This window comes from Cupressus sempervirens, chromosome 1 (genome assembly GCF_028749045.1).
Source record: "Cupressus sempervirens isolate cs-2001-9-10 chromosome 1, ASM2874904v1, whole genome shotgun sequence".
Taxonomy (NCBI): domain Eukaryota; kingdom Viridiplantae; phylum Streptophyta; class Pinopsida; order Cupressales; family Cupressaceae; genus Cupressus; species Cupressus sempervirens.
Window position 1 is genome coordinate 328,147,025 of NC_143118.1, and position 144,179 is coordinate 328,291,203.

Consider the following 144,179-nt stretch of genomic DNA (forward strand, 5'->3'; position numbering starts at 1 on the left):
TTGAAACATGCAAATATAAAACTATTATGAAACATACAAATCTAAACATGGAAACCAAAAGTATTTTGAAATATGCAAATCTAAAACTAATGTAAAACATGCAAATGTAAAACTAAATTGAAACATGCACATTAAAAATCTGCAAAAGAAATGTATTATCAAATATCTAAATCAAAAAGTTTTTGAATCCTAAATCCAAATCAAACATACAAGGCTAAACTATATGAAACTTTAATATACTCTTGTTAAAAAACTCTAATTGCTCCAATAATCTCCATCTCTTCCTCCCTGGAAAAACACAAAATGAAAATGAAATGAAGAGCATTTGTTTTATAATTTATGAGAGAACCCTCATATCTCCCAATAGATGTCTTTTGACATTCCATGAAGTTGTTTCAAATTCCCCCACTCCTCACAAAAAATAAGCATGAATGTGCATGCAAAAATATATTTAACAAAAAGAAAATGTTTTATATTTAAAATTTTAATTAAGTTATTTCAGCCCTATTTTCTTGTGTTCTATTTTTTTGGCCTTATTTTTTTAGGTTCTATTATTTCAGCATCCATTTGGCTTAATATTATTTTTGCTAGCTATTATTTTGAAAATTTTATTTTAGTTTATAATTCAATAATGTTAAAATATATACTAAATATATGATTTATCTAATTTAAATAAATCATTAACTTTAATAAACTATAAATTGTATTGATATGGCGGCATTCTCATCCAGATTAATGATAAAATTATGCTTTGAAACATGAAAATATAAATACTTAGAAACATGCAAATGTAAAACTATTGTGAAACATTCAAATCTAAAACATGCAAACCAAAACTATTTTGAAATATGAAAATCTAAAACTAATATGAAACATGCAAATATAAAACAAATTTGAAACATGCACTTTTAAAATATGTAAATGAAAAGTATTATAAAATATATAAATCAAATAGATTTTGAATACAAATCTAAATCTAAATCAAACATGCAAGACTAAACTATTAAATGCAAGCCTAAATAGTTATGAACAAAATTCTAAATCTAAATGAAATTAATTAAAATTAAAATCTAAATCAAAGTAGAATATTATAACTAATTTTGAATTTCAATTTACATCTACATCTAAATCTAAATGAAAATGTAAATAAAAAATAGAAATTTCACCTGCAAAAATGTTACTCCAAAACTTCAATCTACTCCTATTCAAAAACTCCAATCTAATCCTCCAATAACCTCCACCTCTTCCTTCCTACAAAAACATAAAATGAAAATGAAATGGTGAGCCTTGGGTTTATAACTTCTGAGAGGCTCCTCATAGCTCCCAACAGATGTCTCTTCACATTCCATGAATTTGTTTCAAATTCCCCCACTCCCCACAAAAAACAAGTATGAATCTGCATGCAAAATTATATTTAACAAAAAAAAATCATATTGAAATTATTTCGCCCCTATTTTTTCAGGCCCTACTTTTTCGGGCCCTATTTTTTCGGGTGCTACATTTTTGGGCCCTACTTTTTCGGGCCTATTATTTCGTTTGTAACTCTCACCAAATCTTTTTGATTGCCAAATGGCATTCCATATTTTACTTTCGTTTGTAACTCTCACCAAATCTTTTTGATTGCCAAATGGCATTCCATATCTTAATTTCATTTGTAACTCTCACCAAATCTTTTTTCCTTACACGGATTATTCCTTGGAATATTCTTTGTGCTGGGAAGTGTTTCTCCCATTGTATATGCCTCTCGGCATAATTAAAAGTTACTTATATGTAGTTGAGTTCTCACACACACACACAAAAGAAAAAAAATTTAAAAAAAAAAAAATTAAAAAAAAAAATCCTAATCACTAATGTAAAGGAGGACTTTGAGGAGCAATCCTTGAAGGAGACTTCCACTAGATTGTAATATAAATTATGAGAAACACTAGCACATTATAGAAAATATAATGTAAAATAATGTCAACATTCAAGATTATATATTGAAGTTCAATGAAATGAGTTTTTGAAAGCTAGAGAAAGTAAATTGGAGTTGTACTATTGTTACACTAAATTTCCATTACATTAAATTAAGTTCAATTAAAAGTCAATTATGTGTACTTCAATTAAACGTGCATGTGCAAATATGTACTCAATGATATATATATATATATATATATATATATATATATATATATATATATATATATATATATATATATATTACTAGTAATTTAATCATAAAAAATCCTTAACACTAAGTAAAAAATGATCTAAAGAAGGTTCTTTGAGGGAACTTCCACTAGATTCCAATCCACATTGAAAACAACACTCTGCACTATCTAATCTAAAAATCCCAAAAAGTATGATAAAAGCATATGAACCAATTTATCAATTAAATTATTAAAATAATTATCTTAAAAATATATCAACATGTTTAAAATATATAAACACATTTCCAAATTTCATTTAATTGATAATCCATGCCCATTGGACATGCATCAATTAACCTTGATGCTTGAGGAAACATTTAATGCTAAAAAATTTATTACCACTTTATTGAGATGAAATTGATATGGCAAATAAAAAAGGGGTTGTCCTTAAATAGACTGATTTCTTCTTGCAAAGAATTCCAGATGTTTGACAAACTGGTTAATGCATATTTCATCCCATCCACTATCACCAACTATGGCCTCTCTCATTTCAGCTATTCTCAATTTAACAATCCTTCCCTCTTTACAATCTTTCTTGGCAACCATAACCACAACTGTCCGAATCTGATCCTCTGTAAAACTCCCATTCTCTTCTCTCTTCACTTCCAACCCCACCTTTAGCTCCCCTCCCAAAAACCTCGCATTAAGACCTTGGTCAGCATTCATCAAAAGTAGCACAAGTTTCACTCCCAACTTCACCACCTCCACAACCAAACTCCACCCGGAGTGGCTCAGAAATAATCCAATTGACGAATGAGAAATAATCTATAGTTGTGGGGCCCACTCACTGTAAATGAACCCCCAATCTTGAGTTTGAGTCTCAAAATCCTTTGGTAAAAACTTTGAAACATTGCATTCCTCGTTGGAAAAATGAGGGAATGATGCAACACAAGGTAGGAGAGTCCCCAAAGGAGATGTCCAAACCTCAACAAATAACCACACAATGGAAACACAACAAATAACCACACAAACGCAAGATCAAAAACCAAATCACAACTCTTTATTCATATAATAAGTGATTACATGCAATATGCCTGACTGTAAGGCCTTCTGGGTTAGGGCCAAATATAAATAGGAATTATAAAACCAGTTCTATAAGATCTTGCAAGATCTAACTCACAAACCCAATCCCGGCTAGTCCAGATCCACAACTAGATTAGAACACCAAGAAGAATCCACATTTGTACCCTTAGGTCCACCAAGCAATCCTCTGGTTCTAAGCCACAACCCTAGCTCTTCAAAATTCACATCTACACTTCATCCCCTTCTCCAAGCTGGAATGAATGACTCTCTCTTCCTACCTAAAGACTCCACAAAAACCCTTACTTATACCCAATTAAGCCACAAGTCAGCCCAATTTATTACAAACTAAATTAAATCTCATACATTTAATATAGGCTGACCCACAAGTTGGCTACAAAACTAATTAAATAAGGTTCCATACACAAATTAAATTCCATAAGTTGGCTCACAGACAACTCGACACTAAGACCAAACTGAGTGTCAAAAAACTAAGCTGAGCACAAGTAAATTCCAAGCATTGTCGAGCTCCATAGACCATGCCGAGTAACCAAGAACATGCCAAGCTCCAAACCATGCCGAGCTACCAAAGACCATGCTGAGCTACCAAAGACCATGTTGAGTCCCATAGACCATGTCGAGCTCCTAGTGTATGCCAAACACCAGTATCTGCCAAGCTCCACAACACTCTACAAAAGTCCCTCCAAACATGTAGGATTACAAGAAAACACAAGATGCTCCTACATTAGACACCCCGGGTTTGAAAAGATGTTCTCAGTAACTGGAAGAACATATTATGGGATTCAACACATAAACCCCAAATTGGTTCTTCACACACATATCCTCCAAGTCTTCAACTTGTACACTCTTTCCCTTGTTCTTCTTTTACTTCTTCACATCCATCCTTGATGTGCTATAGGTTTGATTTCCATGCTAATCTCCAACCTCCCAAGAATTTGCCAACTCAACTTGGCTACAAACACTCAGGTTCCTCCTACCGAGTTCTGCATTTTGCAAAGAAATTAGGAAAAAATTCCTACTACATTTCTCAATAGTAAATATATTCTTGACACAATCATGCACAACCCTGCAATCATACTGCCAAGGTCTACCAAGAAACACATGAAAAATGTTCATGTCCACAATGTCACACAATACTTGATCCTTATACTGCCCAATCTGGAAATCAACAAGGCATTGCTCCCTCACTTCCAAAGCATCTCACCTTGCAACCAGCCAATCTTATAAGGATAACGATGTCTCACTCTCTTTAGACCAAGTTTTTGAACCATCTCCTCAACAACAAGGTTATTTGTACTACCACCATCTACAATCACCTTACAAACTTTACTACTAGACTTACAATGAGTCTTGAACAAACTAGTCCTCAAACAAGAGTCCAATGTCCTCTCACCAACTAATACTTGCCGAGCTAGCAAACTTTCTCCTTGCTCAGGTTGACTATCTTAAACTACAAAATCATTCACAATAGCAATTTTCCTACCAACAGGACATTCAAAAGATCTATGCCCTTCTTTCCCACATCTAAAAAAATTACCTTTGAATCCACCTCCACTTGTTCTCCTTTTCTGATCAGCAGACTTTGGTTCACCTTCAACACTCGATTTACCTTGTGCCAAGCTATCCTACTTCTCCTTCCCTCTAGCATTACCTTGACTTTTCCTTTTCAACTTATCTTCTACCTTCAAGGCATACTGATAAGCATTCTCAACTAAAGAAATATTTAGCATACCTACCTCATCCTAAATATTGTATCTCAAAGAATTAATGTACCGAGCTACCTTTTCCTTTGACAATTCTCTATGACCAGACCAAATAGTCAACTTGTAGAATTCCTTGGTATAATCTTTCACAGACATATCTTTGTGTTTTAGATTTTGTAACATCTTAAAAAAATCAAGTTCATAATTAGTAGGGATGAACTTAGCCTTCAATTTAGTTACCATCAATCTCCATCTAGAGATCTTCATTTCACCTTCCTTCTCTCTGTCTCTTTACAGTTTCTTCCACCAAAGAGTAGCATGTACTTTCGACTTAGATTGTTCCAACCTCACTCTAGGTGGATCCTTAATATCCTCAAGCTCAAAGTAGTCTTCTAATTCACCAATCCAATCAATCAGGTCTTTAGGAGTCAAAGTACCTAAGAAATTAGAAACCTCCATCTTATGCTTTAGCTTCAACTGAGATCCAGGTCTAGCAAACTAACTAGCCCTAGTTCCAATAGGTCTCTCCACATGATCAATTTTATCCTCACCACTAGATCCAACAACTTCAAAGTCTTCAGAAACTTCCTCATAACTACCTTCAGTACCCACATGCCTAGGTATGCCAACTAAAGCACTTACAATTTCAGCAATCATGTCACTCTTCATTAATGCAATCTCAGAACTGAACTCTGCTCTTATCTTCTCTAAGATCCATTATTCCACAACATCACTAAGATCATCAATTTCCCTAGGGTCTAATCTTCTTAGAGGAATCTTCCAAGGTTTTAACAAACCTTAAGCAATATATCCAAAAATCTAGAAGATCAATTGGCTCCACCAAATCAACCTTCTCTGCAAGTCCTAGTGTAAACTTCTACAACTTTGGTGATTGGTCTACACACTCAGGAACAACCTTCACTTTGATACCATTTGATGCAGCACAAGGCATGAGAATCCCTAAAGGAGATGTCCAAACCCCAACAAATAGTCACACAATAGAAACACAACAACAAGCAACTCAAATGCAAGATCTAAAACCAAATCGCAACTCTTTATTCATATAATTACTAATTACATGTAATATGCCTAGTTGTAAGGCCTTCTGGGTTAGGGCCAAATAAAAATAGTAATTACAAAACCAGTTTTGCAAGATCTCACAAGATCCAACTCACAAATCCAATCCTAGCTAGTTCAGATCCACAATTGGATAAAAACACCAAGAAGAATCCACACTTGTACCCTCAAGTCCACCAAGAAATCCTCTAGTTCAAAGCCACATCCCTAGCTCTTCAAAATTTGCATCTACACTTCATCCTCTTCTCAAAGTTGAAATGAACAACTCTCTCTCCCTACCTAAAGACTCCACAAAACCCCTTAAGTATACCCAACTAAGCCACAATTTGGCCTAGTTTATTACAAATGAAATTAAATCTTGTACATTTACTAGAGGTTGAGCCACAAGTTAGCTACAACACAAACTAAATAACCCATATATAAATTAAAGGCCATAAGTCCGCTCATAGACAACTCGGCACCAAGACCAAACTGAGTGTCAGCAAAAAAAGTTGAGAACCGATAAATTCCAGGCTTTGCCAAGCTTCATAGACCATGTCAAGTAACCAAGACCATGTCAAGCTCCAAACCATGCCAAGCTCCAAACCATGCTGAGCTACCAAAGACCATGCCGAGTCCCATAGACCATGCTAAGCTCCCAATGTATGCTAAACACCAGTATCTAAAAAGCTCCACAACACTTAACCAAAATCCCTCCAAACATGCAAGATTACAAGAAAAACAAAGATGCTCCTGCATCAGGGAAGCACAACACGTATAGAAATGGAAGCCCTATCGATTCCAAACCACGTGCTAGAGAAAAAAATTGATCTTTCAATAGAAAATATTCACTCCCAAATGATACAGGAGCCAGCTACACAATTGACTTATTTCCATGCCATTGAGTCATTCATGCATCGCTATCCATTGCATACATCGGCTATGGTTGTCAGTCCAACTAAGAGAAAATCTCCCAGAAATCTCTTCCCACTAATGCATGTAAATTAAATTTGGCATCAAATTTTATGATAGATTTTAATAGAGTTATGTTCTTATTAATAGATTTTAATAAATTTGATGTTTCTTGATTAAAAAATATTTACTTCTAAAGTGTAAATTCTATTAATCAAAGTTAAATAATTTATTTAATATGTGTTGAAAGATATCTTAAAAACTGCATAATATTTTTTCATTTATTTTAAAGTTTATTGTTTAATTTTTATTTATTTTAAGTCTAGTTTTTATAAACAATATCATATATTTTAACATGAGGTTTTTTAAAATCATTCTAAAAAATTGATTTCTTAAACATTTAATTAACATTAAAAAGATAAATTTACATAAAAATTTATGGTGACTCGCTATTTATGTAATTGTTCTAAGAATTGCACAAGGAGAATGGATTGGCTCATCCATGTACTTCTTCCTAGAGTAGAGCCATTTTGTAAAAATAAAAGATTTCTACAGTTATTTGGGTTTCTAACAAACTTCAAAAAAGAATGATACTATAAAACTACTCTAGAAAGATAAAAAATGATACCAGATACATATTTCTATGCTTATGATCAATACCATAATGTGGATAACATAAGAAGCCAAACAATTCCAACAAAATGGTATGTTGTCAAAAAACGTGGACTTGATTTGCATGTGTGTGATTGTCCGTGGACAAAAAAGGGAAACATGTGCAAACATGTATTGGAGATTTTAGATCTTCTAAAGAGAAACAAAATAAATGAGAAAGATCAAGTTCTAGGTATGTTTTATTTCATACACATGTTTAGTTCTTAAAATTTTAATTATTATTGTTATTAGTGTCAAATGTAACTAGTTTAATGTTATTATGTTATAGAAGGTGATGGTCTATTGCCTAATGGTGACCACAATGATAGAGGGTATCTTAATCTACTAATCTCTACAATATCTTTACAGTTAAAAATTTCATTATTTTATGGTTCTCAAAACTTGTTATTTCTTATTTCAAATTTACATAGATAGTTGTGTTCAATTTGAAGATCATGATGCTCCCAAACTTATAATCTGTGAAGACCAAAAATAGGTAAATTTTGTATGTCATCATTTCAAAATAAAGTGTTTATTCTTTAAAAATATTTTCTAACTTTTATTTTTTCCAATCTAGATAACATATTTGATGGTTCAAATGAAGAATTTGAAAATTTCGTCAATTATGTGAGTTCTTTGCTCCAAAACTTACCAACTAAAACATATGAGAAAAAACATCTTAGTGAATTTATTAAGAGATTTAGAAAAGTTGTTGAAACACCTCTCACTTCTTCTTCCAAATTTCAAGCAATGCCTAGGTCAAAGAACATTCTCATGAGATGAATATCACCATGGTCCAATCCAAGCAAAATGCACAAACATCATTCTACTCACTGAAGGTGTAATACCATTTCTCTTAACTTAAGTGAAGAGTTGAGCATGAAACCTTTCAACTCCCCTCTAAACGATCTAGAAAGAAAAAGAAAAATAAGGGAATTAATCATTTAGGTATAGCAATACAAAAACAAACTCTTATTATCAGGAAACAAAAAGGTGAGTACATTTTTAATTTTAAAAAATAAATTAATTTATAGAAGTGTGATTTTTTATCATTTCATATATTAATAATATGTTGGTACAAGTTTGTATGCTCAAGAAAGTACTCCTTGATGTCATTTACCTTTTTCTATTGATCTAAACCAAACAATAATAGGTGAATTACACCTCATAGATTATATCTGTTAACTATTAAATTTCTTTATTTATTTTATAGAAAATTAATTAATTGCATGTATATAACAAATTTTCTAGACAAATTCAAACAAATTATATACAATTTTTGGAGATCAAGAGTCAATGGTGAATGTTACCCATGAGCAAACATTTCAACAATCCATTTTAGGTAATTGACATTTTAAATATTTAGATACAAGTTATATTAAATAATTTTATAATTGAAAAATGTTATATAAGTTGACTACAATTGAATGTGCATGTTATTTTAGTTTTAAATGTTCAAAAACAAAATGGACATATGTTACCCTTTTGTATGGATCTCAACCAAACACCAACAATAATGGATGGAATGCAAATTGGATATGATATGAAAACTATAAAATGAATTTTATTGTGAATCTTTAATTTGTATTTCGTTTGTTAAGTTGACATTTTAAATTTTTATGTTATTATAGATTTAAATGATAAAGTGAAAGGGCTTGTGTTTCCTTACTTTATTGATATCAACCATACACCAATGGATGATTCAATCCAAATTTTAGATGGAAGAAAATTATGAAGTGAACTAGTCAATTTTGAGTATTCAATTTGTATATTGGTTTTATCTAAGTTGACTTGTGAAATGTACATATTTTTGTAGTCTTAATTGATCACCAAAATAGTTAATGACTATGTTTGGACCTTAATCACGAAACATCAACAATAGAAAATGTTATGCAAAATAAAGATGGTAAGAACATTATATTATGAAATTCAATCAATTTTGAATCTTTATTTTGTAAATTAATTTGATCACTCGCTCATGTGTTTGTAGGTACATATGATACTATAAGGGAGGGCCATGCTCAACATCTTTTTGGATAACTATTATTCTGAATTAGTGTAATATGAGTTACCTAATGAGTGTTTTAAAGCTATTTAAAATTTGGCTCTTAGAGGTATACCTTGTAGATGACTATCTATATGTTATGTACTTTTGAATGGGACAAGTATTAAATCTTTTAAAAATTGGCTAACTTTCTTATGGGATTTTAAACATTTTATGTGACAATCAATTAATTTTCTTTGGGTCACAGTTTTTAGAAGATAATTGAATTTATTTGATATTTCACTTGTCATGTGTTGAGTGAAGATTTAATGATTTGTATGATAATAAAGTATTAATTCATAGATTTATATAGAGGACATGTCAATATATGTTAGCCTCCATTCATAAGTAACATAAATATTAATTAAAATTTAAAAAAATCATAGCAAACAACTTCTATCTATATATATGATAACAATATGATCATAAATAAATAACTTTTTTTACTCAATAAATAAAATTGAAAGAGTATCAACAACCTTTGCATATTTAGAAATTATTTTAGCTAGAGAAAGAAATGGTAACGTCTAAGGCAAAACAATTTTATTTATTTTTAACTAAAATAAGTAAATTTTAAATATGCAAAATTGTATATTAAATTTTTAGTGAAATAATTTATTATAATGGAAATCCCAGCATGAAAATCGGCCAAAAAGATTCTTCGTCAATAAAAAAGAATTACAATGTTTAAAATTAAATATTAAATTATTAAATCATTCAATAGAAAAGTATTCCTAAAATAATAGCTGGCCTAAATAATAAGGCACAAAAAAATTGGACCTAAAAAAATTGGGCTTAAGTAATTTCTTTGAAATTTTTAATATGACACATGTTTTTTTGTTAAATATATTTTTAAACGCACATTCATGCTTATTGTTTGTGGGAAGTGGGGGAATTTGAAACAAATTTGTGGAATGTCAAGAAACATCTATTGGGGGATATGAGGAGCCTCTCATAGTCTATAAAAAAAATGCTCCTCATTTCATTTTCATTTTTTGTTTTTGCACGGAGGAAGAGGAGGAGATTATTGGAGTAGACTGGATTTTTTGAAGGGGAGTAGATTAAAGCTTTCAAGTAATTTTTTTGTAGGAGAGATTTCTATTTCTATTTCTATTTTTTTATTTAGTTTTACATTTACATTTAGATTTAGTTATATATTTGGATTAGTTTCAAAATTAGTTATAATATTCTACTTTGATTTAGATTTCAATTTCAGTTAGTTTCAACTCATATTTAGAATTGCACGAAATAGTTTAGCCTTGCATGTTTGATTTATATTTAGAATTTGAATTGCATTCAAAATATATATATATATATATATATATATATATATATATATATATATATATATATATATATATATATATATATATATATATATATATATATATATATATATATATATATATATATATATATATATATATATATATATATATATATATATATATAATACTTTTCATTTGCGCATTTTTAATGTGCATGTTTCAATTTAGTTTTAGATTTGCATGTTTCATATTAGTATTAAATAATACATATTTCAAAATGTTTTTGGTTTGCATGTTTCAGATTTGTATGTTTCATAATAGTTTTATATTTGAATGTTTCAAACTATTTATATTTTCATGTTTCATAATTAAATTTTATCATTAACGTGGATGGAAAGGTCACAATACCAATAAAATTTGTATTTACTAAAGTTAATAATTAATTTAAAATAGACGAATCATATATTTAGTTTATACTTTATCATTATTTAATTATATTATGTATGTGTTTTATTTCAATACTTATAGTATAAATAGATTTTTATTAATATTATGTTTGTAATGTTTGAAAAGTAAAAGGCAATGCCACCATATTTCAAACATTACAATCTAAATGTTTCATTTGAAATAGTTTTGATTTTTATATATCTTATTTTTAACATTATTCATTTGAAAGAATTTATGTTGATTATTAATATATATTTTTATTCAGATTATTTCTATATATTGATGTTTGTTTGTAAGTTTGTAGGTTACTAGTTGAGTTATGGGTGTCTCAAACGAAGAATCAAACATTATTGATACTAGACTGACTACTTGAATGACATCAAATGATTTCTTTGAGATTGAGTTTGAAAAATGCATATGAATAATTAAAGAGTCATGCACAACTATAATTAAAGTTGTGGAGAATGCAATATTGTCAATTGATTGTGTTGGGGAAATGGAAGTAATGCATATGAAAGAAGTGAAGGATTTGAGAAATACAAATCCACAAAGCTTGAAGAATACCTGCATGCAAGAACCTTTCACAGAGAAGAAAAAGCAAAGAAGAGGCAAGGGTTTTGCTCTAAGAATACTAGTACATTTGCACTCAAATTTCAACCATGATTTTTGACCAAGCTCTAAATGGGCTTCTTAAATACTTTTTTAATAATTTTTTTTTCTTGAGTTGGTCAAAATTTTTACCAACTTAGGGTTTCCCAATTTGGTCAAAATTTTGACCAAATTGGGCCCATAATTAAAAAAAAAGATATATGTTATTTTGTTATTTGGGCATTGTGTATTTTTGGCAATGGTCTACAGTAGCGTGAGAGCCATTTTCAAGTTAGTGCAAGATAATCACATATAAGAAAGGCTTGATCCATCCATGTTTCTTTTTCAAATTTCTTTCTAAATCTCTAACTTTGAAACTTCATGTTTCGACATTCAAATTTGTTAAAACATTGTGGTTCAAGACTAGTCATCAAAATTCCCTGGCGTCGGCCAATCTCAGGAGGAAAGTTTTCATTGAGATGCTTAATTAAACCAAGAATAGTTGTGGGACTAGAGTGGAGGGGTGACTCTTCTCATAGAAATGCACATCATGATCATGCAATCCCTGCGTATCACTAGATGCATCCCCAATATGTATCCAATGAAGGCTCAGAGCATAGAAAATAGATCCTATTTTTACCATCCCCACTCATTTCTTCTCTTTCTCATTTTCTTTTAATAAAAGCTCCATTAAATCTAGATTTTCAAACCCTCTGGCTTGCTCAATGAAAATTTGTCACCCTAAAATGTTAAGCTAAGCTCTTATATATAAATTGAGCACCATCATGGCCCACAAGGTACATGCAATCCTTGTAAAACTTAGAAGTTTGAACCTTTCCCACAATTGAAGGTTGTCCTTAGAACTACATCAAATACCCAAAATTTCCTAATCAAATGTTAGGGAAGTTGAATCTGAGATGTTTTGGATATTTTTGAAATGTTCTTGCAACTAGTTTTCAGAAAGCCTGTCTACTTTGTGTTGAGTTTAATCTTCCCTTCCCAATCCCAACATCCTCCTCATCCAATATCTTCAACACTATTCCCTGAGTATGTTCCCTAGCATTGGTCCTAATCATGTGCACACATGCTCCAAATAAACAATGTCCCTTCTAGATTTCAAAGTGCAAGGCTTCCCAAATCTTTGAGTTATAGTGCTACGAGATTGATGTATAAATCTACTTGAATTGCAGCTTCTCAATAGTTCATAAAAAAACAATTCAGGACTACCATAAATGTTAAGTACGAAAAAAATCCACTTACACTTGCATTCATGAATTTAAGTTATTAGTTAAATAATTCCTGTTGAATATTGAACTTTAGATTAAAATAGATAACAAAGTACAAAATTCAAGTATCTTCTACCTAGTTTCTATGAAATAACATCTTACAACCATGAATTACTAAGAATTAACTAATCATATATTAAATATCATAGGAAAATCCAATATTTTGCATATATACCATTTTAAGAAAATAGGGAACAAAGGTCAAAATTCCTATATATTATAGTTCTATAGAAATATAGTATATACTAATATAACTACTTACTAAAATTTCAGAATAGAAAATCTTAATATATAAAAAACATCAAATGTAACAAGATAGTAGATTAAAAATGAATAGCTAGACCTCTAAGAGTATAGCCAAATGCAAAATGTAAATAAAACATAGTAGCTCTAGCTAAACAAACAACTTGATAACAAACTTAAATTTGATAAAGCATATGCATGTGATTAAAGTGCATACAACATACTTGTAATAGAGTCTAGATGCATAATTTTGTCAAGTCTTTAGAGAAAAAAGAATAGAGAAATGCCCACCTAAAGGTCTAAACATTTCTCCCATTCTAAGGGAAATGAAGATTTCATCGGGTTCTCCACATCAATACTAGAATTAACACAATTGAATTTCTTTATTTTATGCTCCCATTTAGAGCCCATTTCCCTCTTCTTATAATTATTGTCTTCTTCAAAATCCTTAAACAATTATGTCCCTATATTGGACCATGAACCTCCTCTTCTCTTCTTTATATAGAGGCTAGCTATTGAAAGAGAGGATGAAGATGATAGTGAGGAAGGAGGAGCAAGAAATGGATGTGCATCCATCAATGAGCCTATCTTGTTAAACTACTTCTAGTACAATAACCCACTTATTATTGACATCACAACTTAACATTAACTACCAATCAATCCTTTTAGAAATAAGTAATTGCAACCTTGAATAACATGACTCCTATTGGAGTTCAGTCCAATTGTCCTCTACCAAGCATGTAGGATTCCACACATGTCAGAGGGGAAACGAGTTTCCTCTTTGCTCCAATCGCCTCCACTATCACAAAAGAATAGTTCAAGAATAGAAGTGAACATTAGTAAACACCTATACCATTCTCTATATCATCCCTCTATTGACCCTCCCTCTCCTGTAACACTATACTAATGTCGTTGCAAGAAGACTTGTATCAATCAATTAAAAGTAGATTTTTCGTAAAATGATTGAATCAAAGGGCATATGCACCGAGTTGTGGTACCAAAAAGGTGACAAGGAATTTTTTTTTTCCTATTTTTAAAAGTGCATACACGCTATAGCGCGTACGCACTATAGCACACACGCGCTTTAAAAAAATAAAAAGTATATATGATGGGCTACAAACCCGCAGCCCATCATTTTCATTAGCATTTTCTTCTACTCCTACAGCGAGCAGCACGTACGCGAGTTGAAGACTCAACATTTGCACCACCATTTTCCAAAATGCCTCCTCGTCGACAAAATCCAAGACCACAAGCGCACCCACGACGATGCTGTAAGTGATATAAACCTAACTTTGCATTGTTTGATATATTTTTCATATTGTTTTGTAATTTTTTTATATTCTTTTGTAGGGTTTTTACGAATTTCATTTAGATTTGTTTATTTATTTGAATTTCAATTGATTTTTTATCAGGAAATGTTCATAATCAACCAGAAAATCCACAAGAACATCAAAACCCTCCTCAAGAAGAAGAACAAATTCCACAACCTGAATCAATTACAAGACCTCCACCAGGCACACAAGAAAATATAAGAAATGAAATAGAGAGAGGCAAAACTGAATTAGAAGGAATCATTGCTCGGTTGAAAGAATCCAGACAAACCAATCCAATGAGGGCTCAATTGGCATCATCCCTTGAATCCATTAACACTCAGATAGCCTCAATTAGTGGTCAGTTAGATATTTGGCAGGCTAAGAGGGATGAACAAAAAAGATTTTATGCAAATAAATTGTCATATGAAGATGTTAGAAAAAAGGAAATACCAAAAGGTAGTATATGTGCATTATTTAGAAAACTCGATGAGAAAAATACTGTTAGAGAGGGTACTAAACGATTCCCCATCCATTGGTGCATACATGATGCTATTAGAAATAATTTTTGGGATAGATGGTGGATGGTTTTTGATGCCCCTCCTTGCAACAATCACGAGGTCCCCATGTATTTTTTGAAGAAATTATATTGTGAGTTTGTCCTTGGGGAGATCTCCAATTATTTTGATATGTTAGACTCCCAGGGTAGAGGTGGGGGGTCATCATTTGAGAGGCCAGGAGCACGTCATGACCCTAATGTAGTTAGGGCAGCCGTGGTCCATCCACAACGCGAGCATGTGATTATTCCTTTAGTTGTGAAGGAACATGTAGAGGCCAGCACTCTAGGGACCATTAATGCTTTGACGTAGACCCTCATCCATTCCACGAGCCCATTAGTTGAGTGGGAGCCTTCTATACATCGTGGTCACATGTGCACTTCATGCGGATCCCTATGCACATTTGGCACTCATGTCGGAGATGATGCAGATGATGGGCTTGTCACCGATCAGTTCTTGAACGAGACATTTGGCATGACACACAGGTAAATTACTAATTTGATCACATTTCATACATATAGTGAATGATTAATTAATTAGGATTTATTGACATTGTTCAAAATTTAAGGTCAAAGTGTTCCTGGGCCTAGCAGCGATCCTCCAGGCCCATTTTTTGTCCCTTTGACGAGTCCTGAGGTATGTATCAATTTAATCATTTAAATTAATACATATATTTATTACGCAATCATATTAAGGATTGACCAAAAAAAATATGCATGTGCATCAGTTCTCCATAGGACCCTCAACCTTTACCATAGACACAAAGCAGAGACATCATACGAGCTTCACACAGGTACAGTTGTTTCATGTTAATTTAATTCATTTGATTATATTTATTCCATGTTTCATGTTAGATATAACGTGTATTGTATGACATGCAGCTCATGATGTCGGACACACCTCCTCATCTACGACAGTCTATTGATAGTGGAGTGGCCGCAGTTGTGGCTAGCTCACAGCCACTGACGGAGGTATGAAAGAATTTTCTTCATTTTAGTTGTTGTTTATAATAGTTAATCTCAAAATTTCTAATGTTATTTATAATTGATTATATTTATTGAATTGTTGTAGGTTCTTGTCACGCTTGATCGTCCATGAGCATTTGAGGTGGACTTACAGAGTGACTATTTGTTGGCGGTAAGAAAATAATTGATTTTGTGAGTACATATATTTGATTTCAACGTATAATAAATATTGATTCATATCTACTTTCTCTGTATCAGTTGGACTTGGAGAAGAGCCTCAACAAGAGGTCAAGTGAGCGTGTTAGGAGGGCCCCGTCATCTCCACTATCTCCCTCCTCACGACGGCAGAGGACATCGAGAGACTTGTTTCCTTCCCCTCGTGGGAAGGAAAAGATGTAGTTGAGATATTTGATACATATATATAGAGACTTGTTTCCTTCCCCATGTATATATATAGGCATCTGAGAGACATATTCGATACACATTTGATGTACATATGACATTCTATATTTGATGTATGACATATTTGATGTATGACATTATTGGTTAATATATGATATGTTTGTTCATATATGACATTATTGGTTATCATAATATATTATGTGTTTGTTAATGTATATGACATTATTGCTTATCATTTTATATTATATGTTTGTTCATGTATGATGTTAAATTAGATATGTTCGTGTATGAAATTAAATTAGATATGTGCATGTATAAAATTAAATTCAATTGCTAGAGAGTTTCCATTATGTCTACCAACTAGTAGATGTTCTTTTTTGCTTTATTAGTATTTCTCAAAAACTGCAAAGAAGCTGTTTCTGGTGAATAGTTGTAAAAAATTATGATCATCAACTTCATGTACTCATGGCTTTGGTTGCGAACACTTGTAACTTTGGCTATAAGCATCCATGGCTTTGGCTATGTGCACTAGTGGCTTTGGCTATGAGCATTTATGGCTTTGGTTGTAGGCACAATATAGCCTTGGCTGTAGGTTGTCTTTCTTGCTGCATGTCGAAGTTACCTTCAAGAATATCATTAGTCTAAGATCATTACAATTAAAATACTATGACATAATACCTTGGAAATAATAGTCTTTAATCCATTACTTTATTTGTTAAAACATCATGTAGTATCTACTGTAGTCCTTCTACTCAAATATGTTTTCAAAAATACTTAGTATGGCAAAGAAATGTCTATGGAAAGCTTGTCAAATAGGATATTGAAGAACTAAATGTGGATAGTCATTAATACCCATCAATAAGAACATGGACATCTTTCTCAAGCAAGCCATATGACATTAGCAAGTAATTTATAAATTTCCTTTGCAAATAACTAGAAGATGCTATGAATCTTAATACAGAGTTAATCACGAACTCATTATTCCATCCAAGAAGCATATATCACCCTAAGCCAATTAACCGACAGGATAAAAATTAATTCAATTTCAACAAAATTTTGAGTATAACAAGCATCTTAGGGATTCTTACAAGAATTAACACGATGTTCACAAGAGCATTACAAGTTCTTGTAATGCTATTTCACATATTGTAATCATATTTAGTTTTGAATGGCCATTTGTGTTACATGAATTTTATTATGAAGCTTTTTTATGACAACCCACTCAATGCATATATTGTTGTTCCACATTATGCTAATTTGACTTTCATTGGTTGATTTGGGTCTAGACATGACGTTATTCACTACCTTTTTTATATATCATTTTTTTGTAGTGAGGTTCTGGCTTGAATGAATGCATTAATCATCGAAGTTGTGAACCTTGGTTGAGATCCTTACAAATATATTTTCAAATTGGACCTCAAATAGTTTTCTCTGTCACCCCCTATACACAGATACTGAAATTGTAGTTAATTACAAAATTAATACTAAATTAACACAAGTTTAATTGAGAAGTATTATGTACCTCAATAGGCTAGATTATTATTGACCGGGAAGCTTTATCTTAGAGCAGTTGGTTTCCTAAATCTTTAGCGCAATGAAAGTCTTATGGAATGTGGAATTAGGTCTGCTAGCTAAGGAACGTTCTTTAAAAGGTAGAGGAAACTCAAGACTCACGTGTTTTCAATCAATATAAATGTTTAAATCACTTCTCTAATTTTTTCTATTTATGATCTTCTTAAAACTTAACTTTCTAAATGCATTGATGGGGAAATAAAGATCTTCTAGGAACTAAAGGCTAATCATGTTTAATACTTACAATTCTCTATTTTTATCTAATAATTTAAAAAAGATTGTACAAGTGTTTTCAAAGAGCAACACTTGTCACTAACATCATAAGAAGGAATATCCAAGGAGACTTACCACTGATCCCCCACCACCAAATTCAAGAGAAAACAAAATTCCACTACTAAAGAGATAGTAACAATGATCATCCCTAGTCTCTCCCTTATCACAAAATGATTACCATCAAAATTTGCATTTCCAATTGCGTCATGTGCATTGAAGCGAGAGTAACATTTTCACTCTCTTACCTAATGTCTCCCATTTCTGAAACTCCTGGGGAAGGGCAAGGCCATCTTCTTAGTACTTCAAAATACAACGAGTTCCATTTTTTCACATATTAATAATCGTTGACTTAAAGTATAGTTGAAGTATTGATAGCCCATAGATATGCCCCGTCAAAGATCGCAGCCCTGTGGCATTTAGTGACCCTTAGGGACATTCTGGTTGAGCGTGCCTAAGAACATTCGAGCACTGAAGGGGACAAGAAGAGGTTGGGGATAGGGTTTACCCAGCCATCCAAAGCTAATGGAGCAGGCAATTTGATCCCACGATGAAAGATGAGAGAGATTTGGCAGTTGGCAACTTTGTACTGGCCAACACTACAAGTTTCAGCATCACCCGAGATGGCATTGTAGAATGAAAATAGAATTTGATATCCAAAAAGAGAGAGAGGTTATTGTAGGTCTTTGCAACACAGTCCTGTAGGAATTGGAATCTCATCCATATCTTGCACGAGCTTTGAGATATGCCCCGTCAAAGATCGCAGCCCTGTGGCATTTAGTGACCCTTAGGGACATTCTGGTTCGACATGCCTGAGAACATTCGAGCACTGAAGGGGACAAGACAAGGTTGGGGATAGGGTTTACCTGACCACCCAGAGCTAATGGAGTAGACAGTTTGATCCCACGACGAAAGATGAGAGAGATTTGGCAGTTGGCAACTTTTTACTGGCCAACACTACAAGTTTCAACATCACCCAGGATGGCGTTGTAAAATGAAAATGGAATGTGATCTCCAAAAATTGAGAGGTTATTGTAGGTCTCTGCAACATGGTCCTGTAGGAACTAGAATCGCATCCATACCTCGCACGAGCTCCAAGATATGCCCCATCAAAGATCACAACCCTATGGCATTTAGTGACCCTTAGGGACATTTTGGTTCAGCATGCCTGAGAACGTTCGAGAACTGAAGGGGATAGAAAGAGGTTGGGGATAGGGTTTAACCAGCCACCCGGAGCTAATGGAGTAGACAGTTTGATCCCACGACGAAAGATGAGAGAGATTTGGTAGTTGGCAACTTTGTACTGGCCAACACTACAAGTTTCAGCATCACCCGAGATGGCATTGTAGAATGAAAATGAAATGTGATCTCCAAAAAGCAAGAGAGGTTATTGTAGGTCTCTAAAACATGGTCTTGTAGGAATATGAATCTCATCCATATCTCACACGAGCTTTGAGATATACCCCGTCAAAGATTGCAGCCCTGTGGCATTTAGTGATCCTTAGGGACATTCGGGTTCGGCATGCCTGAGAACGTTCAAGCATTGAAGGGGAAAAGAAAAGGTTGGGGATAGGGTTTACCTAGCCACCCGGAGCTAATGGAATAGACAGTTTGATCCCACGACGAAAGATGAGAGAGATTTGGCAGTTGGCAGATTTGTACTGGCCAACACTACAAGTTTCAGCATCACCCAAGATGGCATTGTAAAATGAAAAAAAATGTGATCTCCAAAAAGTGAGAGAGGTTATTGTAGGTCTTTGCAACATGGTCCTATAGGAATTGGAATCACATCCATACCACACACGAGCTCCGAGATATGCCCCGTCAAAGATCGCAGCCCTATGGCATTTAGTGACCCTTGGGGACATTCCGAATTGGCGTGCCTGAGAATGTTCGAGCATTGAAGGGGATAGGATGAGGTTGGGGATAGGGTTTACCCGGCCACCCAGAGCTAATGGAGCAGACAGTTCGATCCAACGATGAAAGGTGAGAGAGATTTGGCAGTTGGCAACTTTGTACTGGCCCATACTGCAAGTTTCAGCATCACCCGAGATGGCATTGTAAAACAAAAATGGAGTGTGATCTCCAAAAAGTGAGAGAGGTTATTGTAGGTCTTCGCAACACAGTCTTGTAGGAATTAGAATTGCATCCATACCTCGCACGAGCTCCGAGATATGCCCCGTCAAAGATCGTAGCCCTATGGCATTTAGTGACCCTTGGGGACATTTTGGATTGGCGTGCCTGAGAACGTTCAAGCACTGAAGGGGATAGGAAAAGGTTGGGGATAGGGTTTACCCGGCCATGTGGAGCTAATGGAGCAGACAGTTCGATCCCACGAGGAAAGGTGAGAGAGATTTGGCAGTTGGCAACTTTGTACTAGCCGACATTGCAAGTTTCAGCATCACCCGAGATGGCGTCGTAAAATGAAAACGGAGTCTGATCTCCAAAAAGTGAGAGAGATTATTGTAGGTCTCCAAAAAGAGTGTTTAAAAATTCAAAAATAGTGGGGGGTCCTTTGTATGGTTTGGGAGTTTGACCGTTAAAACTAGAAATTGTCCTAATAGTAAGTGTTGGTAACAGTTTTGAAATTTGATTGTTGAGTGTTGAGAAACCTCAAGTTTGGGTTTTTTCTTGTTGGTTTGAGTCTATAATAACCATTTCCATCTGAAAAGTTGAGTGTTGAAACCATTTAAGAAGTATTTGCATAGTTTTCCCTAAAATTTGAGTGCATAAAAAGGGGTATGTGATTGCTCCCAAGGTGGATTTAGTGTTTTATCCAAACAAGAGTTGCATTTTATGTTTGAAGTCATCTAATATAACCAAAGTTAAGGTGTTTGAACCATTTTGGGGTTCTAAAGACGTTGCAAAGTAAGAGTTCTAGAAAGCCCTAGGGTAAAGGGGCTAGAAAGGAGGGTTTTGTAAAAACCATTGTAAAGTTGATCATGACACCAAAAAAATAGAAGAATCCTTTCATTTGAGTCATGTCTTAAGACTTTTTTGGGTCATGGGAGTTCCAAAAGTCAAGGGATTGTGAGTTGCTTTGTAAATGGCCTCAAACTAGGCCTAGTTGGCAGACTGAAATAGCTAGTTTTGAGTGATATTTTACAAAACAAGTGTAGTTGGTTTTGGAGTATATTTTAGAGTGAGGAAAAGGGTATTTTAATCACCCAATAGTTTAGGAAGTTATATGGAAAATTTTGGAGAAAGCAAAAAATTAGTGACTGGAAAGGGCTAGTTGGAACAAGCCTAGAAGAGGCAAAATTGAGAAAGTGTAAGAGATGAGTTGCTGAGAGTGTGCAAGGAGTTGGAACATGTTAGATGAGATGTTTTGAGATGATCCAAGGTGTTGAGGCCATGATATGATGCCAAGGATGAGTTTTGGTACTTGCACAAGGTGTTCCAACCAAGCTACAAATGCATAGGATAGGACCTTGTAAGGTACTTGCAAATTATGGTTCTAATGCCGACAAAATAGAACTCCCACCAAACTTGGAAATTTACCTTATCTTTAATGTCAAGGACTAAGTTCAATATAAAGGGCCTACATTCATAGAAGGACAAACAAAATCAAAGGTTGAAGAAGTCACTATCCCATTATAATCTCAGCCAAAAGCTGAAAAGGTTATGGATTCAAGAATCAAGAAGAAGACTTGTCATGGCACCTATATGGAGCATCTTATCAAATGGAAGGATCAACCAGAATCTGAAGTAACATGGATAGATGAGAGTGATTTTGGAAAGAAAGGTATTCCTACGAAATTCCTTCAGATTTATCCACCATGAGTTCTTTGTCACATGGGGAGAATGGTGCAAGAGCACCTAGTGAGTTTGAAATTTTTTGCCTAATTGGGGCTCTAGACCTAGTAGGTCAAGTAAGAAAGAAAAGGACATCTATGATTTGGGTTGGTGAGTGGAGTCTTGTGATGATTAGGAGAGTTTGGAAATATCAAGTTGAGGACCATATAATAACCCTAGATATTGCATTGGGGTTTGTTCCCAATTTTTCCTAGTAGAGAGAAAATGCCTTCATTTGAATATTGGGGTGATTGAAGTTGACATAGTCAATTGGTGTGCATAGATCCTAGGGAAGGGGATAGTTGGGAGATATCCACTTGGGAATAGGGTTAGGAAGAAACCCTATAGGATCAGAAGAAGTCATTGGTTAGTTTGGGCATAGTGGCCTAAACTAGCAGGGCGGGTCTCCTTACATTACTGTTGGTTAGAGAATTCTAATTTTTATTTGTTCAAGGCTAAGAGACATATAAAAAACTACATTTTCAATTATGATCTCAAGGCCTGCATGGCAGTCCAAGTACATGGATGGATGATGAAATAATTATTCTTGAATTGGCTAGACCACTTTGTAAGAACAATTCCATGTGGGGTGTTTCTCTCAAAAAGGTGTCTTCTAGCATTTGATGATCATGGAATCCATATGACATGGAAAATAATTGATAAAGCAAAGAAGTTGGGCATAGATTGTGTGTCACTTGTAGCATATACCATCTATAGGTGTCAATCATTGGATGCTAGTTTTTTCTCACCATTAAAATCTTACTTAAAACATATTTGGAATGTGTGGTTGGCTAGGAACCCTCAAATCAATATTGGTCGTGAGGAGTTAGGAATGTTATCCAGCAAAGCCTCCAATTTGGCACTTACACCCGATAATATAATGAGTGGTTTCCATAGGATAGGGATATGGTCTTTGAATAGGGAGGTTTTAGTGAATGATATAGGCCCAAGAAAGTGCTTCATTGTTGATGAGGATGGAAAATAGGGATCTAAACCACAACCCACAAGTAGTGGATAAGAAGAAACAACTACTGTAGATGATGCAAATATTGATGAGTTGTAAAGCGAGGGGGAGGAAATCACTATTGAATCCTTCCTAAAAATCAATGGCTTATTAGATGAACCAATTAACACTTTGTTGAGGAGTTATGGACAAAATATGAAGGGACTAGGTACAATTGCACCTAAAAATACCCAACCAGAAAACCTAAACCAGCCAGTGGACTATTATAGGAGATAAAACCTTGAGCATACAACAAACATTGATATTAGATTAAGCTTGCTAATGCAAGATTCACAACCAGATTGGTTGTAGGAGGTTGTCACAAACCTTGGGTAACCAAATACTTGTGGGGATGAAAATGTTTCCCTTTTAATTCCATCCCCACCACATGTTGACCCCAAGGACGTCATCTAATGCTTTGCAAATGGTGGCAACCATGATGAAATAAAAGTTAACAATTTTTTGATACCCAGGCCCAAAATGACTATGATGGAGATGTTGATTTTATACATTACATGCCACTAGACAGAAAACAACATAGTGGTTTACCCAGTAGATTCCTATAGCTACCAAAGAAAAGGATACAAAATTCTAAGGAACAAGAGAGACTAAGAAGTAATTTGAGGCTAATGCACTTTACATGAAGGAAATATTCTGATATACCTTTACATGAAGAAATATTTGAGGCTAATGCCCAACACACCTCTTCTCCCATAGCATAAATCACATTCTGATATGTTCAATGCTCTAATCCCTAGATTAGGAAATATTCTTACTTAATAAGTGTAACCCCAAGCATTGTCACCATAGTTGGCAACAAATGGTGAGAGTCCCAATCAACTAGTGAAAAAAATGACTAAGTTGATGGAGCTGAATCCTACATTACACACATCTCCTAGTAGTGGACAGGAGGATGTTGGGATTGGGAGCATAGCACCTATTCCCTTTCCCATTTTTATGGACAATTGATGGGAACTCAAGTAGATGGGAGAAATTCCAATTTTTTTGAAGCGATAAAGTTTTGTGATGTATTTAGAATATCTAAGATAGACTTATCGGTGTCTCTTCAACATGAGAGGACGATATGACTTCAACATTGGAAGATGGTGTAGCGGACGATATGACTCCAACATTAGAAGATGGTGTAGCTTCACAATTCAATTGTCTTCTTGAGCGTAACAGTCTCATTCGTTCTCTTTGTCTTTCCAATTCTTCCTCTTTGTTTCTTGGTACCGATGGTTCTTGATCCTCTTCGAAAGTCAATTCTTCATTATTGCTTTGCAATTTTCTTTGCTCACGTAGTAATTTCATTTTATCTCTTTTAATTGCCAAATCTCTCTCCCTATCTTCATTTGTTTGATTTTTTGGTTTCTTCCTTGGCATGATGATGATTTCTACATGTCAAATTATTCAAACATTTGAATTACTTAAAATGTGTAAATTACAAATTATTCAAATACATATTAAAATTATAATTATTTGAATGAATACACAATATATATATATAAAACAACTTGTCAAATTTCTAACCATTTTGAAATAACATTTCATTGAAACATACAAATTTCAATGAATTCACTATATATTAAACAACATGTCAAATTATAATCAAATTTGTATCTATATATCAACAAAAAATATTTAAAATAGATTGCACTAACCTTTTCTATACAAGGAATATTCAAAAAGTTTTCAAATCGTGTATCCAATGATTGAATTTGGTGTTTGCTAGCTTCCAAAAGTGTTTGCCACCTTGAAATAGTGTTTGTTAGCTTGAAATAGTGTTTGCCACCTTGAAAGAGTGTTTGCTGTGTTGAAACCTGCAATTTCTGTCAGGATAACAGAGTGCAGAATAGAACAAAAGCAGAGAATGAATGAAATGGGCCCCAAAGTTTCTTTATGACCGTTTTTAGGTGATTTCACATAGTGCGTACGCGTTATAGCGCGTACACACTATGTGAGAACACATCACTCTCCACCCTCCCTACTCTCTCTCTCTCTCCCTACTCTCTCTCTCTCTTCCTACTCTCTCTCCCCTCTCCCATCCCCTACACTCTCTCTCTCCCCTCTCCCATCCTTTACTCTCTCTTGCTCTCCCTCTCCCACCGCCTACTCTCTCTATCTCTCTCACCCTCTCTCCTCTCCCATCCCCTACTCTTTAGATCTTGTTACCTCTGGTTTTGCCGCCAAGGATTTAAATTTTGAAAGCGCAGCTCGTGCAACGACTAGCCTTGAATTAATATTTTAATGTTGCGACCCGCAAGTTTTTGGCCATCAGATCCAAGCAGACCGACGATTGGTGCCATTGCACTATAAAGAAAATGCACGATAATTATGATAGCGTGATGACGCCCTGAGGACACGTTGCAGAGGTGGGTCCAGTGTTCAGTGGGTCGGGAAAGTTTTTTGGCGTCGTAGGTGCTATGTCGCTATCGCATGCCAGTCGAAAAACCCCCATGGCGACATAGCGCCCGACGAAAATAGTCACGGCAACAAGTTTCAATGGTTGACATGATCAGGTGTTTCGGATGGCAAATCAAAAGGGACCACGTGTAACCAGGCCGAAATTTCCATCAGCACGGCTCACACAGTCGGGGTCTATGATCTCCACCATCGGATCATCTTGGATCGATGGTAAGCACCATTGCGCTATGGCGGAGATGTGCGAGTCTTATGTTAACGACATTGCGCCCTGATGCCACGTGTTAGGTGGGGCCGTGTCACAGGGCAATGCCAGTGTGTCGACATGGCAGGCAAAATTATAAAGTGTGATGGTCCTCTCCATCGTTGGATTGGATTGCATCAACAGATGGCGCCATCTCGCTATGGCGAAGATGTGCGAGTTTTAACATGGCGACATAGCGACCATCCACCACATGGATCGACATGGGCCAGGTCTTACCAAGGATCGCCAGGTGTCATTCAGAGTCCAGTCATAGGTTGCAGAGTACGGCAGGACAGAGGTTTCGTGGTGGCGTGCAGACAGGTTCATGACTCAGAGGTCTCAAAGACACGACGAGGCGCTATGGCACCAACGGAAAACCCATGCATTTTCTAATGGCGACATAGCGCCCAAGCGAAAAGTTCACCATGGCAAGAAATGATCAGATATATGGGTCCCAACGGGTACTGTGCAAGCGTAGTCGGCATGGCAAAACGGATGGGGGCACACGTAGATCTCAGGACACGCTGTCAGTGGGCGCTATGGCGCTATGGGAATTTGGCCTCGATTTTTGCATAGTGACATGGCGCCAAGCTGACACGTGGTCGCTCTGCGGATTAGGTCTTGGGTTGCCAGCTGATGTTTTGTCGAACCAAATAGGGAAGTGCCATGTGTGTATGAGTTGGCACATAGCGTACAGTAGGCCCAGTACTCTCAGCACGAATGGCGAGTCTTCACGATCATTGGATCCGCAAGGATCTACGACTGGCGCTGTCTCGCTATCAAGAACTGCCCAGGAGTTAACATTGGCGACATAGCGCCTGTCATTTCATGCCGCTGATTTAAGTGACCAACAGACCAATGAGGAGATGCCATGTATCAACAAGCCCAACAAATCATGAGAAAAGGAGGGTCGCAGGAGGGAGAGTTTTGTGACCGTCAAATTGGAAATGGAACGGCGGCAGGCGCCATCTCGCCATGACGAAGCTGCAAGATTTTTAGTATAACGACATGGCGCCCTGTTGCCACATGTCGGTGGGGTCAAGTCTCGCCAAAATGGATCGCTGAGCTGTTGCCATATGTCATTCGGACGAAGATCAGTTGCCAAGGTGGCGCCAAATGTGATGGGCCCAGAATAGGAACAACGCAGGGCAGTACGAGGCGATTCTGGTCATCAGATGGAGATAGATCTGCGGTGGGTGCCATTGCGCTATGAAGAACTACTCAGGAGATAGTGTTAGCGACGACACGCCTGGATGACACGTGTCCTATTGGCCCGGTCAAGATGGGCGGTTGGTGGTTAGTGTAACCGTCACCATCATGATAGTATTCAGGGTGGCGCGGTTAGTCCAATAAAGGGTGGTTGACCACGGGAGGACCTCCAGGTGGTGAAATAAAGAAATGCAATTGGCTCGCGCAGCCTAGTTGGCGCATAAGGAGTCCGGTTGACCTTTTGACCTCGACGGATTCGTGAACTAGGAGGCGAGGATAATCAATTTTTTCATGCGATCTGATCTTCATGATCAATCTCGACCCACCAGAGTAAATGTAAAGCACAGAATGAAACTCCACCCACCCGCTAATCCATCTACCAGGTCGGAATGCAGTTATGGCACCGTTTTCAGTCTTCTTAGGACATTATTGGCAAGGGAGATCAAATTTTCTAGAGATCTTTTCCATGATTGTCTTCCACGGTACTCAATGGCGGGTAGTTGCAGGGTCATTACAGCCAAGAAGATCTCAGTTACGCCTGAACTATAAAGGTAGATTTTGTACATTTTGTAAGGGTCGACTCTTCCTGATTTTCTCTGCTACTGCTTGCAGACTTGCAGTGTAGAATCCCTGTGTCTCTGAGCTACATAGCATCCTATGTCATTCTTTTCAGTGGTTAATGTGTATGTGCTTCATTTTTCCTTCCATTGATGCATTATTGAGATTAGTGGTCCACATACTGTATCTATCTTGGCCTATTGGATAATATACAAGTGAAATCTTCTTTTCCTAGTGTCATTTAGTTGGTTTTTTGATCTGTATGTGATTATTGATCGATGCAAGTCTAGATGTGTATGAATTTTGGATGTTACCCTAGATCTGTAGTGCATATATGGGCAGGAATGGGTCTAAACACTCTGTTTTGGTGCATCACCACCTTAGATTAGACTAGGTAGATTTGCCTTAGTGCTCTCTTTCTCCCTTTTCTCTTGAGAATAGATAGGTGTGCCCTAACAGTAAGAGGAAGCCGACCTTCTTCGGAGACTCAACCTCACAGTTTAAGTCCCACAGCTTGGAGGTTGTTTCCATGTTTCACTAGGTTGTCCTCGTGCATAGGCCTTGGACAAGGGTGCAAACCTAAGTGACAACAGATCTCTCACACACACTCCCATCCTCCCTCTCCCACTTCTTACTCTCTCTCTCTCTCTCCCCCATCTCCCTACTCTCTCTCACACTCTCACATCTGCTACTCTCTCTCTCCCATCCCCTAAACTCTCTCTTTTACAGATACACACTCCCATCCCCCTCTCTCTCTCCTCTCCCATCCCCTACTCTCTACTCTCTCTCTCTCCCATCCCCTACTCTCTCTCACACACTCTCTCCCATCCCCTACTCTCACTCTCTCTCTCTCTCCCATCCCATTCTCTCTCTCTGCCACCTCCTACTCTCTCACATACTCTCTCCCATCCCCTACTCTCTCTTACACACACTCCCATCCACCCCTCTCTCCCATCCGCTACTCTCTCTCTCTTGGGCTGCTCTCTCTCTCTCTCTCTCTACCCTCTCCCACCACCTACTATCTCTCTCTCTCTCTCCCTCTCTACTCTCTCTCTCCCATCCCCTACTCTTACTCTCTCTCTCTCCAATCCCCAACTCTCTCTCACACTCTCTCCCATCCCTAACTCTCTCTCATCCTTTCACTCTGTCTCTCTCATCTTGTACTCTCTCTCTCTCTCTGCCACCTCCTACTCTCTCTCACACTCTTTCCCATCCTTTCACTCTATCTCTCCCATCTCGTACTCTCTCTTTGCCACCCCCTACTCTCTCTCACTCTCTCACACTCTCTCACATCCCCTACTCTCTCTCTTTCATAGACACACACACACACATACACTCCCATCCCCCCCCTCTCTCTTCTCTCCCATCCCCTACTCTCTAGATTTTTCACATGCACTCCTATCCCCCTCTCTCTATCTCCCTCTCCCTACTCTCTCACACTCTCTCCCATCCCCTACTCTCTCTCTCACACTCTCTCCCATCCCCTACTCTCACTCTCTCTCTCTCCCCCATCCCATTCTCTCTCTCTACCACCTCCTACTCTCTCTCACACTCTCTCCCATCCCCTACTCTCTCTTACACACACTCCCATCTACCCCTCTCTCCCATCCGCTACTCTCTCTCTCTCTCTCTTGGGCTACTCTCTCTCTCCCCTCTCCCATCCCCTAAACTCTCTCTTTTGCAGATACACACTCCCATCCCCCTCTCTCTCTCCCCTCTCCCATCCCTTACTCTCTAGATCGCTCACACGCACTCCCATCCCTCTCTCTCCTCCTCTCCCACTCCCTCTCCCACCACCTACTATCTCTCTCTCTCAAGTTCTCTCTCTCCCTCTCTACTCTCTCTCTCTCTCTCTTCCATCCCCTACTCTTACTCTCTCTCTCTCTCTCCAATCCCCAACTCTCTCTCACACTCTCTCCCATCCCCTACTCTCTCTGACACTCTCTCTCATCCTTTCACTCTGTCTCTCTTATCTTGTACTCTCTCTCTACCACCTCCTACTCTCTCTCACACTCTTTTCCATCCTTTCACTCTATCTCTCCCATCTCGTACTCTCTCTTTGCCACCCCCTACTCTCTCTCACACTCTCACACTCTCTCTTATCCCCTATTCTCTCTCTTTCACACACACACACACACACACACACACACTCACACTCCCATCCCCCCTCTCTCTTCTCTCCCATCCCCTACTCTCTAGATTTGTCACACGCACTCCCATCCCTCTCTCTCCTCCTCTCCCACTCCCTCTCCCAGGTCACCTACTATCTCTCTCTCTCAAGTTCTCTCTCTCCCTCTCTACTCTCTCTCTCCCATCCCCTACTCTTACTCTCTCTCTCTCTCTCTCCCATTCCCAACTCTCTCTCACACTCTCTCCCATCCCCTACTCTCTCTCTCTCTCACTCTCTCCCATTCTTTTGCTCTGTCTCTCCCATCCCGTACTCTCTCTCTCTCTCTGTTGCCCCCTACTCTCTCTCTCACTCTCTCCCATCCTTTCACTCTATCTCTCCCATCCTTTCACTCTGTCTCTCCCATCTCATACTCTCTCTTTGCCACCCCTTACTCTCTCTCACACTCTCACACTCTCTCCCATCCCCTACTCTCTCTCTTTCATAGACACACACACTCTTATCCCCCCACTCTCTTCTCTCCCATCCCCTACTCTCTACATCTGTCACGCACACTCCCATCCCCCCTATCTCTCTCCCTCTCCCTCTCCTACCACCTACTAGATCTCTCTCTCTCTCAAGTTCTCTCTCTCCCTCTCTACTCTCTCTCTCTCTCCCATCTCATCCCTTACTCTCACTCTCTCTCTCTCCCATCCCCTGCTCTCTCTCACACTCCCATCCCCTAATCTCACTCTCTCTCTCCCATCCCATACGAGCTCTCTCTGCCACCACCTACTCTCTCTCACACTCTCACACTCTCTCCCATCCCCTACTCTGTCTCTCTTACACACATTCCCATTCCCCCTCTCTCTCTCCCTCTCCCACTCCCTCTCCCACTACCTACTTTCTCTCCCCCATCCCCTACTCTCTCTCTCCCCTCTCCCATCCCCTACTCTCTCTCTTTCATAGACACACACTCCCATCCCCCCCCTCTCTCTCTCCTCTCCCATCCCCTACTCTCTAGATTTGTCACACACACTCCCATCCCCCCTCTCTCTCGCTCTCCCACTCCCTCTTGCACCACCTACTATCTCTCTCTCTCTCAAGTACTCTCTTTCCCTCTTTACTTTCTCTCTCCCATCCCCTACTCTCACTCTCTCTCTTCCATCCCCTACTCTCTCTCACACTCTCTCCCATCCCCTACTCTCTCTCTCTCTCACCCCCATCCTATACAAGCTCTCTCTACCACCCCCTACTCTCTCTCAAACTCTCACACTCTCTCCCATCCCCTACTCTATCTCTCTTATACACATTCCCATTCCCCCCTCTCTCTCTCTCTCACACACTCCCTCTCCCATTGCCTACTCTCTCCCATACCCAACTCTATCTCTCTTACACACTTCCATTCCCCCTCTCTCTCTCCCTCCCACTCCCTCTCCCATCACCTACTATCTCTCTCTCTCTCTCTCTCTCTCTCTCCCTCTCTCTCCCATCCCCTACTCTCACTCTCTCTCTTTGCCACCCCTACTCTCTCTCTCACACTCTCACACTCTCTCCCATCTCCTACTTTATCTCTTACACACACTTCCATCCCCCCTCTCTCTCCCTCTCCCACTCCCTCTACCATTGCCTAATCTCTTTCTCTTCCATCCACCCTCTCTCTCCCTCTCCCACTCCCTCTGCCATTGCCTACTCTCTTTCTATCCCATGCCCTACTCTCTCTATCTCTCTCTCCCCTCTCTCATTCCCTACTCTCTCTCTTTCACACACACCCATCCCCCTTCTCTCCTCTCCCATCCTCTACTTTTTCTCTCACTCGCTCTCCCTCTCCCACTGTCTACTCTCTCTCTCTCTCTCTCTCTCACTCACTCTCTCCCTCTCTACTCTCTCTCTGCTACCCCCTACCCTCTCTCACATTTTCACACACTCTCTCTTTCTCTCTTACACACATTTCCATCCCCCCTCTCTCTCTCCCTCTCCCACTCCCTCTCCCATCGCCTACTCTCTCTTCCATCCCCTACTCTCTCTCAAGCTACTCTATCTTCCCCCTCTCCCATTTGCTACTCTCTCTCTTTCACACACATGCACTCCCATCCTCCTCTCTCTCGCTCTTCCTCTCCCACTCTGTCTCCCACCACCTACTCTCTCTCTCCCCCATCCCCTACTCTCAATCTCTCTCTCCCAAATTGTACTCTCTCTCACACTTCCTCTCTCTCCCATCCCCTACTTTCAATCTCTCTCCCCCATCCCGTACTCTCTCTTTGCCACCTCTACTCTCTCTCTCACACTTCCTCTCTCTTGCATCTTGTACTCTCTTTGCTACCCCTACTCTCTCACATTTCCTCTATCTCCCATCCTATACTCTCTCTGCCACCCCTACTCTTTCTCACTTCCTCTCTCCCCTCTCCCATCCCCTACTTTCTCTCTATCTCTCTCACACATACAAATAGCCATTCCCTCGCCCCACCCCCCCAGCTCTCTCTTGGTTTTGGTTTGCAATTTAGGTCTTAATAGTGCGTGCGCACTACCTCGAATTCAATAGCATTTTAATAGTGTGTGCACGTTATAGGGCGCACGCGCTATTCAAAGATTTGCATTAAAACCAAGCCTAAGGCTTGGTTTTTCCTTGGATATCCAACCCAAAGGTTTGGAGTTTATAAATAGGTCTGAGACGTGTTTTCCAGCAAACATACAAAAAATGATTGATTTTTCTTGTGTGCTCCCCTTCAAGATTCCTCGTGGTTGGGTATCGATAAGATCAGGTTACATAACATTATAGGTCTCTGTGTTAGCTATCTAACCATATAATTTATTTTTAATTTGAACTATTTTAAGTCTTTCATCTATAATTTCTTTTGAATGTATGTTCATTTTTTTGTCAAAAACCACCATGTACTAATTGGGCTGTAGATTTTAGCTCATTCATCAAATTTTGTAACAACTTAGTTTTTTAGAAACTAGACTCCATTCTACACACTTTGAAAAAAAGAAGTTTTGATTTTAGATTAGTTTTCAATCATTTCTAGGGGGAGCACACAGATATTTCATGTTTTTGGGATGGGTCTAATTAAAAAATTCATTAAAAAAAAAATACACATTATAAAATTACCCGAAAAATTTGAGATAAACTACACAATGTTAGGTAACTTTTGACCGGAGCATTAAAGAATTTCAAAAAAAAAGTTAAAATTTTAGGGGGGCCACACTTTGTACTATGTTATGTTTTTTTGGAATAAATAGTACCACTTTCTGTGGCCCCCTTTTTTGAGGACCTAAAACTAAACCATTTTGAAAAAAAATTAGTAGTTTAGAAACTAGATTCAAAGGACTACGACTTTTCTTTTTGTCATATCTTAAAATTTTGAGCGTAACTATCTTCAAATTCTTGTTGAAGTCCAGAATTTGCTGATTTCAGGAAAAAGGTGTCCACTTATACCCCCCTTTTGGCACCACAACTTTGTGCACTTACCCCCAAATACTATGGATATGTCCTGCCTACTAGTCATGGTTAATAGAAAGAGAGGAAAGGACATTACAAATGACTTACCTTGATCAGTGCTAAGACCTGTCAAATAATACACAAAATGTCATTCTCTCCTACCATCACTTAAAATCATGGGTTTTTGTAAGCCATGGTGCAAGGTTAATCACCTATACATATTCCATTTTCATCATCTAAGGATGCATATTTGATGCTATTATCAGAATCTATCCTTTCAATTTCTCATCTTGTCAAGACTTAATTAGAAACACAAAAATGCCTCTCTCTTTTTATTTATGTGTAGAAATAATTATACTACATTATACAAGGCTTGATTGAATCTTCAAATGATGTCCTATGGAAAAATTGTGTGGTATTACTTGATGCACAACCCTAAAAATCAGAATCCAGACTTATAATTGGGTGTTGCATGTTTGTGGACTTTACACTAATAGGTGATAGAGGGTTTCTATAACTTGTGTTATTTCTTTTACCCTATTGATTATTGAGTATCTTACAAATTAGTCCAAACCACTTATGTATAGGGCCAATATCCTCTACTCTTAGGATATCTTTCATTTAAAGGGACAATTTCATAGAACCATAAAATAGAAATATCCATTGGTGGTGATTTATTCAACCATTCTTCTAAATTTGAATCACTCAAAGGAGTTCCTCCACCTCCAACATTCCATGTTCATGTAAAAATACCCTAAAACATTGGACAACTATTTCTTGGGAAAAATTAGTTTTTGTTCTTCCATGCTTTATTTTCTTAGGAGCCTTCTTCAACCATTTTTTTGTCCTAATCTTTTCAAAAGGAATATGAGTCCTTCTAAAGAACAACTCCACTTTTATCAAAAAATGCTTCTTCTCCACCTCTTGTCGGGTATCCTTTTGGAATATCATTTGCATGGAATTCATTACCTTTTATCTTTATATTTAAATATTTCCTGACTAAAGTCTATGGCAAGGAAAACTTGTTATTCTTCTTATTAGTGGCTTTTGTTGTTGAGCTAGCATTTATGTATCCCTCATTACCATGTAGACTTCAAATTTGAAAATTTTGATGATAATAAATAGAGTAAAATCATGCCAAGGAATATTCTACAACATTCCATCAGAGAAAAGGGCAGCCAAGCCTAGTTTTTCTAGTAGGAACAATAGATAAAGAGAAGGTAAAGAAAAGAAGGGCAATCTAAATACCCACTTTTGCATAAAGGAGAGCAAGGTATCTATGTGTTCCTTATCTCTATGGTTCCCACTTGACCTCCATCCTAGTACTAGAAGACAATGACTCATTTTCCTTGTCAATGTTATCCAATGGTAATCTGATAGCTTTAGTCACTAAATACTATAGAATCCTTGGACTCCTTGATGTCTTCAATTAGTGAAGTTCCCTTCACAACTTCACTGGCATTGACATTGGTGGGCTTTATCTTTGGAGGCTCAAAAATAATTTGCACAACTTCTCTCATTGTTGGTCTCTCCACATCACACTCCTCAATACAAGCATTTCCACATAAAACACATGCATCACCTTATGTAATGGAACACTAGAAAATCTTGCATCTAAGATCTTGGGAACTCCTTCAGTTGTAGATTCTATCATCTTTCTCACCCATTGAACAATGTCCACTCTATCACCAAATTTTCCAACATGCCTTCTTCCTGTAACTAGTTCTAAGAGAACCACATCGAAGTTGTATACATCACTCTTCTCATCCACTTTCAATATGTATGCATACTCTAGATAAAACATACATGAATCAACAATTATAAACTGACTCTTAAAAAAGGTACATTGTACATAACTAACTGAGACTTGATATATGAATAGTATTCTACATGAATACTTCATGAACCCAAAAGTAAAAGGTGTTGTGCACTGAATACTAGTTCATAAATTCTATATGTATTAAAGATCATGAAAGATAGACAAACACATTTGAAAAGAATATGCAAGGAAGTGTCATGTGAAACACTAAAAAGTAGTTACCTAGTGAAATGTAGCCATAGAAGCCTACTATTGTAGACATTCATTTAGATGCTCTAGAGTCTTGCAGAATTAGAGGTAAATAGAACTTAGCACATTGAAGCCATATGTGTTGATTCTATCATAGAAGAAAGTAAAAGTGGTGAATTTGGTGTTATGTTGCATCAACCACAACTGGCAGATTGCTAAATGTGTAGTAGAAGAAATAGCTATGAGGGCTACTCCACCACTTTCACCCTCATATTTGAAAAGTGGGAGGCATTCGGTTAGTCGATTAAAGACTTGCTTTAGTGAGGATGATGTCTCCTTGGAATTAAAGACTAAAGCCCTTCTGAAAATTTATAGGATTATATAACAGATAGAAACAAGACAAGCCAACCAATATAACACCAAAATAAAGATTTGGCTTTATTCTATTTAGTAACTAGATTAAAGAAAAACCAACAGATCTTTTCCAAATGTCATAATCATTGTTAGTTGCAAAATGATAAGATTGTAGTTCACAATCATGTATTCATGTCAAATTTAATATGCTCACCCCTTCTGTATCCAACATCCATTCTGTCTCAAACTTAAATCCTTCATTCTCATCAAACTTGTTAATTTTTCTAGATTTTGCAAACACTTTATTAATGTCTAGAATACCTTGGAGAGCCATTTCTTTGAGCATATTACTCTCAATTTTCTTTAGGAAAACATCAGCTTCAGAATTATGATCTTGTACTTCACCTTTAGGAGCCTCTTCATTCATAATACATATATGCAGAATAAGTTTTTCTGCATTGTCATCATTAAAAATGCATGTCAAATCATCGTCAAACTCAAGGTTTATTTTTTTAATAATTTTTTCCATACTTAGATTTTTATCAACCATCCATATCATCTTCACCATACAAGAATTGGATGACATCACTAAGTGAATGCCTAATGGTCCCATCATATTTAACAATGATGTCTTCCATAGCTTTCACAAGATAGTGTTGTATATACACTATTTCTGATGTTTTCGCTATAGTATCTATCAAAACTTCCTTTAGACCCAACAGTAACCACAACCTTCAAATTGATGCTATCAGATAAACATTTTTGTTCACTGCTTCCCACGTCATCGTGAGCCTTATTTAACACCTAAAAAGGAAAATAGAAGACACATAGGTATGAGGTAGGGTATTAAGTAAAAATTTGATATACTATTTATATACATTTAATTTTACATTTTTCTAGATACATTGTTGCTATCATTGTCGAACTCTGTTAGGCCAGTTTTACGTTGATGGTTAGTAGCATTGTTTTGAGACTATTAGATATTGTGTTACAAATTTAGTTGATATATGATGAGATTACTTAGACTCTACATTTCATATATGCATGATGATTATTACATTATTCTCAATCATTAATGATGTTTAGCTAAATGAATTATTATATGTGTTGTTTTATGGATACTTACCCCATACTGCATGTGTGTAGTGTGCGTGTTTGTTCTCCTTATGTATGGCATTTCTGATGTGGTTAAGGAAGGGAGTCGTAGTCACCTGCTAGTCAGGATCTACACGATGCACCACTTCCTACCATTGCCTATTTAGCTTAGCATATATATATATATATATATAGTATGTACATGCATGGATTTTATGCAAGTTGCAGGTACTGGGTATTGACTTCCCTGAATTGCCAAGATGAGCGTACCCTATCGCACTATCTCAATGGTAATAGAGGGGAGATAAATTCTCAAGTCCAAATTCTAAACCCTTAAACCATTTTTCCTAGAAAGGTAGGACAAGTATCTAAGATTTTTTACCTTTCGAATGCATCAAATGATGTAATTTGTGATTTTAACCCCTTAGACTGATTTTGTATGGATTGTTCTATGATGGGTTTTCATATTTTATTTTGGAAGTCTATGGTGAATTTTCTATTAATTAAGTCTAAAATTAAAAAGATTTAATTAATGATTTAATTATTTTGGAAAAATTAATACAATGTTATGATATTTTGGTATTTTGATTTTCATTAATTAAATGGGAAATTAATTGAGTAAAAGGATTAAATAAAAGAAATAAAATTAAAAATAATAGTAATAATAATAATAAAATAATAAATAAATAACAATAATAATAAAATAATAAAAGAATTAAAATAAAAGTCATAAGTCTATCTAGAAGTAAGCACACCTTGATTGCACGTATGTCTACAATGCAGGAGTTAGCACACAAATTAAGCACATGGTGTCTAAAACCTTGTAACTCATCTAGAAGGTTGGAATAGGCTCGTGCTTAGTTGTCAATGCTTATCTTATCTTCTGGTTGTTTCTAGAGACATTCTAGGTGCTTCATGAGAGGTCCTTATATTCAAGCACTCCTAGAAGCACGGAGAGCGTGTTTGGGTGGATCCGCGAACGTTGGAGAAGGAAAGAGCTTGCTCTACAGATTTTGAGGAGAAGTGAATTAGCATCAATGTCCAAGTAGATGCTTGTGATTTTGCATACGTTATTTTTACTTCTTCCACTTCCTATCTTCTTTGTTTTTTCTGAATACTTTCTGAGGATTCCATGCATGAATGTTCCAGTTGTATTGAATATTTAAATTTATGTATGAGAAACTCCCACATGCATAGATCTGAAGAATCTATGGGATTAGGGTTTAATGCTTATGAACAAACCTATTAGAAGGATTAAATAGGTGAATTTAAAAAAACTCTATTTCTTCATCCGAATAATCTATGCACATTATATATATCTAAAATTCTATTATATTGGTGATATTAAAATGGGTTATATTGTAACTGTATGTTTGTAAATGTTTTTTTTTTAAACTTAAATTCTGAAACAATTGGAAAAACATTTTTTTTGAAAAACGTTAATTAAAAAAAAATTAAAATTTTTTAATTCAAAGTGGGAGGGATGAAACCATGCCCCACGTACCTATAGGTTGTAGGTACCTGCTGTCATAGGTACTGCGACGACAAGGGTACTCTGTACCCACTGTCATCGTAGGCCTTGCGGTAGTAGGGTACTGTGCCATAGGTAAGACAATTGTTATTTAAAAAAAAAAATTATGATATCTATTATTATTATATTTCAATTTCATTGTTATATTGATAATAAATATTAACATTATTAAATATTAATAATTTTATTTAAGTATTAATTATTTTATATATATATATATTTTAAATAATAATTATTATATTTATTATAAATGAAATTTTTATAAATAGTTTTACTTCTATTAATAATTAACCATCTTCTAGAATTATGGTTTATTAATATAAATTTAAATTAATTGAGTGTAATTTGTCCAGGATGAGGGATAAATTTTAATGAGGAGGAATTTATAATTACTTTTATTAAGTTTTCAATTGATCCATTGAAACACGATGGGGTTCATTACCTAAATAACATATATTCTTAGAACATTTAGAAAATTGAATTCTAAGAGTTATGGGGAGAAACTTTTATCTATCAAAACAAATACATGGGTTAAAGAAAAACGTATAAACGTTCCCTCACTTGATATCTAAATTCGAAATGAAAATTGGAACCCCATATTTAACTCAACTAAGTTATTTTAATGAACCAAAACATGTGCTTGCATTTTGTGTTTCCTCTATGCTATCTGTTTTGGGGTTTTGGGTTGACTAGATTGTTGACCAGTTATAGAACGTCTACCAGAGGCTCGGGGGTTATGATTGTGATGTCATTAGGATGTCTTTTGATCTCGATCTTTTTAAACCTAACCATGGTTATGTGATGGCATGATCTATGGTGTGTGTGGTTATTGATTGATATTGTTTTCCAGCCTTCCTGTGTAAGCTATGATTTATGTAATAATTTACGAGTTATCGATCAGTTGTATTTGGGATTACTTTCCAATCACCTTGATGGGACTGAAGTGTTTATCTGATCTTGATGATGTCATGATGTGACATGTATGACTTGACCATTTTGGAGTCTTCGATCAATATTATTTTCTTTGAGATGCCTTTTTGGTTGCTTATTGAGAACCGATGGATATTGTGATTATCATTGATACCTTCAGTTGCCAATAGAGAACTATTGTGGTCATGGTTATCAATGGATGCTTTTTAGTTGCTCATGGAGATTTGATGCTCTTATTGTGGATTATCTTTTGGTATTTTTCCAGTCACTTGTGTAGGACTGAGGTGATTTTGTGATTTATGATTCCATGAGACTAGGGTAGGTTATCTACTTGTAGTGTCGAGAAGTGCCTTGCAATGGGGGTCAGGGCCCTAAGTGGCTGCCAGGGCAACTCATTGTAAGTTGTTTAATAAGTGAAAAAATTACACTAAATACTGACTTAAATGAACCTAATAAGATAATTGTTTGTTCGCCCATGCCTTGAATGCTAGTATAGACTAGGATGGGAGTAGAGAGAATGCTTGGTTGCGACCTTGCATTCTATAGTATGCCTTGTCAGTATGAGAGGATACTAGTGGCTGTATAGGGATCACTAGGGGGCTGAGGTCTATAGAGAGACTACCGGGGTAACTCTAGCGTGATCCATGCGATGACACTTTCTTGCTTACATAGTAGGTCCCTACATGTCTTGTGTGCCTCTAGGATTAGATGTCAGTTTTTGTCAAAACCTTTGAGTTAGTATACTTTTAGGATTCCTAGACTTAGAGAGTATTTGTGTTATGTGATTTGACAACCTACTTGGGACTTGATATTATCTCCTTAGCACAGTGGGAGTGGGCCATTTAGGTCCCACGCAGTTGGGTGGCAGTGCTTTTTCACTCTTACCATTAGAGATATGTCTGAGACACTGTGGCTAATGCATTCTTTATTGGCATCTATCTTCATTCTATTCTTGGATTATGATGATGGACACATATCCTTATATTGATGTTTAGCATATGATAGATGATGTTATCTTATGCCTTACCTCGCATGATTAGATTTCTTATGCATATGTTGTAGTATGTTTTAGGAGTGACATTCCTACTATGATAATACCGATGATCTCTTTGGTAACTTGGGATGTTACACATAGAGGGATGACTAGAGTCCACAATGGTCTAATGATGCTATTTACAGTTGAGAGGAACCATGCACTTAGTTAGTTGTGTTTGTGATTTATGGTTATACTTTACGATGGATGTTTATATCTTCTATATCATATGTGGTTTCATTTACTTTATTGGATTTGCATCATGGATTAGAATAGAATGATGTACTTTATTTTCACACATGAATATTTTTTTAAGCCTTTCATACCCTGTGACATGTACAGTGGATGATTGAGCATTTTGAAATGTAATTTTACTATGGGACATTTGGAACAAAAGTATATTGTTTTAAGAATGTTGGACTTTTTATTATTATTTCATGTGGATGTGGTATTAGATGGAATTAATATTAGTTAATTAAATGTGATTCAACATTAAGGGATCCTTAAGGAATGTAACCTGTTATGTATGTTTATGTATACTTTCAGTTAAATGTTGTTATTGCTTCCGCTACTATTTGTATGTTGTGAATGGTTCAACTTTCATGTTTCAAAAAAAAAAACTACCAAACTTAGTGAAACTTTAGGTTAATTCTTTTGGATCCCTTGGTGGGGCATTATATTTAACATAAATGTTATGATTCTTTAAATTGCTTCAATTTTGATGTTGAATATGTTAGAAGTTCCTAAGTTGCTACTATTTTTCAAATGAGCTATATGATCAACATTTATCAAAAGTTTGTAAATTGATTCAATTTTAAATTTTTTAAAAAATGTATTTCTAAAAATTGTAACTTCAATGAACTATGATTCAAGTCATGATTTTTTAATGAAAATTGTTTATATCTAACTGATTCAAGATACCTAATTTACTCTATTATCAAAGGACTCCATCATTGTTTGGCTAGGTTCTGCCTCCAATTTCTTGTCTTGAGCAGCCTTAATAAGTTTCTTGACTCCATTCTTTACTTTTGAAATCATTTCATTGATGACTTCCATGGTTGTAGCAACAACAATTGTGTCTCCTATACCAATACTGAAACCCTATTGTAGCAACCAATAGTTTACAAGCCATTGTGTGTGTCCTAAAATGTTTAGAGGATGAAATTAACATTATGATGAAGTCCACCTCTTGAATGTTTAAGATGTTTGACAAATAAATACAAGATTTTTATTTTTATGTTCACTTAGACAAATAAGCCTCAATAAAATAATTTGAATATTATTTTATGGTAGTTTACAATGTAATATGCATGAGTTTGATGTAATCATGTTGTTTACAATGTGTTACAGATTGGAACAAAAAATGTGACTAGATTGTGCAACACATAAACAATTGTGATAGTGAATGGAAAGTTTCCTGGCCCCACTATACATGTTCATGAAGTTGATAATCTTGTTGTTGATGTGAAACACAATGAGTCCTATAACATGAATCTTCATTGGTAATTATAAAATACTATGCTCCAAATTATACTACCCATGTCCTTATTATTTTTTTTTTAATGAAAATTAGATAGATCTTCTATTGAGATTTAATTATTTTGTATTATTACAGGCATGGGGTAAAGCAGTTGAAATCATGCTAGGCAAATGGACCTTCCTACATAGCACAATGTCCAATTACACTAGGGAACAAGTTTACATACAACTCTACAACCACAGAACAAGAAGGGATGTTGTGGTGGCATGCACATATTACATACTTGAGAGCCATAGTGCATGGAGCTTTGGTCATTAAACCCCAGCTTGGAAAGGCTTACCCTTTTCCTAAACTGACTGTTGAGTTTCCCATTGTTTTGGGTGGGTGTTTCTTTTCATATTGTCTATATAGAGATCAAAATGTGTACTACCCCCTTTTATTTTATTCTCATTTAGATAATGTATTTTCATTTAGCTAATGAATATAGAATAAGAAAATTTCATCTCTACATATTTATCCCCCCTTTCTTCAATGTAAACCTCTTTTACATTTTGTGTTCTCTATCTAAAAGCTTTAGTTTGTTAAAAGTCATATATTTTTGTTATTCGTTTGTTTTGCTAGCATAATAAATGATATAAGAGATCTTGTATCATATAACTGTCCCAATCATTTCAGATTGCATCTTTCAACAAAGTCTCATGTGAATATTGGCTTATGAAATAAATTTGGTTGATTGTTAAAGTCCTTATCAATATTAAATTATGAAGTAAAATTGGTTTATTGTCAAAGTATCTTATTGAATGTTGAAGTATGAGCTAATTAAAATGGTTCATCTATGGTGTATACAAGAGAATGCTAGAATTCAAATGTGGAAGATGTGATAGCAAATGAGCTAGCAAGAGGAACTATTCCAAATGACTCCAATAGATACACCATCAACAATTAGCTGGAAGATTTCTTCCCTTGCTCTACCAATGGCTTGTAACTAATTAGACCTTCTCTAAACTATCACGATAGTCTATATTTAAAAATGATATCTGCTAATGAATGAATGAATGAATGAATTCAATGGGTGCAAATACAATCAGTATATTGGCCTAGAAGGGAAAGGCCTACCTGAATATTTTATAATAGGGTCTTTTGGGTTATTTGTGAAAATAGATTAATATGACATAGATAAAATACTCCACTTTTTTAATGTGGGTTATATAGGTTTACAAAGTAAGTGAGAGATTACTCAATGGACTTGTTTTCATTGGTTTTACTTTTTAGACTGCTATTTGGGGGCCCTTGTTTTCTAAGGCATTATCATCTTGGTCAAACTCGTTATAACAACAAACAAGTAAACACCTATAGTCTACAAACAAGATAGCTATATGAAGGCACACATCTTGCAAACATGTTAGTCAAAAAGAGATGTCATAAGCTACAAGCTCAATGATCCAATAAAGCTTTGAATTTTGATGACTTTTAAATTTGTTCATGTGATCAAATTTTAAAGGTAGTTATTCATAATTTAATCCATAAATAAAATTAATCTATAGTATAAATTTGGGGGCCTCATTGCCCATGATATTATTACCTTAGGCATAGAACCTACAAGCATTTTCTCATTGCCCATGATATGTATGTTCTTTTTCTCCTAATTTTTTCAAGTTCGTAAGATTTCTAAAGCATTGGAAGTGAGAAAGGAGATGGAATCCCATGGTACAAGACACAACAAGAAAACATTTTCAATGCTGATTAGTGGTTATGTACAGTTAGATGATTGTGCAAATGTGTTTTCTATCTTTGAGGATATGTTGAGAGTGGGTTTTCAGCCTAATGTTGTGACTAATAATATCATTATCAATGCATTTTGTAATCTTGGTAATCTTGACCATGCTATTAGAAATCTTGAACAAATGCGCAAGGAAAGGCAAAAGCCATCAGCTCGAACATTTACCACCATAATTTATGGGTATGAAAAGTCTGGAGATATGAAGATGACTTTTAAAATAGTTAAATTAGATGAGGGGATGTGGTTACATTCCTATTGTACAAATATTTAATGTTCTCCTATATGGTTTAGTTCAAAAGAAGTAGGCAAGTTCCCATTCACCTTTGATTATTTGGGACACATTGGTGTTAGAGTGTAATATAGTCAACCCTCAATTCAAGGTTATAGCAAACAAATACTAGATATTTACATCATTGAGTATTGATATCTTCTCCTGTAATGCAAGAGACAAACAATTCATCTTATATTTAGGATTGCCACAACTTTCCTCTTTTGTTTCAAATAGGCAAGTAATTAAATTGCTTTTGATAGATCATTGAAATTCTATTTCAAAATAGATGGATGATGCTCTCAAGATTATTGATGACATGTTATTGGTCAGGGTATCTCCAAATGAATGTACATACACTAGGGTGAACCCACAATAATGGGTTCCACTTTAGTGGGACGAACAAAATTGGAAAAATTTAGGAAATGGCAAAATTCTATGTGGAACATGTTCGCAAGAACATTATTTAAACGTTTGAGCGAACATACCATTAGTATATGTTCGAACGAACATATTAACAAATATAATGCCATGTTTGAGCGAACAGTCGTAATTAAATATGTTCGCCCAAACATATGTCGAGCCAATTTTCGACAGTTAGAATCACTTTTCTAACCATTTTTGCTCATTTTTATGTTGGTCGCTGTTTAGTCTATGGGTTGGAGCGAACACATGATTTGTACTGCCTCTGTTAGCATCATTCTATCACTTTCCTTTTAATTCTCATCTTCAGGTATGTTAAAATATTATTAATTTAATAATTTTAACATTTTTAAAACATTTTTTAATGTTGTCAAAGTAGATTTTAGTGTTTTCAAAGCATTTTTTTAATGTTTTCAAAGCATATTCGAATGTTATTTATGTTTTTAATGTTTTGAAAGCATATCTAAATGTTAATTTAATATTTTTATTGTTTATTTATATTAATTTAGAAAACAAAAAAATATTATATAAAAAACATTAGAAAATAATTTTAGAAAACATTAGGAAAAATAATTTAAAAAATAATAATAATACAAAATTTAGAAAACAAATTTAGAAAAAACATTACAAAAACATTAGAAAAGTTATAATTTAATATAAAATTTAGAAAATAAATTTAGAAAAAAAATTAAAAAAATTAGAAAATTTATAATTTAATATAAATTGTAGGAAACAAATTTAGAAAAAAATTAGAAACACGTTAGAAAATTTATAATAATGTAAATTTTAGAAAAAAAATTTTAAAAAAATTAGAAAAAACATTAGAAATTTTATAATAATATAAAATTTAGAATTTTTTTATAGAAAAAATTAGAAAAAATATAAGAAAAACATTAGAAAATTTATAATTTAATATAAAATTTAGAAAAAAAATTTAGTAAAAACATTAGAAAATTTAGACACGTATGTTTTCGATATTCATGTTTATGTATATATGTCAAATTCTTCTTAATGTCTTAATCTTAGAAGTTTAATTAAATGACATATCTTAAGGATCTAGATCCTAAATTATACATGCAAGAATATAGATTAGAATGTATAATTTTATTTTGACCATAGATGTACATGTATATTGGTTCATGGTTAAAAGTAGATGTATGTACATATTTTTAATAAATTCACATTTTTATATGTATAATTTGTATATATATGCGTGTGTGCGTGCACCTCTGTGTGTGTGTGTGTGTGTGTGTGTTAACTATTGATCTTAATTTGTCTTATAACTAAGTGTAATTAACTATATTTAATGACACATGTCTTAAGGGGAGATCCTAAATTATGTATGTATAAGAATGTAGATTAAAATGTATATTTTATTTCATAAATGTACATGTAAATATGTTCATGTGTTAGATATAGACGTGCATACATGTATGTTTTCAATATTTATGTTTAAATGTGTAATTATTTTTAATGTCTTAATAATCTAAGTATATAATTAACTATATAATTCAATGACGTGTTTTAAGGGGAGATCGTAAATTATACATATATAAGAATGAAGATTAATTTGCATGTATAGGTGTGAATATAACATAAATCTACATACATAAGAGAATATAACTTAGAATTTGTATGACATAAAGAATACATGTCACAACATTTAATTAATAAAAGTTTTAATTATAATCTAACGTAACTTGATTATAATATATACAAACATAAAGAATGTACATCATGTATATTTGAACATGTAAAGATCTTATATATAACTTAAATTTTAACTCTTAAACCTTAATGCTAAACAATAGTCCTAAATACTAAACCTGGTCATAATCCTAACTACAAAACCTTAAATTTCATAAATTATAACCCCTAATCTTAGATGCTCAACCATAACTCCTAAATTTGAATTTGAACCATAGACCTAAATGATAAACCCCAACATTAAATAGTATTTAATCATAATACTTGATCCTAACTTTAATTATAAATATTAAAACTAGTTAAAACCATAATCCAAAATCTAATTCCGAGTACAAATCCTAACCCTCTAACCATACTGAACTAACAATGATGTAAACCCATACCCTAACCCCCTTTAAACCATACTTCTAACAATGATGTAAACCCATTTAACCTAGATCTAACCCTTTAATCATAATCATAAACCATAAATGTTAAACCATGACCCTAAATACTAAACCCTAATATTTGTACATAGTTAAGATCCTAAAATGATAGATTTAAATGCTAAATTGTAATTCTAAAAGAATACTTGGATTTTAATGTCTTAATCTAAGTATATAATTAACTATATAATATAATTCAATGACATGTCTTAAGGAGAGATTCTAAATTATACATATACAAGATGTAGATTAATTGCATATCTAGGTATGAATATATAATGTATACATGTACATCCAAACCCTAACCAAACCCTAACCCTAACCTTGATCTTAAAATTTAATTTCTAAACCCAAGATTATAAATGATAATAAATATCCCTAAATCATAATATTGAACCAAATCATAAACTTCATATGCTAAGTTCCCTTATCCTAAATTCTTAACCTTGCACCTTAATATTAACCCCTAAATTTAATGCTATTTAATAATATGTAAGTTCGTATAAACCCTAACAATGTCATAATGTCTTAAATCTTACCCTAAAATTGAGCCTAATTATAATTTTTACACTAAAACCCTATTTCAAAACCTAATTGAGGCCTAACTTACATAAAATTAAAACATGTTGACCCTAATCCTAAATTGTTAAAAATTACATTTGAGATACATGCACATACATTTAAAGACATGTATGTTACATGAAGTATGACCCTTGCTAAAAATGATATATATATGTAACCCAACTTGAAACCTAAACCTTGAAACGTTATCCTTTAAGACTAATATAAATAATTTATTACCCTTTAATTGAATTAGTATTTAGGGTCATGGTTTAACAAATTTATGGTCATTGTTAGAAGTATGGTTTAAAGAGGGTTAGGGTATGGGTTTATATCGTTGTTAGTTCAGTATGGTTAGAGGGTTAGGATTTGTATTATGATAAGATTTTGGATATTTTGACATGCAATTTTAATATTTATAATTAAAGTTAGGATCAAGTATTATTATTAAATACTAGATATAATGTTGGGGTTTATCATTTAGGTCTATGGTTCAAATTGAAACTTAGGAGTTATGGTTGAGCATCTAAGATTAGAGGTTATAATTTATGAAATTTAGGGTTTTGCAGTTAGGATAATATGAATAGGTTTAGTATTTAGGACTATTGTTTAGCATTAAGGTTTAAGAGTTAAAATTTAAGTTATATTTATATAAGATCTTTACATGTTCAAATATATGATGTACATTCTTTATGTTTGTATAAATTATAATCAAGTTATGTTAAAGATTATAATTAACTTAAAAATATTAATTAAACATTGTAACATGTACTCTAAGTTAGGTCATACACATTCTAATTTATATGTTCTTAAGTATGTACATGTGTATGTTATATTCTTACCTATATGCAAATTAATCTAGGTCCATGTGTTACAGATTATCTAGGTCTAGATGTGTGATGTATGTTCAATTACATACATGTGTATAATTTTTAATTTTAAAAATAAAAAATTGTGTGTATAGTAGGAAGTTTAGCAAGATTCATACATTTCTACAGATATGGCTTCACACGATCAAATTGATGCAGCTCTTGGTGCGGCACCTGATGTAGTTCCTATTGTGGCATAGGTCGATGCAGTTCTTGTTGTAGCACCTAATGTAGTTCCTAATCTAGGTACTCATGCAGCTCATCATGGGGCCCATGGTGAGGCTTGTTGTGTACCTCAATGTAGGGCTTGTTGTGCAGCTCATGTTCTAGCTCCAGGTGGTGTAGGTCGTACCATGGCTCCTGGTGTGGCTTCTGTTTTAGGTCAGGCTATACTTGTAGCTCCTACTGCACCACCTCCATTCATCAATATTGATGCTTTATTTGCATTTTTAGAGTACGAGGTTTCTAGATTACAACACTCTATATTGACCTCTGATGATGGCCTTTATAAAGACATATGTACTATGATATGTAGGAGTTTACAGGATTTGATAGCTAGGTTTAGAGCTCACCATTCATTTACTCCTGCCATATTGGATTCCATATCTAGGGAGCTTAGGGCTAAGGTTTCAAGAGATGCATCTTTTGATGATGTCAAGAGGGTAGCCCCCAAAGATGTCATCCAGAGAGAGCTCTTTCCAGTGTATGAGGGAGTGTAGGGTAGGGTGAGAGGCTACAGAGTCACATAGTACAGAGACCCTATTATTGCTAGCATGATCTATCCATGATTTTTAGCTGCACATGGTTGTTATCCTAATGATGACTAGATACCCCTTTATTTTGCACAGTAGTTGTACGTTGAGTTCTGTATAGGGCTCAACATCAACTACTTGGATATTCCTTATTATTGCAAATAGGGGCATGGTCAGATCGTAGATCATGACCAATACCACAGTGCACATCATCTACCACCTATAGATGTTAGATAGTTTGTTGGACAGAGGTTGCCTCTTGTGACTCCTGCACATGTGCCTATTGTAGATAGAGTCGTCAGTGCTTCCCAAAGGGGAGCAATTGACACTATTGGGCACATTGCATTTGTGGCAGCTAGTATCACATTAGATTCTATTGGTCATTACCTTCATAGTCGATGTCATCATCCAACTGGTCAACTATCTTCAGAGGCATCTAGTAGCACTTCAGGTGCTTCCTCTGATGATGCATATAGATCTTCTGGGCTACTACTGCCAAGCTATATTCATGGTCTTTTAGGATAGCAGACACATATGGATATGGCACTATATTTTTTGGAGAATATGTTGCATATTATCAGCTATATTTTTGATACATAGGGGATTCCAGTACACTTGGTGATGGATGTTGTTAGACAACATCAGAGCCCTGGCATAGTTCCATAGACACAGGCTGCCATACCAGTGATAGATGATACACCTATGCGTAGCTTACAACATTTGGCACTAGGCTCATGACACTCTAGAGATGACTTAGGCATATGAGTTGGAGATGTCCAGATCATAGTTGAGGGTCTTGATGAGTTTGGTGAGCAGTTGCGAGGCTTGTCTGAGATTGATACTAGTTCAAGCTTGTGTATTTCATCATACATGGATCTGTTGTTCTGACTTAGCAGCACTAACTCTACACCATTACCTAGCCAGTTACACAGTCCACTTCACTCAGATTTACTAGCAGCTGGACATGGTGCTGAGGGTGATTCAATAGGTGTTGGAGTTTTAGTCTCAAGTGCATTGGTAGATGATATGATGGAGTTTGCTGATCATCCTCCACCTCTAGAGACCCAGGTACATATATAATTTATTTTTAATTTTAAATATATATTAAATTAAAAAATATGTTCATTTATTAAAAAATTTAATTTAGATATATATCTAGAATATTTAATTTGATCTTTAAATCATAATAAATCATGCAGGCACATGGTTACACATACTGTTGGTTCAAGGCATCATGTATGTTAGAGAGATTATTCTATTGAGGCACTCGACAATGCTCAGGTACTTGAGTTTTAAATAGTTTGTTTAAAGTTATTTAAATGTTTTGAAAACTAGATATATATTAATATATATGCAAGTTTGTATTTAATTTGAATGTACATGTACATGTGTATGTATATATATGCTTTAAAGATAGAACTCTAACATTTATGTATATATATGTATATATATTTGTAGGGCTCAGTTGATGCACCTTGGCGAGAGGATGTATAGGAGACTCGATCAAAGGGTCGTTCTATTTGTATGCATCTTGAGTACTTCAGTAGTTAGATACCATCACATGTATGTATATATGACTTTTTATATTTTTCTACGTACATGTATCTATTCGAGATTTATAGTTTACATTTCAGTTACATAGAGATAAATTAATCTATAGATGTTTATTCTTAAGACATGTATATGTGTACATGTGTATTTTTTTTGTGTTATAGCTATAGAACATGATCTTGAGACGTCTGCACATGTATATCAATTATCAATTAGTAGGAAGTTAGAAAGATACATAATTCTTAAATTATCAATTACTAACCCACTAAAGATAAATATTAGTTTTATGTGGATAAAAATATGTCAATTAGGTAAGCCAATACATTATTTTAGAAAACTTTTACAAAATTATATAATATTAAAAAAGCATATTAATTTAATTTTCACTTATGAAATTCAATCTAGTTTGAAAAAAAGTTGATAAATGAATTTAAATTATTAAATTCATCCATGGTACAATTAATTTAAATTATTAAATTATATAGTTTTTTAATAAACTAATGATTATTAAGAACTTATGATCATACAATTGAAAATACTTTTAATTCAAGATGAAATTCAATAGTTTGAAAAGAAGTTGATATTTAAGAATTGTAAGATATTAAATTATTTTTGATATATATCTATAGATAATGATTGTGTAAATTTGAACTAACTTAAAGCCTGTTTATATCAAGTTGTTAAATTATTAAATTCATCCATGGGGTACAATTAATTTAAACACATTTAATTCAAGATGAAATTCAATAGCTTGAAAAGAAGGTTATATTTAAGAATTGTACCATATTAAATTATTTTTGATATGTATATCTATAGATAATGAAATTGTGTAAGTTCGAACTAACTTCTAGCCTATTTATATCAAGTTGTTAAATTATTAAATTCATCCATAGTACAATTAATATTATAGTTTTTTTAATAAACTAATGATAACTAAGACTATGATCGTACAATTAAAAACATATTTCATCAAAGTTGATATTTAGATTATTATAGAATAAATCTCAAAGGTCTAATCAACCATGATGTACACTTATAACATGTAATATCTTTTCATGATCTTCACTATCTAGTCTCTACTTGTGACGTACACGCTTAAGTTTGACTAGATGTAGACAAAGCCTGGTAGCAACGACCAGTTGGCTATATTGTAAAACCTTATTGTCAAGTTGATAATTAACAAACTATATTCCATGTTGAACTATTTTGTCTTGCTTCAACAACAACAGAACCTATACCACAAATTTAAGTATTTTAAAATTTGATAGATATAAAGTTACCTAGATATATATATATATATATATATATATGTATGTATGTATGTATGTATGTATGTATGTATGTATGTATGTATGTATGTATGTATGTATGTATGTATGTATGTATGTATGTATGTATGTATGTATGTATGTATGTATGTATGTATGTATGTATGTAAGTATGTATGTATGTATGTATGTATGTATGTGCATGTACATGTATATGTATAATTTACCTATGGGGAACAACATTCCATCACTTTCTTCAGGGTCATATAACTTTGTCCTCTCTGTAGTACATCACAATAAATGCGAATTAACACCTTCATGATTTTCAGGCTTGACAATCATTGCAAAGACATCTCTTGCATAACAAGTATACGTGAATGAATGTGTACAATATATATAAGACAGTTAAAATTGATAATTAAATAACAAGTTGAGATTAATTTTTATGATACTCACCCACTTTTACCAATCTAGAGATATGATTATAATCCTCAAAAATCAATGGAATATCATCAAAATTTTCATCATCTTTATCAAATGTATTGGTAACATCAAGTGGTATCGAAATCCATGCACCTATATATCCACGTGTCGATTGATGCATTCTTCATAGTCTTCATCAATGCAACTGTCATGAAAACATGAGTATTCTCTTGTCTTCAATGTCAAATTACAATTATTTATACTCATGAATGAATATAAGGAACATGTCTTTTCTATCCTCTTGCAACCATGCATGTTTTTTCTATTAACACCTAAAAGTTCATCAAATTGAAAATATAGACAAATTAAATTTAAACATCAACAAATTCAAAAATAACACTTAAAAATAAAATTTAATAACTTAATTGCATAAAAGTTAAATAGACGTACACATCCATACTTGTTATCTCCTTGAAGACTCTATATGGTACCTGTCGACTCGTCATTGATGATGTCCCAACCTCATCTAATGCAAAATGAGTCTTACACCATTCAACAACATCATGTGCATCAGTTACATGAACTCCCTGATAATTCATTTGATACTTTCACAAAGCACGTTTGATGCGAGCTCCAACACCATCATGTTCACCTTTTCCATAGCTACTCTCAAAGAAATTCCATATGTTTTTTATATTCTCATCGCGATGATATCTACACAATGCATAAAATGATCTAGATGATTTAAACTTTGCGGCACATCCATTAGGCCAAACATAATGTTTATCAACATTTATGTTTCTTTATTTCAAATAAGAAAAGAATATATTGAAGCAATGTTCTACATAGTGAATGTCATATTCTTCATCATCACTTATATAAAAATGGCATTCCTTTATAATTACTCGTGCTTGAACTGTACTTTGAACACCATCAGAATCTAATTGAATTGCTTTCTGATGAACAAATGAATAGTTCTCTACAAAATCAACAACTAATACGATTGTTCCAAGTGGGAAATTATCTCTTAGAGTTTGAAACTGTTGTGCTTGCCACTTTGCAAAAAATGTGTGATGAATTTAAGGTTGAATCAATTTCTTAAATCTGTCCATAAATGTTAGAACAGGAAACTCCTCTTCAACATATTCCAACCTTTTTGTTTCTTTCCCCAACTTTGTTTCATTCTTAACATACTTGTAACTTTTGCAATTCAATATTTTTGTTACATCAATATTTTTCATTTTCAAAGGAAATAGAGCCAATTCACCACATGTTTCACATAATCCTTTGATGCAATTTATTTGACCAGTTGGATCATCTATGTTATCACACAAAATGGATGATATAAACTCACTTCTCCTACTAGGAGGAGCAACATGAAAACCATATGTTTCTTCTATAAACTTTTGAAATACCTGATAGTGGAGATAGAACTCAATATGATGACAACATGTTTCAAACACTTTGTTTGACCTGACAAAGTATGGCTTCAATTTTTCAAAAATGTTTGCCCAACTTTTACATTAGGATGTTCACTACAAAACGACACATATAACTCATATTGTGTTGTGTCCAACCAATGTTTTGTATGATGTTCATATTGACCAGGTGCAATCCTATGCCTGATAACATCTCTACTATTTGATGAAGGACAAGTGTTATCAATCCAAAATGATATGACTAAATTTTTTAATAACTCTTCAATCCTATTAGAACGAGGTGCTCTATACATGATTGCCTAGTTTCCCTGCATAGTGTTGTCATCCACAATTAATCTTCTCTTAACATATTGTCTCATTGTTTTCCTACTAAAACCCATTTTAGATGAAATTGAAGATATTTTTCTATTTTGGGTCATATTCTTACTTACAACAAACATCAACATCACTTTTCTTGCCGCAAACTTATCTTTAGTTTGAGAGTGTTTTCCTATGTTTCTCAAACCTTGTTTAACATTTTCAATCAGATCATTTGCATGATAGAAAATTTTCTCTTCTTTGATGTTGTGTCTACACCTAACAATTTCAATGCCTCTTGCAACTTATTTTGTGTAAGAAAAAGTGAAAGAAAATGAGCTTGTTCAAGTGTTTCAATGTTATCAAATTGAGTCATAATTTCTCTTGTCTTCTTATTCATTGACCTTTTCTTATACAAACTTAATGGTTGAACACTAGTGGCAAGTTTTCTCAATTTATCCACATCCATTTTAAGTAAATGATCTAAATTCTTATGAGAAATACCATTCTTTACAGATTGGGAAATATTTAAGTGTTCATCCATACCAGTTCTTGCACCTGATCTTGACCCTTCTCTAACTTCTATTACTAGAATTTCTACAGGGACCAATCTTGAGCCTTCTCCAACATCTATTGTTTGAGATTCTGCCAGGAAAGATTCTGACCCTTCTCCAACTTCTGTTATTTGAACCTCTTTAGGGAGTGATCTTGAACCTTCTTCAACATTCATTGTTTGAGATTTCGTAGGGAGTGTTCTTGACCTCTCTCCCATATGCACTGCTTCTACTTTTGTTGAGCCTTCTTCAACATTTCCTTCACCTTGTTTAATTTGATGATAACGTGTCGTAGTCTTCTGAATATTTCTTTGTTCTACTTCATCAGATCTCTTCCTTGCATATTTTTTTTGCCTTTCTTTCTTTTTTCCGATTATAAAATAAATAAATAAAAAATTATCCCTGGCCTCAAGATAAATTTTGTACAATAACTAGATTTAAAAATTGCTTTATGAATTTGTCTGTCGCTGTCAATATTTTTAAATAGTATGTCAGAAGTTGACACCAACTTTTTAATTTTTTGCATGTTCAAGGGAACATGCAAAAAAACCACATGTTTGGGCAAACATGTCTTGTTAACTTTCCAATAGTCAGTAAAGTTTAGTGTGCAAGTTCATTCAAACATGCGTTCGAACGAACATGGCTAATATGTTCGTTTGAATGTCGTGTTCACTCGAATGCTAAAAATTAGGAAATTTTAAACCCTTTTTTCATATTTTATTTATTTTTTGCTCTTTTGACACCCATAATTGCAGGAAAATGATCTCCTACTGTAAATAAAAAATATCAAAATGTGCTACTCAGAGTAAGCTTTCTAATGACTATAATTGTAATACATATTTTAGTCATTAAGACTTTCAAATATGAGTTTAACTCATTATAGGTTCATTATCGATTGAACACCAACCGATTTTGACACCTCAGGGAAATTAGTAAATTAGGTCTTTTTTTTTTAAATATGAAGGAACAACTTATTGAGATACCTTTCTATTCAAAAAAGAAAAATTAGGTTTATGATAAATTGACTTCAAATTATCTATGTCAAACTTAACGTATGTCTAAATTATGATTTGTGTCACTTCAAAACTTCATAAACTATACAATATTCAACCAAAATGAATCAAACCAAATGCATCCTCTAGATATTGATGTTACAAATCTAACGTCGAAAGAGTTACTTCATTATCATTTCTAGAAAAAAAGTTATGTGTATCAAATAGACTGTCACTCTTTAAAAATATTGAATTTTATTATGTACCACTTTTTGGAGGAGATGACAAAATTGACATAAATAATTTTTTTTTTAGATTAAAAAATATGGTTACAAAGTAGGAACAGAGTACTCAAAATCACTAGTTTATGTCATCTTGAAATTATTAATAGTTTTGGAGATATAGTCACTTGAATGTGACGTTTGTTGCAAAAATATTGATTTCATTGTCAAAATTGGTCAAAAAGTGGAACCCATTATTGTGGGATCACCCACCACTATAATGCAAGGTTATGCATATGTTGGTGAGATTGGTAGAGCTTTTGATTATTTTACAAAGATGAAGAGTGAGGGTTTGAAGCTTGATAAAATATCAAATGGAACCTTTCTTAAGACATGCTATAAGGAAAGAAGGATGCAAAGTGCTCTAGCAGTCACAAAGGAAATGAATGTGGTTGGAATCAATAAAAATGCCTATATTTACAACATTCTGATTGATGGGTACTTAATCTTTATTCCTTGTAGTCCTTATTATTCTGAATTTGATTTGTTAGGTTACTAGAAAGACAATGGCATTCAATTCACATTGTTCTAGATAGTACTTTATAAACTTCTTAGAATATGATAAAATTTTGTTGTATATAATTTTGTGAAGGTATTTTACTAGGACTCATTCTTTCAAAGAAGTTTTTCTTGGTGAAAAAGCATTTGGATTGTGGTAGTTTGAGAAAATAATAGATGTTGATAGTATCATTATTTTTTTACTACATTTTTTGGATTTCATTGGTAGCATTTACCTGATATTAGTTGGGCATATCTGGTTTAGGAAAGTTTCATTTAGTCTTGTTCCAAGTTCTATTGATGTGATTCCATATCAATTATTTCTATGCTTTTATAGTAGGAATGAGTTAAGGTTCTTTTTGGGCCATTTACAATGCCTTAGGAAAATAATTAGGAAGCATTTATGAATAGGAATAAAATGCTTTATTGTAAATCCTTATAATGAACTTCTTAAATGTTAGCATGATAAATTATTACCATTGTAATGCACCTTTGTCAACAATATGAGCTCTTATTACAATCAAGTGAAAGCCTACAACCTATGAGCACAACAGTCCCATAAAGGCACATGTCTTGTAGATACATCAGCCCAATGAAGACACTTGACTTATGGATGCAATGATCCAATGAGAGTTTGAATTTCGGTGATTGTCACAACAATGATTCCATTTATGCTAAAACCTTGTTGTCATGGAAGATCTTCATGTGCATCCTTGTGGTGGTTGATTCTTTGAAGGGCCTCCCTAATAATATCAAACTTGATGCCCCTAATGGTTTGTGGATTCATACTCTACTCTTAGTGATTCATCTATGGGTACTAATGATTCCAATAGCTCTACTCCATCTGACCAAGCTTGCACAATAAAAGCTCCCCTACTCTCTTGCACAAACATCCTAAGTGCTAGATGCAAGCTTCACCCTTGAAATCACTTTCTAGATCACTACAATGACACACTAGAACAACAACCGATGTTGAACCACGCTCTCAAATTTGTACCAATAGAGTGAGAAAGAAAAGCATCTTTAGGGAGCTACACAGAGAAAATGGGTTGCTACTTTGTTCCACTCTTATAGATCTGATGCCATTGATTTCATTTGGAATCTGAGACTACATTCATCATTTTCTCACACAAGAAATGGCTTTGATCAATGGCCATGAGGATATTTTGATAAAAAAGGCTCCCTCGTCACTCATGATAAACACCACAGCTGCTAGACGACAACTCACCCTTCAGATCATTTTCCAAGAAACCATAATGACACGTTGGAATGACAACACTACCGAACCATTCTACAACTTGTGCCAATGAAGTTTCATATAGATGAATTTAGGGAGCCCTCACATAGCAATCAGGATGCTTCACGACCCTCCAATAGAAAGGATGTTAATGCCAATATTTTGAAATCCAAAAAACATGTCTTTCTTAAACACCAACACTATTTCTATTGGAGGGTCATTGGGAGCTTTCATTATCAAATCTCCCATTAGCCATGATAGGTTCATAACAAATTTCTAGAATGCCAAGCAACCACCTAATGCTAGATGAGGGCTCACCATTAGATCAACTTCAAAATTGTTGAACAAACACACTATAGAATGGAAACAACTACCAAGCCTCTTCTGATATTACACTAGTCAAATGATTGAAGAGGATGATCTAAGAGAGAGTCCATGGGCAGGCATTCGTTGGGGGATTCACACACATTGGAAATTTTTATAGTAGTTATGTAACATATTGATGGTAATCAATATATCCAGTGTAACCTATTATATATATTTTTAAACAAATTAGTTTGGTCAAAATTTTGACTAACTCTTCAAGGTTTTCCACCAATAATGGGTCAAAATTTTGACCAACACTTTGGTCATGAACATGGCATCCTAGTCGTGGGATAGACCAAAACTAGTCAAAATTTCAACCAATTATTGAAAATTTTCCACAAAGATTTGGTTGAAATGTTAACCAACCCTTTGGTCATGACCATGGCATCCTAGTCATGGGATGGGCCAAAATTGGTCAAAATTTTGACCAATTCTTGAAAGTTTTCCACCAAGATATGGTCAAAATTTTGACCAACCCTTTGGTCGTGACCATGGCATCTTGGTCATGGGATGGACCAAAATTGGTCAAAATTTTGACCAATTCTTGAAAGTTTTCCAACAAGATTTGGTTAAAATTTTGACCAATAATGACAAACTATGCTCAATAGAAATACAATATTTTTGACCAACTTGAGGTTTGATTGAAAGTTTGATGAGAAAAATTGTGACGTACTACTTGGTCACACTTTTGACCAACATGGATCAAAATTTTGACCAAAATTTGTCAAAAATTGGGTCAAAATTTACTAGTGAATATGCAAATTATATTATCAAATTGAAAGAATAAGAGATATTTACAAAAGATCAATCTTTATAGAAGGAGATTAAAAAACCAAAAAGGGAAACCTAGAGAGGTAAAAGACATTTAATAATTGCTAATAATTAATTATTAAATGGAAATGCAAAGTGCATAACGTGAAATCTTAAGAGAGTAAATATAATTTAATAAATTAAATTAAATTAATGCTTTGGTTAACACCCCCCTTAAGATGAGAAAAAATATAGCTACAAACAATGCAAAAAGAGCAAGGAAACTACAATGCAATGCTAAAAGAAAACTTGGGTCCTAGCAACAAGGCTTAATGAGGTATCCAACCACAACCAAATCTCTATGAGATAAAGAAATAGAGAAAACCCAATGGGAAAATCCCTACTCCAAAAGGAGATAGTAAGAAAACAAGGAAGGAAGGACTCATCATTGAGACCCCTCAAGGAGAACTTCCTCCACCCTAAGCATAGAACATAGCTAAAGATACCATGGTGATTTAAAGGTTTACTTGCAAGAAAATTCAGATTTTTGACACATAAATTGAGATTTTTTGGCATATAAATCTAGATTTGTCAACACACAAATTGATATTTTGGTAAATCGAGGTTTTGGCACAAAAATAAAGATAATTTTGTACAAAATTGGCATGTTTCCTGAGGTAATTTGGTATTAGTGGGCTCGCTTTCTTATGCATTTGGTACAGATCTCGAGGTGGTAAAAAAATTGACATTTTTCTCACTATTTTTTGACCTATGTGGATTTTTGGCCATAACTTGCTCATTCGGACTTCATTTTTTGCAAATGAGATATCATTGAAAAGGTGGTTCTGAGCCTGTTCCAGTAGTGCAAGTTATTTTCAGTTCTGGTGCTTTTTATGGTTATTTTTTCTATCAAGGTTAGGAGTTCTATTTTGCACTTTGGGAGACATATCTTGAGCATTTGATCTTTGATTTAGGATTTCTTTATATTTTTGGAAAGGTATTTGAGATCTCTTTCCAATAATGATGGTTGTTTTTCTAGATTCTTCTCTAGGCACATTCTATTTAGTCTTTTGGATTTTTCCATTCTGGTGAATATCTTGGTTGTTTTAGGTTTGGGGATCAATTTCATTTCTTCAAATGATTTGTACTATCTATTGTATCAGCGTCATGTCTCTTTTGATCTTTGTCGATATCCTTGTGTAGTATTTTTGCAAATGCATTGAGATAAAGTGTCACTCTATTACATTTCATGATCTTGCACTTCTTTGTGTTTTGTTGTACTCTCACTACATTATAAAGTGCCTTGGGGGTTTCATGTTGGCCATATTTGTCATCTTCCTTGCTAAGTGAGTGTTCCTTCCATGACATTAGCCTTATGATGTGTTGATGACATGTTCCATTATAGGTGCTTCTACTTCTTTTGCACTCTCCATGTTCTTGATTCTTCATTCTATAGGAGATATTGCAATCAGTTTCAGTGTTCACGTCTAACCTCTCAGCATTATAGGGGGGTTATGCTAGTTCTATTGATTTCTTGATTCGATGGAGTGAGCTATGTATTTAGTATTTGATCCTATATACTATGCTATTGTAGTGGTTGGATACCTATGCATTTTGATGAGATGGATCATTTACCATATAGACATTTTTTCATTCCTATTTTTGGAGGCCATGAAGATACCTTCCATCTTTGATTGATTAGCTCTTCAGACATAGTCTTATCTACCTGGTCATGTTCTATATAATGGAGGTTTTTTAGATCAGCAGGTTGGTAGTGTTTGTAGCTTTATGCTTTAGTGGTGTTCCTTGTGATCATCATTTGTTGCTATCTCCTGGGACATTCCCTAATTTGGAGGCTTCTTTAGTCCTTCACTAGTTCTTTCAACATTATTTTCATCTCTTTTTAGAGTGGAAATTTCCCCATTTGGTTTCTCTATTTCTCCACTTTTTAGAGATTTGGTTATGCTTGGGTACCTCATTAGGCCTTTGTTGTCATGACCAAATTTACTTTCAATAGTAATTTCTAGGTTTTTAGCTACTCCCTAAGTTTATCTTAAGGGTGGGTGTTAGAGTAATTAAGTATTTTCTTGTTAATTAAATCATATTAATTTAATTATTAAGTCACTTATTTTCTCTAGTTTACTTAAGTAAAATTTGGGCATATAATAATTAATTCTTTTATTAATTATTACCATGCAACCTAGAGTAGTTATCTGTTAGGGTTTTGATATCCTTGTATAAGGATTGATCTCTTTGTAATTTATTAATTCACTTTGGATTATAGCAATCCCTTTTGTGCTCATCAAGAATGTCTCATCTATGGATCTAAGAATTTCAGCCTCCATAGCTTTTTCTTCTCTCTTTTCTCTGATATGTGTTTGCATGCAAGTGATTCTTGGGAGTTGTTGGGTCCAAGAAAAAAGGTCTGATGATGTATCCAATCACAACCAAATTTATATGAAATGGAGAAAGTGAAAATCTAGTGAGAAAAGCCCTACTCAAAAAAGAGATAGGGGTAAGTGCAAGAATTTGGGTCTCACTTTTGGGCAAAAAGTGGAAGCGTTTTTCCTATTTTAAAAATTTATTGTCAATTGATGTCAAAATTTGACATATTTAGATATTGAATATAAGACAACTTGAGAAATAAAAATTGTAGTGTTCGGAATCTAGTTTTTGAATATGTAATTTATTTCTGTACCCATATGATAGATTTCTATTTTGGTATGGATCTTTAAAAACAACTTTTTCAAAATGTTTGATTTAGGACCATACCATACTCATGTATAGACACCATAATTTGACACAAATAAATACTTTTTTGTAAATCCTTTAAAAAAATTTTATCTAACACACAAAAGATTGATAATAATATTTTTTCTTAATTTTTTATTGAATAATTTTTTTATTATTAATGTTTAACTGGCTATAAAGGTAGATTTTTAAAATCTCTCATGTACAAACACTATAATTGATCAAAACTTCACTTTTTTCAAAAAAAAAAATTAATTCATAATAATTTAATGTAGAATGATGACATATAAATTAATTTAAGAAAAATCATAAAATAAAATAAAATTAAAGTTTTAGTGAACATTGCTATTTTATATTTAGGTGCCACCATTGATTAAAAAATAATACAAAAATAGTAAATAAAATTATAACACTATAAAATTTATATTTTTAAAATCAGGATAGTGAGAGCTCTAATGTGTTTTTATTTTGTAAAAAAAATTTATTGAGAAGACCCTCTAAAAATTATGGCAAGGCATGAATTTGTCAATTCAATGCCTTAGCCAAATCTTGAGAGGTCAAGGCAGAGGCTTTGTCTCACCAAGCATATCCCAAATCTAATGGGTTTTTGTTTTGTTAAAAAAATTGATCAAGAAGACTCTCTAAAAATTATGGCAAGGCATGAATTTGTCAATTCAATGCCTTAGCCAAATCTTGAGAGGCCAAGGGATAGGCTTTGTCTCACCAAGCCTATCCCAAACTAAAATCTAAGATAGGAAAAAAAATCATTCCTCATGTTGTAAGAATAGGCACCTATTATTTGAAATTCAAAAAATGGGTACCCATTTTGAAAAATTAAAAGTGGCATTTAAATCCTCCCAATAATAAAAAATTTGAAAATAAAAAATGGGTACTCAAATTTTAAAAAAATGGGTGCCCATTTTTAAAATTTAGGGTCAGGTACTCGAGCCAAAAATGGGTGCCCATTTTTTAAAATTGGATACCCATTTCTAAGAGGTCTCATTTCACGGATTTGAACTGTGACACAACTTTGTGCATTCACCCATAGCAAGATCTATTGATGCTAGCATAATCTCTATTGGTGATTACACTTCTTGATAAGGATGGGAGGAAACTCAATGTGTTGAGTGTTAGTCTCCACTCTAGGAAAATCTCTAGATTGTTTCAAACTTACTCTTGTTGCTTCCAATCTTCCAAAAATAGTCTCTTTGGAAAATTTCGCAGTACAAAGTATCACTTGCTCAATCATCTACATTGTCTGCTTAAATGGTGGTGTCAAATTATTCAAGATCTTCCATATGATCTCATCTTCATCTTTAGATCCATTACAAGACTTGATTCTTGCAACAATTTTTGATATTCTAGGTCAATAAAACTTCTTATCAATTCATCTTCCATCATTTTAGCTTTTTGAAATAAACTTATCTGGTTTTGTAATCTGATTCTTGTAGCATGCTTATCACCTTCAAAAGTAGATTCCAAAGCTTTACAAATTTCATGAGATGATACCAAAGATTTTACCTGACTGTACTCATTTTCAAGAATAATTGACAAAAGTGCTTCTCTATAAAACATAATACACATGGACAACTCTCTTCGGCTTTTATACATTCTTCAAGTTTTCTTTCTTCCACAATGGTATTACCATTTTTCGTAATCAACCAATATCCTGGACCCATACATACAATACATGTCTTAATTTTCTTTGGTCTATCATAGTTAACTCCATTAAACTTGGGACTTTCCTTTCTAAAATGGTGTGCCATTGATCTCCTTTAGTTGTTACTAAAGAATAGATATTTCTTCAACAAAACACTTACAAATTGACTCTAAAATGTCCAAATCAGGAAGACAGTCATTTGTGAGTAACATTTGGAATTCTTTTCAATTGAAGTGCATAAGCGTCCTCTTAATTGTCTTGAGTACAACTCCCTGTTTAGGATTTGCAATGAATTCACTAATCTACAAATGGATATACTTTTAACCTAAAAGTAATAAAGTATTACAAACATCTATTAGTAAACATAGAATAGATGTGAAAGAAACCTAAATAAAAATAAAAGGTAAACTTAAGGAACCAATACACAAACCACTTCCTTACTTTCACAAACTAAGACTAATTGAGAGAACACAAAAAGTACATATCTCTTTCAAAAAATATCTTAATTGGGAAACTAAGTTCCAAAATAAGTTGTGCTTACATTTTTTAATGGCATTAAAAGAAATCATATTCAAAATTAAGTTGAATATAATCTAGAAAAGGCAATGGAAATTTCTCATATTTAATAAAGATTCCTTCATTTATTTAACAACACACAAAACTTGAGTTCACAAACTCAAAACTTGCACAAAAAATGCAAAGAACAAAAATTAGTAACCCCTCTATTACAAAGACATGCAAAAAATTGAATCCCCTTCTCTAAAACACATAGGCCTAGGTAAGAAGAGAAACCCCTACCTCTAAAAACTCCTTGCATTAAATAAACTCCATGAGGAATCTATTCAATTTCTATAACTAAATCTTTCATTACATTTTACATCTTTTTCCCAATGACTTTCCTTTAAGATATCAATGAGAAGGACCATGTGTTAAGAAGGGCTAAAGTAGCATTAAAAAGGACATAAAGTAAGTAATTACTTTTTAAGAAAATACATTTTAAACCTTACTTTAGTGGTAGTATGATACAAGATCATGATCATGATAAAGTAGAGAACTGTATAAGATAGTGTTATCAAATCCAAAGGGACAAGGAAGAATCAAACTTCCAAGATACTTATGTTGTTATCAAATGATAGAGAGAAAGATGATTACTAAGTTATAGAAAGATTGCATGACTCACTATGAATCACATAAAGATAACAAAGTATAACCATTATGCCTAGTAAGAATCTAAATATTACTGTGGACCACACAAAGAAAAGTTCCACAAAAATGAAATTGAAAGTATACTAGGATTTGTGTGTCATTCTAGTTAATCCATTTAAGACTTTTTGTTAAGGATTGTATGTCTAAAATGGGTTTGAAAGGAGAGGTCTATCCTTAAAGATTGTATGCCCATAAAGGATCAAGAGAAAATATAGGGACTAGACCTTAATGATTGTATGTCCATTAGGGATCCAATAGTCAAGTAGTATCAAAATAATGCATGTGTGCAAAAAAAGTGAGCAGAGTATATGCCCCTATATTAAAGAAATTACAAGTGCCTTAATAAGAGAAATGGAATTAATGGAGCACACATCCATCCACTAGAGACATTTACACTATGCACACCCTTAAGAAATAACAAGTCAAGGGAAATAAACACATGCCAAGAAATAGCACAAAAAGGATCTACCAAATCTAGGTTGGTACATGATCATATGATAATGTATGTAATATTATGTCAAAATAAAATGTCATCATTACCAAAATGAAATATAACTACAACACAATAAAGGAAAAAAATGTAAGAGTGATGAAGAAGAGTCTTTTTGGACCAGATTATGAAGACCAAAAAATAGGTGCTATCATTTTGCATTATCCCAAATAGACAAGAAAATAAAATGATCCATTGTAGAGGAGAAGGTAATCAAGTGTATTGTTTGCATTTTATAGGAGAAGTTAATCCATCTAGGACTTGTTCTTAAGGATTGTATGTCTAAAAGGGGTTTTAAAGGAGAGGTATATCCTTAAGTATTGTATGTTGATAAGGGATCAAGGGAAGAGATAGGGACTAGCCCTTAATAATTGTATGTCCATTATTAATCCAATTGTTAAGTAGTATCAAAAAAATGTATATGCACAAAAAATGTGAGTAGAGTGTATGCTCGTACATTAAATAAATTGCAAGTGCCTTAATAAGAGGAATGGATTTAATGGAGCACACATACATCCACTATAGACATTTACACTACGCATGCCTTCAAGAAAGAACAAGTCAAAGGAAATAAACACATGCCAAGAAACAACACAAAAGGGATCTACCAACTCTAGGTTGCTATGATCATATGATAATATATGTAAATTTATGTCAAAATAAAATATCATCATTCTCCAAAGGAAGTATAATTACAACATAATTGAGGAAAAATATGTAAGAGTGATGAAGAAGAGTCTCTTTGGACAACATTAAAAAGAATAAAAAAATACGTGCTATCATTTTGCATTATCCCATATAGACAATCACAAAGGATTATTTACAAATAATATCACACATGTGACATAACATCTAAAAACATATAGAAGAAGACATATACAAATAGAAAAATTATTACAAATTTTTAATTTCTATATATTTCTATATCACCTTGTGCCAATAGAGAAATAAGATCCATTTAAATAATTCTAAACAAGATGAATAAAATGCAACACATGGTAGGGGAAGCATATTATGTCAAGAAGACACAAAGATCCATTGTATTGGACAATATAATCAAGTGTTCATTGTATAGGAGAAGTTAATCCATCTAGGAATTTTCCTTAAGGATTGTATGTCTAAAAGTGGTTTGAAACGAGAGGGTTATACTTAAAGACTATGTGTCCATAAGGAATCAATAGAAAAGATAGGGATTGGTCCTTAATTATTTTATGTCCATTAGGGATCCAATTGTCAACAATGTGTATTTGCAAACAATGTGAGCAGAGTGTATGCTCATACATTAAATAAATTGGAACTTCCTTTATAAGAGAAATGGATTTAATGGAGCACACATGAATCCACTAGAGACATACACTATACATACCCTCAATAAATAACAAGTTAGGGGAAATAAACACATGCCAGGAAATAACACAAAAGAGATCTACCAACTCTAGGTTGCTATGATCATATGATAATATATGTAATATTATGCCAAGATAAAATATCATCGTCCCCCAAAGGAAGTATAACTACAACATAATCGATGAAAAACATGTAAGAGTGATGAATAAGAGTATTTTAGGAGTGCATTACAAAGGCCAAAACAAATAGGTGCTATCATTTTGCATTGTCCCAAATAGACAATTATAAAGGCTTATTTACAAATAATTTCACACATATGACATAACATCTAACATCATATAGAAGAAGACGTATACAAATAGAAAAATGATTTAAAAAAATTAATTCATTTATCACCTTGTGCTAATAGAGAAATAAGGGCCATTTAAATAATTCTAAACAAGATGAATAAAAAGAAACACATGATAGGGGAAGCATATTATGACAAGAAAACAAAAAGAACCATTTTATAGGAGAATCTAATTAATCATAATAGAATCCATGTTTATTCATTTGAGCTTTTTTTATATTCACTTTCTACATAGGCTAAATCATGGTATGGTCAAAGGAAAGTGAAGTATGAATAGTTGTATGGGGTGAATTTTTTTTTTATAAGCATGTTCTCAAGTTCTAGCTCAACTCTTGTGATGATGATCATGGGCATGCTAATTACTTTAAATTTTACTAGATATTCAAGCAAGAATAAAATCAATCAACACCATATTATTTTCTTCTTTAAGAGGAAGAACTAAAGGAAACATATTAGTTTAAGAGTTAGTAAGAATAGGATGAGTGCAAGAAGCAGGAGGAATAGATGGTGTAGGAAAAAGACCATGACCAGGATTGTCCTTCAATTTTCTTAGTTCACAAATCCATTTAATCTTGAAATTTTGGTATGATTAGAAGAGATGATCAAGATGATATCATAGAATTTGAGGCATATAAGGCCATAAGACATCAAGGGTAACATATTTTTAATGTTCAAAAGTTGAATAAAGCCTATGGTTAACAGTCATGATTTCTTCGTTATGGAAAAATTCAAGGCATATATGAATAGATGAAGCCACTATCTTCATAGAGGTAAGCCAAGGAAGATCAAATTTGAATTGAAGCCGATAGGAGGTAGGAATGACAATAAAAGTATTATCCATAGATTTAACACAAACTTCCATAGGAAAAGAAATGGAACCATGGGAAGGATAACATAAACCTTTGCAAGTTGCAAGTTTGAATAAAAACATTAGATATATCATAATTATCTTTATGTACTCATTTACTATAAAGATGCTTTTCATTTATGACATTTACCATGCATAAGATATCAATAAGAGTACCATGACAAGGAAGACCAGTAATCCTAGCGATAATTTAAAAAGGACCATCAAATGCCTTAATTGTGTCAGAAGGATTAAATGTAATACAAGGTTGGGGTTGGGGTTGGGGTTGGGGTTGGGGTTGAGATTGAGATTTGGGCTAGATATGATAAACATGATTAAAATATATTAAAAATGATGTCCAAGGAGATTACAATTTTTTTTTGAAACAAATAAGCCAATAATAGGAAATATGACAAGAACATAAAACCTAAAGAGCTCTCCCACAAATCTACCAACCCTAAGAATACAAAACCCTAGGAAAAATAAAGGAGGCATTGCAATGATTGGTCCTTATAGATTTACTATGTAATAACTAGGTGACATGTACTTTCAATATTAAGAGTTTCCAAACCATACAAAGAAGCACATTTCATTTTGACATCCTTTCATTAATATATACATATGAAAATCGACTAGCATTACAAAATTCAAAATTTAATAAATGATCTAACATAATTTTAATAAACCATAAATTGAATAATATGTATCATTATATATTTTTTAATTATATTTATTTAAGCTATTTTCTGAAGGAGAAAAAGAAAAAGAACATATTGTAACTATTTTTTATTGTAAAATTTAAAATTATCAACACCACGTCTATTTTTTTATGATTTCCCATACAATTAATTTATTTGAATGATAATTACTAAAACTATTATATACAGAAAGAGAGAGAAGCCTTGGAAGTCTTAAAGAACTTGTTGATCAGTGAAAATAATTAGAAAACTCGGTCATATGAACAGGCAAAGCAGAGGAAACGAGTACGAGAAGCATCATCTTCATTCTTATGTTGCAAATTGCTTGGTGTGATCATTATCGTTTTCAAAACTTACATCCGAATTCCAATCCCAGAAGAAGCACGAAGTAGTATAGAATTACAATATAAATTCGTGAGAGAAAACAAACAAAATTGTCTCTGTTGGGAATTATTGTGGGCATAAAAAGACACGAAAGGGAGCAACTTGAATGCAAAATGTAATTTCTTTACGACTTTTTCGGTTCCCTTTTGTTTGAAGGCACAACTTTCTCCAGAAGTGATGAATGAATTGAAGAGAAGATAAGTTACTCCCATTCAAACTGAGCAATCTGAGAGACCAAATTGAAATGTCTCACAACTTTTCACCGTTCGATTTTTGTTTGAAGTACAACTTTCTCCAAAGTGATGAATGAGTTGCTTGACCAGACGCCATAGATAGTTGGAATAACAAGATTAATATGCAGCCAAACCATCACTCCTTTGTGGATTACTCAATTTTTCTTCACCGGGCAAGAAGACTACTTCGAGTCTAAACACTTGTCACATCAATTTGTTCAATCTAAGGAACGTATAGATTAATTAGATTTGATGTTGTTATGAAATTGGGTATGTTGCTTCATTCACAAATATTTGATTTGGATTTTAATGTCATTATGTTTGAATGGGTATAAGCTCATTTAAGAGGCAAAATGGAAATATGTATTCCTATTCCCTTTTCCAATTTGCGAACCAAATGAAAAATAGAAAACATATTCCAAATTTTATATTCCTATTCTACCAACCAAACAAGCTCTTAATGTATACATTAGAGAGTAGTCATTCTATTGGTGAAAATATATGTTTGTGGATTCTAATGCTTTTAGTTGATTGCATATTTTTAGAAGTTTTATAAGTTCTAGATTCAAATCTAATTGAGTAATGTAACAATATAAATATTTTGCATTGCATAAGTATCAATCAAGTTGTAAAGCATTGTTATAGTTTAGTAATTTATACTAATATTGATGCTTTGTTTAGGTAATTATCTTATTGGTGAAGGTCAATGTGTGTCCATTTTAATAATTTTGGTTGATTGTATTTCTTTGAATGTATTTGAATTATTTTATTAGGATATTGTCTCTTTTTTATTAGCCACTTATCAAAGGAAATCATTTTCTTTTGTTGTTGAATAAAATCAAGATAAATACAAGTTGTATTAGCAATTTCACAATGCTATCATACTTATAGTTATCAAATAGGTCATTTTGACAAAGACATTCCACTTCCAAATCTTCAAAAAAAATGAAGACATTGTATGTGACAACATTCCAAAAATGTTTCAACTTGTAATGTCCCCTATTTTGTAGGATTCTTATGTGTCATCCTTTTGATATAAATTATTTCACAAATAGAACAAACATCCTATTCATTTGGCATTTGAATACCCCTAACCCCACAACTAACTAGTGAATGAAAACCTCTATCCAATATAAACATTTTCACCTATAGGTTACATGTAATCTTCATTGATATATATTTTTAGGGAACTAATGTAAAATTCTCCTTGTTTACATTAGATCTAGCCATTTCCATTTTTTTTGAGATTGTAATTGTAAGACAACTTTTGTAGGATCTCTTTTCTATTTTTTTCCTATACTTTAGATAATTTCATGAGATAATTATAATTATTTGCAAGAGTAATAGAATAGTTGCATATACCATATAAATTGAGAAGTAAAGCCATGATATTCTATGGCTTATGATGTTCAAACATCTATAAACAATCATTTCTTTGTTCAATATACCTAAAGTAATAAAATATAAATGAATAATAAAATGTGGGAAGACTAAGATCATTGATTAAGGTCTAAGAATATTTCATTGTAGTATTATAGTAATGGAGATTATATATATATATATATATATATATATATATATATATATATATATGATGACTACATCACTACAACTATTTTTTATTATTTTTCATAAATAAAATTATTTGAATGATTTCTATCTTATTGTACTTGTCATAGGCAATATATTGTTGCATTCACTTTATTTAATTTTCACCAATCACTAATAATTTGTTTTGAGCAATTGCAATATTCCTAAAGTTTGGTTATTTAATTATAGATTTTATATTTTCTATAAATCACCTAATTGGTTCATCTGATTTTCTATTATAGGAGTTTTTTTCTTGAGGATACTCCATATTACATTTTTTTAGACTGAATATTTTTATGAATTGTTAAATAATAGTCTATTTCCCTATGAAACGAAAAACATGTAATTATATCTCATAAAATTACATAATTATATAAATATTGCTATTAACATTTTATATATTACAAAAAATTCAATAAAATTTAAATCAATATAAATTATATAAATTATTGTTATAGTTTTAAAAATATTATAATATATCACTATTTTATATTTGAAAATACAAGTTATATGAAACTTAAAATATACATTCTATAAATAATAATAAAAATATAATGTATTTAAAATATATTATCATATAATATATAAAATATTATGTTATATGTCATTTTTTATTGTTATATTTTGAACAATATCATAATATATTATTATTATAAGTTCTGAAATATTTACTTTATTGAATTTGTAATATATAAATTTTGTTAGTAAATATTACAATTTCATATATTTAAAATATATCATTCTATAATATATCTTATAATAGTACTATATATTATAGAATTTGCAATCTTTCATTTATTATACATATAAATTCTAATTATTAGTAAAATTACAAATACAATTTTCATTTAAAAATTGTTATTGCAATTATAATATTAACGTTATCAAATGTCCACAATCCATTTGTCATAAGAAATTTTGCCTTTAGATTCGATTGTATGTGTGTTTTAACATCAACATTTTGGATCACACCATCAAGATGAAAGAATGTAAGAATGTGCTAAAAACACATAGACAATCAAATCTAGAAACAAAATTTTATATAATTATAATATTATTAATTACACTCCTTTAACTATCATTATAATTTACTATAGTAAATATTGGTAAACTTGTTATAAAGTGGAAAAACACTTTGCAATATCCTATCATTAAAGTTTTGCATCAAAATCTTATTATAACAAGACTGCCTTCTTAATCATTATTAAAATGGAAGCGATAAGAACAAAAATACGAGTTTTAGAAATTTAAGAAAAATGCTAATTTGTTGAGGGAGAGGGGTCAAGGCATTCGATTAACTAGTGGATATACTTTTCTTCCAATCTGTTGTCTCCAAATATGCTCTCTCTCATCTCACCAATTCTCAATATTTCAATTGTTTGTTAATACCAATACTATAATATCTCTACCATAATATTACTATAATTCCTTATCATTAAAATAAATATTTATGGTAATAATTTATACTAGCATAAACATTCTTGCAATGTTTGTTAAATTAAAGAGTTTTCGCTATAAGAAAAAGGCCAATATTCCTATATTCTTTATGATTTTATTTTGGCAATTTATATAATTATGATAGTTATTGCATACATTTGATTATTAAGTCTTTTGTAGTGTTCAGTCATTAATTTCTTTTCAGTTACACACACACACACACACACACACATGTACATGTACATGTGTGTGTGTGTGTGTAGTTTAATTTAATGATGGATTATGTCTGTATATATGTATACATGTATGTATATATAGATATATGTATAAATATATGCATATATGTATATGTATGTAAATGAATGTGTGTGTGTGTGTGTGTGTGTACATATATGTATATATGTATGTATATATATGTATATGTATATATATGTATATGTATATGTATGTATATATGTATGTATCTATGTTTATATATGTATGTATATATATAAATGTGAATGTGTGTGTGTGTGTGTGTGTGTGTGTGTTTATAGTTTATTTTAATGATGGATTATGTCTATGTAACTTATAATTTTGTGTAGGGGCTTCAATATTAAATATTGGCATTGAACATTATTTTTCAATAGTTCATATATAAAGCATAGATAGAAATCAAAGAATATCATATGAGATGATATAAATTTTAAAAAGGAACGTTGCACATATTGATTTATTAAGTTTATAGGTCAACTATCCATAAATGATAAATTACAATTACTTATATAAATTCACATGGCTAGTTTATTAAAAATATTTTATTATAATTTCAATAATATCATATGATTCTAGAACATAATCCTCCATGTTCTAAATTATCATCATGTTTCTCCATCAAAGATTTTTTTGTAGCAAATCTTTGACAATTGGAGATTTTGTATCCTCGACCGATCATCATTTTCTAAATATAACATATATAGTTGGTCAATTGTGTCACCAAAAATTTACAAAACTTGGGTCTAAAGCTTGGGCTAGTAACCCATTAGTTATAATGTAATTGGTGAAAAATCCCAGTCCAATCACCAGTGTAATACATCTTTAGGATACAATTATTTTAAACTTTTTGTCATCCTTTACCTATTGTTTTCTTATTAGACAATGTTATTTCACCCTTAGTATAACAAAATATTTTTCCTTGGGTTGGGCATTGCCTACTATTTTACCAACACATGTCACCAACCAACCCCATTTAGCCAACTATTTTATATTTTGGGCTTATATAGGAAGTGTCGTTTCATCTACTTTTGACATTCCCGCTTGTTGATCTCACACAATTTGCCATCCTAGTTTGGTTTTTATACATTCATAAGATTCTATTATTCTACACAATTCACTTTTTTTTGGTCTAACATTTCTTATTCATGTGGAATTTTCAGCATGTTGAGTGCATTGACCAAACATATCTTGTGGTTTTCCTAAAAGGTAAGAAATTTTTAACTTATTTTTTATGTGGTTATTTCTTATTGTCCACTGGGAGTGGGTAGTGGATACCCTTTGGACATCTCACATGCTTAGATAGGATTGTGAATTTTATTGGGTAGTATCATAGTAGGTATACCCTATTTATGTGAATGAACCATATTATTATTGTTATACATAGTCCAAGTATTCTATTGTCACAGTCTTTTGTTCAACAAGTTGAAATTTTTTTTGTAGACTTTATTGGTTTGCAATGTCAAAAAAGAGAGGTTCTAGTAGGATCCTTGAAAGCCAAGATAGGCCACCAAAATTTAGATCAAATTATCAGCATACTTTGGTAGTGGAAATATTGGCAACCTACAAGATTCACAACCTACATATCTAGTGCATATTGAAAAAGGAGATTCATCACAAGTTGGTGAACCTAAAATCTTAGTTGAGGATGAGCTTCAACATGATTTTTAGGCAGTTCCCTTGAGTAGGGAGTCACAAAATGATATTATAGACTTGGGTGAGAAAAGAAAAAGTAACAGCAAAAATGACATTATAGACTTGGGTGAGAAAACCAAATGTGATGTCATAAATGATGTTTGTGCATAGAAGGGGAAAATAAATTTGGAATTAAAAAAAGATCGATCTTGCTAGAATATATCCAAAAGGAAATTTCAATTAGAATGGGTGTAAAAATTCTAGTTCATTGAACCAATACCCAACCCAATTGATGTTGAGCCTCCAATAAGATGCAAATTTAAGATTTGCATAGAGATAACAAAGAAGGAAAGAGGTTGCAACTTAAACTTGATATCATAGACTAGCATGTCTTTAAAGTTTACAAAAAGGAAACTATAGATGGAGTTAAAAAAATCCTTGCTAACTTGAAAAATCAAGGAAAATTGTCTGCATATCAGGAATGACGAATTATACAAGTTATATGAGAAGTGTTCTATAGTAAAAGGTTTTAATGAAGATTTCCTTGGGAAAGCAATGGAAGTGGAAAATATGGGAAAAGTTGTTCAATTAAGTGTCACCTTTTATATTTTGAGTATAGGGCATGTCCTATGGTAGACTACCCTTCAATTATTGGTTTATTGCACTTTTTGAAAGTTTGAAACTATCTAAAAAATCACTAGTTACTAAGCAGTGGATGGGAATAGGCTAGTTGTCTTGCACAAGTTGAAAAATAAAATATGAAGGCAAAAATAAAATAGTCACATTTCATTGCATTGTATTTGGATGAAGTTACAACTCATATGTTGACCTTTTGGTCAAATCATTTGTCAAGTTAGTGACTAAACACTTAATTGGATTGATTGTCTACATTGCTATCGAGCTTCTCATATAGATAGTAGTGTATATTGAGCATCACCAAGTCTGTCGAGTGTCACATAATCTACCAAGCTTTGTAGAGTCTACCGAGATCATAGTGCAAACCATTCAAAAAGTAGTGTTAACCAAGATTATCAGTGTCTACAGAGCTAGAAGTGTCAACGAAGTAGAATGAAGTTAGTGTCAAGTAGTATCAAAATAATGTGTGTGTGCAAAAAATATGAGCATAGTGCATGCCCCTACACTAAAGAAATTGCAAGTTCCTTAATAAGAGTAATGGATTTAATGAGTCACATGTACATCCAGTAGAGACATTTACACTATGCATGCCCTTAAGAAATAACAAGTCAAGGGAAATAAACACATGCCAAGAAATAGCACAAAAGGGATCTACCAAATCTGGGTTGGTATGATTATATTATAATGTATGTAATATTATATCAAGATAAAATGTCATCATTACTTGGAAATAAAGTATAACTACAAAAAAATAGAGGAAAAACATGTAAGAGTGATGAAGAAGAGTCTTTTTGGACCACATTATGAAGACCAAAAATATAGGTGCTACCATTTTGCATTATCCCAAATAGACAATCACAAAGGCTTATTTACAAATAATTACACATGTACGACATAACATCTAACAACATATAGAAAAAGACATATATACAAATAGAAAAATGATTATGAATTTTTAATTCCTTTATCACCTTGAGCCAATAGAGTGTTGGTACCCAACATAGACCTAATATTTGAACTTCCAAATTATGACCTTGAACTCCTTTGAACCATGGTTTGAAGTGGTTTGAGGTGGTTCATCTTGTAGGTTTGATATGGAGGTCCAATAATTCAGAAGTTGAAGTTTCAAAGTTTAGGTCTTATGTTACAAATTCAAGGTTCAACACAGTGCAATGATTCAAAATGTAGATTTAATGGTCCAAATTTCAAGTCCGGAACAACATATACCCATGCTCATGATTAAATTAGTAATGCCAATTAAACTACTTATGACAAGAATCTCAATCCATTAATGGTGTGATTAGGGATAATGCTTTAATTTGGAGCAAAACTCATTCAAAGGTGGTTTGATAGAGATGCAAGCACACATCTTGATCATGGGGTTACTAAAGTTGTTAGTAAAACTTAGGCTACAAGTTCTATGAATGACATTTTCAATTAATCATATTACACACCATTAAAGGTTCAAGATTCTTTCAAATCCTGACATGCAGGTTCTCAAGGCCTAGAGATTCATATCACTAGTTCAAAAATACATATCTAAATGTGGAAGTTTGAATTTACTAATGTCTCAATCTCAGCAAGATACACCAAATCAATATCTCAGCCAAGTTGAGAAAAGCTCAAAGATTTCAAATTGGACATGTACTAAGGATATTGTAAGTCACATGATGAATTTTTGGATGAGAAAGTAGCCCATGAACATCTCCATATACTGAAACTTGATATCTAAAGTGCCTTATCATATAGGAGATTCAGTGTATTATTACCATACATCTGCTCAACAATCAAAGAACATCCAGTAATTTTAAGACCTCTTCCCTTATGAATCAGATAGAACCACTATGATAAATTCTTAACAGTTGGATGGTACGTGCTGAACAGAGCACCATGATTATGTGTGTAATAAAAGGACCAAGGCCGAGCTTGGATTTTTAAATCACAAGAATTGAATCGGTAGTCGAGCTCAAGAAACAAGAATGTCTATCGAGCCCGACTCATCTCCAAGTCATTCCTCCTGTCATTGTTGGGAAACGGAATCTCAAATCCAACCGGTGATTGATATGTTTGAGATTGAAAGTGACATTTACATTTGCCTCTCAATGGAAGACATTGAACATGCTGAAGGGAGAATAAGCTTTTCAAAGAGAAGATGCACGCTTGGTATGGGTGAGCATCGATATGAGTAATGATAAATGCTTAACACCCGCAAAGATGGAGTCCTCATGGCTTAGTATCGTCAATTGGAAAAGGAGAAAAACTTAAAAAGATTGTTGTCAGAGGTTTTGAGCTCATGTACAGAGTATTAAGAAGGACTATGTTTGAAGTGTTTGACAAAATACCGAGACCATGCCTTACGTTTCTCCTTGACAGAGCTCCCCAAGCGGTGATCATCCGTCATAGAAATGCGCAGAACTGAGGAATAGGCATACAATGCGAAGTCGGGTCACAAAGCTGACACACAAGCTGGACATCCAAAAATTGATCTCTCATTCTTGTGTGTATGTGAATGCCGCAAACCAGAACATGGCAAAAGCATCATGGCACGATCACAAAGCCTATGGAAGAGGAGGTTAGGTACTGGCTTGAAGGAGATGATCGAGCGATCAGGACATTTCATCATAAAAACCGATCACATCATCGGGTCACCACAAGGTTTGGACAGTTCAACGAATCCTTATTTAACCACAAGCCACATGCGGGTACTTGGTAATGTGTAGGTGCATGTGATCTATTTGACAGAATGTCAAAAGTCATAAAAGCCATAAATCGGTTTATAGAACACTGGAATTGTCCAAGAGCCCGATGGAGTTTTGACGTGGTGGGTTAAGCTTTGTATATCCATAGCATAGAACCCGAAAACAATTCTACTCAGAATTCAAGCCAATAGATACATGATGAAAGGACCTTCTACAAGCAAATTAAAGGTTTTTGGTGGGAACTGTGAATTGTTTAACAATATGCCCGAGCCCGGCTGGTCCTGCGAAGCCGAAAGCATAAGCCCAAATGGGTTACGCAGTTTGGTATGTTGAAGTCCTTCTTGGTGGCGGCACCCTTCTCCTCTCCACCACGGTGATCCAAAAGACATCGTATCTGCTAGAAGTCCACAATTTGAGCATTTGGGCTTTGTGGAGATTAATGAGAACTTGATTCAAGGTGACTGATAACAGTTGTACAGAATGCTATGTCATCGCAGGCTTGATAATCGCATGCAGATGTTTCCTAGTGAATGATTACCGATTGGCACAGGGACCCACAAAACAAAATGTTTGAGCCCAGGTTTTCTTGGTACAAGACACAGGGGAAGACGCCCGAAAGCATTGGAGGCATCAATAAATCAGTCGGTGACTAAATTGAATAGATAAACAAAATTGGAAGTGGAAAACCATACTGAGCCCTTTAAGTACATGTTTTCATTATGACTCGAACCTCGCAGTTCACTCTGAAACATGGTATGGAAAATGAATGTCATCCTACACTTATGCATATAATTAAACTTCGAGTAGAGATCATAGATGTGTTCCAATGTAGTCTTGACACGTAGTGCCGGTGAATTGACAATTGTCAATTGGTTCTATAAGCCTAAAACATATATATGGGAAAATGGGAACATTAAAAACAATCATTAAGGAGCCACAAATTTATTGTGGTGCCTCAATATACCATTTAAAAGGAAGTAAAATGGGGATTTCCTTAGAAAGGAAAAGTCATATTCACGGGAGTAGTTTCTTGGAATAGAAATTAGTAAAGAGGCAATAACTCTTCATTACAAAAAGGGGAATTGAGGAAAGATTGTTTTCAAGATTCAGTTACAAAACTGAATGGCTTTAGTTTCGTGATTATTTATTGCAATCATAAAGACATAAGAAAAAACAATGGGGGTTCCACTTTTTTTCTTCTTTGAGAGATTGCAGACTGTGTACTATAGCAGGAGGAAAAAAAGTTGTTCCAAATTATTCCATTTCTTGTGAGGGAGGGAAAGCAGAGCTTGTCTCTAAACAGTGTATTAGAGAAAGGGATAAATTTTAATTTGTTTTACCTAATGCAAGGGAAGAGTTTCAGTTTTCTTTAGATAGTGACTTTGATTGTGAATGTGTAAGAAGATCTTTGATGTCTTTTACACTTTAGAGAAGGGAGATTGAAGGATAATTGCATCAAAGCTTTGATTATGAGGTAGTTTCATTCCACTAATCATGATCTTTGTATTGTTTTCAATTTTTTCTAAAATTCATTTTAATATCACTATTTTCCAAATATGTTATCATTCCAAGATATCTTTAAAAGCTCTAATTTTTCATTTTCTCAAGAGGATGGAAGATACATTCTTTGTTTTTGCTTTCTAATCCAGCATCTAGGCAAATAGACTTTGTGTTATTTGTTGTTCTTTTCTTCTCAATCACTTAGTTTTCACATCTATTTAGTGTTTACGAATAGATGTTTGCAAACTTTTCGTGCTTTTTGGTTAAAAGCATCCAATTTAAACTCATTGTAACTCATATACAAGGAGTTGTACCCGAATAAATTCAGAGGGGGCTTACACTCTTTCAATAGTGGAGTGACCCAATTGTTAGTGTTGATTTAGTCTTCGTATAAATGGGCATTTAGAGTTAATTTGCATGTATTTTCTTGGATGACAATCTATTCACTAACATAGAGCAATAAGGGCCATTTAAATAATTTTAAACAAGATGAATAACAAGTAACACATAACAACAGAAGCATATTATGACAAGAAAGTACAAAGATCCATTGTATAGGAGAAGAAGTGTATTGTTTGTGTTGTAAAGGAGAAGTTAATCCATCTAGGACTTGTCCTTAATGATTGTATGTCTAAAAGGGGTTTTAAAGGAGAGGTCTATCCTTAAAGATTATATGTTCATAAGGGATCAAGAGAAAAGATAGGGACCAACCCTTAATGATTGCATGTCCATTAGTGATCCAATTGTTAAGTAGTATCAAAACAATGTGTATGTGCAGAAAATGTGAGCAAAGTGTATGCCCATATATTAAATAAATTGCAAGAGCCTTAAGAAGAGAAATGGATTTAATGGAGCACACATACATCCACTAAAGACATTTACACTATGCATGCCCTCAAGAAAGATCAAGTTAAGAGAAATAAATGCACGCCATGAAATAGCATAAAAGGGATCTACAAACTCTAGGTTGCTATGATCATATGATATTATATGTAATGGGTAAATGTACAAAGTTGTGTCACCTTTCAAGATGACTGATTAGAAGGACTGAATTTGAGTATTTATATCTAAAAATCAATATTGTTCAAACATATGATCTAGATAAATTCATTCAAGCTAAGTTATATATGGTCTCACACTTTTTCAATTGGAAATGTCTATTAAATTCATGTTTTATACTAGTTTGTATTCAATTACTAAAGAAATATAATTATTTCAAAAAACTAATGTTTCAATAACTCTTGCTATTTTTTATGATTTTTTAAAATAACTTATAAACACCATTTTATAGAGTTCAAAGTCAAGAATATTATCATATAGATTTTATAGTGTTTTAATTAGATATAGTATATTATAATTTAAAAAAATCTATAAGCACATTTTTTAACACTCGAAATGATGTCAATTTTGAGAAAGAAAAAATATTAAATCATATCAAAAAAATTTGAAACTTATATGATGTTCTAGAGGAGAGAGTCCTCTTCTAGAATGTATAATTTTTATTCTCGTCAAAATATATATAGTTTGAAAAATGTGGTGGGAGGTGAAAACTATCAATTTCAAGTAAGTTGAAATTTCAATAATTATAAAAGAGAAAATATAGGTCTAAAACCAATTTTTATTTTAGAATGTTCTAGATATATATGTTATCTATAACATAGTTTGAGGTCAAAGGGAAATAAGTTTATTTCCATATAGTTTTGTGGTGGGAACTAGACCCCTAATTTTCAACGTTTTTCAACAAGTAAAAAAATTTCTATAAAAATATATATCAATTCTTATTCAAAATAATTGTTAAAATTATAATCCTAAAATTGATCAATTTATACACATTTCACTAGTTTACATCATTTTCAAATTCTAAATAATAATACTAGTTTTATATCAATTAAGGTGACTCGTTATACTTTTGTTAGCCTTTTCCTTTACAATAGGGTGACAGAGGTTTGTGCTTTCACCCTAATATTATGTGAAAATAAATTATCACCATTCCCCAAAGTAAGTATAACTACAACACAATCAAAGAAAAATATGTAAGAGTGATGAGGAAGAGTCTCTTCAGACCACATGACGAAGACCAGAAAAATTAGGTACTATCATTTTGCACTATCCCAAATGGACAATCACAAAGGCTTATTTACAAATAATTTCACAAATGTGACATAATATCTAATGGCATATAGAAGAAGACATGTACAAATAGAAAAATATTATGAATTTTTTATTCCTAGATCATTGTATGTTAATAGAGAAATAAGGGCCATTTAAATAATTCTAAACAAGACAAATAACAAGAAACACATAGTAGGGGAAGCATATTATGACAATAAAACACAAGATCCATCGTATAGGACAATATAACCAAATGCATTGTCTTCATTGTATAGGAAAAGTTAATCCATATAGGACTTGTCCTTGAGGATCATATGCCTATAAAGGGGTTTGAAAGGAGAGGTATATCCTAAGAGATTGTATGTCCATAAGGGATCAATAGAAAAGATAGGAATCAATCCTTAATGATTGTATGTCCATTAGGGATCTAGTTGTCAACAATGGGTGTGTGCAAAAAATGTGAGTAGAGTGTATGCCCGTACATTAAAGAAATTGGAAGTGCCTTAATAAGAGAAATGGATTTAATGGGGAACACATGCATCCAATAGAGACATACAAGTTATGCATGCCCTCGATAAAGGACAAGTCAAGGGGAATAAACACATGCCAAGAAATAACACAAAAGAAAAATACCAACTTTGGGTTGGTATGATCATATGATAATATATGTAAAAGTATGTCAAGATAAAATATCATCATTCCCTAAAGTATAACTACAACACAATCAAGGGTAAACATGTAAGAGTGATGAATCAGAGTCTTTTAGGAGCACATTACAAAGGCCAAAAAGGATAGGTGCTACATTTTGTATTATCCCAAATAGACATTCACAAAGGCTTATTTACAAATGATTGTGCATGTATGACATAACATATAACAACATATAGAAGAAGACATATACAAATAGAAAAATGATACAAATTTTTAATTCGTATATCACCTTGTGGTAATAGAGAAATAAGGGTCATTTAAATAATTATAAACAAGATGAATAACAAGAAACACATGACAAGGGAAGCATATTATGACAAGAAAACACAAAGATCTATTGTATAGGAGAAGCTAATCAAGTGTATTGTCTACCACACCCCCTCCACCCCATCTTGGTATTTAGTTCTTAGGGAAGGTGGGCTACTTCCAAGCATTGAAGAAGGAAAAATAGCTAGCTCCAAATAAGGATTGTGTTGTGAAGGTAGGTCATGCTATGGTTATAATTACTACATGAGTGATAGATAATTATTGTGAAAGAATAACTAGTAGATCAAAATCAATTTTAATAGTTGCATACATATCATCAAAATCATTGGTATGTCTAGCATTGTTGGTATCATTTTAACATCATTATCGAGAGTGTCTTCTTCATCAAAATTAATCATAATATAATCCATGTTTGCTCATTTGAATTTTTTTTTATTCGCTTCCTCCATAGGCTAAATCATGGTATTCTCAAAAGAAACTGGAGTATGAATAGGTGTATGGGATGAAGAATTTTTTTGATAAGCATTTTCTCAAGTTCTAGCTCAGTGCTTGCGATGATGATCATGAGCATGCTAATTAATTTTAATTTTATGAGATATTTGAGGAAGAATAAAATCAATCAACATCAGCTTATTTTCTTTGTTAAGTGGAAGAACTAAAGGAAACATAGTAGTTTAAGAGTTAGTAAGAATAGGATGAGTGTAAGGAGGAGGAATAGATGGTGTAGGAACAAGTGTTAGAAATTTTTTCAACACTCCCCTCAAGATTCATGACAAGGGCTTAACCACCTCCTATGTACTATAAGTTTAGTGGTTGTATTTGACATTAAAAAATTAGTCTTTTGGTGCAACAGAAACCCCACTCTAACAAGTGGTATCAGATCTTGGTCATAGGTTTGAATCCTCAGACCCTCAGGTAATGCTAAGGGGGAGATTGTTAGAAATTTGTTAAGCACTCCCCTTGGGATTCATAACAAGGGCTTAACCACCTCCTATGTACTATAAGTTGAGTGGTTGTATCAGGCATTGATAGATCAGTCTTTTGGTGCAATAGAAACTCCACTCTAACAAGAAGACCATGACCAGGATCATCCTTCAATTTTCTTAGTTCACAAATCCTTTTAATCTTGAAACTTTGGTATGATTGGAAGAGATGATCAAGATGATCTAAAAGTATTTGAGCCCTAGAAGACCATAAGACATCAAGGGTAACATATTTTTAATGTACAAAATTTGAATAAAGCCTATGGTCAACAGTCATGATTTCTTCATTATGTAAAAATTTAAGGCATATATGAATAGGTGAAGCCACAACTTTCATACATGTATGCCAATGAAGATCAAATTTTAATTGAAGTTGATCGGAGGTAGGAATGACAATAAAAGTATTATCCATAGATTTAGCACAAACTTCCATAGGAAAAGAAATGGAACTATGGGAAGGATAACATAAACCAATGCAAGTTTGAATAAAAACATTAGATATATCATAATAATTTTTATGTACTCATTTACTATAAATATGCTCTTTATTTATCACATTTACCATGCATAAGGGATCAATAAGAATACCATGACAAGGAAGACTAGTAATCTTAGAGACAATATGAAAAGGACCATCAAGTGCCTTAATTGTGTGAGTAGGATTAAATGTATTACAAGATTGGGGTTGGGGTTGGGGTTAAGGTTTAGGTTGAGATTGAGATTTGGGCTAGATATGATCAACATGAATAATTTATATATTAAAAATAATCTCCAAGGAGATTACAAAATATTTTTGAAACAAGTAAGCCAATAATAGGAAACACAATAAGAAAATAAAACCCAAAGAGGTCTCCCACAAATCTACCAATCCTAAGAATATAAAACTCTAGGAAAAATAAAGGAGGAATTGCAATGATTAATCATTATCGTGATGGACCTAATTTGTACTTTCAATATTAAGAGTTCCCAAACCATACCCAGAAGCACATTTCATGTTGACATACTTTCATTACTATATTCATATGAAAATAAACTAGCATTACACAATTCAAAATCTAATAAATGATCTAACATAATTTTAATAAATTATAAAATTGAATATTATCTACCATATATATTATTTAATTCTATTTATTTAAACTTTTTTCTAGAAAACATATTTTAACTATTTTTATTGTTAAATTTGAATTTTTCAATTGATCTCCTATACAATAAATTTATTTGAATGATAATATATTAAAAACTAGAAAAATATATTTTTTCTATATAGAGAATCCTTGAAAGTCTTTAAGACTTTGTTGATTAATTAGAACAAGAGCTCTTTGTGAGCTTGAGTCCCTCCCTTTTGGGGTATCATCTTGGAATGTTTATGCTTAAGCTCAGTGTTGCAAGATTTCAAGATGATTTTGTGCCTTTGTTATTCTTCTTTTCCTCTACCTTTTACATTTCTGGGTTGAAAATAATATTAATGTCTATAAGCAATATTTAATATATGTCAACAAGTCACAAGAGTATTGTAATATATATGAAGTGAGATTAAGATTTATGAAATATTGGTAAGTTATATATTATTTATATTTATATTTAATTAGAAAACTTAAAACGTCTTGAGATATTATTGAAATTGTAGTTGACAACAACACAATTTAAAATCTTATAATAATCCCTAAGAATATATCTCAATTTTTTTTTTCTAGTGTAATAGTTTTAAAATTCTAAAACTTTAGAAATGAAAGAATTCATATGTTTAAATTTGAAATGCTATTAAAATAATAATTGACAACATAAATGATTATAAATTTTTAAATATTTAGATTCTCACTTTTTTATCATTATATTTTTCAAAAAAAAAAATTATAATTGTATTTTTTTTTAAAATTTAAACTAGCATCAAATTATAATTATTTTGTAATTAACTTTTTCCTTTTATTAATAATTTTATTTTTAATTTTTTTATTTTAACTTAAATTGTCTCAAAGTGTTTTACCCATTGTTAAAAAATTAAAAATAGAGAAACAACATTAAAAAATCCCCTTTTGCTTGGTGAATTTGGTTGTTAAAAGTAATGCATCTAAAATGTGTATAAAAATGTAATGACTTGTAGGGTACTGCTAAAGTAATCAAACTTCAAATGTGTAGACAACCCATATTCATTACATATAAAGAAACTCTACGATTTATTTTCACCATGCCAACGACTATGTTTAAATAATTATTTTATTTCAAATTGTATAATTTTATTTATAATTAATTATAAATTTATTAATAAGTGTGTATTGTTCACAATTTAATTATACTAATAAATTGAAATAAAATGTAATTAGGAAAGTAAAAATGGTAAAAAAAAACTTATAACAAATATATGTTTAGAAATAATTGAAAATTGATTAAATTAACAAAACCTATAAATAAATATAGATTAATTTATTGAATAAATTGATATATATATATATATAATCACTTATAAAAAAAATTAACTTTTATAAAAAATTATCTTAAAATTAATAATTATAAATATATGTTAAGTATTGTACAATTAAATTATTAATTATACAAATAAATTCATGTAGAAATTAAAGAATAGAATGGATATTTGTATGCATGTATAATTAAAATTTGATAAAATTAACAAACCTTAGAAATAATTATAATTAAAATTTGATAACCTTAACAAACCTTTTAAATAATTATAACTTTTTTGAGTGTGAAAGATGGATATTAGAAACAAATATTTTAACTTCATGGCTCTTGTTTAAAACAATAAATTTAATCTAAATAGTTCAAACAATTCGGAAAGAGTTTGGAAGTCCCATATGCTAGCCTCTTAGGTATATTTAGGCATCGTCGTCTAGTATTCTATTAAATAGTCAATTTTGGCTTGAAATATGTGAAAACAAAAACCCATATATTTTCATAATGCTGTAATAAATATAGATGATTTTGTGGCTGGACAAATCGCATCCAAAGTCCCCACACTTGGAAAAGTGGAATAGACAATATTGACATGTTAACCTTGCAACTTTTTTTTGGTGTGTTGTTCACTCTAGAAAGCTCCACATAGATTCAATACGTTAATTAGGAAATTTCTAAAAATGGTTGTCATTGCATTACTTGGATCCTTATCCTGTCAATTTTCTTTACATTTTCTAGGTTGGAAAATTAGCATTAAAGCAGAAAAATAGTCTACGACCAATTAGAAAAAAGGTTTTTTGTTATGATAAATGAATTTAAAAATAATCAACCTAAAATTTTAGAGATGTGATAATTGCTTACTCAAAAAAAGAACCAGAAGGGTCAAACAAAAACATTAGTTCCCTGCCTTATACAAGACAGCTACTAATAATTAGAAAACTCGGCAATATGAGCAAGCAAAGCAGAGAAAGAGAGTGCGAGGAGGAGCATCATCTTCATTCTTAGGTTGCAAAATTGGTTGGTATTATTATTATCATTTTCAAAAATTATATCCCAGTCCCAAATCGAATCCCAATCCCACAAGAAGCACGAAGTAGTATAGAACTACAATATAGATTGGTGAGAGAATACAAACAAAATTGTCTCTGTTGAGAACTACTGTGGGCATAACAAGACACGGAAGTGAGGAACGTGGAATACAAAATGTAATGTCTTTACGACTTTTTCGGTCCCCTTTTTGTTTGAAGCACAACTTTCTCCAGAAGTGATGAATAAATTGAAGAGAAGATTGGTTATTAGTCAAATCATTCAAATTGAAAGGTCTCACGACTTCTCCCGTTCGATTTTTGTTTGAAGTACAACTTTCTCCAAAAGTGATGAATGAATTGCTTGACCAGACGCCATAGATAGATGGAATGCCAAGATTAATACCCTGTCAAACCATCACTCCTTTGTGATTACTCAATTTCTCTTCACCGTTCAAGACGACTACTTTGAGTCTAAGCACTTGTCAGATCAATTTGTTCCATCTAAGGAACGTCAATGCATAGACTAATTAGATTTCGTATTCTTATGAAACTGGGTATGTTGTGCTTCATTCACAATTGTTGATTTTAATTTTAATGTCATTATGTTTTACTAGATGTAAATCGAGCGGCAAGGTGCAATTTGTAGTAATCCTTCTAGATATTGGTGAAAATATGTGTTTGTGGATTCTAATGCTTTTGGTTGATTGCATTTTTTTTTTTTTTTTGAAGTTTTTTAAATTCTAGAGTCAAATCTAATTGAGTAGTGTAACAATATAATTTTTTTTTTCCTTTACTTTAGATAATGTCATGAAATAATAATAATAATTTGCATAAGTAATAGAATAGTTGCATATACCATATACATTGAGAAGTAAAGTCATGATATTCTATCACTTATGATGTTCAAACATCTATAAAAAAAAATCATAAATAATGTAACTAATCCTTTCTTTGTTCAAGATACCTAAAGTTATAAAATAGAAATGAATAATAAAATGTGAGAAGACTAAGATCATTGATTAAGGTCTAAGAGTATTTCCTTATAGTATTACAGTAATGGAAATTGCATCTAATATAAATATTATATATATGATCACTACATCTATTTTGTATCATTTTCCATAAATAAAATTATTTGAATGATTTCTATCTTATTTTAGTTGTTGTAGGCAATATACTATTTCATTCACTTTATCCAAAAATAGAATTAATTTTCACCAATCACTAATAATTATTCTTGAGCAATTGCAATAGTTCTAAAATTTGGTTATTTAATTATAGATTTTACAAATTATATAAATTACCTAATTGGCTCATCTAATTGTTATAAGAGTCTTTTTTTAGGAGGATACTCCATATTGCATTTTTAAAGTTAAATATTATTTATGAATTGGTAAATAATAGTCTATTTCCCTATAGAATGAGAAATATATAATTATATCTCATAGGATTACATAATTATATAACTATTAACAATTTATATATTACAATGAATTTTGTAAAATTTAGATTAATATAAATTATATATTATTGTTATAGTTTTAAAAATATTATAATATATCATTATTTTATATTTGCAAATACTCCAACCAACGGATGCGAGAGAATTTGCAACTGCAGAGCCCACTCGCCGTAAATGAGCCCCCGGTCTCAAGTTCGAGTCTCAAAACCCTCTGGTAATAACTCCAAAACGTTGCATTCCTCGTTGGAAAAATGAGGGAAGTGCAGCACCCACAGAAACGGCAACCCCATCGATTCCAAACCACATGCAAGAGCAAAGATCTCATATTTCGACAGAAAACATTCACTCCCGAACGAGACATACACTACGGAAGATTTCGGTTGCTTGTCCAACCATCTCAGACAAACCGATTCCTGTAGGGCCCATTTGTCGTTGTACCAAAAGCCATGACTATTAGTGAACATGGAACACCACATAATTAACCACCTATGGGCAGGGGAGCACGTCGCATCACCCAACAATCTCCCCCTCGATGCGCATACCACGTGCTTACGCGGGTCGGGAAGGCACCGGGGAGATTTGAACCCATGACCAAGCCAAAACCAGGCTCTGATACCAATTGAAAGGATTTAAACAAAGAAATTAAATGTCGCAATAAGAAGAAATACACAACACCAGATTTATCCTAGTTCACCACAATAGTGGCTACGTCCAGACTGTAGAGTATTGAATTAATAAGAAAAAGTTATTCACAAAATGAGCAGGAGCAGCATATAAATGGGCTCCAATAATATTACAAATGAAGAGTCTTTGGAAACCAAGAGACTCGATTCTTGGAGGGAACAATGATGACTGTTGGCCTTCACAATATCAACAAACTCCCACCTGAAGGACAACCAATGCTGCAACTGATCACCCAATACCCTGCTCAAAGAATGATCTATCTTTTCTTCACAAGCCCAAGAGAAGTTCTAGCACATTCAAACTTCTCTTTGGCAACAACCTTCTTGAATATATCAGTCCGATTGATCTTGGTGTCAATCTTGACAACATTCAGCTTGCCCTCTTCGACTGCATGACGAACAAAGTGAGCATGTGCATCAACATGCTTGGAGCGACGTTGGGATGACTGATTATGTGCCATGAAGATCGCACTACGGCTGTCAAAAAATAGATTATATTCATTTTGATGAACTTTCAAGTCACCAAGTAACTGCTAAAGCCAAATCATTTCCCTTGCACCTTCGAAAAGAGCTAAGTATTCAGCTTCAGCTGAAGAAAGAGCAATGGAATGTTGCAACTGTGATGCCCAGCTGATCGCAGCTCCAGCAAATGTGAAGGTGTAACCAGTGGTAAACCTTCATTTATCCAAGTCTCCAGCAAGATCAGAATCAGTGTAACCTTGTAGCTGAACTTTGTTTCTGCCAAAACATAAAACATAATCTGAAGTGCCTTTTAGATACCTTAGTATCCATTTGACGGCTTCCCAATGAGCTTTTTCGGGATTCCTCATGAACCTGCTCACAACTCCCACCGCATGAGCAATGTCGGGGCGAGTAGAAACCATAGCATACATAATACTACCAATGGCTGATTTGTATGGAATTTTCTCCATAAATTCTTTTTCTTCCTGTGTTTGAGGACATAATTCAGAACTTAATTGAAAGTGACCAGCAAGAGGAATAGGAGTTACTTTTGATTCAGCCATGCCAAATCTTTCAACAACTTTGTCAATGTATTGTTTTTGAGACAAAGTGATTTCCCTCTTTTTCCTATCCCTTGTGATTGTCATGCTAAGAATCTTTTTGGCCACCCCTAAGTCTTTCATTGCAAATTTGCTTGCCAATTTTTGCTTCAACTCATTAACGATTCTTTTGTTTGTGCCAGCTACTAACATGTCATCGACATAAAGAAGAAGGATGACAAACTCTCCACTTGGAAGTTTCTTGAAGTAGACACATGGGTCTGATTCACATCTTGTGAAATTATGCTCAGCCATGAAGCGATCAAATTTTACATACCACTGTCTTGGGGCTTGTTTCAGGCCATACAAGCTCCGATTTAATTTGCAATAAAGGTGTTCATGTCCCTTCTTTACGAACCCTTGTGGCTACTCCATGTACAGTTCTTCTTCTACATCACCATGTAGGAAAGCGGTTTTCACATCAAGTTGTTATAATTCAAGATTCCATGCAGCTGCTAATCCTAGAACAGTTTGGATAGTTGTCATTTTGACAACTGGTGAGAAGATTTCATTGAAATCTATCCCTTGTTTTTTATCAAATCCCTTTACCACCAATCTGGCTTTGAAGCGTTTATTGTCTTTCGCTTCATCTTTCACACGATATATCCACTTGTTCCTAAGTGGTCTTCAATTAGGCGGAAGAGAGACCAAATCCCAGGTTCGATTCTTGAGTAAAGAATCCATTTCTTCACGCATCGCTGTTTACCATTTATCACTATTGACATCATTGAGAGCTACTTTGAATGTGGATGGTTCTGAAAATTCTGAAACTAGAATTGAAGGCTCTGCTTCTTCAGCATACAATAATTCATAATCAGAGAATTTAGCTGGTATTTTCCTTTCTCTAGTAGACTTTCTCAAGCCTTGAGCATTTTCTTGTTCTCCTCTATCGTTAATAGTAGTCCTTTTAGGATAGACATCACTTTGATTTTTATTAGATTCTGAAATGGTCATATCACATAACTCATGAGGGCTTCCTTTTGAGACAATGTATCGTCTTTGTTGTGTATTGGAACTGTGAGATTTGTTTCCAATATCATGAGGGTATGTTTGATCAAACACTTGAAGATTATTTTGAAGTGTGCCTTCTCCCTGTGATATATTTGTATTGGGTGCCTCAAAACCGGTATGTAAACTATGTTGATTTGGAGACATGTTACCTCTACCTGCCATATTACCTACACGGTGAAAGGGACTTTGACTGCCATGAAACTGCCGTGAAACTGTCTCCTCTGCATGAAGCTGTTCCCATGAATTACCAAGATGCTGGTCTGTGCTCCCACCATGATTACCCTACACATTAACATCCTACAAATCAATTTGCAGACCCTGTGAAATAGCTCTAACACATTGCGGATGGAGTTCTGCACCCTGCACATTCACCTCTATTACGTGTGTTTGAACCTAGTTTTCATTTGCCCCTTGTGGATTATGTGCAGGCTGCGGATTAGTTGGACCTACACTCTGAAATTGCCCATGTGTATTGCCAAGATTGTGGCTTGAGTTTCCACCGTGCTCAAATGGATATAGTGACATACGTTTACTGTGAGTACTCTGTATATAGACGGGATTGCCATGGATATCAATTGGCACAGCGTGCGAATTACTCTCATCCTCCAGATTGATGTCCTGCAGTTCTATTTGCCCACCCTGCATCTGTGGATGAGCATTATAGTCCTTTGACTGATAGCCCATTTTAGTAAGAGGATCCCTTGTACTTTGGTTTGAAAAACTTTCACAAGCTTGATCGTGATGGAGAGACAAATTCCTTTCATGAGAAGAGATATCAAAAAACTCTTGTAGAACTATCATCATGTCCTGTGTTCCCAAGAGTGGAAGAAGATGAGAAATTTGGAAATATTACAAAGGTGGGACTATATGAAATAGTGTTAGAAACTATTTGTGGATTCAATCCAACATTCCTTTGTGCAGCGATTGGCACAAATTCTTTTTCAGACATTTCCTGAGAATTTAATGCTGGAAATGTTTTCTCATTGAAGACAACGTCTCTGCTTCTAATAATCTTCTTATCAGTTAAGCTCCAAAGCCTGAAGCCAAACTGATCTTCTCCATAGCCAACGAATATGCAAGGCTCGGATTTAGGATCCAGCTTGCTTCTTTTTTCTTTGGGCACATGTGCAAAAGCCTGACAACCAAAATCTTTAAGATGAGAATAAGAGAGTCTTCTGTAGTGCCTGCCCCTAGATCGCATTTTTGTTATCATTGTCAAATTCTTTTAGGTTGGTTTTATGCTTTGATTAGCTTTAGAGATACTAGAATTGTAATATTATGATATTATTTCATGACTTTGATTACAAAGGTATCAGTTATTATTGCTTAGTTGATTTCATTCATGTGTTGTTTTAATGATCCTAGTTAGTAAATGTGATTTCTTTTATAAAAATGTTAACATGATGTCTTTAATGATGATTATGTTGTATTGATAGAGATGCATTATTATATGTATGCATTTGATCTTAGATTTGTGATTTTTACGATACTTACCCCATACTTGCATGTGTATGGTGCGCGTGTTTATTTTATCTTTCTATCTGAAGTGTTTGATGTGGTTAAGGGAGGGAGTCATAGTCACCTGCTAGTCGGGATCTACACGATGAACCACTCCCCGCCATTGTCTGTTTAGTTTAGATATATTATATACATGTACATGCTCGTCTTTTATACAGGATGTAGGTACCGGGCATCGACTTCCCTGAATTGCCAGGATGAGCGTGCCCTATTACAAATACTCAAATGGTGAGAATGGGAAGATAATGATCAGGTCCAATCCTAGCCTTAAGCCTATAATACTTGTCCTGCAAGGAGGACTCGTAACAGACTGTCTACCCTTTTTAAACCCATGAGTATTTTGTGTGTATGTTGTTTTGAGTCTTTGATGAATTTCTATTAATTAAGTCTAATTAATAGATTAAATTAATAATTTAATTTAATGGAGAATTATTATGATATTATGAATATTTAATTATATTTAATTAACTGAGAAATTAATTAAATATAAAGAATTAAATTGAAGATAAAAGTTTTAAGATTAAATTTAGAACATGATAATATTTACTTAATTTAATAATAATATATTTAGAGTTCATTTTTAAATAAATGCTAAATATTATTGTTATTTAAGTTAATAAATATTTATCAAATTAAACGTTCTAAATATATTAAAACGTTAAATAAAGTTTAAATTTAGAACGTGATTATATTTATTTAATTTAATAATAATATATTTAGAGTGCATTTTTAAATAAATGCTAAATATTATTGTTATTTAAGTTAATAAATATTTTATCAATTAAGTTTCTAAAAAAATGAAATTAAAAGTGAAAAGATATTTAATTATCATAAAGATTATAGTTCGCGTGATTTATGCATGAGTTGAAAATAAAAGAAATTAATTGAAAAGATTAAACATGTGAAATTAATAAAGATATTTAATCGCATTAAGTGCGCATGAGATTTATAAGTTATAAATTGGTTAAAATAGAAGTCAAGTGGATAGTTAAATAAAGTAATTTAATGATTCACTTAAAGTGCATGAAGGATTAATAAAATAATATCTTAATTAAAAAAAGAAAATTAATTGTGCATGAATGAATTAATTAAATAAAATTATTCTAATTTAGAAGTGGTGGTGACAAAAACCCTAAAAGGTAATTAGATTCTATATTAGAGGTTTTCGGGTCATTATTGGATATAGAAGTTTTTCAGACACAAGTTTCAGGCTACACACAGATTTCAGGGCACACACAAGTTTATGGTGGGCAACTTGAAGGGTTTGAAAAGAAAAGAACTTTACGTGGCTTGAAAGATTTTGCTTGCGATAGGAATTTGTATCTAATTGTCAGAGGTTAGCATCAGATCCAGGTAGGATCTCGTGGTTTAATTGTATAGTAGTTTTCACTTTTCAAACTTCTGTCTGCTCCGTGTCTTTTGCATGTGATGTTTTCTTTTTTGGTATGCAAATATTTGTTCTTGATTGAGAAATATCTGTACATGGATTTAGATGGATACGTAGCTGAGTTTACTTTAGAGGGTTGTATTCTAAAATGAATAAGATTTTATAAGAAATCAGACAAATACGAGAATCTATTGGATATTAAAATCAGGCTTGAGATTTAAAAGACAAACATTGTCCATGTTCAATAGATTTTAAGAACATAAATTAATTTGAGGAAAAGCTCGATATAAAAAGATAATTTTGAATTAGAAATATTGAATGGTTAAAATTAGTTTTCCTATTAGAATAATGATGTAAACGTTAAAAAAAAAAAAAGGGGTATTATTGTGAGATTGATTGAAACAAATATTATAAATTTTAATAAATAAAAAAATTATAAATTTATAAAACAATTTTGAAATGTCTAATATTATAATTTTTAAACATATGTATTAATCATACTAAATTTTAAAAGAAATTAAATTTAAAAAATATATATATAAATATAATATTAATCAAATGGAAAGTGGGGGCCATGAACTCCCCCATCCCCACAACGTACGAGCCGCTGGCAGTCCTGCTGACGCAGGTACTGCGCAGGCGAGCTGCCACATGTCCTACGTCAGCAGGCCTGCCGCCAGCAGCAGCCTTTTAATAAGGCTTGCGATTATGCAAAAGCAAATCGCAGTAAATTAAATTGTTTTAATTTTATTTTATTTTTGTTAGTAATAAATTTTATTAAATATATATTATTAATTAAATTAAATCATTTTTTTGTTGTTAATTCTTATTAAGTTTGAATTAGATTAAATTTATATTATTGATTATTAATAATATATTAAAATTTTATTATGAAATTATATTTATAATTAGATAAATTATCAATGAGTGAGATTTAGTAAATAATTATTAATTAGATTAATTAAATTTTTGATTTAATTAAGAATGATTAATACGAAGGTTATGTAACAATGTGTAATTTTATTGAATGTGTAAATTTAATAAAATTGTAGACGTTTTATTTAAGTTAGTAAATGTCACTTTTATAACTTAAATAAATAATCGATTATCTTCAGATAATTCTTTTAGAAAAAAAAAATAAAAATGATGATGACTATTATTATGAAGGTAATTTTACATATTTAAGCCAAATAAATAAATGGGGGTAATTTTATAGAGTTGACTTGTGGAATAAACTGAGAATTCATTCACGTAAAACATACATTGAACACAAAACTGAAACTTTATCTTTGACTCTATGGTGTATTCTCAAAACAAACCAAACTATGAAATTGTACTGTTTTGCTTATACTATTTATGCTTTGAGATTTTGGTGTGGATTAGATGTCGACCAGTCTAGGATGTACACCAGAGGTTTGTGAGATTTCTATTATACCATTTATGTGACTGGATGTCATGATATGTCTTGTGATTCAATTTGGAAATTATATTTATGAGGTTTACTTTATGAAGCATTTATGTGTACTTTGATGGGAGAACCATCGTGTTATTAGGTTGCCTGTTAAGGAATCGAGTTTGATCTTTATGGGTGTTGTGGTATGGGACACAACTATGTTTTTATGTTCTTAGGAGAGGTTGTCTAGGTATGTGACTTGGGAGTGGCTTGCATAGGGGTCCGGGACCCAAAGTGGTCAGTACCAGGGTAACCTAATGCAAGTTATGTAATAAGTGATAATCTAGTAATTAAAATTGATGGGGGGTAAACACACTAAAAAGATAAGTTAGAGATATTTGATCTACCCATGCCTTTAGTACTTGTATAGACTAAGGATGGGAATGAGATGAGTGCCTCGTCTTCTTGAGAGGGCTTTCTAGTTTCCATATGTGTGATGTTGAGGGTCCGGGGTTCATAGTAACCAGTCCAGGGTAACTCAACACTTGAGGGTCCGGGGTCTCTTAAGAGATCAGTCCAGGGTAACTCAAGCAGCCATGTGATGACACTCCCTAGTATGTAGCCTGAGTCTCCTCTGTAGATTTTGTGTATCTCTGGTGGTGTACTTATTGATTGTGTTTATTGTGGTTACTTACTTTCATTGATGATGATTGGTGATTCATGATGTTGTACTTTTGACATGTGGTTATTGACTTGAGGAGGATTATCTTTCGTTGACTTTATCTTATGATCTTGGTATTTGGTTTATACTTGGTTTGTGTATGATGTTTGGTTATGTGGTATCGGTATTGGATTGAGTGTTCTTACGTTTGGATTATTTTATCTTCTTGAGTAGTATGTGTGACCTTTGAGGTAGTTTTGGCTATTAGGGGTACCTTGCCTAGGAATGTTTTATGTTTGATAGCCGTATGTGGATCGTTCATTATCTTCCCTGCACGGTGGGAGTGGAAGCCTGACTAGGTAACCATGCGGTTGGGAGGTAGTGCCTTCTTACCATTTGGTTCCCCCTTCACATTGCCAGCTATTGGATGTTCGTTGCAGAAGATGAACCTTTATCATTCTTATTTCTTATCTTAGAGACTTCTTTTTTGATGATGTATATATGTTATCATATATCCTAGTGTATTGTATCTATTTTCACATACCCTGCGACATGTGCAGTGGATGTTATTTAGTGGATGTACTTTCATTGTATTAGATATACTTATGCTTTGCTTATGCGATTATGTATCTGTTATTCCTGTATGATCTTGAGACATTGTACTTGGAACTTAAACTAATTAATTTAAAATCATTAAATGTGACTCAACGTAAAGGAACTCTTGAGGAATTGAAACTGTATCTATATTTGCATATGTGTATTTGATGTGTATGTTCATATTGCTTCCGCATTAATGTTATCTTGATGTTGTTTAAACTTCAAAAAAAAAAATAGTTCAGTAAACATTGTAACATGTTAGGTTTATTTCTCTTGGGTTCCCGAGCGGGGCGTTACATCTTCTACCTTGCCATTCCTCTTCTGGAATTCTGAAGTTCAACCTTGAAGAAGGACTTCGATTAATGAGATATACGGCTGTATTACATACCTCAGCCCAGAATTCTTTGCCCAATCCTGCATTAGAAAGCATACACCGAGCTTTCTCCATTATTGTCCTATTGAGTCTTTTCGCTGCCCCATTTTCTTGAGGGCTGTAGGGTACAACTTTCACCCTACGAATACCATTATCTGCACAATAATTGTCGAACTCCAACAAACAAAATTCACCTCCATTATCCATTTTTAAACTTTTAATCTTATGACCCCTTTGGTTTTCAACAAGAGCTTTGAAAACTTTAAACTTAGAAAAAACTTCAGATTTATTTGCCATCATGTATATCCATACTTTTCTAGTATAGTCATCAAGGAATGTAACAAAAAAATTTGAACCTCCTAAAGATCTTACCTCAACCGGACCAAAGACATCCGAGTGTACAAGTTCCAATGGTTTCTCCTTGAGATCATGTCCATCTTTCAAGAAGCTGACCTGCTTTTGTTTTTCGTAAAGACAATGTTCACAAAATTCCAAATTTGCTGATTGGAGACCCGACAGTTGATCCCTTTTGAGCATTATCTCAAGGCCCTTTTTGCTCATGTGGCCTAATCTTTGATGCCAAAGTGCTGCATCGCTGCCCATGACTGTCATAGCAGCCCCTATTTCAGTAGGCTTCTCAAGGAGATAAAGATTGCCAACTTTGTTTCCCTTGGCAATTATTCTCGAACCCTTGGTAACTTTCCAAGTATCCGGATATAAGAAGGGATAATATCCTTGGGCAAAGAGCTGATTGACCGAAATCAGATTTCACTTTAATTTGGGAACATGGCGAACATCTTTTAACAACCATTTCCCTCCATCTTCCAACTGTAACAAAATGTCACCTTTGCCAACTATTTTGCAGGATTTATTGTCTCCAAGAAATACCTCTCCAAATTGACCTTCATGGTAGTTTGTGAAACAATCCGTACGTGAAGTAGCATGGAAAGAAGCTCTGAAATCTATCACCCAAGAATCTGATTTTGTGTCACTTGTAGAAAGAACTAAAGCACATTCATCTTTCTCACAGGCTGTATTTGCTTCCATGTTTCTCACATTTTCTTGTGCTTTCTTGTAAGTCAGAAAATTTCTCTTTGTGTGGCCAGGCTTACCACAAAACCAGCATTCACCATTCCTACCTCTTGACCTTGAACGATTGGGTGACTTTGATCTTCACTGATTGTAATTATTATTTCCTCTATGATGGCTTCTTCCTCTTCTCTCAGTGCTGACCATAGTGAGAGCATCACCGGATGAAGAGTCTTTGTTACTCCTTCTCATGTCTTCACTTAATAAAGTGGCAACAACTTCATCATAGGCCAACTTTGACTTCATAGAGCTTGAAGCACTTACAGCTGTAACTACGGGATCCCAACTGTCAAGTAAAGAACATAACAAGATGATTGCTTTGGATTCGTCATCTTGAGTCATACCAACCGAGCTTGCTTGACATAATAGGGTGTTCAAATCATTTATATGATTTGACATTGCAATCCCTTCCTTCATTTTCAGTTTGTAGAGTTTCTTCATAATGAAGATTTTGTTTGCAGCCGACGCCATTTGATACATATTCTGAAGTTTGTTCCAAACCTCTTTCATTGACGTCTCATTTGAGACATTGAACAAGACATTTTTCGCTAGTGAGAGAAAAATGGATGCCATCGCCTTGTCATCCATCTTTTGCCAATCTTCATCAGTCATTGTAGACGGTTTCTTAGACTTTCCTTCGATTGCGAGAGCCAAGTCTTGCTTAACCAGCAAGGAACACATCTGCACTTTCCACAGGCTGCAATTCTTGCCTATAAATTTCTCTATTTTCAAATCCTCCATCTTTCTGAAAAATTTAACACTGATTTTTCAATCTGCACAGCTCGTGCTCTGATACCAATTGTAGGGCCCATTTGCCGTTGCACCAAAAGCCATGACTATTAATGAACATGGAACACCACATAATTAACCACCTGTGAGCAGGGGAGCGTGTCGCATCACCCAACAATTCCTGCCTCTTCTCGGGAAGATCCGGTGGCAGAGGACCCACCGAAAACACAGACTTTCCGGTGGCTCTCTCAAGATATTCAATAAACTTTCTCTCCATTTCATGGCAGGATCTGATGAACAGAAAGGAGCATCTTTGGACTGACAAACAGGCGCGGTTCATGGCCGAGACACCGCCGTTGCACAGATTAAATGCACGTGCAACAAATGGCGCTTCGAAGGGCCGCCAAACAATTTGTTTAGAAGGGAAACCCTTTGGCGGCGCCATCATGTCCTCTGCGGTGGTTTCCTCTTCCTTGTATCTTTCCGGAGTCCACATGTAACCAGACACCGCGGCAGTGAAAATGAGGAAGAAAATCGCTTGAATACCAATTTTGGCGGCGACAGTGGCAGCTCAGTACTGCGAGAAGTCGTAGATAACGTAATCAGGTGAGAGCCGCCGTAAAATCTCCTCAAATGGCTGCTGCAGACAGTCGAGCCCCGTCTTTAACACGCCTTCCATTTCGCTGGGGATGTCGGCGGTGCTTTCTGCTTCCGCCGGAAGCCCATCAACTGCCGGCAAAGGCAGCTCCACCAGATTTATATTTGCACTGATATTGTCTAACAACATTGGCCGGTTTCTTTCAATATTACGGGGAGTGGAAAGAAAGGTTACTTTGAGCCCATGGTAAGCAAGCCCTTTGGAAAGCTCAATAAAAGGCACGATGTGGCCCTGTGCGAGCCATGGAAACATGAGTACATGAATCTGCAGCTTCTTGCCTTCCACTTCCATTATATCTACAACAATAAATGAATTTTAAGGACACCGCCTTTTATATTTATAATCAATCCTAAGCTTTTCCGAGTCTAAAAATTCTCTCCACGGATAATCGACAGACTGATCACATGGAGCAATAATTCAACTGAAAATTTTGGGTCATTGTTAAATGATAACAAATCTTTTAAGAGTCTTTATATTCTATTCTGCATATCCATCGCATTAGTTTTTTAACCAGTAAAATAATCAATAAGTAGAATAATGTTCAACTGTAAAATAATAAATTAATCGCGGGCAGGTTGAATTATTAGTCTGCAATAGTGCTTTCAATTATTCTCTCTTCGAGAGTCTCGCAATCCGATCATGAATTTTATGCCGCCCTCAGTATTCCATGATATGACTTGTTCATATACGTCTTCTAGTTTTTCCTATTACTACCACATTTTTTTTCTTCATATTGTCGTATTGTTACTCTATTGTTTTCTTGTATTTCTAATAGTTAGAAATAAGTTTTAGAATATTGTCTGGAGAATATAATGATTTTTCAGAATAGTAGAATAAATTATATTGTCTATATAAATTAAATCAGTGGACTATTAAGATCTATGATTCAATCTATTATCTAAACTACCACTTGTACCTGCGGGTCCAAGATTATGCCAATTGTTATGCTGAGGATTGTGTTTAGAAATGGATAGTTTCAGTGATCATTAAGATTCAAAAAGCATATGGAATTGACAACAGATGTGGACAATATGTTTCAAGATTTATGAATACAATTGTTATTGAGGAGTGTTATCAAACTATAACCAAATACCTATCAGTGAAATCCAAAGTATTAAGTGCATATGAAGCATTGTAAATTCTACAAACATAATTAAGAGGCATCAATAATATTGTAAGGAATCATGGTTTGATGCTATGATAAACAAGACTGCTAGTGTAAGCCCAGGTAATCATGACATATATTACTTGAATTGCACATGGAAGAAAGGCTTATAACTATGTAAATGACATGGTTGTGTTAAGTACATAAATGGTGTGTCATGCTACATTTGATCTGAACAAAATTACTACTGCCTATTCTCATTGAAAGTTCCTCTATCCTTCAATGTTACCAACATTGATTCAAGAGAATATTTTGAGGCCTTGTGAAGACTTGCTTCGAAAGGACATAACTTTGCAATGCCTATTTTATTTTACCTATCATAAACATGTAAAACTCCCACATTAGTCTTTAATGCTATGATCAGCTAGTTTGTTTTCTGTGTGTTGTTTCTAGGCATCATTCCAGAAAGACATTCCTTTTTGGATGCTCTCAAGAACCAAACGACTAGAAGGAAATCATCTTCCTTCTATTATGTTCTCTCTGTATGTTGTTTGGGGACTTTGTTTTAAATGTTTGTCTTTTTACTAGTTTGTTTTTTGTGGGTCAAATTTACTGCTAATAATTTCCATTGCAACTAGATATAGCTTTTATATTTTCATACCATTATAAAGTAATACAACAATAGTTCTCTCATTAGTATTTATAGCATGTGCATCTACATAATAATATTATGCTTTGAGGCAGGAATTCATTTTGATGACTAGAATTACATACTAATACATGAGCAGAACCATTCTATACGCTGCCAATATTTGACAATATCCACTTTGAATCCTTAGTCTTCAAGATATAGGATTATTCTTTCTCAAAGTCTTTTTGAAACCTATCTTGTCCTTAAATCATTGAAACCTATCTTGCCGTTAAATCTTAACTAGTTAAACAAACCAACTAGGAGGCAAATCCATTGACTAGTTATAGTTGCACAAAATAGCTTTGAAATTTTTACCCAAAGAAGCTAAGGCCTAGCATTAGGAGGATTGTTGAAGCCTACCCTAGGGTTACACTAATAACCACAAAATGGTTTTCATCAATAAATAGTGCATGCAAATTTGATTCACACTACTTGTTATCCCTACAATTCCATGTAAGCTACCTCATTCTCTATTATCACATCATTGTGTCCTTATCATTTATCATAGGAGTCTTTCTTGTTTGTCAATGTCCGTATCATTCTATCTTCTCAATGCCTAACTATATAAAGCTTGTCACAAATTCTCATGGAGTATTTAACTATATTGGAATTTCAAGGCTTCAGAACTCTCTATGAGTTGACTTCTATAGGAAACTATCATTCTTTTATTTCTATATAGTTGGCCATCTCATTTGTATTCAATACAATGTAGGTCACTTACTCTTTACCTGTTTTTCATGAATGTGTAGATTATAATTATTTCTATTTATCTATGGTTATTAATGTTGTCATGATATAGTATAACCCATTTAATTGTTGATGTTTATAGCTCTTATAAAGACTATATCTTTATTCTCTTTAATGGTGTTTTTAGCTGGCTTAAGTGAGCTCTAGGTGACTAGCTATCAAAATCAGATAAAGTTTTAGAAGTCCTTGATCAAGTTGAGATGCAATAAAAGAAATAAGATGCCTCATATGTCTATTCATGGTTGTGTACTAATTTCCATTTCTCATTTATTCACAAATTAAAACAAGTCAATCATACAAAATAAGTGAGAGGACTTGAAGTTAGATGTGTTCACATTGATATTTAAAAATACTCAAACTAAGGCATAATAAATGTTTCTAGATTTAACTCCATGCTTGTTGGTCTAATTTTGCACTTTTCTTATGAATGTATTTCAACTAGTAGCTAGAAGGTTTTTTCTTATCTTTTAAATCTATAGTTAACAGTTAATTAATTTTTTAAGAAGTTAGTTGTATTTGGAACCTTCTTCATTGAAAATAATTTTTTATTTATATAAATTTTTCAAAGATTTGCATCATGACCTTGATGCTGGAAACATTTGATTTATGAACATTATAAAACTATCATAGCATAAAGTCAATAACACAATAAAAGAATAATGAACACAATAAGGTTATGGCTATGCAAGAGCACTCAAAGAATCATCAAAATAGAAAGAAGCAACATCATTACTAACAATACCAGAGCTCAAATGTGCATGGCCATATCCAGATGTGTGAATATGGTATGAACTTTTATGTTTGAAATTTGACCCACAAATTCACCTTGAAATCTGACCCACAAATTCACCTCCATGCTCTAATGAGCATGGCAGCTTCTTTGTTCATTTTCCCACCTCTGATAAGAATGTTCCCTCACCTGATGATATTGGGCATTAGCTAATCTCTAGACAAGATGCACCAAAGACAAAAAAAAATCAAACATGATTCTTTTGCAGATTCATAAAAACACAATTAGTGAGATGAAGTACCATGTGCAATTCTTGGCCTTTGGCCTTTTTTGTGTTTGCACATTTTGCACACGTGTGGTAGGACAATTGCTACATATACTCTAGTGGATCCTAGTACCTTGTTCCAACAACCCATTTATATTGGTGTTGTTCAAATATTGTAAAGAAAAACTAAAATAAAAACATTCAATACAAAGCCATTAAAGGCTTATAAAACAAGAATCTTAACAAAATATTGCTACCCTTTGTAGCAATTATGAACATCTAAAATAAATTCTTGATCCTGAAATGAAATCTGCCAAAAAAGAAAGAATTTATCAAAAATTATTGATTTGGTTAGAAATAGAAAAGTATCAATTAATCCTTTTTAAGAATTCAAATCACCTTTTCCTATTCTTTCAAATCACCTTTTCCTATTCTTTACTAGAGACTTGTGGCATTGTTAAATCTTAAGACCCTTTTAAAACATGTATCATAGTTAAGAGCCAATTTGAGAACTGTGGACTCAAAAGTGCAATTAGGGATTTTTTATAACAGAAAAAAACATGCACATATACAAGTGGAATTGCCCAATTTTCTAATAGAGTCAACAATTGATAATAAAAAGTAGTCTAATAAATTAACACAATGGACATGAGTACACAGACATAGCACATATTCTAACCAATTAGCAAAATGATTTTTAGATGCAGATGATGTTGTGTTCTTCCACCATTTTAAAATTTTAGTAATTTGAAGAGGTTGTGTTTAATAGATGTGAGTATCATACATATATAAAAATTAGAAGAGCCCATTGAAGTAAACAATTTGTAGCTTATTTAGAAGTATGTACATACCAAATTACATAGGAAGAAGGCTACAACCATAAGGATATGAAGAAGACATGAGAAAATGAAGTAATGGCATCAAGTTTCTTTAAAACAAAGTCAAAATTCTTATATTTAATGGATAGGTCAAATACAAAAGAAATCAAATAGAACTCAACATTCTTGTAGCTAAGAAACATTTTCCATCTCAGATTTTGTTTTTTCCAAGAACCCATATCCTCATTGATAAGGAGTACTCAAGCAATTATTATCCAAAGGGAAACAAAACAATCTATTTTAAATCTTAGTTGGCATAGCTCTTGTGGTCTAAGGGCTTTCCTATGGAAAAATCAATAGCAGCAAGGGTATTAGATTTCAACATTTTTAAAAACTTTTTTACTAGGAATTGTTCTAACTTTTGAGTAGTAAAGATGAATGTAGTGAGATACATTATACATATAAGCATCCAGAAGTGTTCATTTTGAAATTTCATCTAAAACAAAAGCTATATTGTTTCATTGGCTTTGACAACCAAAATATTTATACAATAGATAATCATAAGCTATTGTCACCAAAAAAATTGTACAATTGATCAATTACAAACTCAATGTCTAAAGAATTGTCATTATTGGTCTACTAGATTATTTTTTAGTGAACTTCTGACTAACAAAATCTAATTGATGATAATTAGAACATAAATGATATCTAATACTCTTCCTCTACTCCATTGTCATCTACCCATAACCATAGATGACCATTTAATCAAAGTCAGTCAACTTCTAAGAGAAAATAACAAAACAACATTATGATTTTGCATATGTATTATATGTGATAAACAAATTATATACTAGAGACAATAGATAATGATGTGTGTATTGATAGATTTATATTACATGACAAAATTTTGTATAAAGTTGAGTGCATATATAGCAAGGGAGAAGTCCCACTAAGATCTAATTACATGTTAAGTGTGGATTTGGTAGAGTAAAAGGCCTGGTGTTACCACAAGTCACAACTCATTGATAGGAAGGACACATGCTTGCAATATTTTTTTCTCTTCCCTTAGAGATTCATACCACTTTTTCAAAATTTCACAGTCTACTTCTATTTGCTTTAGCTTGGTTCTATCATAGTCAATCAATTACAAATATTTCTAGATTATCATTTGAAGTCATGAAGAGGCTGAAGCAAGGATTAATTATTATTATTATGTGTTGTGATTAATTATATTATTATTTATTAAGCTTAAGTAAATCAAACTCAAGACCTCCCAAATAAGAGGCTCACAATTTATCACTGTGTTGTAGGCTCTTGCCTTAATCGTGTAGAATTCTTAATCATCAATGTTTTAGATTATGTATCATCTTTTCTCCTTTCTAATTATTTTATCTTGATGGTTAATCATGGAATATGATCTGAAAAACTGATGATAAAAGGAATCCTTGTGATTCATCATCATAGAGTATGATCTGATATGTGTCAAATCATATTCTATGGACAAACTTGATTGGAGTTAATGGATTGTCATTAGACTGTCCACTTATAGCAATTCATTTCCATAAACTTGGACAATATGAAGTATGATCTGATATGTGTCAAATCATATTCTACAGACTAACTTGATTGGAGTTAATTGATTGCCATTAGATTGTCCACTTATAACAATTCATTTGCATCTATGGAAAATATGAAGTGTGATCTGATATGTGTCAAACAATATTTTGATCTAATTACAAAAAAATGAAAAAAAAAATTACAATTCTATTTTTCTTTTTGACATATAAGTCAAAAATATTCTAAAAATTAAACTTGATTCCATTTTTAAAAATAATTAAAATAAGTCATCACCTTTCTAAAATTAATTTTAAAATGTTATGTTTATTTCAATAAAATCTTTCTAAATTTTAACTAAAATCTCTGTGATTTTTTTAGAATGTTTTTTTAATAAATTCAAAATTAAAAACTTGATCATAATAGAATGTTTCTATATTTTAACTATACAACATTTTTATTAATGTATTTTAAGTGTTTTTTAAGGTTATCAATAATTTTAAAAATTAAAATCTAGATTTCAATAAAATCTATCTATATTATTAACAATATTTAAGAAACATTAAGTTTATCAAAAATTTTTAAGGAAGATTGTTATTCTACTATTCTTTCTTTTCAAATTCTATGTTAAGTAATGTTGTATTCTTTTAATTTTTAAATGGAACATAAATTTGTTTTCAAATAAATTATTTTTTTACATTTATAATTGACAAATAGAAAACTATAGTATTAATTTTTTTTTAAAACTAAATATAAATTAATGAAAAATAAAGTCCTCTTCCTCTATTCAACATTTAAGGTGTCCTCATTACAAGTTCTATACAATTTTTAACTAAGAATATGACTTTTTTTATAAATATATTTTCTATTTTAACCATTGCTTTATATTTTCTTCATTTACTTCCATTTTTATTTACAGTCTATTACTAAATCTTTCAATAAGTAGCTTGTAAAATCATCAAATGTGAATTGAAAGTTTTAGATTTCAAATATAGCTAATAATGTCAATTAGTATAGTACAATTTTTATATATTTTCTTTGAAGAGCTTGCTTTATCATTGAAAATGATAATTAAACTTTATAACTCAAATGAATACCTCTAATATTTTTAAACAAATCAACATAAAATTCAAAAAGATATGGAAATCTCTGATTTTTCCAATCCATAAATTATTCATACCTCACCAATGTCAACAGGGATTTTTTTAGTGGCGATTAGTTGCCAGTTGGCGAATATGTCTCGATCGGGCTATAGAAATTGGCAAAAAAAACACCGTATACTAGTTGACTAGTTTGCCCAGATTTTATAAAATACTCATATAGTGGTCGGAACGTTCGCTACTATTATTACGTAATTTCAGTTTGGTAGTCGGGTTCTTCGCCCATATTTCTCTTTAATGTTTACTCTTATTCGCCACGGAATTAATTGAGTGTCTCTTTCGACGATCATCATTTGCCAAATCCCTATTTTCCTATGTGAAATTTTTATTTGTCCTAGGACCCAATTTGCCATGCATCACACACAATGGGGTCCCAAATTCCTGCTCTATTCACCCACTCGATTACTTGAAATTATGCGGGCTTCGCCAAATATTAGTTCTTATCATATGTAACGGTCGGCCCATTCACCAAAATGAAAACAGTTTATTTGTAGTTGTCTATTTAAGACATGAGTTTCATTATTGAAACATGCTGAAAGAAGGAGCCTTCTTCATAGTATTGCGATCAGTAGAGAATCGAAACAACTATGACTACAAGTCCATAGTATTTTATTGCGGCCTTAATTTGATGGAGATGTCACAATCAAATTTAAAGAGGAAGAGGAGTAGGACTAATGAAGGTGGAGATGTCCAAGAGAGGCCAACGAAATGTAAAAATATATCTTCATACTTTGGTGGGGGTAGACGCAACAGTGTTGGTCAAAGTAAGGAAGGTACATCATCAGAGGAGCCTATACAATCTCAACCTACACAGGAGTCCATTCAACAAATTGGGGAGCCTAATAAATCTGGTGACGAAGTTGCAGAACCTGATATCTCTGATGAAGATGACCTTGAAGAAGAATATCCAGTAAATAACCAGTACCAGGATGAATCAATAGACTTTGGTGATGATGATAGTGCAATTAACAGTAACAGTGACACTAGAGGGAGAGGAAATTCGAAAGAAAAAAATGATCGTCATTGGGAGATGGCCAGGAGATTTAAATTTGATTGGGCATCAAAGTATCCATTCATTGAGCCCGTGGACAATCCAATTGTAGGTGAGCCACCAATAGAATGCAGATGTGCAATTTGTAGTTGGAAGTATAAAAAGGAAAAGTGGTTGCAGCTTAAACTAGGCACCATAGAGAAACATGTTGGTAAGATTTACGAAACCTCAACTATAGATGGTAAGGAAATAAAAGTGGTAAGATATAAAACAAAGGAGCAATGTCAACATAAAAGGAATGCTGAAGAATATTATATGTTTCAAAAATTTCAGACGAAGCCTGGTGAAGTTCAAGGTTCTATTAATGCTATTTTTGCAAAAGTAAGTGAAGTAGAAGAATGTGGAAAAGTTGTTCAATTAAGTAATGTTTTCTATATTTTGAGTAGAGGGTGTCCAATGATAGACTATCCAGAAATGAGTGGTTTTTTACACTTTCTGAAAGTTCCTAACTATCCTGTCAGTCATTAGTTGATAAACAGTGGATAGGAATGGGCAAGTTGTATTGCGCAGGTTGAAATAGAGGATGTACAAAGAAAAATAAAAGAGTCAACCTTTATTGCATTGTCCTTAGATGAAGTTACGACAATAGATAATACATCATGGGTATGCATGCATGTTTATACTATACAGAATAATGTCCGCCAACCACATCTACTATCTGTTGCTAAATTGAGAGACAATGCGACAGCAAAAACTTTATTTCAGTTAGTAAAGAGCAATTTAATTGAATATGGAGCTATGGATGAGTTGACAATAGCGAAGAAGTTGGTTTGTGTTGGAGCAAATGGAGCTTCAGTAAAGCAAGGTCAAAGGAATGGTCTTTGCACAAAGATGCAGGCTTCTTGTTCACCATATGTTGTTGCCATTCACTGTATGGCCCATAGGATGAATCTTGCTTTTAGAGTTGTGAAGAAGTTTCCTTCAGTAAACAAGGTTGAAGATTTAGTAAGAGAGTTGTATGCATATTTTTGTCGAAGTCCCAAGCATTTTAGGGAATTTCAGTACTTTGCTGATGGAATTATCAATGGAAACAAGCTTCTAAAAGATGTTGATACTAGATGGATCTCTTTGGATGGACCAGTGCATCGAGTATTTTTCGAATATCAATCTTTGATTGGACTGATGTACAAAAATTGGGACAATGCAGAAAATCAGAGATGTGGTGACCTGCTTCGGAGGTTAAGCAATATAGAGACACTTTTCACTTTGGCATCTCTTCTTCCTATGCTAGAAGAAATGAGGTTAATTATGAAAAAAGCCCAGCAAAGAGCCATGTATATTGCAGAATATGCTTAGTTGCATAAAATGTCATGTCGAGCCCTCGATAGTCTCTATCGTACTGACCTAAATTTATCTGATGATAGATTTAATCACTGGCAAAAACTAACAAATTTGGACAATCCTGATAATTATTTAAAGATTATTGAAAATGGAGATTTATGTGTTTGTGTAAGGGGATTTCAGATACCAATGTACTACAGTACCCCAAAGAAGCGAGCTACAAGAGTTACAAGGGAAGAGTTTACCAAGATCATCAAGTCTATAGCATCTACTGTAAGGGACATAGCCTATAGAGTTTCCTCTGAAATAATATCACGATTCCCATATGATCAACTGCTTGAGGCCATGGCAATTGTGTTTCCTCAATATTGGTCCTTCAACAATAAGGAAGATTATCGTAGAAGGCTGTTGATTTTGATAAAGGAATTTTGCAAATCTATAGAATTCGATGGAGTGACTATCAACGGAATATTAGATGAGGGTCTTCTTAGATAGAAATCAGGCACCTTTGCAAGGACCATGAAGCATCAATATCAATTAATGCGTAACCCACATGAAGAGGGCTCAGCAACAAAGCTTTGGATAGAACTAAAACAGAGCACATTGTTGCGTGAAGAAATTTCAGAGTACTTCAAGCTTGCTGATCTATGTCAAACCATGATATTGGGTTTAGTGGAGGATGAGAGAGTTTTCAGTGCTTTGGGCTTCCTAAAATCAAAGCTAAGAAACAAACTAGACAAGAATTTGGAATCATGCTTGAGGGTATACACATCTAGGTATAATGTCAATACTTTTCCTTTTCAAAAAGTAATGAAAATCTGGAAGAAATGATGCAAAAGAAGAAGGGTGGGACTGGGCAACACCATTAACCAATCTCCCACAACGACTCCAAGTGGTGCAAATACAGTTGGTAGTGGCACTGGCCATGGAATTGGGAGTCATAGAAGCAGAGGTCAGAGTGAACTTGAAGTTGAAGAAGACACAAACAAAAATGAAGAGAACAATGAAGCAACTGGACTACCAGAATTGGATGATGATGACGACATAAAGATGAATTGGAAAATTTAGGAAATTTATGCTAAGTTAGCAATGGCAACCATTTTTAAAACTTATTAACTACTATATGATATCCTATCATTCAATGTTCATTTTAGAAAAGCAAGAAATTAGAATGTATTATGTTTCATCATTAAAATTTGAGAACAAAGAGTATTATTACTGTAGAGTGTAGTTTATATCATGTCATCATGATCATTCATATTTGAATTTGAAATTCTTGAATGAAATTTTGTTCTCTATTTTATTCATTTATTCAACATACATTGAATTGGAAAACATGAAAATTAGATAGAATCATAGATTCAATTCCACAATTAATAATTATTAATGGTTTTCCTTTACAATATTCAGCTAATATGGTACAATTCTTGTAAGCCAATGACCCTGAATTCCCTTTTATAGAAACAAGGGAGCAACAATAGTTTCAAGTCGATTTGCCTAATGTGAAGTCTCAAAATCTAAATCAGTAAGACATCTACAAGTCTACAACATCTCTACAACTTTAGTTGTACATTTCTGCATTTGACAGGCCAGTTTAGTAAATTAGCAATTTTAGCATAGGCAATAGCATCTGCAAGACTGCAACATTGATCCTGTTCAAAAAACAAAGTTCAAACTTGTTGCTTTAAACTCAATTCTAGAGTCTAGACTATAGTATGTAGGATAATATGAAAGATATTCATATATAGTAAAGATATAGAGATGATTGAAACTGAAAGTACTTTCACATATAGACTATAAGTTTTTGTAGTATGCTCCATTCTTCTTTGGTTGGAAGGGCAAAATTTTTGATGTTATGGTAAATGACCTGCATTCTCGTCAGCATTCCATACTTGGAAGAGCGAGTTTCAAGCAATGTTCGTTCCACTAGTGCATGCAAATTTGTGAATGTTTTGATGCACTTTGCAATGCCTTCATGAGTTCTGTCCTGAGGAAGGTTGCCTAAATCAGAGGTTATTTGGTCCTTCAACTTTTGTTTGTAAACTTCTCTTCCAACGAAACCCGTTGTTGAGAAATCAGGTCTAGGACTCGGTAAACCAAGAGATATCAATTTCGCTATTTTATTGTTCATCTTGGCGAGCTTTGGCCCAAATAAAGCAAGAACTTCTGCTTTTGTTAGTTTTTGACATTTATGAAATACAGAGGTCCCCTTTATTATTGAACCAATGCCATCCTGAATTCCCTTGCTTGCCAAATGCTTGTCAGTAGTGCTGTTGATTTCTTCCATAATCTGCTTTGCAGTTTTTTGTCTCTGACCAAAACTTTTGTTCTCCTCAAGTTGCTCTTTCAGCTTCCCAAAAACATCTGTAAGAGCTTCGTAGAGTTCGAACCAATCACACAACCTATTAGCAAAAGTCCTTATTTGCCCCCAGAAGTAATTTTTTATTTGCTTTACTGTATTATTTACATGGTCATTCAAGCCATTTTTATATTTTTTAATAGTATCATTTGCCTTCTTTAGGTCTTCTTTCATTTCTAAGTACTGGTGTTCACTACGTTTTCTTATTTGCTCTGCTTTATTTTCCCACCCTTTTGCTTTCTCTTCCCACTCTTTTGTTTTTACCCTCTCATTTTCCAATTCTTTATTTAACTTATTGTTTACATTTGCAGCATTCTCCAAGTTTCTGTATAACTTTGTTGAAGAGTCTTTTTCATCCTGAAGTTTTTTTCCCATTTTTTCCAAATTTTCTCTCAGAGTTTTCAGTTCTGCGTTCATTTGTTCTTACTGTTCAATTGCTTCTTTAGAGCCAGAGGATGAATTTTTTATCCTTTTCTCTACTTCTTTGCACCTGTTTACTGTTGCTTTCTCACTTGCCTTTACATTTTCCAAGTTTGCCTTTAACTTATCTATTGTGCCCTGAAGCTTTCCTTTTTCTCTCTCCAACTTCATCACTAAACTGTAGACCACTTGGTTGGTCATTTTGGACACATTTATCTTGTCCACATTTTTAATTTTAGATAAATACATTTGGAGGGTGCTAACTTGAAATTCAAATGGATCTAACTAACTCTCTGGTGGATTGTTATCTCTAGCTGGGGGCATAACAACCATGAATTCCATCATATCTTTATCTGGGTCATATGTAGGAAATAACCTGTTGGTTGTCGTTTTTGCATCACGAGCTGCAGCAATTGCTTCCATCTTCATTGTCTTACTCTTTTGTCTATTCTTGTTTTTTGATTTTTTATAGTTAGTTACAAATTCATTGTGACGAAAATCAGGATTTTGTGAGACAATTGAATGTTTGAATGGTGAAATAGCAATAGCACTTGCTCTGATGTATGAGCTTCCACCAATACCATGAGGATAACCAACACCTAGACCCATTAGTGGGGTTTGTGGACTGTTCTGAGGGTTTTGTCCTAAAGGATGGGCAATTGTTGGACTCATAGTCACCATTGGCATTATTGTACTAGTAGTACTACTAATACTTGTCATAACCTTCTGCTTCTTTACACTTTCTTGATCTCTGGGACCAAATTTTTTTGCATCCATATACAATTTCCTTTTCGGACCACTAGTTGTAGTTGTACCCATGATATCTACAGCTATGGGAGTGATAGTTGATTCAGATTGAATCTGAGTGCTTGGAAGTGGAACTGTAAATGAAGTAGGAAAAAATTTAATTAACTGAGATGAATTCAATGTGGATGGAATTGACTAAGTTGATGATTGATCTCCATGCCCAAGGCCTAGTTTCTGACCATGTTTTGGTGCTATAGCTGGTGGTTGAGGTGGTAACCAAATCCCTTCTCCACTACGACCCAGACCACCAGAACCTTGGTAGCCCATTTTATCTACAATTTTTGCCCCTTTGCTATATAGAAGTTTGGTGGATGCATCAACTCCTCTCTGAATTTGTGTACTGGATGAGGGATTCAAAGAATCCTAGTCATCGTAATCATCATCAGTATCACTGTGATGTGCTTTAGGTGGATGCTCCTTATTCCACAATTCATCAAATATTGTGTCCTCTTCAACCTCATCACAATCTAAAGAGGTCTTTGGCTCACCAAGATTCTTCCTCATTTCCCAAAATTGAGAAATTTTACTTTGACTCCATCCAGCATCTATACAATCATTCATTAGCTCTTTTGGAATAGGTTTTGTAGATGGTTTAATAGCTTTCTTGTAGAAATTGGACGATGTCATGCTCTACACTTTTCCTTTCTGTTTGTGCAATGCCATTATTTGTGATGACAATTCCTGTATTGACATATTATTTTCAGCAGCATATTTCTCCATCTATTTTTTGACCTCCTCCTAGGAGTCCATGTTTTTAAATTTTTCAATCAAAGGCATACTTTCATGTTGATATTTTCTTGTAGAAGTCCCAATGCCCTTAAGCCTTGCTCCAATTATGTTCAATGGGTCATACTGCTAGTGACTATCAACATCAAATCGAAAAATTGAAAAAAAGGCTTCAGCCACTTTGAATCCTCTTCTCTCAAATGTGAACCCTCCAAAGGAGAATGGCAAGGAGGGAAATATCACTTTCTTTTGCTGACCATGAAAGAGTACATCTGTGCTCTCCATTTGTCATACATATTCCAATACAAATACCCTCTTTGTTACATGTATTGGAAGTTTGTAGGGTTCTACCCATGAACTATAAAACTTTAACACAATGTACTCTTCCATTAAGTACCAGTCAGCCAATTGTAGTTCACTTCTGAGTTGAATGCAATTTCTACAAGTAATAGGCAATCTAGGCATTGGAGTGCCTATAATTTTATGGTACATTGGTGCTAAAAAGAAGTCTACAAAATTGTTGTAGTTCCTTCTGTTATCAATCATCCTTATCTAAGGTGTCCACTCATATATTGGATTTTGGCCTTGAGTCTAACTACAAAGCTTGTTTGCCTCAAATAATGCATGATGTTTTGCTATGAGAAGATAGCACAAGTAGGTTGTGAATCTAAATGTCTTATCTAAACCTGTTTGAATCATTAGTAATTGATCTTGCATGCAATGAACAATGTGCTCAATAAAATGATATCTTACTGGTTCTTTTTAAAAATGAATATGATAAAGCATTTCAAGAATGTTGGCATCCACTTGTTTGTTACTATCCAATCCCAAACAAAATGCTAGCAAGGAAATACTGTCCTGTGCCCATGGCACAAAAAAATCAAAATCATAAGGAGGCATGTGATTTGGACTCAGCCTACAACCGCTTGTTATTCCTCTGATATAAGAATCTCTCTGTTCTGCATCTAATTTTTCATAATCATCTATTAGCTTTCCCAGGTCAATATGTACATTTGATTGTTGTTGTTGAAACACTAGGTTCAACAGACTAGCAAATTCACTCTCAGTTATGGACAAAATTTCCTCCTGAGTAATTTTATTCACAATTGTTTTTCTATTTTCATCATAATTTTTAGCGTAGAGCATAACAATTTCTGGGCAAGAGAATACTTGAGGTAACGCCATGTGTGCCGACCTAGCTAGCCACGGTGCAATTTTATTTGCAGTTGCATTTACACTAGGGTTAAATGAACAAAATTTTGAAGCCTTATTTGGATTGTTCCACTTGTTTTCAAGTGCAAATCTTATCTCCATTATACCCTTATTTCCATGAATAAAAGGATCATGTATATCATGGAATAAATCACTGAAACCTAGTGTTTTAAGCATATTGTGGAATTCTGTTATTTTGCCCATGTTATTCTTGGTATTTGTTTTTCCCATCGTGGTAAATATTTAAACATAGCTACAAGCCTACAGGGGTGATTCAAAATTGAAACATTACAGACTAAATTTTTTTATATAATATAAACAGTAAAGTCGTAAAATTTAAAATGCGGGACGTAAATTTTTAGGATTTTAGTAGTTACACTTACTTGTTCACGTTCATGTTGCCCTTAGTTTCAATTTTTGCAGAGAGCTGAGAGACTGTAGTTTGTTTCTTTCCTCGGACCATAATCCTCAACCTAGAAATTAAGAATCTATAACTTTGTTGTGCTGTAACTTTGTAAATTGTAATTTGTAACCCCTTTCTAATTTCTAAATCTGCAGACAACGTATAACTGCAAAATTAAAGAAACTTAACGTGCCAAAATTGTAAAATCTATACTCTATAGTCTATAGTCATCACACTTGTCACATAGTACACTTTCAGTTTAAATTTGAGTGGAATCGTGGACCACTAGTGTTACCTAACCTGTCATAATGTATTAATGTCATTCATAATGTCACTGTTAACTACAAGTGGAATGTGATTGTGTCAATGTGTTAACTAAGCAATGACATGTGTCATGATTCCAGGATGCATTTGAAATGAGAGGGTTTCTTTTTCCTTTCATCCCAAAACTCAACTTCGGTCATTGATCTATAAACATCCAATAGCACTGGTGAATGGTGTGGTGGCCCCATGGGTCGTGGGTCCCACTCCCATTAACTAAGCTAGTCAAGTATCAGGATGACTCACATCACGAGTCAGACGTGTCAGTGTCACGTCATCACCAAATTGAAACGACATTGTTATTTGTTGGTCGATCAAGGAGTTTAGTGACATGTGTCATGTTTCTGGGACGTGTTTGAAATGATAGGGTTTCTTTTTCCTTTCATCCCGAAACTCAACTTCACTCGTATCAGGATGACTCACATCACGAGTTAGACATGTCAGTGTCACGTCATCACCAAATTGAAATGACATTGTTATTTGTTGGTCGACCGAGGAGTTTAGTGACATGTGTCATGTTTTCGGGATGCATTTGAAATGACAGGATTTCTTTTTCCTTTCATCTCGAAACTCAACTTCGGTCGTTGATCTATAAACATCCAATGGCACTAGTGAATGGTGTGGTGGCCCTATGGGTCGTGGGTCCCACTCCCATTAAATTATGAGTATAGTTAGTATATTATTAAATTATATAACTGCAATGATGTATATTAATTAAAATAGTAAAAGAATATATAAATAACATTATAGTATCATGCTAAGTTAAAATTAGATGACATCCTAAAGAACATTTATCATACCAAAGATATTTATCAACTAATTATACATGAGATATAGATAAAATTCTATAATTTTTTTTAAAAAGAGTTAAATTGATTAATTTCAATTATTAAATTGTTTGATATATCTTGTTCAAGTGATAAATTCATCCAATTGCTGGACAATATTCTTAAGGTTAAATATAATGCATAAAAAAAAACATAAATTAATTTTAAAATAACATATATGTTTTAAAAAAACCAAACACACTTATAATAAATAAAGTTGATAATATACCAAGCTAAATAATTTGAACTTTATTAAAATTGATACAAAATTAATATTATGTATTTTAAAGTATAAATTTAAAATATCAATATAGTAAAAATTATATATGTTAAATAAATGTATAACCTAATAAAATTATATATATAAGTAAAAACTAAAAGAAATTTTATTAAAAGCATTGGTTTAGATATGTAAAAATAAAAATAATTAAATTCTAATTTAAACTTATATACAAATTAAAATTAAAATAAATATGAAATTAAACTATATAAAAAATAATTTTTGAAAATTGACAATTTAAAAGAGTTAAAATGTCTATATTTGATTAAAATATCTATATTTGAATAACATTTTACAAATTACAAAGATAAACATCAATTAGAACTAATTGTCTTTTTTTTTAAAAGTTTATCCACTTGTCACAAATGTGGAAAAGATAAAATTGAAATTAATGCATTCATTAATAGAGGTGTTAGAAAAATGATTATTTAAAAAAAAAATTTATCCACTTGTCACAAGAAAATATAAGGTTGCAATTAATGCTTGCATTAATAGAGGTGTTAAAAAAAATAGTTGTATTTTTTATGAAGAAAATTGAATTTTTTCATTGCCTTCATCATGAACCAATAAAGTTTTAAAAAAATTGTATTTTTCAATTTAAAAAAAATGCAAATTAATAGACCTTTTGCAAACATTGGTATATCAATGAAATTTTTAGATTATAGAACTAATATGGAACTAGGTGATTCCATTAGTTTCTTGCCAAAGGCAGGAACCAATAATTTTTTATTCACATAGGCTTTTATAAACAATTCAATAGAAAATTCAAAAATGCAAAATATTGTAATGTTGCATAAGTAAGCATAAGAAGTTATAACAATGAAATACAATTTTATATGGAACTGAAACTCTAGAAATTTCATTGATATTTCTTGAAATTTACAAATTTACAAAATCAAGGGAAAACCCTAGACTCTAGAACTACTATACTATTCGTCGTAGAAACCACCAGAATTGACCATGGTTGCGAATTCTTGTAGCCAATTGTTGCCATCTTCCACTTCATCCAGGAAAAACCATTTTCAAAGAAAATTCAACCCAATTCTTGCGCATTTCCTATGGTGCTGCAACTGCCCAGCAGTCAAGCCCAGTAAAAATGGTTACAGGACCACATTCTGGCTAGATTCTAGAAGCTTGTGGACTTCACCCGCCCAAGGGATCCCCACTCCTAAAACTGCATGAGCGACAATTTCAATGTCATCGCCCAAATATACTTCTTTAAAAATCTTCCTCAGGAGTAGCACAATTTTGGCCCTTTCTTATCCGAGGTCAAGCAGGGAGGCTAGAAATTGTGACATAATGTCACTGTTGACACGATACCGATTCTCATTCTTCAAAAACTCATGCCCCAGAACCATTTTGACAGCAACAATAACAAACTTCACACCAAAGCATGGAACAACCTCATTGCAAATTGACAAGAATTTTTCCTCAGGAATGCGACCTAGAAAGGCCTTCTGCTCCTCTTCCAAAGCGCATCTCAGGCGAATAGGGTTGTCCATCTTTACTGCAAAGTTCAAACTCTAAGTTCTAGCAGACTAACACCAAACAAACTAGACCTATCGACTACCAAAAATGAGATAAGAAATGATGAAAGAAGTAGCTCAATCGCCTATAAATAAGCTTGGTGGGCAAGGTGCTAGGGATTATTTGTTTGTTTCCGTCCGACTGCCAATTCAATTACATTAAATTACCAAATATTCTCAAATTTTGAACACAATTGCAAGTACATGCCGAAAAGGCCAATTGTAATTAAACACTAATATTGTCCATTGTCCTGTAATGCATGTGAAGCCACTTAACCGATGGAAAAGGCCAATTGTAATTAAGACTAATAGTAATAGTACTACTGATAGTGGACTGTGGCATGTCCTGTAATGCATGTGAAGCCGCTTAGCCGATGGAAAAGGCTAATTGTAAATTGTAATTAACAGTGACAAGACATCAATATACTATCTCTTGCAACTTAAGTGATACACGCTAGACAGAAACGTGTCACCATTTTGGACACTTGAACAAGGTCGAGGCTTCATTCCAGATGTTTGGTAGCGTACTAGCGAGAGAATGTCGCTATCACTAACATGGCATTTAATTCTTTTCGGGTGCACTGTACTCCACATACAACTTACCTTGATACGTGTCAACATTTCGGTGACTACCTCGACAATTCTTCTTCCTTCAAGAAATGTTGGCCAAAATTAAACCTCAGCCATTGATCTTGGATCATCAAACGGTTTGAGTTCTCAAATAATACATTTAACATAATTACAGTGGTAGTGGCCAATAATTTATGTAAGTTGGTATGTTAGGTTAGGCTACTTATTTCCCATCTTTTGAAAATAGCCATACCAACTATAACTTTCTGAAAACCATTCACCATAACAAATAAATTAATTCAATTATTTGAAAAATAATTTCGCCACCTTTATATAAAAAAGGTATCAGTTATTAAAATATTCACCAACCAATATCCATGTTTCAAAACATAATTCACCATCAATATTAATAATTTCATTAAAAACAAAAATTATAATCGCCATTATTTTATAAAAATTATCTAAACTATTAAAAAAATCGCCACCAAATATCCATCCATTGACGCATAATTCGCCAACACTATTAATTTTTTTTTCACCCAAACGACAATGTGATTTGCCACAATTTTATAAATTTTGGGAGGGGGGGATTCCTTAAAGTTATCCCTGAATGTCAACATATACAAATAGGAGAAAAACACATTTTGTTTTCTTTTTTCTATAACAAATAAAATTTAAATTGACTTTAAAATATAAATAGCATATTAATATTATTATATCCATATGAATGTATAAGAAAGGAATCCCCACATAATATTCATAATTAAACTACAATGCTTGACCTTTCCTCTAGAATTTACGCATGCAATCCTTAACATTGAGAGAATTGTATAATACTAAGAAATATATGATAGAGTTTTCATCATGTATCTCTCCACTATTTGGTTACTAAGATCTCATCTTATGTTTGACATATAAATTGTATTATAAGAAACATGGATTTGAGCTAAACATTAAAAGTCAATGAAACAAACATATAATTTCTTTAGTTTATGTAGTACATAAATAAAATAAAATCAAATCAAATAAAAATAATTAGAAATAAACACAAAATAACTGAGATTTTTTTTTCTGACTAGGGCTAACAATTTTCTAGTAAGAAATTTTAAACATATAAGCCTATTTGCTTAACAAACAACATTATCATAAAATGAAAATGTTATTGACAAAATTTGTAAGAAGACTTTGTTCTTATAAACAAAGGGTAAACAAAATCCTTCATGTGGAGGTAGAAAATAGAAACTATAGTTAGAATTAGAAATTTAGAGAATAGAATAGTTTGAATTAGAAATATAGAGGATATATAGAAACATTTAGAAAATCAAAATAAAAGATAAGATTTACTATCAAAAAATATAAAATCTAGAGGGGCTAACAAATTTCTAGTGAAAAATTATAAAATCTAGGAGCAAAGCTCCCACATATAATCCTATCGACTTAAAAATGCAAATTTTTTCCATAATCTATAAAATGTCAATTTTTGTCGATAGTCTAATTTAAATACTCTAACCTTCACCAATCAAAACATATTCAATATGTCCATATTCATATTCTAATCATTTCAATATGTTGATAGCCTATAAAATCTCTTCGCAGAAAATCTACAAGCTGATCATGTGGAGCAATAACTTGACTAAAAATTTTGGGTCATTGATAATGATAAAAAATCCTTTCAGAGTCAACTTTTTCATTTTATATTTTGCATTCTTTATTACATCCATCACATTAGTATTTTAACTAGTAGAATAATCGATAAGTAGAATAATGTTTAACTGTAGAATAATATATTAATCATTGGAAGGTTGGATTATTAATCTACAATAGTGCTTTAAATTATTATCTCTTAATCCAATGAATTTTATGCCACCTGTAGTATTTCATGATATGACTTGTTGAAACACATTATGTAGTTTTTCCTGTTACTACGATATTTTTTAATTTAGATTGTTGTATTATTACTCTATTGTTTCATTGTAGCATATAAAGTTTGTAGTTTCATGACATATCAAATTCTTTGGCAAAAGCATTGTGGTCTTTATCAAATGCGATTATCAAAGACTATTATAAAAAAGCATGTTCTTAAAAATAGTTTTCTCATAGGTGATATGTAAAAGCTCAGTGATAAAAATTTGAAATACAATTTTATATGTATACATTTATCATTTGGAATTCCAAATATACCTCAAAATATATTCGATGACTGCTATGTTCTCTATTTTTATTAATGTTAGGTTTCATGTGTATTCTAATATGGCTTTAGTTTTTTGATAATTAGGAAATGTCTTAACAATTATATAGGTTCAAACAAGTGTACATATGATTATTCTTAAAGTGTAGTGTTGAATTACAAGACATAAATTGCATTTATCTTTATTTTATATTTTTCATTAAAATAACTTTGATATTAATAATTGCATGTCCTTACACTTTCACTTTATCTTATATTCATTATTATGTGTTATATGAATTATCTTAGAGTCAAATATTGGCACCCTTAAGGACACTATAGTTTTTATAATTCTTCTAATATACTAATCATTTCAAAATTTACTTTTAAAATGTAGGCCTTAGAGTATGGGTCACTTAGGGGATACTTATCCTTGTATCGGTAATCTTTAGGTGAACCATTCTAGGGAATGAAAACTATGAGGTGAGTCTAGAGTGGGATCTAAGAGGTATTCATAATTTTGATGAAAGATAGATTGAAAAGTGAGAATATTGAATATAAAGGCTAACAATGGGTCATGAGGGATGGTGAATTAGGTAAATAAATGGGTAAATAGGAATTTGTGCATACGAAATAGAGCCAACATAGAGTTTTGAGAAATGATTGAAGGATCTTGATTTAACCAAAGTATTTAATTAAATGTAATGCAAGATCTCAATGAGAAAGACCATGTGCTAAGGAGGGATATAGTAGTCTAAAAACAAACATAAAGCAAGTACTTAATTTTTAAGAAAATACATTTTAGACCCCACTTTAGTGGTAGTATGATATACAAGATTAGGATCATGATAAAGTAGAGAAATGTATAAGATAGTATTATCAAATCCAAAGGGACAAGGAAAAATCAAGCTTCCAAGATATGTAAGGAAACTCACAATGAAGAATATAACTATTTCCACATAACCCATAATAAATCTAAAATAAATATGCACTTGAAACAAACATGCAAGAGAATAGACAATATACCCACAAAAATGAAACACAAGATATACCCTAGAAAACCTTCATTGAGGGAAAAACTCAGCCTCCAAAAGCATCCATCACCATGTATTATTTAGCAAAAATCACTATTAGAATAAAACCATGGAAGCCTTCAAAGCCATAGGCACAACCAAGAAAATTATGTGAACGAGCATGAATCCACACATCTCATGCCATGCTTCCAACCTTCACAAATGCTCCCTTGGCTAACTTGTCAAGCCTTGTCCTACTTGACTCTTGCCTTTTATCTTCTCCTTGTCAGACACCAACTACCCTTGTGGCTAGTTATATAGTAGCAAGTCCCACAAAACCACCAAGTGGTACTACATAAACCATGTGTTACCTAACCCACTGACCCCACATTTAATATTGGAAATTTAATTAGTTTTCTCAATATTAAATAATTACGTAAAATATTATCACAATGTTACAATACAACTCGTCAAGTATATCCCATGGAAATCTTTCCACATTGCATGTCCATCTAGGTGCAATATTACATAATAAAATAAAATAATATAATATAAAAATATTATGCAATATGTGCAATAGCCATTATCTCAACAATCTCCCACTTGTTGTATACATTGCATAGGGTCAATCCATAGCCCCATAAATAAACAAAGGAATAATACCTCCTAGCACATCAAAGATCATAGATCAAAATACACAAAGTGCTCTATCCTAGTACCTGCAACAAAATCCAGCCTCTCAAACATGAATGAAGCCACCTCCTATTATGCCACTACCACCAAACATACATAGAAGCCATCCAAAGAGAAAGCCACCCAACTTGTCACATTAGAAGATCATAAAATCCTATACCAACTGAAATACCAAGCACAAAAAAACCTGATCCAAAGGTAATCACATGTATCCGTAGTTATCAAAATATCCATAGCTGAAATAACACCCATAGCAAGGGCTAAACCCATCCAACTATCCATACCTCCAAAGATATACCGAGTGAATCTCACATCATCAACATATCCAATCTATAACTTGCAATCACAAGGCTCAAGAGTAATACCTACCACATATATACCAAGAAGCTCCCACTGCAAAAGATAATGTGTAGTACCTGCCCCTAGTTTGCATTTCTGTTTCCACTATCGAACTCTTTTAGGCCAGTTTTATGTTTGATGATTAGTACTATTGTTTTGGAGATTATCATATATTGTTATATATTCAGTTCATTATATAATGAGATTACTTGGTACTCTATATTTCATGTATGCATGATGATTGTTCAATGTTTTTAGTTATTGATGATGATTAATTAGATGGATTATATGTGTTTCTTATGGATACTTACCCCATACTTTCATGTGTATGGTGTGGGTGTTTTTTTTCTTTATGTATGGCATTTCTGATATGGTTAAGGAAGGGAGTCATAGTCACCTGCTAGTCGGGATCTACACGATACACCACTTGCTACAATTGCATATTTAGCTTAGTATATGTTGTGCTGGTACATGCATGAATTTTATGCAGGTTGTAGGTATCGAGTATCGACTTACTTGAATTACCAGGATGAGCATACCCTATCACATTATCTCAATGGTAAGAGAGGGGAGATAAATTCTTAAGTCCAAATCCCAACCCTTTAAGCCATTCGTCCTAATTGAAAATTAGAACAAGTATCTGAGTCAAGTACCCTCTGAATGCATCGAATGATGTTAATTCATGATTATAACCCTTTTGTTTGATTTTGTATGTGCTATTCTATGATGAGTTTTCATATGTTGCTTTATGAGTCTTTGGTGTATTTTCTATTAATTAAGTTTAATTAAAAGATTAAATTTATGATTTAGTTCAATGGAAAATTATTATGAAATTTTAATATTTAATTATATCTAATTAATTGGAGAATTAATTAAATAAAAGGAATTAAATTTGAGGATAAAAATCAAAGTTTAAATTTAGAACATGATAATATTTAGTTAATTTAATAATAATATATTTAGAGTTTATTTTTAAATAAATGCTAAATATTATTGTTATTTAAGTTAATAAATATTTTATCAATTAAGTTTCTAAAATAAATTAAAAGAGAAAAAGATATTAAATTATTAAAAAGATTCTCGATCGCATGATGTGTGCATGAGTTAAAAATATAAGAAATTAATTAAAAAGATAAAACATGTGAACTTAATAAAGATATTTTAATTCATAATTATTGCATGAGATTAAATTAATAAATTAATTAAAAATAGAAGTCAAGTGGAAAATTAAATAAAGTAATTTAATCATTCACTTAACGTGCATGAAATGATAAAAGAAAAGATAAAGAAAGATTAATTGGAGTTAAGTCTTGTAAGCACCGAGTTCTCCCGGGTGAATGTACAGTTAGTTCCCCGATTTAAGGAGAGAGAACCCTTTATCACAATTAGAAGGTTCATTTTCAAAACACACAAATTCTGGACACAAATTTTGGGAGACAAATTTTGGAAGCGAATTTCAAAGGGAGAATTCTAGGAAATATTTTCAGGGAAAAGTTCTTGAAGAGGAGTGAATTCTCTTCTAATTTTCGAGGATTGCATATTAGCATCAAGCTCAGGTAGGGTCTTGTGTTTTGATCACTGATTAATTATGCAATTTTTCTTTCCTATCTTCTTCGTGCCTGTGGATGGTAAATCTGAATTCTCTATGATGAAAGCTTAAATATTTCAATATTTTAAATTATTAAATGCTAGCCAATATCTCATAGAGGTTAGAAAAGTGATAAGAAAACCTCCTTTGTTAGATTAAAGAAATCAGGATTTAATCGAGGAAGGGCTGAATTTTAAATAAAATAAAAAAAAATTATATCAAAAATTCGAATGGTTAAAAAAATATCTTCTCTATTAGAGTAAGGATGAATATATATATATATATATATATATATATATATATATATATGTATGTATGTATGTATGTATAAATTATAATATTAATTGGGAAGTTGTTGTATTTACATTTTATAATTGATAAAAGAAGTTAATAGAACAAATTTTAATTAAAATTGATTTTTTTTTAAAAACATAATTTAGATTTACATATGAAAGAGTATTCATAAAATTTGATAAAATTTATATATATTTTTAAAATATATATATATATATATATATATATATATATATATATATATATATATATATATATATATATATATATATATATATATATATATATATATATATATATATATATATAGTTTATAAAAAGGGAGGTTAGATTGTTTATTTATAAAACAAGAATCTTTTTTTTAGAAAAATAGTATATGTAATACTTCAAGAAAACATATTTAAAAGTTTTTAATTAAATATAAAAATAAAATTTAAAAAAATAAAAATAAAAATAATATAAACTTACCTTTTTATTTAAATCTGTCAGCGGCTGGTATGAATTCATACTTGCAGCTGACATAACACCCACAAGCTTTGATGTGGCCATACAACTAAGTAAAGGGTCGACGGCCTATTTTCATAAGAATACGTTTAAGTTTAAGTTTATAAAGTTTTATTTGTTTAATTATTAATTAATAATTTGTAATGCTAATTATTAATTTATATGAATGTGAATATAATTATTAATTAATTTAATTAAAGATAATTTAATTAAGTTTAATTAATAATTGAAGATAATTTAATGGAGTTTAAAATTTATTTAATTGCTATTGATTATCAATATTGATTTTTATAAAATTATAGTTGTTCTATTTAAAATCAATGAATAGTTATTTCTATAAACTAAATAAATGAATGGATTATCCTCTAATTATCCTTTTAAGAAATTAATTTTTTATAATGAGGAAACTCTATGTATAATTGAGTTAATTAAATGGGTGACTTGTAGATTAAATAGAGAATCTTATGTGCTTAAGATATACTTTGAAGTGAGAACTGAAACCTCATATAAAACTTAACCATGTGAATCAAAACCAAACTATAAAACATGTACTTGTATCTTATTTCTATATGCGGTTTATGCTTTGAGGGTTTTGGGGATGACCTAGTTTGACCAATCGTAGGTTGTTACCAGAGGCTCGGGGGTTATGTGATTGTGTTGTTATGATGATTTGTTCTTGATCTTTCTAAACCCAACCATGGTGATGTGTTGATATGCTCTATGATGGATGTATTTACTTTTTGTTATTGCTTGCTAGTTTTCTTGCATGAAGCTAAGGTGTATGTTTATGAGATACTTGATAACCATTTTTGAGTCATTGATCAGTTATATTTGATTTGTTTTTTAGTCGCTTTGAGAGGACCGAGACGTTTTGAGTGATCTGTTCTTGATGATGTCATGTTTTGACTTGACCATTTTGGAGTCTTCGATCAGTATTATTTGAGATGCTTTTTGGTTGCTCATTGAGAACCAATGGATATTGTGGGATACTTTTCGGTTGCTGGTTGGAGAATCGTTTGATATTATGATTTATCATTGATGCCTTCAGTTGCTGATAGAGAACTGTTGTGATCATTATGATTATTATTTGATGTTTATCAGTTGCTCGTGGAGAACTGATGTGGTTATTGTGGCTTATCTTTTGATGCTTTCCAGTCACTTGTATAGGGCAGACGTGATTTTTTGATTTGTAATTTCATGAGCCTTGGGTAGGTTATCTATGTGTAGTGTCAGGAAGTGGCTTGCAATGGGGGATGGGGGCCCTAAAGTGGCCTAGGGGATGACTCATTGTAAGTTGTTGTTTTAATAAGTGATAACATTTACACTAAATGGGGACTAAAATGAACCTAATAAGATAATTGCATGTTCTCTCCCATGCCTTGAGTGCTAGTACATACTAGGATGGGGTAGAGAGAATGTTTGGTTATGACCTTGCATTCCATAGTGTGCCTCGTCAATATGAGAGGATACTACTGGCTGCAGGGATCACTAGGGACCCATGATTCCCATGATATTTCTCAGGGATTTCTTGGGTAACTTCTACATGACTTTTGCGATGACACTTTCTCGCTTACATAGTAGATTTCCTACATTTCTTTGTGGTGCCTCTAGGTCTAGATGTCAATCTATGTGTTGGAACCCTTGAGTTAGTATACTTTTAAGATTTCATAGACTTAGAGAGTATTTGCGTTATATGATTTGTTATCCTATTTGGGACTTGAGACTATCTCCTCAGCTCGATAAGAGTGGGCCATTTAAGTTCCATGCGGTCGAGTGGTAGTGCTTTTCACTCTTAACATTTGAGATCCATCCATTGGTACCATCGCTGGAGCTTCTTGGGATGCTTGTTCATCATGTTTAGGTGATCTTATCTACTTTGGAGGATCATCTTATGCTTTATTCTTTCATGTTAGATTTCTTTATGCGTATGTGGTAGCATGTTAGATTTCTTTATGCATATGATGTAGTATGTTTTAGGGGAGATGTCCCTATTACTATAGTGTCGATGATCTCTTCGGTGACTTGGGATGTTATGCATGGGGGATGGCTAGTGCCCACGATGGTCTAATGATGCTATTGATGGTTGGGAGGAACCGTGCACTTAGATTAGTTGTGTTTTATGATGTTATATCTTTTATGATGGATGAATGTATCATGTATGCTATTAGATTCATTTATTTTATTGCACTTGTACCATGGATTTGAGTAGGAAAATGTATTTCTATTTTAACATATGTATATTCTTTTAGCCTTTCATACCCTGTGACATGTATAGTGGATGATTGAGCATTTCAGATATCATTTGCCAAGAGGCATTTAGAGTAAATATATAATATGGAAGTTGGACTTTTAGATTATTCCTTTATGTAGATGTGGTAGTTGATTAGAGTTATTACTAATTAAATTTAAATGTGACTCAACATATTGGGATCCTTAAGGAATGTAACTTTTTATGTATGTTTACAGTTGATTGTATGTTATTGCTTCCGCTACTATGTGATTGATGTGAATGGTTTATCTTTCTTGTAAAAAAAAATAAAAAATTTCTTGGAAAACTTAGTAAAAATTTAGGTTAATTCTTTTGGATTCCCTTGGTAGGGCGTTACATCTAGTATCAGAGCTCGAGTTTCTACATTGGGAGCTCTGGGTATATTGGAACACCACTAGTGTTAACTAGTTGAACAAAGACAAAAACTTTAATCTATTATGTGTATCCTGAAACTTGAACTAGTTGAACTAGAACAGAACTTAAGTGTTAGTTACATACTTTTCATACTTCAACACTTGAACTTTAAAACTGAAACTATACGTAAACCTAAGTATAGGTAGAACTGGAAATTGAAACTTATTTTTTTTTCAAAACATGTGTCTTTTATCTATACTTTAAGGTAGTATGACTTTGATTATCTTTGCGAGCATTATGTTAAAGAGTGTTTAGGGGATCTATTTCAATATTTGTTAAAAAGATAAATGTTGGATCAATGTGGTTTTCGGTTTACTATTAAACCAAAATCATATTGTTCTAAGTGTGTTGTAGTTTTCTCAATAGAGCCATATCCTCATACAGGGGGAAGGGTTCAATGTGACCCACACAGTGAGTTCTTAACTTTACCATCCTTGTAGGCTTCCAAGAGTAAGCCTAATCCAAGGGGGGTTAGATGTAGTGCCTACTCCTAGTTCGCATTTCTGTTTCCATTGTCGAACTCTTTTAGGCTAGTTTTATGTTTGATGATTAGTACTATTATTTTGGAGGTTATCAGATATTGTTATATATTCAGTTCATTATATAATGAGATTACTTGGTACTCTATATTTCATGTATGCATGATGATTGTTCAGTGTTTTCAGTTATTGATGATGACTAGTTAGATGGATTATATGTGTTTCTTATGGATACTTACCCCATACTTTCATGTGTATGGTGTGCATGTTTGTTTTCTTTATGTATGGTGTTTCTGATATGGTTAAGGAAGGGAGTCATAGTCACCTGCTAGTCGGGATCTACACGATGCACCACTTCCTGCCATTGCATGTTTGGCTTAGTATATGTTGTGCTTATACATGCATGAATTTTATGCAAGTTGTAGGTACTGGGTATCGACTTCCCTGAATTTCCAGGATGAGCATACCCTATCACATTATCTCAATGGTAAGAGAGGGGAGATAAATTCTTAATTCCAAATCCCAACCCTTTAAGCCATTTGTCCTAATTGAAAATTAGGACAAGTATCTGAGTCAAGTACCCTTAGAATGCGTCAAATGATGTTAATTCGTGATTATAACCCTTTTGTTTGATTTTTGTATGTGCTATTCTATGATGAGTTTTCATATGTTGCTTTATGAGTCTTTGGTGTATTTTCTATTAATTAAGTTTAATTAAAAGATTAAATTTATGATTTAATTCAATGGAAAATTATTATGACATTTTAATATTTAATTATATCTAATTAATTGGAGAATTAATTAAATAAAAAGAATTAAATTTGAGAATAAAAGTTAAAGTTTAAATTTAGAACGTGATAATATTTAGTTAATTTAATAATAATATATTTAGAGTTTATTTTTAAATAAATGCTAAATATTATTATTATTTAAGTTAATAAATATTTTATCAATTAAGTTTCTAAAATAAATTAAAAGAGAAAAATATATTAAATTATTAAAAAGATTCTCGATCGCATGATGTGTGCATGAGTTGAAAATATGAGAAATTAATTAAAAAGATAAAACCTGTGAACTTAATAAAGATATTTTAATTCATAATTATTGCATGAGATTAAAGTAATAAATTAATTTAAAATAGAGGTCAAGTGGAAAATTAAATAAAGTAATTTAATAATTCACTTAACGTGCATGAAACGATAAAAGAAAAGATAAAGAAAGATTAATTGGAGTTGAGTCTTGTAAGCACAGAGTTCTCTCGAGTGAACATATAGTTAGTTCCCTGATTTAAGGAGAGAGAACCCTTTATCACAATTAGAAGGTTCATTTTCAAAACACACAAATTCTGGACATGAATTTTGGGAGACAAATTTTGGAGATGAATTTTGGAAGTGAATTTCAAAGGGAGAATTCTAGGAAATATTTTCAAGGAAAAGTTCTTGACGAGGAGTGAATTCTCTCATAGTTTTCAGGGATTGCATATTAGCATCAGGCTCAGGTAGGGTCTTGTGTTTTGATCACTGATTAATTAAGCAATTTTCCTTTCCTATCTTCTTCGTGCCTATGGATGGTAAATCTGAATTCTCTGTGATGAAAGCTTAAATATTTCAATATTTTAAATTATTAAATGTTGGCCAATATCTCGTAGAGATTAGAAAAGTGATAAGAAAACCTCCTTTGTTAGATTAAAGAAATTAGGATTTAATCGGGGAAGGGCTAAGTTTTAAATTTAAAAAAAAAAATTAGATAAAAAATTCAGATGGTTAAAAAAATATCTTCTCTATTAGAGTAAGGATAAATATATATATGTATGTATATATAAATTATTATATTAATTGGGAAGTTGTTGTATTTACATTTTATAATTGATAAAAGAAGTTAATATAGCAAATTTTAATTAAAATCGATTTTAAAAAAAAAACATAATTTAGATTTACATACGAAAGAGTATTCGTAAAATTTTATAAAATTTATATATTTTTTTAAAAAATATATATATATAGTATATAAAAAGGGAGGTTAGATTGTTTATTTATAAAACAAGAATCCTTTTTTTTAAAATAGTATATGTAATACTTGAAGAAAACATATTTAAAAGTTTTTAATTAAATATTAAAAAAATTATTTAAAAAAATAAAAATAAAAATAATATAAACTTACCTTTTTATTTAATTTTGTCGACGATTGGTATGAATTCATACTTGTGGCTGACATAACACCCGCAAGATTTGATGTGGCCACATGACTAAGTAAAGGGTCGACGACCTATTTTTGTAAGAATATGTTTAAGTTTAAGTTTATAAAGTTTTTTATTAATACTTTTTTCTATTAGCTATAAAGAGTACCAAATACATCAACAATGTTCATCGAGTAACAGAACAGAGGCATTGCCTCACACAAAAACAATAGTAGCAACTGTACAAATATACAAAAAAATGAACAACAAAGCACTGAATAGCAAAGGCACTAATGCAGAATATCAGGGTAGGTATCCACCCATGCAGTCCAACCGAGTGGGCCTTCCATCCATAGAATGTTCTTTCTTTCTTGGATTTGGGCCAACATAAAGATCTCCTCCTTCTTGAAATTTTGGTTCCTTCTTATCACCTGGTTCAATCTCCAACAAGTGTTCTCAAACATCTACATATCATCCAAAGTTCTACGCCATTAATAACCATACTTGAGCTCATAGAAAAAGAATGTGGCTTGACCATCTTTGAGAAACCTCATGAGCTTCTCCTTCTCTATCATCATGGTAGTTTGAACCTAGCTTAAATTTTTTATAAAATTTTATTAGATTTTTTAATTAAAGTAAGATACATGTGAAGTTTTTAATAAAATTTTATTAATATTTTAATTAAAGTAGTTTGTTAATAGTTTTATATAGATTTTAATTATTATTTTAATTTATAATATTTATTAATAATGAAGTTTATTAATAATTTATTAATATTTATTAATTAATTTAATAATACTTATTTAACAAATTTAATAGTTAATAAATATTATTAATTAAAGATTCTTTTAAAATAATTTTATTTGTTTAATTATTAATTAATAATTTGTAATGCTAATTATTAATTTATGTGAATGCAAATATAATTATTAATTAATTTAATTAAAGATAATTTAATTAAGTTTAATTAATAATTGAAGATAATTTAATGGAGTTTAAAATTTATTTAATTGTTATTGATTATCAATATTGATTTCCTGGACTTAGAGAGTATTTGTGTTATGTGATTTGTTATCCTGTTTGGGACTTGAGACTATCTCCTCAGTGCGGTGGGAGTGAGCCATTTAAGTTCCACGTGGTCAGGTGGTAGTGTTTTTCACTCTTACCATTTGAGATCCGTCCATTGCTACCATGGCTGGAGCTTCTTGGGATGCTTGTTCATCATGTTTAGGTGATGTTATCTACTTTGGAGGATCATCTTATGCTTTATTCTTACATGTTAAATTTCTTTATGCGTATGTGGTAGCATGTTAGATTTCTTTATGCATATGATGTAGTATGTTTTAGGGGTGATGTCCCTATTACTATAGTGTCGATGATCTCTTCGATGACTTGGGATGTTACGCGCAAGGGATGGCTAGTGCCCACGATGGTCTAATGATGCTATTGACAGTTGGGAGGAACTATGCACTTAGATTAGTTGTGTTTTATGACGTTATATCTTTTATGATGGATGAATGTATCATGTATGCTATTAGATTCATTTATTTTATTGCACTTGTACCATGGATTAGAGTAGGACAATGTATTTCTATTTTAACATATGTATATTCTTTTAGCATTTCATACCTTATGACATGTATAGTGGATGATTGAGCATTTCGGATTTTATTTTCCAAGAGGCATTTAGAGTAAATATATAATATGGACCTTGGACTTTTGGATTATTCTTTTATGTAGATGTGGTTGTTGATTAGAGTTAGTATTAGTTAAATTTAAATGTGACTCAATGTCTTGGGATCATTAAGGAATGTAACCTGTTATTTATGTTTACAGTTGATTGTATGTTATTGCTTCTGCTACTATGTGATTGATGTGAATGGTTTATCTTTCTTGTTATAAAAAAAAAATTTCTTGGCAATGTTAGTCAAACTTTAGGTTAATTCTTTTGGATTCCCTTGGCGGGGCATTACATAATGTCAAATCTATAACCAATCCACTCACAACATCTCAAAGAAGTGAATCCATGTAGTATCAAGGACGTACACAACATATAAACCAATAACCTATAAGAACAACTCTCATAACAAATCTCCAACACTTCTCCCAAGTTCTCCACAACCAACAGAGGAAAGAGATAAAGGAATAACTATGTCATCTCTCACATGACATAAATGAGCACAAACTATTGATCACAATCTCTAACCAATCTCAAATCCAATGTCAGCAAAATTGAACATCTAGGAAGATAACCAAGACCAAAGAGAAACCATGCAAATCATAACCTATATCATGTTCTTCTACACACACCTCTAGATGTAAATTGTGCAAGTATGATCTCCATAAAACCCCAACAAGAAGCCTCAACAACACCCAAACAATACTATATAACTAATCATGGATGTAAGCCTCTCACAAGAAGATCAAACTCATAAACCATTCCTAATCCAAGGAATATGCCCAATATAAAACCATCTTCCAAACTCAATTAGCATAAAATATATGTAAATGGAGATAACTAATGCTAAACCATCTCTCAAATGAACCCTCCAGAACTAACTAATGTGCCATAGCTCAAGATCTATATCCATGAAAGACAAACATAAATATAATACAATTGAGTGAAACAATGGGCTATACCTCTCAAGTAGAAAACTGCCAAGCAAACCAAGAGTGGGGAATGAGAATGCTCATCAAGATATCCAAGTCTCCAACCATGACTCAACTAAGAATAATCTCCTCTCAAGTCCATATCAGGTGACTGCCCCTTGGAATTCCTGTTGAAACCATCAACTGTCCCAAAAAATAATTCTCTAATCTAAGCGAAATCAACATTACCACCATCTCTAACTATCCATGAGTACCTATGACCAATCAATCCATGCCAACTTCAAATGCAACATAGCAATATCATGAAGCATCTAGATTATAGTCAGTGTACTCAATACCAAGAAACTAAACCAAGATCAATGTCAAAATTCCAACCATGGCCTCGGGACCATAAACATGACAACATTATCTAACCCATCTCAACCAAAGATGTAACATGCTCCATATGAACATACTTTAACATGTCACAACTCTAAACATGTATCAAGAGTGTAACGCCCTGCCAAGGGATCCAAAAGAATTAACCTAAAGTTTTACTAGGTTTGCTATAAAAAAAAAATTTAAAGTAAGAAAGTATGACATACACATCAAACACATAGTAGCGGAAGCAATAACATGTAATCATCAACAACATACATAACAGGTTACATTCCTTAAGGATCCCAAGACGTTGAGTCACATTTAAATTTAATTAATCTAAGTTTAACAACTACCACATCCACATGAAAAAATAATTATAAAGTTCAAGGTCCTTATAATATACATTTGTTCTGAATGCCCCTTGGCAGATTAATTCGAAATGCTCAATCATCCACTGTACATGTCACAGGGTATGAAAGGCTTAAAAGAGTATACATAAGTAGAATTATAAAATACAACATCCTCCTCGGATCCATGATACAAGTACAATAAAATAAATGAAACTAATAACATACATTCAATACATCTAACAATCATAAAGGTATAACATCATAAAACAAAACTAACTAAATGTGTGGTTCCTCCCAACCGTCAATAGCATCATTAGACCATCGTGGGCCCTAGCCATCCCCCATGCGTAACATCCCAAGCCATCGAAGAGATCATCGGTACTATCATAATAGGGATGTCACACCTAAAACATGCTACAACATATGCATAAAGAAATCTAACACACTAGAATAAAGCATAAGTAAACAATCTTATCTAAACATGATAAACAAGCATACCAAGAAGCTCCAGCCATGGTAGCAATGAGCAGATGGATCTCAAATGGTATGAGTAAAAAGAACTACCACCCGACCACGTGGAACCTAAATGGTCCACTCCCACCGTGCTGAGGAGATAGTCTCAAGTCCCAAAAAGGATATCAAATCACAATCACAAGTACTCTCTAAGTCTAGGAAATCTTAAAAGTATACTAACTCAAAGGTTCCAACACATAGATCAACATCTAGACCCAGAGGCACCATAAAGACATGTAGAGAATCTACTATGCAAGCGGGAAAGTGTCATCGCAAAAGTCACATAGAAGTTACCCGAGCAATCCCTTAGGAATCCTGGGTCCATAGTGATCCCTGCGGCCACTAGTATCCTCTCATATTGACGAGGAATACTACGGAATGCAAGGTCGTAACCAAGCGTTCTCTCTACCCCATCCTAGCCTGTACTAGCACTCAAGGCATGGGAGAGAACATACAATTATCTTATTAGGTTCATTTTAATCTCCATTTAGTGTAAATATTTTCACTTATTAAAACAACTTACAATGGGTTACTCCAGGAAGCCTCTTAGGGCCCTGATCCCCATTGCAAGCCACTTCCTGACACTACACATAGATAACCTACCCTAGGCTCATGAAATCACAAATCAAAGAATCATAATAAAATTGCCTCAGTCCTATACAAGCGACTGAAAACATCATAAAAGATAAGCCACAATAATTACATCAGTTCTCATGAGCAACTGACAAGCATCAAATAATAATCATATGATCACAACAGTTCTCTATCAGCAACTGAAGGCATCAATGTTAAATCACAATATCCAATGGTTCTTTAATGAACAACCAGAAAGTATCCCAAAATAAATCACAATACTGATCGAAGACTCTGAAATGGTCAAGTCAAAACATGTCACACAATGACATCATCAAGAACAAATCATACACTTTAGTCCTCTCAAAGCGACTGGAAGTAACCCAAGTATAACTGATCAAGACTCAAAAATGGTTATCAAATATAACTGATCGAGACTCAAAAATGGTTAAGTTAGGTATCTCAAATACATACACCTCAGCTTCACACAAGGAAACTAGAAAGCAATAACAAACAGTAAACACAATCATGTCATAGATCACTTCATCACATTACCATGGTCGGGTTAAGAAAGATCGAGACCAAATCATCATGACATCACATTCACAACCCTGAGCCTCTGGTAACAACCTAAACTGGTCAATACTAGAACAACCCCAAAATACAGAGAACACATAGAAAACATCAAAGTCTCAGAGATTGGATTTGAAAGTATATAATTGAGTTAAGGTAAGGTTTATGTTTCAATTTAATGTCGAATTCAAGTAACTAAGTTTTCATAACTACCCCTTACGATTAACCCATTTCTATAATAACTTCCATTAAGTCAATCTTCCAAATCTACCATTTAATCAAATAATATTCATTATTAATTAACTTTAATTAAACTAATTTTAATCAATAATTACTTGTTCTAATTACTTATTTTAATCTATTCATTAATTGTTAATTTATTAATATTTAACCAAAATTATTAATAAATTAATATTCACAAACTATGTTAAATGTATTATTATTTAATTATTAAATATTAATAAAGATTAAAATATTTATTTATTAAAATATATTAAAAATTTATTAATTGAAAATTTTAAATAATAATAAAATTTCTTTTTTATAAATAATAAAAATTATATATAAAAAAAATGAATTTAACAAAACCTTTTAAAATGTTTTAAAGCCCGTCGGCTTAATCAAAGACCCTATGGTCTGCCGCAGGCCTGCGGTCGCAGGGCCTGCGGCGGTAGGTACTCTGTACCTACCGTCACAGTACTTGCGATGCAGGTACTGTCGACCCACCGGCAGTGGGGGTGGGTACGGGGTAAATCCCTCCCCCCCCCACTTAAATATATATTTTTTGTTTTATATATTTATTTTTTAAAAAAAGAATACCATTTTGTTTATAATAAGATTTTATTAATAAACCAATTAATTAAGAATATATATAAATTTATAAATATATATATATTAAAATAATTTCTTTTAATATATATATATAAATAAATGCATTGAAAAATTGTTTCCTTCTTTAAATTGCTATAGAAAATATAGTCAACCATTCGAACTTCTAATTTAGAATTTCGGTATTAGATTCAACCCTTCCCATTTAAATCTCATGTATACAGAAGTTTATAAACAAGCATCTGATAAATTCCAATATCGTAATGTTTAAACATTCATCACAGAGAATTCAGATTTACAAACCCTAGACACGAAGAAGACAGGAAAGGATAATTGTGTAATAAATCGATAATCAAAAACACAAGACTCTACCTGATCCTGATGCTATTATGCAATCTCCAGGAACTGTAAGAGAATTCACTTCCCTCAATAACCTTCCTCTGGAAAACTTTCTTGGTATCAGCCTTTTGAAATTCGCTTCCAAAAGTAGTCTCCCAAAGATTCCCGTCCAAATACGTGTCCCCCAAGAATGAACCCCCAAAGTTCTGATAAGTGATTTTCTCCTCAAATCGGGGCACTAATTGTGCGTTCACCCAAGAAGACTCTTTGCACAACTGAGTTAACTCCAAACTAACCTTTCTTATCTTTTATTTTAGTTTGCATTCATTTTTATGCACATTAAATTGATTTATTAAATAACTTTATTTAATATTCTACTTGACTTATACTTTAAATTAATTTATTACTTTAATCTCATGTGCACTTTATGAAATTAAAATAACATTATTAATTTCTATTACTTAATCTTTTAATTTATTACTCAAATTTAAACTCATGCTTAGATCATGCGATCTAAAATCCTTTAATAATTTAATGTCTTTCAACTTTTTAAATTACTTTTAGAAACTTAATTGATAACATATTTAATTAATTTAATTAACAATAATATTTAGCATTTATTTAAAAATGAACTCCAATATATTATTATTAAATTAAATAAATATTATCCTGTTCTAAATTTATCTTTGAACTTTAATTTCCAAATTTAATTATTTTATTTAATTAATTTCTCAATTAATTAAATATTAAAGATATCATATTAATTCTCTATTAAATTAAATAATTAATTAATCTTTTTAATTAGACTTAATTAATAGAAAATACATCAAGGACTCATATAACAACATACGAAAACCCTACACAGAAACACACATACTAAATCAAAACAAAAAGGGTTATAATCACGAAATTACATCCTTTGATGCATTCGGAGGGTACTTAACTTAGATACTTGTCCTAATTATCAATTAGGACAATTGGCTAAAGGGTTTAGGATTTGGACTTAAGAGTTTATCTCCCCTCTCTTACCATTGAGACAATGCGATAGGGTACGCTCATCCTGGCAATTCAGGGAAGTCGATACCCGGTACCTACAACCTGCATAAAATCCACGCATGTACAAACACAATATTCTAATCTAAACAGACAATGGCAGGAAGTGGTGCATCGTGTAGATCCCGACTAGCAGGTGACTACGACTCCCTTCCTTAACCACATCAGAAACATCATACATAAATAAAACAAACACGCACACCATACACATGCAGTATGGGGTAAGTATCCATAAGAAGGCACATGTGATAATAAACCATCAATATCTGAAAACATTGTATAATCATCATACATGCATGAAATATAGAGTACCAAGTAATCTCATCATATAATAAATTGAGTGTAAAACAACATCTGATCATCTCTAAAATAATAATACTAATCATCCAACATAAATTGGCCTAAAAGAGTTTGGCAATGATGACAGAAATGCGACTTAGGGGCAGGCACTACAAAGAGTATACCATGATATAATTATGAAACCATCCTCACACCAAGGATAATATGCCAAATGAAAGTATAAACCACACCTTTACCAATAACCTTGTGAGACCTCGAGATGGAACCATCTCCACACATCATGAAGATAACCAAGAATCCCATGAGTCCTTAAGATCTAACCATCTTCACAAACCATGAAGATAACAAGTGCACCATGCAAATGTCAAAGACACTTCTGCAGCAATAGGATCTAAGACAAACTTTCAACATTTGCAAACACTCAATAAATATATCAATGCCAAGAACACCCAATCAACCATGGTATTGAGTCACATATGGCATCATAAAAAATCCATCTCCTACATGAAGATCCTCCAAGTCTACACTCACATAACCAAAGTGTCAATACCAAGTGAAACTAAGATCTCCAAACCAAGAAGATGCAAACTAAACTAGGAACTAATCCTACACTGTCACCCCATCACTATCAGAAGCTCCCACTAAACCACATATCCAAACTATCCATGACATCATGATGAAAAACCATCCTCTAACCATGAGATCAACCAAGGCATCAAACCATCAAAGAACTTATAGTCCACACCATGAGCTCCTCAAAGAAACCAAATGACCATGATCCTCAACCAAGAAGATATACCACCATAACCAAATTAGGAATCCAAACCAATAAACATCAAGGATGTACCTGTCTATCTAATCATGTCATGCCAAAATCTATGACACCATGATCACATCCATGAACCGAGCATTTGACTCTTAATCTGTCCAGCTTTTTAGCATAAAATATTCAACCACAATCCTCCACCATGACTATACCTGGTAACAATATCTCATCCCTTCTACATGAAAAAAAATCAGCAAATCATGTGACTTAGGGTATAGACAACCCAAATCCAAGCCACCAATCTAAATATACATCAAAAATGGAAGATTAATGGGCAAAGACAACCCATAACCAAGCCATAAATGTAACATGTAAGTATAGACAGCTTACAACACTACACAACTTGTAGACCCAACAAATCATCATACATATCCAAACCAATTACTGATAACCATATCATCATGAGACTAATTTGAAATAAGAACTAAGTATACAATGACATCAAATCTTAAATTTCTAAGCATACAACATCATAAACTCACAATATTATCATAGTCAATATATACCATAAACTGTTCAGATCAATATATCACAAAATAAATCATGCCAAACCTGCACCAAATCTGAACCAATGTGTAGAGCTCTTCAAGAGCTTTCTAGTGACTACTCAAAGTCCAAAATCCGACTCCGTATGCCCAAGTTATGCCCTAATTTATGCTCAAGATAAATAACATCTGACTTTAGGGCTCTTAAAACCTAACAAAGTGTCAAAATTATAGAACCAAACCTACACCAAGTTGTAGTGCTTTGAATTAGATTTCCAACACCTATAAGAACTTTAAAATCTGATATCCTGAGAGAAAGTTATGGCCGTTTTACTAAGACAATCTTTTTTACCATTTTCACTGTGATTTTTATTTTGTGACAAAAATTTTGATGAGATTAAATTTGACGGCCATCACAAACTGAAACTAAAAAAACTCTTTCATTTGCTCTGAACATGGCCAAACTAGGGCATATTATATATTAAACTTTATGGAAATGTCGACTCAGATCTAATGGTGAGGTATGTTTTTACCCAAGAGGTCGTTTCTACAAGCTACCTCCTAAAACCTCATTTAAATGAAACATCCAAAAAATCCTCTTGTCCAACAATTTCACATGCTCAATATCTACCAACATCCCAACATAACAACAAACCCAAAACCCAAATATCTGTAATAAAAACTCATATATCTTGACTTTTCTTTTATCCTCTCATGTATTCCCATGGATTCAATCTAGGATTTTAACAACACAACCATAGCTCTAATACCACTTGTAAGGAAACTCATAATGAAGAATATAATTGTTTCCACATAATCCATAATAAATCTGAAATAAATATGTAATTGAAATACACATGCAAGAGAATAGACAACATACCCACAAAAATGTGACACAAGATATACCTTGGAAAACTCTCATTGAGGGAAAATACCAGCCTCCAAAGCCATCCATCACCATGTATTATTCAACAAAAATCACCATTACAATACAACTATGGAAGCCTTCAAAGCCATAGCCACAACCAAGCAAACTATGTGAACAAGCATGAATCCACACATCCCATGCCATGCTTTCAACCTTCACAAATGCTCCCTTGGCTAACCTGTCAAGTCTTGTCCCATTCGACTCTTGCCTTTTGTCTTCTCCTTATCGCACAACAACTATTGTTGTGGCTGCTTATATATTACGATGTCCCACAAAACCACCAAGTGGTATTACATAAACCATGTGCTAAAACCATGTGCTACCTAACCCATTGACCCCACATTTAATATTGAACATTTAATTCTTTTTGCCAATATTAAATAATTACATAAAATATTATCACAATGTTACAATACAAATCATCAAGTTTATCCCATGGGAATCTTTCCATATTACACATTCATCTAGGTGCAACATTACATAATAAAATAAAATAATATAATATAACAATATTATGCAATGTGTGCAACACCCATTATCTCAACAAGATACATATGCCATTATCAAATTTGAGAGAGAGAGAGAGAGAGAGAGAGAGAGAGAGAGAGAGAGAGAGAGATGATTGCTAAGTCCCAACAAGATTGTATTTAACTCACTATGAATCACACTAAGATAATGAAGTGTGACCACCATGCCTAGCAAGATTGTATTTTATTATTTCTTTTCTAGGTTTTATTGTGTGAATAACTTTTATCGTCAAAATTTTGGATCACACTACATGATCCATCATCAAGATGCATGTAAGAGAAGAGAAGGAGAAAGGAGATAAATAGCAGATCAGACATCAATAAAATGGGGGGGTTGGTTTGGGAAGGAAGACATCATGTGAATCAAGGACAACTACCACTCAAAAGATTAAAAAGATTTAAAAAACCCCTAAACATTAAAATAAAATAAAAACTTAACAAGAATAGGAATTAAAAATAAAATAAAATAAAATAGAGTGAACAAAATGCCAAAAATTATAAACCAATGGTAAAGTCATAAAAAACAACTAAATGAATATTGAAGAATGAAAAATAGCTAGCTCCGAATAAGGATTGTGCTATGAAGGTAGGTCATGTTATGTTCTTTAATACATGAGTGATAGATAATTGTTGTGAAAGAATAACTTGTAGATCAAGATCAATATAAATAGTTTCATACATATCATCAAAATCACTAGCATGGCTAGCATTATTGGTATCATTCCAACATCACCATCAAGAGTGCCTTCTTCATCAAAATGAACCATAATAGAATCCATGCTTATTCATTTGAACATTTTTGATATTTTCTTCCTCCATAGGCTCAACCATGGTATGTTCAAAGGAAAGTGAAGTATGAATAGGTGTATGAGGTGAAGAATTTTTTTATAAGCGTGTTCTCAAGTTCTAGTTCAAAACTTGTGACGATGACAAAGAGCATGTCAATTACTTTTAATTTTGCTATATATTTGAGGAAGGATAGAATCAATAAACATCAGATCCTTTTCTTCTTTAAGAGGAAGAGCTAAAGGAAACATAGTATTTTAAGAGTTAGTAATAATAGGATGAGTGTAAGGAAGAGGAGGATTAGATGGTGTAGGAAGAAGACCATGGCCATGATCATCCTTCAATTTTTTGAGTTCATGGATCCTTTAATCTTGAAACTTTGGTATGATTGGAAGAGATGATCAAGATGATTTTAAAGTGGTTGAGGTATAGAAGACCAGAAGACATCAAGGGTGATGAATTTTTAAGGTATAAAAGTTGAATAAAGCATATTGCTAATAGTCATGATTTCTTCATTATGTGAAAATGAATAAGTGAAGCCACAACTTTCAAAGAGGCAAGCTAAGGAAGATAAAATTTGAATTAAAGTTGATTGGAGGTAGAAATGAGAATAAAAGTATTATCCATAGATTTAGCACAAACTTCCATAGGAAAAGAAACGGAACCATGGGAAGGATAATAGAAGCCATTGCAAGTTTGAATAAAAACATTAGATATATCATATGAATCTTTATGTAATCATTTACTACAAATATTCTCTTCATTTATCACATTTACCATGCATTTGGGATCAATAAGAGTACCATAACAAGGAAGACTAGTAATCCTAGTGACAATATTAAAAGGACCATCAAGTGGTTTAATTGTGTTAGTAGGATAGGTAATACAAGGTTGGGGTTGGGGTTTAGGTTGAGCTTGTGATTGAGATTTGGGATAAATGTGTTCAACATGATTAAAATATATTAAAAATGATGTCCAAGGAGATTACAAAATATTTTTGAAACAACTAACCTTGAAGTAGGAAACAAGACAAGCAAATAAAACCCAAAGAGGTCATCCACAAATCTACCATTCCTAAAATATAGAACCCTAGGAAATATAAGGGATGCATTGCAATGATTAGTCCTTTTTGTGATGGATTTAATATGTAATAACTAAGTGACATGTACTTCAATATTAAGAGTTTTCAAACCATACTCAGAAGCATATTTTGTATTGACATGCTTTCATTAATATATTCATATGAAAATCAACTAACATTACAAAATTCAAAATTTAATAAACAATCTAACATAATTTTAATAAACCATATAGTTTTACCATATACATTTTTTAATTCTATTTATTTAAACAAATTTCTGAAAAAAAATACATATTTTAACCAATTTTTATTATAAAATTTAAATTTTTCAACACTACATCTATTTTTTATGATTTCCCATAGAATAAATTTATTTGAATGATAATATTAAAAACTAATTTTTGTTTTTTTTTTTTTTTTTCTATATAGAGAATCCTTGGAAGTCTTAACAGCTTGTCGATTAGTTAGAATAATTAGAAAACTCGGCCATATGAGCAGGCAAAGTAGAGAAAAAGTGTACGAGGAGGAACATCATCTTCGTTCTTAGGTTGCAAATTGGCGGATGTTATTGTTATCATTTTCAAAACTTATATCCGAATTCCAATCCCAGAAGAAGCACGAAGTAGTATAGAATTACAATATACATTCGTGAGAGAAAACAAACAAAATTGTTTCTGTGGGCATAACAAGACACGAAAGGCAGCAACTTGGATTGTAAAATGTGATGTCTTTACGACTTTTTCGGTTCCCTTTTTGTTTGAAAGCATAACTTTCTCGATAATTGATGAATAAATTGCTTGATGAAAGCTGGAAAGAGAAGATTGGTTACTAGTCAAATCATTACTCCCATTCAAACTGAGCAATCTGAGAGACCAAATTGAAATGTCTCACAACTTTTCACCGTTCGATTTTTGTTTGAAGTACAACTTTCTCCAAAGTGATGAATGAGTTGCTTGACCAGACGCCATAGATAGTTGGAATAACAAGATTAATATGCAGCCAAACCATCACTCCTTTGTGAAATCTATTTTTAGTTGTTTTGTTAAATAAAATCAAGATAAATACAAGCTATAGATCAGCAATTTTTCACAATGCTATCGAATAGGTTATTTTGACAAAGCTATTCTATTTTTTAATCTTCAAAAAAATATAATAACATTGTATGTGACAACATTCCAAAAATGTTTGAAGTTGTAATGTCCCCTATTTTGTAGGATTATTATGTGTCATCCAGTTTTTCATAAAATCATTTCACAAATAGACCACGCATCCTATTCATTTGTTTTAGACTTTGGATTGCATAAGCCCCTAACCTCACAACTAACTAGGGAATGAAAACCAATATCTAATATAAACAATTTTACCTATAGGTTACATGTAATCTTCATTGATATATATTTTTAGGGAACTTATGTAAAATTCTCTTTGTCTACACTAGATCTAGTCGTTTCCATTTTTCTTGAGATTGTAATTGTAAGGCAACTTTTGTAGGATCTCTTTTATACACACACACACACACACACACACACACACACACACACACTTTAGATAATGTCATGAGATAATAATAATTAAAGTATAATGTCAAGAGATAATTATTATTATTTGCACGAGTAATAGGATAGTTGCATATACCATATACATTGAGAAGTAAAGCTATGATATTCTATGACTTGTGATGTTCAAACATCTATAAACCATTCACATTGAACACTTAGTAGTAGAAGTAATAACATACAATCATCTATAAGCATACATAACAGGTTACATTCCCGAAGGATCCCAAGATGTTGAGTCACATTTAATCTAACTAGTACTAAGTCTAACAACTACCACATCGACATGAAAGAATAATTTAAGAAGTCCATTGTTCCTAAATTACATTTCCAATTGCTCAATCATCCACTATACATGTCACAGGGTATGTAAGGCTTAAAAGAATATACATGTGTGAAAATAAAGTACATCATCATACTAACTCTAATCCATGATGCAATAACATAAATGAAACCACAAACCACACATGATACATCATCATAACCATAAATTATCAAACATAATTAACTAAGTGCACGGTTCCTCCCAACCGTAAATAGCATCATTAGACCATCGTGGATCCTAGCCATCCCTCTGTGCGTAACATTCCAAATCACCGAAGAGATCATTGGTATTAACATAGTAGGAATGTCACTCCTAAATCATGCTACATCATATGCAGAAAGTAATCTAACATGCAAAGTAAAGTGTAAGATAACATCATCTAACATATGCAAATCATCAATGTAAGGATACATGTCCACGATCATAATCCATGAAGATAGATGCCAACAAAGAATGCATCAGCCACAGTGTCTCAGACGGATCTCAAATGGTAAGAGTGAAAAAGCACTACCACTTGATCGTGTGGAACCTAAATGGTCCACTCCCATTGCGTTGAGGAGATAGTCTCAAGTCCCAAACAGGTTATTAAATCACATAGCACAAAAACTCTCTAAGTCCAAGAATTCTAAAAGTATACTAACTCAAGGGTTCCAACACAAATCGACATCTAATCTTAGAGGCACAACAAAGACATGTAGGAAACCTACTATGCAAGCGAGAAAGTGTCATCGCACGGATCACGCTAGAGTTACCCCGGTAGTCTCTCAATAGACCTCGGCCCCTTAGTGATCCTTGTGCGGCCACTAGTATCCTCTCGTATAAACGAGGCATACTACAGAATGCAAGGTCACAACCAAGCATTCTCTCTACTCCCATCCTAGTCTATACTAGCACTCAAGGCATAGGCGAGAACATACAATTATCTTATTAGGTTCATTTAATCCCCATTTAGTGTAAATATTTTCACTTATTAATGAAACTTACAATGAGTTACTCTGGCAGCCACTTAGGGCCTCGGCCCCCATTGCAAGCCACTTCTTGACACTACAAGTAGATAACCTACTCGAAGCTCATGGAATCATAAATCTCAAAATCACCACAGTCCTATACAAGCAAGTGGAAAAATACCAAAAGAATAATCCATAATAAGAGCATCAAATCTCCATGAGCAACTGAAAAGCATCCATAGATAATCATGACCAAAACAGTTCTCTATTGGCAACTGAAGGTATCACTGATAATCACAAGTATCCATTGGTTCTCAATAACCAAAATATATCTCAAAATCATACTGATCGAAGAATCCAAAATGGTTGAGTCAAAACATGTCACAACATGACATCATCAAGAAATAAATCAACATTTCAGTCTCATCA

General features: G+C 32.9%; 1 pseudogene; it reads right to left on the minus strand.

The window, feature by feature from the left end:
• Positions 1–2,576: 2,576 nt before the first annotated feature.
• Positions 2,577–98,343, minus strand: LOC149577491 (uncharacterized; annotated as a pseudogene).
• Positions 98,344–144,179: the final 45,836 nt, after the last annotated feature.